Below are 116,264 nucleotides of genomic sequence, written 5' to 3'. Positions count from 1 at the left end.
CTCAAGAAATCCCTAATCCTTATAGCCCCGCGCTAGGCCCCTCTAATAGCCCTGCTCTCTGGCTGTTCAAACTCAGCCTCCAGGTGTTGAACCTCCGAGGTCGATGCCAGAATGAAGCTTTCACCCTTCCCTTCACAAATGTTATGGAGGGTACAGCACGCAGATATAACAGCAGGGATGCTGTCATCGGTCAGGTCCAGCTTTCCCTACAGAGAGCGCCAGCGACCCTTTAAATGGCCAAAAGCACACTCCACAGTCATTCTGCACTGACTCATCCTGTTGTTGAACCACTCCTTGCTGCTGTCAGGGCTCCCTCTGTAGGGTTTCATGAGCCACGGCATTAAAGGGTAAGTGGGGTCTCCAAGGCTCACAACGGGCATTTTGACTTCCCCTACAGTGATTTTCTGGTCTGGGAAAAAGGTCCCAGCTTGCAGTTTCCTGAACAGGCCAGTGTTCTGAAAGATGCATGCGTCATACACCTTTCCGGGCCAGCCTGTGTTAATGTCAATGAAACGCCCACAGTGATCCACAAGCACCTGGAGAACCATCGAGAAATACACCTTCCAATTAACGTACTCAGAGGCTAGGTGGGCTGGTGCCAGAATTGGAATATAAATCCCATCTATTGCCCCTCCGCAGTTAGGGAAAACCATTTGTGCAAAGCCAGCCACAATGTCATGCACTTTACCCAGAGTCACGGTTCTTCTGAGCAGGATGCGATTAATGGCCCTGCAAACTTGCATCAACACGATTCCAACGGTCGACTTTCCCACTCCAAACTGGTTAGCAACTGATTGGTAGAGGTCTGGAATTGCCAGATTCCAGATTGCAATAGCCACCTTCTTCTCCACCGTCAGGGCAGCTCTCAATCTCGTGTCCTTGCACTGCAGGGTGGGGACGAGCTTGTCACACAGTCCCATGAAAGTGGCTTTTCTCATCCGAAAGTTCTGTGGCCACTGCTCGTCTGCTCAGACTTGCATGACGATTTGATCCCACCACTCAGTGCTTGTTTCCCGAGCCCAAAAGCAGTGTTCCACGGTGGTGAGCATGTCCATGAATGCCACAAGCAGTCTCGTGTCATATGCGTTACTCGAGTCGATATCATCATCAGAGTCCTCACTGTCACTTTAGATCTTAAGGAGTAACTCGACTGCCAATCATGACGTGCTGGTGAGACTCATCAGCACATTCCTCAGCAGTTCGGGCTCCATTTCCACAGAATGAAAGGGAAGAGAGAGCGAGCAGCACAAAAAACATTGAAAGATGGCGCCAAATGTGGACGGAAGCAGAGGGATTGCTGGAATGCGAACCGATGCATCACGGGGTGTTGGGACAGGACGCAAAATACCCTGCCCCCTTCCCACAAGCCACAGCGCCAGAATGGGAAGAGGTGCTCTGTGGGATAGCTACCCATAATGCACCGCTCCCAATGCCGCTGCAAGTGCCGCAAATGTGGCCCCGCCAGTGCGCTTGCAGCGCTTTTCCTGCTGCGCTGTACGAAGGCTGGTTTAACTCAAAGCGCTCTACATTTGCAAGGGTAGCCATGCCCTTTGTCTGTTTTAAAACCAGTTTCAGTTAAACCAGTGCAGCTCCTGTGTGTAGGTAAGGCCTTAAAGGTTAAAGCGTCTGTAATAACGTGATCTCCTATTACTACTGTGGGGTTGACTCACAAAGCTCAGCTCTCCTTTGTACGAATTCTTTGCCAGTCCCTTAATATTATCACTGCCGGATGGGCAGCAACTTGGAGTCAGGTTCAGAGGCAGCACTTTTTGAAACTGGTGCTTTAATTTCTGATTTCCAGTCATTGTGAGTGAAGTTTCCAGCTTAGTGCATTAGAAATAATCACCTCTTTTATTTGATCGGTGCTTCAAAGCAAGACATCGTGATGTAAATCCTGTTTGTGCAATAAGGTTCCATTCAACCAGGGCACCCAGCAGAGAGAAATACAAGTATTGACATAAATCCAAATAATAGTTATTTTCCTGCTTGCTGCAAATAACATTTACAGTGTGTTATCACTTCCATGATTATCCTAACCATTTTTTCCAAGGGATTTAGCTCAGGGATGTGAAGCTCATTTTGTGCAAGGGGCTGTCTTGCATTTTTCATTGTGCTCCATGGACTATGGTATGACTTTAGAATTCCATACTCTCCCCAAGTTGCTACAGTACTGCCACTTATTTCAGTTGGGACCTTGGACAAGACACTTCACCTCTTTGTGCTTCAGTTTTTCCATCTGCAAAATGGAAATAATTGTGCCTTTTTCACTGTAGTGTTTTGGGGATTAAAGTCTATTGATTGCAAAGCACTTTGAAATTGACAAGTGCTACATAAGTGCAGATTTACACCTGTTACAGAGAAGAATGTGGCCCCATATGTTGGTAAAGATTTCTGCCTTGTTGTTATTCCACTGAGTGAAATTCTATGTAGTGCAGCGAGTCACTTGTAGCACATGTCAAAGCAAGCAAAGGGAGAGAGAAGCGGCTAATATTTTGGTAAATCAGCAGATTTAAACTCTGGCAGTCAAACTTGCTGCAGTAGCTCCTGGTTTTCTCTGTGTTTGTGATATTCCACTGAGAACAGGTAAAATAAAATATCTCCAGTCTCTGATTTGTTCACTATTTCTCATCACTGGATGTCTCCTGTTTTTCTAATCAGGGATGAATCCCAAGCCTGTTGCTTCCAGTTGGTTAAGCAGCCAAATAATTGAGATGAGAAAACTCACATTTTTCTGACACTTCCAAACACGAGACTACCAAATAAGGCTTTGAACTATTCTTGTCCCAGCTAGCCGAGCATTATTCCACTCAGTCAGCCTTCACACCCATTGCAGAATCCATGCCAGTGCTCCCACCCATAGACAGCAGTTACTGTAAATGCCCATTGTTCCCAGGTAATTGCTGCGTTTCTTTGAACTGTAGTACAATGTGACACCAATCAGCACGTTGCCTTCTGCCTCACGCTCACGTGACAGGTAGCAGTCTGATGTAACTAGAAGCAAAATAGTGCACATAGTTATTAAGGCAACGTGACTTTTTCCTTTGCTTCATGAGGGCATGCAAGCCTTGAGCAGAAAGCCATTAGGATTATGCACAGATCTTGACCCAGCCTTCATCACTGTTTGAATTAAGTGTAGATGGAGCTCGGCACGTCTCTTCTATCTTTGTCTTCTCCTTGCCTTTGGACCAAACTATTGATCGCTTTGCAAAATGTACACAGTGCGACCTGGTGTGCTTTCTAGAGACCTAAATGCAAAAAGTATAGAAATGATTTTCTCAGAGAGTCATCTTAATCTTTACAAGCTTGATTTGAGCTGACAAAGTCCTATGACAGATTTTGTTTGTTTGTTTTTGCTTTTCTTGCAATAGCATCTGATAGTGAAGCAAGTGGCTGCATAAGAGCAACAATACTGGAGGAGCTACATGTTACACACACACACACACACACACACACACACAAAATAATAGTGATGGCATTTGACTATCAGAGTTTACATGTGCACCTTTGGCTTGCCCCTCTTCTGGCTTTTCTTTTTAGGAGCTCCTGCTTTCCTACATGCCTCCCCTATGCTAACAGCCCTGCATCAGCGATTATCCTTGCATGAGGCTCCCTTTGGACTGTCAAGTCTTAATGCCTCAAAGTCACCTTTGAGTGACTTTCCCCATTAGCTGCTTCCATTGCCCTTGCATTCTCCTGCCTGACTGGAGGACTCAGGATCTGAACTCCTTTGCCATGGCTAAGCTCTGCCCTTAGCCTTCTGTGACATGTATGTAACAGGAGTCTGTGCTGAGCATTTAAAGGGTCCATTTACCACAACACTGTGTTGTAACCTGCTAATGCCCGGGCTGTAGTAAAACACACTTTAGTCTCACCTCGATGTGTAGGGGACAGGGCCAGAGTGTGTTAAATCTATGCCCTGTGTTTGTTTCCTCATCTTGGGAGGAATGTCACTCAATATCGTAACATGGCTATAACGTGATTTGTTCTTGTCCACACACAGGCAAGACCAAAGAATGTTCTATTTCCGTCTCCTGCCATGGTAAATGTTGTTGTGCAGATAGGCCCTGAGTCTTTTGAGACTCAGTTGTTTCCGTATAGCTCCCATCTACTATTCTATCCAGGGTTGGATTAATTAGTGTTCTTTCAATCAAAAAAAGGGAGTGTTTCTCTCCTGCGTGGCTCACTTTTTGTGTGCATGTATAAATCCACGATTACACTCTGCTGCAGTCATGACTCATTGGACACAAAGGGATTATCGGCAGGCCCGAGAGCTGACTCATGTTGTCATATGTTGTTGTTATGTTTTGTTTTTAGGAGCAGAAATAAAAATGACGATGCTGTGGTCAAATGGACTTGTGTTCAGTGCACGGGGGATGGGCCTTGCATCTGGTGGCCATATAAAAATTCCACAAATCCACATTTAAGAATCTTGTCCTGGCTTCTGAGCACTCAAGAACAATCAGGCTGTATAGAGGGAGTTCTTTCCTCATTGGGAGAGAAATGCGTGGACAAAGGACAGGCTCTTGCAAACCTAAGCTTGGGGTGTGCAAGCGTGTATGTACTCTTGAACAGGGATGGAAGGGAGCAAAGGCAATCCTAACTCTAACCCTAACCCAATGCTTATAACTCAAGTGTAACCACTTCGCAAACTCCACAGCTCTGTGAGACGAGGGCAGCAGTGTTCCTCTCCAAGCTATGAGAACACTTTACTCCGTGTCTTAAACCCCCATTACACTGCTTGTCTTGGGGCTTTCAGTCACTCATGCACACCCTTTCCAGCCAGGGGACATGTGTCACTCAAAATACCTTTCAGAGTAGCAGCCGTGTTCGTCTTTATTTGCAAAAAGAAAAGGAGTACTTGTGGCACCTTAGAGACTAACAAATTTATTTGAGCATAAGCTTTCGTGAGCTACAGCTCACTTCATCGGATGCGTTCAGTGGAAAATACAGTGGGGAGATTTATATACATAGAGAACATGAAACAATGGGTATTACCATACACACTGTAACGAGAGTGATGACTTAAGGTGAGCTATTACCAGCAGGAGAGCCCGGGGGGGGCGGGGGGAGAGAGAAACCTTTTGTAATGATAATCAAGGTGGGCCATTTCCAGCAGTTGACAAGAACGTCTGAGGAACAGTCAGGGGAGGGGGGGGAAGAGAATAAATCTTCATAGCTCTCCCCAACATAGGTATAGCGGCAGATGTGTGTAGCGTAGCACTGGCCTATATTCAGTGTGAGAGTCTGGGCACTCATCCCCTTTCTAAGCCAATTTATTCAGGTGTCTGAATATGGAGTGAAAAGCCTAATTTAGTCTCCAGTTTTTGAAAAGCCCAAGGTATTTTGAAAAAAGAAAAGGAGTACTTGTGGCACCTTAGAGACTAACAAATTTATTTGATCATAAGCTTTATTTGAGCATAGACTAACTCAGTAGTGTCAGCAGAAGCCCCTAATGTGGATCCAGCCACACTGGGAACACTGCACTTATGCTGGTTGGTATAGTTTTTCATTCACACGGTGGTGGAATAGCTATTCCTGTAAAAACAGCTGGGTCCACATTAAGAGTGCTTTGCCAGTACGGTATACCACTATTCCTATTCCACTAAGGTGCTCCTAGCGTAGACTTGATGCAGGAGGAATCCTCAACAGGCAAGTTGAACTGGGTTTATGGCACCATTAGTGGCATCAAAAATCTGGGACAGAGGCTGAAATTTAGTTTCTCCAGGCTGAGATCTTCAAAACTACACAAGAGATGTAAAGATGCTTTTCCCACTAAAGTGAATGGGAATTGGGTGTTCAAGTTACCTAAGCATCTTTGCACATTTTTGCCCTGCTGGGCAATTGATTATGTAAATTATGCATTTCATTAGACGAGGTTTAACATTTAATTAAGGGTTTGCCTACATAGGGACCACTCAGGAAAATTAATCCAAATTAACTTTTAAAATGGATTAGTTAAACTGTATTAAATCCATGTGTGGGACATTTTTATTCAGAATCAAAGTGACCTTAATTCAGTGTACCTCCATTCACTGTGGAAATCCCATTTTACTGGTGCAAAAAGTAAGATGAAGTTAAATGCCAAGAGAAATAGGAATCAAGGCAAGTGACCAGGGCAGGCCTTACCATGAGGCGAACTGAGGCATCTGCCTCAGGTGCCAGACTGCGGGGTGGGGGCGGGGGGGTCACTAGAACCCAGAGTGTAGAAAATTGTGTCTGCTATTGGTGCATATGTATTCTCTCTGCTCTAGATGCACAGAGATGGTGGAGTGCTGTGCTGGAGGAAGGAGGGCACAAGAGACATAACAGGCAGGCAGGAGAAAAGGTGAGAGGGAATAACAGAAAACAGCAGGAGCTGCAGGGAGAGAGAGAAGGAGGAGCCTCTTATGTGCCTCTCTAGGACCCCCAGGAGCCTGGACTAAATTAACACAGACTTCTCAGGGAGCTTCCTGTTTTCTGCTGCTTCCCTGAACACACTTGAGGAGAACAGGCAGTCAGCTGAAGTAGTAGGAGCCAGTTAGGCCCTTAAGATGCTGATATCTTCCCTCACTCCGGCCCTGCTACCAGCCTGCTTATTTGTCCCCTTCAATTGAGTGTTGAGAGCCACTATAGCTGGCACAGAACAGCAGTCATGAGGGAAAGAAGAAAATGCCCCTCTGGGGCAGCATTCAGAAGAAGAAAGAAAGCAAAGGAAGCTTTTCTATCTAAGCAGGAAGGAGCTCTCCTGAGATATATAGACACAAATGTTCACGGTGAGCCTTCCGGCCCCAGCGAGGATGTGAGTGGTGAGGAGATGCCTGATCTTCCAGTTAGTCAGAGTGCAGGTGACCTGGCAGCTACTGCAGCATCCATATCTACATCTCAAATGGATGTAACCATGCACATTCCTGAAGAAAAGTGTAGATCAGAGAAGAGTGTGGTGGAGGCAAAAGAAACAGCTGCTGCTGAGTTTAGTTCCTTAAGTCTAGATGATCCAGGACTGTGGACCCACTTGAGCAGTAGCCTGAGAGACTTCCTTGTACTGCATGGGCCACAGCAAGTGAAAAACTTCATGTTCCCCAAAGATAATGAGAATAGAAGTTTCCATCCAACACATTACTGGCATGAAATCCCCAGTGGTGACAAAGTGGAAAGACCACGGCTTATGTACTGAAAAACCCAGAATGCTGCATACTGTTTTTGCTGCAAACTCTTCCAGTTGAATGTTCCAGCCACATTGGGTTCTACAGGAACAAAGGACTGGAAAAGTCTGGCTAGAAATCTGGCATGCCATGAGAAGGTAGCAAATCACCAGAGAGCATTCCACAGGCGGAAAGAGTTTGAGATGAGACTAAGGTTAAAGGCCACCATAGATGATTAGCATCAAGAGAAGATTGCATCAGAGTCTCTGTACTGGAAAAATGTTCTGAAAAGGCTCATTGCCATTGTGAGAATGCTTGCTACCCAAAACCTAGCACTGTGTGGCACTTCAGAAGATCAGCAGTATGTGCCAAACAATGGAAACTTCCTTAAAATTGTGGAGCTGATGGCAGAGTTTGATCTCTACTCCAGGAACAGCTAAGAAGAGTCTCCACCCAAGAAATGTACACACAGCACTACCTTGGAAAAACAATTCAAAATGAGACCATACAGTTAGTTACTGGCAACAAAAGTCAAACAGAAGATTGTGGCAGATCTAAAGTCAGCAAAATATTACTCTGTTATTCTGGACTGCACACCTGACATCAGCCATACGGAACAAATGACTTTAATGGTGCATTTTGTAACAACAACAGAACCTAGTGAAAATGTCCCTGCAATGGTGACTGTCGGAGAGCATTTTCTAGAATTTATTGACATTGATGATACTACAGGAGCTGGTATGACAAATGTGTTTCTTAAAAAGCTGGAAGATACGGGAATTGCGATAGCTGACACGAGAGGTCAGGGCTACAATAACGGTGCCAACATGAGAGGAAAGAACAGAGGAGTGAAGACACGGATCCGAGAGTTAAACCCTCGAGCTTTTTTTGTCCCATGCAGTTCTCATTCATTGAACTTGGTGGTCAGTGATGCAGCATCAGCTTCTAGTGAGGCTGCTGAATTTTTTTTAATGTAATTCAAAGCATCTATGTATTTTTCTCTGCATCAACTCATTGATGGCAAATTTTGAAGCAACATTTGGGAACATCCTCTCTGACACTGAAACCACTGAGTGCCACATGATGGGAAAGTTGAGTGGAGGTGATAAAGCCTATCAAACACCAAACTGGGAAGATAGATGATGCCATAGTTGCCATTATGGAGGATAATGCTATGACAGGAACTGTTTGTGGGAGAACAGTGGCAGAGGGCGATGGAATCATCAGAACACATAACTTCAAATTTCTGTGTGGCTCAGTGTTGTGGCATGACATACTGTTTGAAATAAATGTAAGCAAGAGACTCCAAGGCGTTGACCTTGATATATCTGGAGCAATGGAACAACTGGACAAAGCAAAGTCATACCTACAGTCTTATCGGTCAGATGAGGGATTTCAAAATGTTCTGAAGACTGCACAGAAGTTGGCAGAGAAACTTCACGATGCAGCTATTTTCCCACCCATTCAAGAATACAAGAGTCACTGAAGAAGATGACATTTTGATTACGAGGCATGTGATAATCCCATAAGAGACCACAAACAACAATTCAAAGTTGAATTCTTTAATCAGGTGCTAGATTGTGCAATACAGTCAGTTGAAGAACATTTCATGCAGCTCAAGGAACACAGCAGTATATCTGGGATGTTGTATGATATTCCAAAACTCCTCACTGCACCTGAAGAAGACCTACAACAGCAATGCAGGGCACTAGAGACAGTGTTGACACATGATGACATGCGCGATATTGATGCGAGTGATTTAGGTGATGAACTGAAAGCCCTTTCAAGATACATTTCAGCAGGATCAACTCCAAAGGCTGTCTGGAATATATGTGCACAAATAAGATGACCACCCTCTTTCCAAATGCTTTTGTTGCTCTGCGCATACTTCTAACACTTCCTGTAACAGTTGCCAGTGGAGAACGCAGCTTCTCCAAGCTGAAGTTAATAAAAACACATCTATGCTCCACAATGACCCAGGAGAGGCTGGTCAGCCTTGCAACCATCTCAATAGAGCTGGCCCAGACTGTGGACCTTCAGGAAGCAGTTCAAATCTTTGCAACCAAGAAGGCATGGAAAGCACCACTTTGATTATTCAAACAGATAAAAATGCCAGTGTTTACTATGCAGACGAGAAAAGTTACATTTGCTGTTCAGGCATTTGAAAGTTCAGTGTTACTTAAAATTTTTGAACAAGGCATTTTAAGTTGTTAGTTCTCCTTTATTGGGGTTACGGGTAGGTAGAAGAGCAGTACCATAAGAGGAGTAGAACAGGAAGAAGGCAGAATTGAGAACTTTCAAAGTTTTGGCCCAGGCGAGGGGGCATGGGGGCATCATTTGAGCTCCCCGCCTCAGGTGCCAAAATGATGTGGACCGGCCCTTCAAGTGACTTGGCTCTCAGGTGAATGGCTAATCTGTAGCCAAGAGATTCGGGTTTTAATCCTGGTTTTGACACTGATTTGCTGGGTGACTTTGGGTGAATCAGTTAATTTTTTGGAGCTGCTCTTTCCCCACTCTGTACAATGGAGTAATGATACTATTGTTCTAAATAAGGTCTGCAAAGTGCTAAATAAATGCAAAGTTTTAAAGTCACTTAATTCTGGAGATGAGAAGAAATCCTGGGATCTCTGCATTCCTATATCTGTGTTTAATCCATTAGGATGTATGACAGGGGTGCCTCAACCAGTTCCATTACCAAATGTGATCAGAATTATTTTGCTTTCATGGACATTTTACAAACACAAAAACAGGTAAATTTTGACCAGTTTCCACTCCCCCACTTTTTAGGTGTACTTCAGCCATCTGAAAAGAGTATTTACATTTATACTCATTTTATTTGTGGGTAAACTGAGGCATAGAGAAGTTAAATTACTTGCCTAATATACAGCAAGTTAGCAGCAGACCTGGGAAGAGAATCCTGGAGTCCTGATTCTCAGACCTGTCATAACTGGACCATTCTCCCTCGTTGCATGCTCATGGCTGGTGGACTGGCTGGATGTTCTGTGCAAAAACTCTGAAGCAAACGCCACTACTTATTATTTTAAATTCCACAGTTACTCTTTGCAGGAAGCATATGTTTCACTCACACTGGGAATGCAAACCTTGATTCTGTGGATCAAAGCTTTATGGCAGAGTATTTTTATAAAAAATAAAAACCATAAAATAGAGCAATGTTCTACCAAATTGGGTAAACTTGGCTCACACTGGGAATACCCCTTTGTGGTGTCAGTGCTTGTCTATACTCAGACACAAAAGAGCTTCTAGCAATTAGTGAATACTCTACAACAACAGGCAGCAAATGGTGGAATCCTCAGACTCTTGCCTATACTACTGCAAATTAATAAATAATTAACCAAGTGTATGATGCTTTGCAACACACTCAAGCTCCCTGAATTGAATCCCTGTCATGCATGGCTAGTAATGAAAGTTTTAATAATTATAGCTTGGTTATGTAATGGCTGTTTACAGCTAGAGAGTGCACACACTTGCCCTTTTCTCAATGGCGCTACAATAATGATCATTCATCAATGTTTGGAACAATCTACCAATGATGGTAACTTAGTGCAACTGAAAACAAAGCATGGGAAACTGAAAATAAGCAGGATGCCTCGTGGTAACAAGCTTCTTACAGAGATGACCTGATATTTGAAAACACCCTGTATCTTTTCACCACTTTTGACATTCAGGAAATGAAAAGCAATGTCAGGTTAGACAATTGGAAAGCCGGCATTTTCTTATGACAGATGTCTCTGCCATGGTGTAGTCTCCAAATCCCACCTGATTAGTTTGCTGGTCAAATCAGGCTTGTTGTTTTTTTACACTACAGTCAGCCATGCAGAGAGCTAATCTGTGTTCAGCGCTCCCATGTGCTGTATCATCAACAAAACTGCCACCTAAGTTTTGATTGCAGAATGTTTACAGTGGCTAGTCAGTGCTGAATAAAGACTTAATGAGAGGGACTCAGTCACCTCTTCACCCTGGCCTCTCTCCGCTGCTGTGCTGGCAGAGAAGGGCCATAAACAGCCAGCAAGGGGAGAATTCCCTTGGGGCAAGCACTGCTGTGGACAGCTGTAAGTGGCCTTTCCTTGCTCCACTGAAACCCTGGCATAGGGCTTATGTGAGGATCGTTGGAGAGGACGGAGCTATAGCACGTGCTGCTATAGCATTTCCAGTTTGTCCTGCGACCCTAGGCTGCCACAGTTGTGCCATGAGCTGTTTCAGCTCCTAGACAGCCCAAAACTGGGAGAGCACACGTGGCATAAAGCCACCATCATCCCTCGCTCTCCCTCTCCATCTTGTGTCTCCTGGAGAAGTAGCCCAGAATCCCAGCCATGGGCTGTTACTGGGGGGCGTGGAATCTATTAGGCAAGTGCGTGTTAAATAAGAAGTGGTGCCTTGCAAAATACAGTCAGTGAGGTGAAAGCACTTGAGTGGTGCCTCCATATTGCTGCATTTTCTGTTGTAGGCTAAGGGGCCAGACCCTAGGTGGCCTGTACAGCTCTCCCTGTTCACTGGGAAATAGCATGTAAGAAGCTTGGCCCCAACAAATGTCTCCTACGTGGTCTCTTATGTGGGGGAAGAAACCTGTCTGCCCTCATGATGACTTGTGACCCTACCTAGGACCCTGTTAACTGGGATGCCCCAGCTATACTGCCCTATATTAGATACTCGAGAATCAGATTGTGTGACATATTTATCAGCAGCTTGCAGCTGTGGAGTACGCCACATGCATTATGCGGGCTGATTGCCAGGATCTGACACACCTCTTCTGAGTCAGAAAATTAAAGTGTAAGGGGAGGGGAGACTGGGCAAGGCAAGGAAGACAGATGACTCATAACAGAGAGAGAGCCCATCATCCTTGGAAGGTGCAAGGCCCTGAAATTTTGGGAGTCCTAACTGGTCGTTTCTTTGAAATAAGCAATGTCATTGCTGGGTCTCTTGAGATCAGGGTGTGCAAACTTTCCACACAGCTGATGGATTCAGGGTCTCCCAGGAGAGGTTCTTAGTGTTCCCAACATTCTCCAGAGAATTTAAATTTTAATTCATTTAAAAAAAATTCTAACTCTTCTGGTTGTGAGAAAACCTTCCAAATTCGCTGTCTGGAGTGTGCAGATGGACTTTACCAATGCCACTGAACGTCCCCTGCTCATCTCCGTGGCGCTGCTGGCTTGGAAGCCTGATGACCGTTTAAATGTCAGTATTGTTAGTGTAACCCTTCTGCCCGTCAGAGTTGGGAGCAACAAGGGTTGGGTTCAGTATCTAGGGGTTCCTTTTCAATAACATAATGCAAAACTGGCTCGAGCCCCCACCCAGTGACCTGGGACAATTACATACCACCCCCCTGCGTGCCTCTAAGAGGTAATACTTCCCCTCTCGCAAGCACAGAGTCCCGAGTGTAGCAAAAGCCTTTCAATAAAGGAGGGAAACAATGTTGCATTATGTTGGGGAAACACCACGAACAGGATTCATAACACAAACCCTGAGCAAAAGACCCACCCCCAAGTAAGTTTGGCAGTGTCCCTTTCCCCCTTAAGTCCAGCAACCCAAAAGTCACCCCACCCACAGTTTCTGTCCTTGATCAGTGCAGCCCCAGAGTGCAGAAGATTTTTAGAACACTTATATTCTGTGAAACGGTTTGGTTTGGTTTTTCCAACCTTTCATCCTACTCGAGGATGAAAACAAATATTGAAAAAAATCAGATTGTTCTAGACCATGGAAATTCCATTTTTCTATCAACCGTAGAACTCATTAACCAGTTTGTCCCCATAGAAATAATTAAAAGGGGAAGTAAGAGTAAAGTAAACATTTTTTAAGTTTCATTATTTTCTGTCTTTGAGGTATGAGAAGCTGCTGGTTTTGGAAACTGATATTTTCACGACTTGGTGGGTAGAAAGCAACTAAAAATGACAGTTTTTGTGCTCAGCTGCAACCTTGCCTCTGTATAAACAGAGCTCAAAGCCATAAAAATAAGGTAACGGCCAATTTTGCAAAAAGTGTAGCTTTATTTTTATTGTTGTTTTCATTGTGGTTTAGCAAGGTGGGTAGCTTTTGTTGTTTCTTCAGGAAATGAGCTGTCGACTGTAAGCAGTTTGCTGTCCCTAGTATCTGGTTGCCCCTGACACCTGCCTGAACTGGTTATATATAGGTGATAGTTCTAGAAATGCACACAGGTTAGTCAGATCACGACATTCACACCAGCAGCTGCAGTTCATGTAATGGGTAGAGCTGTTTGGAAACTGGAATTTCCATTTTGTGGGAAATTCCAACATTTCAAAATGTGTTCAGAATAAAAAGCCAAAATGTCAACTTCCACCCGAAACGAAAACTGAGAAAAATGTTGATTTGGAATGACTGAAACACTTCCTTTAGATAATGTTGAAACATTATAAAGTAACATAAAATAGTATAATATATATTATATAATATTTTTAGTGTTATGCTGTACCAGTCAAAATGAAATTAATCAAAAAGATAGTAAAAACTAAACATTTTACGTTATCGAAACAAGGAAGTCAAAAAGATTTCTTTTGCTTTTTTCCCATCAAACGTTGTCAAAAATCGACACTACCTGCCAAACCTTTTGATCAATGAAACTGCATTTTGACAAAAAAATTGTTCCGTCAAAAAATTTTCTGACATCTCTACTAGTGAGACTCCACTCCGTCCTCTGAAGTATAAATTGTAAAGGAGCAGATGGTGCATAAAATGGAGGTACTGACTCTGCTATGCATGCTGCAGCAATGCTACCCAGCGTGAAAAAACCACATTTGCTCTGAGTGAACGTATACCAAATGGGACTCAGCTGAGGACAAGAACAGCCAGAGTCAGCAGCTCATTTCCCAAACAGTGAAACATTGTTTCCACTGGACCAACAGAACTGAGCAATTCCAAAGCAAAGAAGCATTGGCCATGGACATATTAATGATATAGAAGCAGGTTTATTGTAGTTAGCACATGCCCTTCCCCATCATAACATGCTATCTGCAGGCTTTATAACTCTCAGAAATAAAAGGTTTATTAATCTATTTGGTTCTTGTTGACCTTAACACAGCTGTTAGAAGTCCTCCAGTCTGGCCCTGTCCATCATTCCACATTTCCAGAAGCATTATGAGTTTATGACATGTGCTTGGCCTGGAAGCCAGGAATGAGGAGGAAATGATATGTTCCTCCAGCACTTTCTTATGAGAACATCCTTTCAGTAACTTATGGTTGGGGTCTCGGGTAAATCCTGCCTTTCAGATGTGGATTAAGTAATGTATATTCCAATGCTATCAATGAATATTCTTCTCTCTGCTGATTGCAGCACATGAAGACAGTTTGAGAGTTACATTTTTTAACAGTGGCTGCCAGCAGGGTCTCAGTTTGGTTTAAATTTATTTTGCTATTATCCTAGCCCAAGGTATTGATAGAGGTACTTTAAGTGGCAGCACCAGGCTTATCCTTGCATCATCGCACTGACTCACTGAGTGACCTCAACCAGTTCTCAAGGATTGTTAACTCGCAACCAGGTTCTGGTAGGTGAAGGTAAACTTAACATCTGCATTTTCTCTCTGAGCTGAATTCTGGTCCATGTTACTTTGACAAAGTAAGACAGACCTAAAATATATATATTGCATTTTGCTGTTCATCTGAAAATCTCAAAATGCTTTACCAAGCCGTCTCCTGTTATTCACATTTTACAGATGGGGAAACTGAGGTACAGAGCATTGACATAATATGCACAAAGGCCCACAGTAAATCTGTAGCAGAGCCAGGACTAGAACAGATCTCCTGGCTCCCAGTTTTGTGATCTAAACAGGAGACCACCCTGCTTCCTTCTTATGTGCTATATAGTACTATGAAAATTCCTTCCCCTCCAGGAACCTTGCAGACTAAATGGGCAGCTACAATTGATATGTGACATAATTTATTTCAGTTTTGGCTGTGGAACTGACTCAACTGTAAAATAAAGAGTTGATGTTCTAAACACTCCAATGGCCAGCAGTGTTTCTAGTTACACATAGTAAAGAACTGCTCAGGGACTCCGAGAGCACAATTAATTCCCTAATGTTTCTATACTTTACTTAAAACAGACCCTGTATTGCAATCGATTCTCTGCTACCTCCAGATACAGGCTGTTTGCATCACTCTTCTATTCAGGTATTCAGATTAAACAGAGGACAGAAATATAGATTAGCTGAGAATGAAATGTGCTTTTCTATATCATGGTCCTGGGATCCTAACTCAAGCTATATTTCAGCAAAATTCCCAGTGGAGGAAATAGGATTTTTGCCTGAATTAAGGACTAAAGACTCCAGGATTTGCCTTTTCGTTCTAAGGCAGCTCTTCACCAATTACTGTAGGTAGCTGAAGGCATCACATTGCTAAGGGGAGCATCTGAATTAGCAACCTTGAATCTTATAATTACTGGAATAATCTTCACATTTTTCATCTTCAGGGTGGAAATTCTCCTTGGGTGCGCTCTGTGGAGTAGCTAGTCTCTGCTGCTCAAATATTTAGATGGCAGAGAATCTGGATACAGTCCTACTAAGTTTATGCTCAAGGCAGCTGGGGAGAGAAGGCAAAGGGGGCTGTAACCCATTGTTACACTTCCCCTGGCTGGCAGAGGACAAACCAGTGCCCAGAGCAAGTTACAAGATGATCCCCTCGGGACAGTTCTGCCACTGAGGGTTCAACTGAGCATGTCATGCCTCTGGCCGCACCCAATTCTGCTTTCTGCTCTGACACACCCCTTGTTTTACACCAGGTTCTCCATGCCAGAGGGATCTGCTCAAGAGGCTCAAAGTGACTTTAGTTGGGCTGAAGACCTGGCCCTGTGTCTTTGAGGTGAACTGCAATGGCCTTTTTTTTTTCCTTCTTTTGCTACAAGTTAGAAACCTGTTTGTGAATATTCCCAAAGAAGCCAGTAGAATAGGGCTGTAATTTAAAACAGAACAGCTAGCAACTGCATTTTAACCCAGTTATACCCCCAAGAGCCAAAACACTGAGCTGCAGACTCCCTGCTTTCTCTGCCAAACTGGGTATCCTCACCAGTCTCAGACACAAAGGGGATGAAAGCAGCAGCTTAGAACAGATTCTCTGGTAGCCTTTCATACTATACTTTTGTTTGTGGGGCAGTTTTGCTTGTGTCTGTCACTCACTGTGGGAACTAGGAAATCTGCGGCCCAGGTTTCTCAGGGATGCTGTCAGGTTAATGGCCGTAGGCCCTATCCTGGAAATCCTCACTCACGCTAGTAGCCTCTGGTCATGTATAAAGAATGACTCACATGAATAAGGGCTGCAGGATTGGGTCCTTTCTTAATGAAAAGCCCAATCCTGCAAAAGCTAACTTGTGAGAATGGGGACTTCTGTGAATGAGAGTAAAAGCAAGGCTTTGTAGTTTCCAGGCCTACAGATTAGCACCAAAGATTTTTAAAGCAGAATATTTATAAATGTTCTGTGGTGTTTGTTTACGTGCTCCTTCTCTCCCTACCCTCCTCCATCCCCGCTGTGCAGGAGTGGGAGTTCTATTTTTGATTCTCGAGAGTAAGAGGGAGTGGGACTAGTGGTGCTCAGCCGCTTAAAGAGGTGGGACTGGGTGCTTGGCTCTCAGAGGCCATCATTGCAGGAGGCATGTTGCACTTTTAGCCTCCTATCCTGCAAAGATTTATGCACATGATTAATTGTAAGCACATGAGTAGTCCCACTGATTTCAGCAGAACTATTCACATTCTTAAAGATAAGCACATGGATTGGTCTTTGCGAGATTGGGCCTTAAGATGTATCACACGTGTGCTTCCTTCAATGGCCCCTAGAGACATTCTTCCTGTCTCCACTTAGAGCTGGGCAAAAATTTTCAATCAGATATTTTTGGAGGGGAGAAAAGCAGGTACAGTGACCAACAGTTTGTGAATTCGTGTTGATTTCACTGAATTGTTTGGTCATAGGGAGAAAAAAATCTAAAAAAAAAAAATCCTGAAAAAAATGAAACATTTTGTTGACACGTTTTAGAAAACAATGTTTTGATTTTCAATTCAAAATGAGTTTTCGTTTTGAAATTTCCTTTAATTTTATTTTTAAAATGTTTTTAAAGTTTTAAAATGCTCAAAATTGCAACAAAACATTTTGTTTGGGGTTTTTCAGTTTTTAATCTGAAATGAATTTGTTTTGATGTTTCAGAATTGCCAGTGAACTGAAAAATCCATTGTTTGTACAGCTCAACCTCTGCTTTGCAGGCAGAATGCATCTGGCTTGAGCTGCAACTTTGTCCTACTTCTCCAGCCACATGGCTTTGGGTCTCAAAGTTAGACTCTAGTTCCCCAGTTTTATTCCTGGCCAGAATTTTAGCAACTCCATTAGTTTGCTGCTGATCTGTGTCACAGCGGAAAATTATTCCATGTGCATTAGTTCCAGGAAGCACCAGACCATGGCCTTTAAATGTTCTGGCCTCCTGGGGAGGAAACAGGTCATTTTATCAAGTGTGCTATTTACTGGACAAGGAAAAGAATACCTCCAAAATATATAACTAGCCTTAAAGATATAAATACCAAAGTGATTAGATCTCTGCATCAGTTTCTAAATTTAACTGAGTTTTAAAGTAGCACAAATGTAAATGTCCTATCCCATATCATGACATTGGTCAAACTAACTTTTACAGTAGTTAAAAGTCTTTGACTTAAACACTGTTTGCCAAGTTTTATTCCACTGTAACTTTTTACAGTCAAACTATAACCTCCTAAAAATACCAGTTTATGATGGAAGTGCTCGCACAAATTTAACAGCAAAGGGAGGTACTGAATATATAATTATTGTATTTACTAAATTGCAACACAACACCCACTTCAGGGAATTGAACATCTTGTTACTTTTTGTGCAGGGTTGGTTTCATGGTGTGTTCATGTGAACATATGATGTCTGATGGTGTCTCTTTGGTATGTCTGTCTTTTCTATGCAAACCTCAGATGCAGACTGAAGTGAGATAATTCCACATTCCCTAACCTAAGAGACGTGACTGAGACTGTTTACATGGACTCAGAGTCAATGAGTTCAGGTCTGGCTTGGCTTCAGTTTAGTTCAGACAATATCCTGAAACATGATACTCATTCAGCTAAATTTAAAACACTGTAATTTGGCAAAAACAATGTACAGTCACACAGGATTTTAATAAAGATCTAAGTTTTTGCTTAGGCACATGTACATGCATGACTTCCACTGAAGGCAATGAGAAACGATCATGTGTATCTGAGAGCAGAATTTGGCCTTTAGTTATTAATTGATGATGATGGGCGATCACTCGTTACTGAGTGATCATCATCATCATCAGTTATTAATTATTGTATTGCTATAAACAGTGAAAAAATGCTTGTTGTGTATTACACACAAGAGTTCGATTTTACATTTGCTTCTTGGTGGCCTAAGGCAAATATTTTTCTTTTGATAAAATCCGACATGCAAAAAGAAGAGACCTCTGAATTAAGGATCTGATCCAAAGCCCACTGAAGTTAATAGGAGTGTTTAGGGGCTGCTCTGAAGTACAGCAGCTGGTTATGGTCCTAAGGAGGTCAGTTTGTCAGCCCAGACATTGCTGGAGCTCAATAGGGCTCTGGTCAGCCCCTCGTTTCCCTCTATGCTCCTTTTTGCCATGAGCTAACTGGGATGGCGTAGGAATTATCTAAAGTAGCTCTGTGTCGCACTGGGACAATAGTCATCTACAGAGAGCCCCTTTGCGTCAAAGGGGACAGAACAATGGAGAGAGTCTGGTTTACAGTCTCTAGTCTTTTGACAAGAAAGCTGCATGATCTGAAACCCAAGACTATTTTTAGCACCGTAGCACAGTGAGCCTGAGTCTATAGACCTGGACTCTGAAACTCGCTGCCATGGGTGTTTTTTTGCACTGTAGCCATACTCTGTGGCTCCCATACACTGCCAGTCCAATGCACAGGGCCCAGGATCAGTCCCATTATCACTAAAAATGTGGCAGTAGCATCTTGAGTCAATTCTGTTGGTGCATGTTAAAGCTTGAATTGCTGCTGCAGCTTCAGTGCAGAAACAGCTAAAAGGACCTTGTCTTGTTTCATGTGTGCAGAGAGGGATCTCTATGAAAGTTTGGACCAAGCAGCAAAAGAACCTTAGCGGTCAGATAACAAGAGACCTTTCACTTAGAGAAAGGAATGTCCCTCTGCTTTGAGGGGCACATCCTGAGCTACTGACGTCAATGACAGGACACCCATTGATGTCAGCGGGAGCAGGATTTGATGCTCTGAGCCTGAATGCAGGATGACCTCCTGGAACTCCACATGAAGGAACCGGCTTTGTATCAGTTCAGATTTTACTCAGTGCTCTCCGCTCTGCAATTGGATCTTATTAGGCTTCTATATGGGTCAGGAAAAGTCACACACTAGTGCTCCCGATACTGTGTTTGCCAGTAACACACTGGACCCATAGTTGGGTATTTGAATAAGCGCTTCCGCTTTCTCCTTTATCAGTCTTCCTGTTAATACTTGGTTGTTTCATCAAGTGAGGAGTCGTAAACATACCTTTGCCCAGATGCTTATTTCCAGCCGTTCACAGATGTTTCCGCTCCAGCAGACTTCCCTTTCTCAGCTATGCTGCAGCAGTCTGTGAATGGAGGTACTTCTTCCTGTAACTACCAATGAAAGCACTTCAGGCTCTCTGGTCTAACCTCGTTTACTCCAGTCTGATAATGAGGGAATTCAGACATGGCTGGCATGACGTTGCCATTTGCCACATCGTTCACATGCCAAAAAACTGGGGGAAATGATCTTTCTAAAAGGATCCAGGCTCACAACTGAATCCACCTAATAGCGTTTGTCTCCTAAACAACGTTTTACCTTCAAAAAATCCGCTACACAGGCACCTGTGAATGCCCGCTCCATACAAATGGCATTTAACAGCTGTTAATAAAATTCAGTGATAAGTGAAAGCAGGCCCCTGATTATGTGGTAGCCTAGTGCAGGTCTGTAGGCCTTACTTGTAGTCTGCCAGCTCAGGCTTCTATACTTTGCTTCCACAGTACTCAACTGAGCCAAGAGACCATATGCAGCCAAGTCCTTCTGAGCCACACAGGACAGCTCCTTCCATCTCCCGGCACCCCCCAAACTGTCTGTTGGCTTCTGGAGAGACAAAGAAAAAGTTGAAAATTAGAAGGAAAGAGAGGGCAGATTCGGGAAAGTACAGAGAGAGAGAGAAAATGAAGAGATGGTGGCAACCATGTGTCTGCCCATAGTGCAAGGTGACACCAGGTGGGATACAGGATGGCCAGGTTCATCTGCTAATCCATTGCAATGAAGCTCCAGCAAAATAGTTTGGGAGCCTATGATGAGGTGTGTAACCCCCACAGGTGATGAAAGGGTAAATTGGCAAACTACCTGGCTGCACCTGGGGAGGGTGGCCAGGCCTAAGAAAGATGAAGCCCAGCTGTGGAGGAGCTATGTGGTTTCTATAAAGAGAAGGAGCCCAGAGTAGAAGTGGGCTGCAGGGAGAGAAGAAAGGAGCCCTGCAGTTGGTAGCACAGTGTGGAACCTGAGATACAGAGCGCTCACTAGGGTGGAGCACACTCCTGCAGTGAGACCTGATGAAAGGGTTGAAGCTGGACCTCCAGGGAAGAAACCCAGGAAGACATTCAACTGAAGAGGAGATTCCAGAGGGTGCATACACCCTGGGACAGGCCCTCATAGAATATTAGAATAGTAGAATAGTAGAATATTGAAAGGGTGAAGCAGACTCCTGGAATGGACCTGAGCGAAGGCCAACTGACTGGCAGATGGCCTTGGGGTAGACAGGAGTATAGGATCCAGACTTGAAAGATTCCAGGAAGGTAACAGAGAGCTGGGGAGGCCCCTGAATGTATTAAAACTTTAAGCCAGCAGAAGGGACAAAAGTTCCTTTTGGTGTGTGTTGTTTTGCTTTTGAGTTTGGTTGAAAGACTCCAGGGAGAAGCCTTGGGGCAACTATTCTGACAGGAGTGACTAGAAGAGGAGCTCTGGAGAGGTGGAAAACATCCTAGCAATGACCAGAGTCAAGAGGGACAGTTTCTGTGTGGGATGTTGATTTCCCAGAAGGGAAGAGACATTAAAGTGACCTGGCTGGAGGGCCCAGTTGTGAGAAAAGAGAGCACTGCAGGGCTGGAGCAGATGTTGGCAGGGAATGCTAAACCAGGAAAGAGCTGCTACACCATACCCAGCTTGAGGGGGTTCACCAGTCGTGAGTCCACTTCTCTACAGAGCCACTAGGTTAAAAGCTAATTGTGTCTATTTTAAAATTCCCTGCTTACCATGGAATAAGTCCTGTTGTGTGGTTAGAGCAGAAGATTGAGAATCAGGATTCCTGGCTCTGCCATTAGCTTGTGCTGTGACCTCGGACAAGTCACTTCACCCTCTTTGCCTCAAAGTATTATTAATTATGATGTTTTCCTCACCTGTGAAATGGGGATAATGATACATGACTCCCAGGAGTGTTGTGTGAGGCTTAATTACGAATTACTGTACAATGCTTTGAGATCCTTTAGTGGAAGACTTTGTAAAAGCCAAGTGCTAGAACTGCAGGAGATGCTCTGGAGAAGAACTGATTTCTGCCTGTTTTGATCACAACAATCTGTCTCTTTCTTAAATACTTGATTGCGGAGTGGGGGGAATGAGAAAAGCCCAGCCAACCACTTCAGCAGCAGCTTGTGTTTACATCTTCACTCCGCTTGAGACCATGGACACCAGGTGGGTGAGCATGTGAAGAGATAGTGTGTGCGTGGATTCTGTTCACTGCACGCAGAGCAATTTCTCCATGCATGTTCATCCATGTAAGCCTGGCGACCAAATCTGGAAGAATGAATGATAAACAACAGCCGTTGTTTCACCACGTGCCTAGGTCAATATGGGGGCTGGTATTGTTTTTCCTCGAATATTTTAAAGAAATTCAGATAATCAGCTTTCTAAATAAGCAGAAATCAATGCTGCTGTCATCTTGCCCCTGCCATGAGTTACATGGGAAAATAAGGATTTGCACAGTTGGCGATGTCCCTTTTTATTATTTGCACAGATGGGGACACTGAAATCCAGAGAGGTGAAGTGGTTTACCCAGGTCCCACAAATGGTAGTGGCACTCATCATGAAAAGCCTTACAAACTGCAGACAACTCTCATGATTTGTAGGGTTTTTCTTAAAGGCCCTACTACTGGAATCATGATACTGCATGAGAATCTCAAGTTACTATTTTCCTCCCTTTTTTTAAATCAAAATTTCTAACCCTTGTGGTTTCAGAGAAAAGCTTGATGATGTGAAGCATGTCCAACCTGAAGTCCCAGAAGGCAAATAAAAATCCTGACATTTATTGTTTTTTAAAAATCTCATGATTTTGGGTGTCAGACTCTTGATTTTTGCATGTTTGGGGTTGGTAGTACCACACTAGAAAACACCCATTTGTGAGGAGTATGCCTTTATTTCCAATTGCTTGGTCTGATCCCGTCTATGTAATATGAGTGACTGACAGCAAGGCACTTGCTGTCTCTAGCAGGGGAGAGCTCAGGAGGGCTTGCTGTAAATTAGGTGATGAGACTGATGGAAATGAGAGTTAGGGCTGGTCTACACCTAAAACTTTGAGCGACATAGCTAGGTCAATCTGAGGTGTGCAAAATTCACACCCCTGAGAGACATAGTTAAGCCAACCTCAGCCCCTAGTGTAAACAGTGCTAGGTTGATAGAAAAAATCTTCTGTCAACCTAGCTGCTGCCTCTCAGTGAGGTGGATTTACTACAGCAATGAAAAAACCTGTACAACTGTAGCATTTCCAGTGTAGATGTATTCTAACACATTCTGTGGTATCTCCCCTTGCAAAAAGATCAAAACCTCCTGCTGTAAGTAACTCTCTGCTGCCCACCTGCTCATTCTGACCCTGAGCATGAAATTGATGGGGAGGAGGTCGCTCTCTCTAGCTGGGGAGGAGGGGAGCTGCATTCTGAAGTGCTGCCTGAAATCAAACCAATGAGATAATGGGGCAGTGTCAACTAGAAACCTAGACGATCCCCAAAATGATTTTAAAGTAGTTTCAGGCACCATGCCCACTCTTATCCCTGTGTCAGTTTTGGCCATTTTCCAAACAAGTTTCCCTATTTTTCAAATTTTTATCTCTCGTCTGCTTCTGTGTGAAAAATCAGGGGATCCTAGTAAGACCTCTCTTGTGCACTGAGATCTGATGCCTGCACCCATCAAATGCTGGAGTACTCTGCACAGCTGCAGGCATCCCATCAGTGGATCCTGATCTAGGATCAGGGCCTTAGGCTTAGATCCAAAGATATTTAGAAGCCTAACTCCCCTTGAAATCAACTGTCACCGGCCTTGATGTGGCATTTTGAGGGGTCTCTACTGCCCCGACTGACATTCTTTGGTTGGCTCCTGGCCTCTAGTTAAGCCTAGCCATCTCCTTCAGGCTCTTTGGCTGTGTTTCTGGAAGCAGCCTCATGCAGGGGTTGCCCCTTCATTGTCCCAAGCCTTTCTGCCTCCCTCATCTTCACTGAGCTCTCTCTTTTTATAGCAGGCCTCGTTTACCCTATTGGTTGCCACGTGGTGCCTGCCTCCATGAGTGGCAGTTGTGACAGCTGTGTGGGGGTGTGGTCAAGCTGCTTGCCTGCAGGCAGGAAAGGCTCCCCTCCACCACTCATAGGCGGCGAGTTATATGGGCCGGTGCCTGTGCTCCACCAATATTTAGAAACGTGGGCCCAGCTCCACCAATGTTTGCGTGCTTTGGGGGGGCCCTGCGCTTCAGGGGGACATGAGGTCCAGGGTGACCTGGGGGGTTAGTGGGGTGCCTGGTGCCGGCAGCAGTGAGCGAACCAGTCCTAGCCCCACTCTGCCCCACCACGCCCTGCTGGCTCCCAGAGTTGCTTGGGGGAGGGGGGCAGAAGCCAGAAAGCTGGGGGGCTTGGGGGAAGGGGTGGAATGGGGGTGGAGAAGGGGCGGGCTGGAGCCAGGTCACTCGCTGCTGCCGATGCCAGGCCCCCCGCTAACCCGCCAGGCTGCCCTGGACCCTGCGTCTCGCCAAAGCACGAGGCCCCCCAAAGCACGGGGCCCGAGGTGGTTGCCCTGGTCCGTCCTATGGGTCTGTCCTATGCCATTGTGGGCACCACCAAAAATTATACAAACCTGGCACCCATGCCCCCACGCCTTCTGCCTCTGCTTAGTATGGACTTTGTAGGCCCCATTACAAGGCCTTGCTGACTAGCCAGATGAAAGAGTGAAACTGTTTCTACACAAAGCACTGCCAAACACACAAAGTAAACAAGCTGGAAAATATTTTCCTCAAGTCTTTCATTGAGAGTAATCTCTGGGATTACTCACAGCAAGAATAAATTGAAACACTTTCTGAGAGAAGGGGATCTTTGACTGTGTTCCTTTCATGACAGTAGCCCATTTAGTGAGAGACTTCACTACTGCATTCTGCGTGGAACTCAATTCATTTCCCCAAGAGGCAATGTTATTCTCGCTATGCATTTAATCTCTGTCTTTGTCTTTATTTAGGCATGTAGGGTTGGACCCCCCTCCCAACAAAGTCTCTGGGGGGGTTGGACTGGGTTCTTAGGACAATATCTAATGTCTGAGCTCTGAGAGCATGTGTGTATTTCAGTTCTGATGTTTAAAGCACTAATCCAACCCCTCCACTTTATACAGTCGTAAACCTGTATCACTATCAAGAAACAGTTTTTTTAAGCAAGTTTTTTTAAAACCCTCTATCTCTGATTACTCTCCCTGCAGTGCCATATTACTTACAGTTAAGGCCCTCTGGAATTTCTGTGCTTGACTGTCCTGACCTTATTGTGGCTGGAGCAGACTTTTCTTCACTTAATGCCTCCGGGCATCTTGGAAAGATGCTTGAGCAAAGAGCTGCTTCTGCCCAGATCTGATAAACAGTTGAGTTTAAAGCTCTCTGTGCAGACTGCTCATTGAAATGCAAAAGCCATCATAGGAACACTCTCCTGTCTGCTACTTGCTGTGGAGACAACCTGATAATCCATGATAATGGCAGATCATACTTCCTTTCTTAAACCAGAGCCATGCAGGATTATATACTGCACAATAAACAAAAGAGAACCTTCTGTTCTACAATAAGCAGGGTGCATGACCGTTATAAGCAAGAGAACAGTACATCTGCATTATGAATGAGCTGCACTTTATTAGACTTCTCCTGGACTCAGCCAGCAATCCTCTAGATTTCCTAGCCCAGTGGGCTGCTGCAGATAGTTTCTCTCTATGCCCACCTGTACTCTCAGGGTGAAATCCTGGTCCCATTTAAGTCAATGACAAAACTCCTGTTAGTGGGAATAAGAACAGCTACTTTTAAAATTGCTCTGTCTGGAATTACAGCTCGTTGGGCTTGCAACTGGGTGGATATTGCTTCGCTGGCATTCACAATACTGCTGTCTTCCATGATCGGTCTCTCAAGCAGCTTCTTGTTCTTTGCAAGAATGCACACAGAAAGCTAACTTTGTTCATATATTTTAATGCCAAGAGTGCTCACGCCATCAAGTTACCAGTCAAACAGCTCAAATACTCAGAATCAAATTTCTGAGCAATCCATAGCTTGAAATTTGTTAGTGTAAAACGTTCATTGATCAATTTTGAAGAGTTCATTGATCAATTTGGAAAATTTGCACTCTGTTCAAAGATGATTTGCAACAGGAAAAAGGGCTAAATTCCAAGGTGAATAATTAGGTTTTTTCGCTCTAATTGGGAATAAAAAATATTTAGCTTTAAGCTCTTTATTGCTAATAATGATGCAAGAGGGCATTTAAATTGCAAATAATAAAAATAAGTGTATTTTCTCCTTCCCAGGAAATTTGTTGCCTTTCTCCTGGCCTCAGGCTCTGTGAATACAACAAGGTACTGAGCAGCTGAATGGAAGGAGAAAGACCCTGCCCCTTCACCAGCACTCTTTTGTGGGTGTTTCTCCATCATGTACCAATTAGCATGTCCAGAATTTTCCCACTCATGAAATCAAGGTGACCTTTTACTAACTTCTGGGAACAGAATTGCTTTTCTTTCTTCAATCTGTGCACACTTCCCCTAATTTGTTTTGAATGTTTAAAGAGCTGTTAAATGATCCCGTATCTCATCTGGTGTTTCTGGCATGGATCTCAACTGGACTTAGATTTTATTTCACTGTTCAGATTTCCTTTATCAATAAATTACTATCAGAGACTTTGGTGTCTGTGTTCCATCGACCTCTTGTTCCTTATGGTGGTACAGAACCTCTTCACAGATACCTTTACTCTGTAATCTGTCTATCATTTCAGGTTATTCATTTCCTTTAGTTTTTATAGCTCTGTTCACATCATCAATTTCTTATCTGGTGTAAACCAATGTAGTTCCATTAAAGTCACTAGCTGAAGAGCTAGACTAACAATTGTTCTTACTTTGGGAGAAATTCTTATAAAATGTTTTCTTTTATGCCCTAGAAGTTGTTGGATGCCAAGACAACATCATAAATCTTAATAAACAAGACACAGGTAAAATAAATCAAATGTGAGTAGCTGCATGTGGGGTTTGCTCACATCTGCCTGAATGTCATTTCACTGCCTACATGCCAGGATCACACCTCCACGAGGCTGATGTTATTTTGAGTCAGTTAAAATCCATATCTAGCATAAATATAAACCTCTTTTTAGTTAAAAAGTGAGAGACAATGGGCTGTTTCCTCTGCAGTCAAGATACTACCTGTCTTCAGGCTGTACAAAGTACCCAGAATTACAAGTATTCTAGAGGGACTGAATTTGGCATCTGCTTTTGTAAGTGCCTTGATTTGCACCATGGCTTGCTTGCTGCAGAAGTGGCAAAGAGTGCAACTTGCATACTGTAGTCAGGAAAAGTGGGCAAGTTCCACACAAACAAGGCTGCGGTGTACAGCATATGAGGAGAGCAGTGGGCCTTGGTGTAACCCACACACCGTCTGGGTGTGGTGTTCTGTCCCATCTAGTGACACTGAGACCACTTAGAGAGAGAAAGTTAAATGAGTCTGCTCTGCAGCCTTAGCTAAGAGCCAGTTGGCTCTTAGCTCATGCAGTAGAGCAGGGGTGGGCAAACTTTTTGGGCTGAGAGCCACATCGGGGTTCTGAAATTTGTACGCTCAAGGGCCGGGCAGGATGGTCCCATGGGCCAGATGTGGCCCGCGGGCCTTAGTTTGCTCACTTCTGCAGTAGAGGCTCATGCACTAAGCTCCAGAGGTCCCCGGTTTGATCCTGCCCGCTGACGACTGGGGTCTGTTGGCGTTACATTGGCAGTGCACAGTGTAAAGGACAAAGAAGTGGGTTGGAGTTTGCAGGATAGACATGACCACAGGTAAAGTGACCTATCTTGTCTACCTTTCTAGGTCCTTTATATGGCCCCATCACCATAGTACCTGAGTGCCTGCAATACATTACTTTCTGCCCCCATCCTCCACAAAAAGTACATGACATAAATGAGCTAGAAGACCGTATGCTTCCCCCAAAGCACCTTAACTTATTGACATGAGAGAAGGACTCATCTGTTGGGCCTCGGCTGCTCCCCGTGGCATGTGCTATGGTGGAACAATGTGGGAAGGACAGGACTAGCTGCTGACTGGGGGTTGCTGTTTGTTCTGCTGAGTTGTGCTGCTGGATCACTTCTGAGCCAGACCTTTGGGGCTGGTTCTCCTCTTACTTGTGCTTTTTACACTAATGTGACTCCATGGACTTCCTGATTTATACTCCTATAAGTGGGAGGAAACTCAGAGCCTTGTTTCCTTCTCTATTTCCTCTGCTGTTCACCAGTGGCACTGTGATGTATTCACTTCTGTGCCTTGGTAACCGCTTCCCCTTAGTTATCCAGCATAGGTGTCTAGGTTGAACTGAGTCTGCAGGATCCTTGATGGCTGGACTCTCACCAACACCCTACCCTTCCTTAGACAGGCAAATTGGGCGGAGATTGACTCCTCCAGCTCCTTCTCATAGGCTGGCCTGTTTGTCCAGAGCTCTCTCTCTGTTATTATACAAGGTTTCTAAGGCATTGCTCACTATGGTGTCTATGCATCTGGGGACAGTAGGGTGTAGATATGTGCCTCCTTTTCAGTGGGTTTTTATGACTGCTCTTTTGCACTCCACGAGCTAATCAGGGTCAGGGAGTTTCCATGGCGCTCTCTCTTTCCTCCCACTCCCCACAGCCCACTTCCTTCCTCCCTGCAATACCATTCAAAGAAATAGAATGCCCACAGCAGTGGAACTCACTGCACAAACGTTCATGGAAGGAAACCCCAGGGAATGTTATTGTTTAAACAACTGTTCAGTGTGAAGAAACAGCCATGCCTGCCTTTTCTCCTCTTGCATCACATGTACTGCTGTGGTCTCTGCACCAGCCTTTCCACATGCAAGGGCTACTGTGACACAAGACAGCAGACGCTCATTGTGGCTAGCTTAAAGTTTAAACCTCACTTACTCATCGCTGCCTTGCAACCCCATTCACTATTGCCACACTGAGGGAATTGAATCTCTGGGCCAGCTGGCTTCGAAGGGAACAGTCATCAGCAGGAAGAAGGAAATGATTTCAAATGGCAAACTGGGGCAGTTACAGGAACTGTCCCAGAGGAGGGGAGCAGGAACTAAGATTGACTCACTTTAGGGGTGTAGCTTGTGCCAGACAAATTGGGTGTCCTCTAGGCGGATGGAAGTGAGGTAATACATACAAAAATCCCTCCCCTGGCTTCCCCGGAGAACTAGTGAGAGCACTTACTCAATAGAAGCAAGAACAAACATGCCAAACAAAAAAAAGAGAGAGGTGGCTGAAGTGCAGCCCTTCCCGATGTGAGTGGTGGCTTATCAGAGCCATGCAGCTAGGTAACATGGCAATGCTAGGTTTTTTGTTTTATTTAAAGGCTGGAAAACCCAGATCTGCCACTTTCAAAATGTGGCAATGGTGAGTGACTTGCAGAAGGTTACAGAGTGACTCCTACCCAGCCAGGTCTTCCCAGTTCCCAAATTTCTATTTCATGTTACATAGGTCTTGTCTATAGTTGGAATTAACCCTGATTCTGCCGTTCTTGGTCAGAAATTGGTGTTGCACTGAGCAAAATCCAAGTAAGCTCAACCGATGCAAATCCTGACTTTCTCTGTCTACACATTGGCGTTTGCACAGATGTAGCAACTGTGTCCGCTGATGGCAGATTCCCAGTACAGACAAGGCCACTTGTGTGTCTTTGGCTATGAATCGAAATACAATAAAGAGTGAATTCCAAACAAGCTGCTTAACAAAATTGTAATGATTATTTGTATTACTTGTAGCATGTGGGAGCCCTAGTCATGGACCAGGACCCCATTGTGCTTGGTACTGATCAAACATAGGACAAAAAGACAGCCTCTGCCCTAAAGCGTTTACAAGCTAAGTAAAGCCAAGACGACGACAAATGGATACAGAGAGACCGAGGGGAGTACAAGGCAATAATGAGACAATGCTGGTCAGCACAATGGGCAGTGATCTCAGCACACCAGTAGCCTAGGCGTTGTTGAGTTTTTTGTAGTACAACTCATCTAACAACTGGAACAGCAAGATTTTCCCGTTATCCAGTAACACTGTAGAAAGAAATATGTTCTCACCGAACCCTCTGGAGAAGCAGTGGGACTCAGCTCCTGCCTGGAAATACTGGAGCTCAGTATTTTTCAGATACTGCTCCCATTGTGCATTGCTTAAAGTAGAGAATGGAGATTATCAAATCAATGCTTTGGTGCCATCCAGAACCTGTTTGAAGTTTTCCCATCGATTGGTAGAATAATCTGCTAATGGTGGGGAAACGTCAGGTTCCTACTAGAATCAGTCTGGGCCCAAGTGGCCACAAAGGTGACTGGTCCTGAATATAGGATTTGCCAGATTGGCTCAGACCCATGTAGTCTGTATCCTCTCTCTGACAGTGGCCAGCATCAGATACGTCGGAGGAAGGTGTAAAAACCCTGCAGTAATCTGATGTGCCCCCCAAACTGGCCTCGCTCTGAATTTGCCTCCCCCTCTGGCTCTCCAAGGAAATCAGGCCTTCAATACCTTCTCTTCCAGTCCACTTCCTAGAGGGGTGTTGGGCTATGTTTCTGAGGTTCTGTGGGGGGCCCTGACCAGAGAGGGGCCTCTGAGCTGTTGCCTGTCTTGTTTTGTGCTCAAGATCAAGTTTGGATACAGTCTGTCTATTGAAATTTTGGGGACTTCCCAGGATTCCTAATTGTGTCGCTGGTTGGGTTTGTTAGCAACAAGGCTGTTCAGTAGTGTTGCCAGGTGTCCGGTTTTTGGTCGAAAAGGGAAATAGGCAGCGTTTGGTCAGCACAGCTGATTGGATGGTAGAAGTCTGCTTACCTGCAGTAACTGGCCTCTGCCACCGGGGGGGATGGGAAGAGCACCTGGAGGAGCAGCTCTGCTTAGCAGCTGCTGCTCTTCCCACCCCACAGCATGTCAGAGAGAACTGGCTGGCTCCCAAACTGGGCTCCAAAGTAGGTACCGGCGCCATCCGGTGGAGGTGGGGTTAACCTGTCTGATCCCTCCGCCCCGCTGTGCCCCGATTTCCCTACCCCGCCCCTCGCTCCAGGGACTGGGCAGGTGGACAGGCTCTACATCAGCTCCTCCCAGCCTGGCTCTGCAGGTGATAGGTGAGTCCTGGGGGAGCAAGCAAGGGGGGTGGGGGTGGAGAGCGAGTGATGGATGCAGGGACAGGTGTGACAGAGGGTAGGGACTCAGAGGAAGAGGCAGGGTAGGGGGAAGAGGTGGGGCAGGGTGTTCAGTTTTCAGGGATTAGAAAGCTCAGTGCTGTGGTAGGGCAAACCTCTGAAGGTACTCAGGAGTCAGTAGCTTGAGGTGTAATGCGACTTAGAGGCTGGCACTGAAGGCATTGCAGCAGCTACTAGGAACTGTAGATGCTAGCCCTGGTGGATCCCAGTAAGCACTTAGACACATGGCTAAAGTGAAGGGGGATTTTCTTAGGGCTGGCAGAAGAGGGGAAGGTTCCAAATACCTTAAGTATAGTGTCTTAAACAGTTACATTTCAAGGTAATACATTGCAATTCCTAGCTTGGCCCCTGCGGGCGTCAACTAGAGGGATAGAGCACCTCAGACTTGGTATCTGGGATGCCATTTCTAGGCCATTTCTCCATTAGTGGGAATTAGGGGACCCAGATGTTTCCTGGCCACTGTCTCTCTCCTTGAGGGCTTCTCTGCACTGCCCTGCTGTTCTGGCAGCACTTTCTGCACAGCTCTTGTCCCAGCTGCGGTGGCAATTAGGTTACAGACCACAGCCCCTGGTTGTATATAATCCCTGTTGCAACCACACCAACGCCTTCCCTTAGGTCTCACACCTAGTGAACACTTGGTCCACTCCCCAGACTAAGCCCCAATGTTGAGGGTACTTGGCTGCAATAGTCTTCTTCTTCATCAGATTCCCATCCCTTTAAGACAGACCAAAGGCTGGATGCTGGCTCCTCTGTACTCTGCCATCTGGCTGCAGGGCCCCTTCCTGGGTGTTGCAGCTTCCCCCAAGGCCAGCACAGAACTATGGATCTTGCTGCAGTCTCTGCCACTCACAGCCTGCTCTGCATGTGATTCCTCAGCTTCCCTACAGCCTGCTTCCTTGCTTTGCTCCCAATTCCCCATGCAGCAGCTTCTCCAGCTCCTGCTCCATTTTTTGCTTGCCATTTGGCTCCACACAACCCTCAGGGTAGCTGGCTGCTACCTTCTGAGAGAGAGCGTTTCTGGGTCCAGACCTTTTCTGAGTTTCTGCCCCCTCTCCTTATTGGCTAATAGAGGGGATTGGGTTTGCTCTTCCACCTGGGAGTGGGAGGGTTTTAGGGCAATGGGGAGGATTGTGTGATGGGAATAGTAGTTTCTTGCTTAGCAGATACATCATGATTGCCATGGGGATACAAATTCAAAATGGGTACATTGTTTCAGTCATCTTAAACATCCCGTGTTTAGACTACTGTTGTACTTTAACGCTCCCTGAAAGGTAGACAGCTTTGCTGTGTCTTTGATCTTTCTAAATGCAGATGCACAGATAAACACAGTGGGTAGCTGAATTGGGAAGGGATGACTGTGTGACGATGGGATAAGCAGAGGTACCTGTGGTAAGTGGGTATCGCACTGTTTGCGAGCAGTGTTGAGAGCAGAGTGTGTCACTGCAGTACAATGGCACGGAGGAGAACCTCAATTATTGGGCAAACTCCTCATTCCTGGTTTCCTAGAGCTGGGTTAACTGGCATGGTGGAGTCCTCAGCTGGTTGGTGAAGCAAGCGTTATGGCCCATTTGTGCCACTAGAACAGCACAAAGGGGCTGTAGGGAGGGTCAGGGTCTGTATCTTTCAGTTTGTGTCTCACACAGTTGTATTGCTCATTGGCATGTTAGTCCTGCTTAACATTGTGCCACTGATCTCCTGGCCTATCATCTGTCTTTTGCTAAGTCATTTCTGTGCTTTAAAAATGTTTGATCTTAAAGAAGTTTATCAGATGCTTAGTTTCCTCCTTGGATTCTGTAACATGGCCCTCCTAAAAGCCACCTCTGCTTTGAGTCCCAGCTCTTTAATTTCCTCTTCCATGCTTTGCCATACAGTGAAGACCCAGAACCGGCTCCACCCATTTCTGTGACAGAGACAAATACAGATAAGTAGGATGAGATTCCTTTGGCTTTTGCCAGCTAATTGGAGATGGGACCCAACCCCCAAAGTTCTGATCTAGAACCACACTTCCCTAAAGTTCAAGAGTCTTTGGATCTGGCAGTGGTTTGATTTGGGCCCATCCCAAAAACCAGTTGCCATGGCAGAACTGTGGTGACATAAAGATAAAATAAGGATGTGACATTTGCAAACTGAGGATTCACAAAGTTTCAAGAAAGTGGGGGAAGCAAAGCCCTGAAAATGGGCTTTGTTAAAATGGTCCCATTTTCTTGCAATACATTTTGCCAAGTGAAACCCGGATTTTTCATTCAGGGAAGCTATTGCACGTCAACTTTGATTCAGTTGCAGCATGGTTGTCACTTGCAGGATGAGTCTTGCTCTGGGGATGAAGCTTCCTCAGTTCCTAGCTATGATTACAAATCATTGGTACATGTGTGGAACTGTGACTGTGCCTGCCGGGGACACGTCTATGTCATAAAATCTCTCCGTAATGGAGCATAGGAGGATATATTTGGTCAGTCTTTCATATTTTTGAGAAACCTGAAGAATCCCCTTTATCATCTCTTCTACCCTCATAGTCTGTGACCTGTGTTCTGCCCACTATCTTTCTGAAGGAGAGGGACTGGATGGGACTTTTCTGGGAGTTAGTTCCTGCTGCTCCTTTTTCAGCCAGAGGCATTGCTGTTGAGAAATATGAGGCACTGTTTCCTACACACTGAATGTGCTGCTTCTGCACGTGCTCCCTCTCTAGCCCTGTGAGTCCCTGCCATCCACTGGAATGAGAGAAGCACGTCTCTTGCATTGCGGCCTGCCAGCAGAACAACTCAAGAGCATAGATATTTAACATCTTCCAAAGTTGCAGAGATGTGCTGATTGTCAGACCCAACCAAAGCAAAATGGTATGAGTGATCAAGGACTTTTAACTCCTCAGTTGTCTCATTTGCCATGTAGTTCTTCGGGCAACCTTAGGTATAATTTCAGCTTGATTTTATTGAGCTGGAACTCTTTTTCAGCGGGGACATGCATGTGCATGTGTTTGCACGTACAAGATTTTAAAATTAATTTATTTATACTAAGATTGCCAAGAAGGCCCATAGGTTCTATTTCCAAACATTTAAGCATTGCCAGCTGGGTTAATTGTAATTCCAGCACATCAGCCTCCTCCATTGTCCCTCTGAAACAGTCATTATGTAATTTCCCCATGAATTGATTTTATTTTTATGACACAATTCAGGATTTCCGCCACTAACATAGCCTGAGATAAATAGAAAATCCCAGAGTTAACGTGTATCTTTGTATAACTCCATTAACGTAGGAATGGTAGGATCAGTGAAAATCCTGGTTACAAGCTGCTCAACTCTGTTTCCCACAGTGAAGCTCAGCAACAAAAGTGACAGTGAGCAGCAGAGTGAAAAGAGACCTCTTCAGAGGAGTGAAGGGACAGGAGCCACAGAAATTGATGGGGACAGGAACTACAGAGAAGTGAAAATAAAATTAAAAAATTGGGGAAGATTTAGAAAACAAACCCCTTTGTTTCCTTCCCAATACAATAGAAACCAGAACCCTTCTTTGTGCAGCAACAGCTCTTGAAGTAGCATTTAGAAGCAACATCATCTGGTGGCTATAGCAGGGCATTGGGTGTTCAGATACTTCTATTTTATTCCCAACACTGCAACTGACTTGTTGCGTCAAGATCAGCAAGTAACTTCACTTTTCAATCCTTCTGGGATTATTACCTAGGTTGGAAATCCTTGGATAGAAGATGTTCTATAAGTGCAGAGTATATTATTTTACTTTTCCTTCTTACGTGTGTTAAAGACTTGTCTCTGATCCGCTAGATGGGGGTTGAGCATCTGACTTGCCCATGAATAGCCCTGTAAACTATTCAAGTTGAAACAATTTTTTGAGATGCTCTCCAATGAACTGGTTGGGCAAGAAGCAACGATTTCCCACTAATGAGCCCTCACTAATTTGCATGGAATGCCATTTAATATGTGGTATCTGTTCACTGGTGGGAGACAGGAGGAGAATCTGTTAGTATAAGATGCATTTCAGGAAACCTTCCATTCCAGCTCAAGTAATGAAACCAGCACTGAGTTATACTTTTGAAAATAATGATTTCCTGTTATGTATTCTATTAGTGGAAGAAATTAAGTTCTTTTTATTCAAAAGGAGAAATACTATTAATTCTACTGTCAGGAATCTCTTTATTTCATAAGATCATCTGTGATCTTGTGGCAGGCTGATGATGGGTACTGAATAGCTCACAGTGCTGGCAATTAGACGTTTGTGGCAGCCCTTCATTTCTGAGTTCCCAGTTCGAATAATAGTGTTGCCCCTTTTGACCTGAGCAGCTAATCAAAGTTTCAGGGCCCTGGGGATGTTCCAGTTGGACGTAGAGATTGATGGAGTCTGGTATTTTCTTTGATGCAGTTTTTTTATTTACACAGACTGTACAAAGTCCTGCATCTCTGAATGCAGGAGGAATCAAATAGCAGGAAACAGTGTCTACTGCTCATAGCACAAAGAGCACCCTTTTCAGCCTCTCCCCAAACCTTTTCTCAAGTTTCTCCCAGGGTCAGTCACCGTGCTTTCAGCTGCTCTTTTAGGCTCTTCTGTCCATCTTTCCCAGTTTTTAGAATATGCAGCCAAAACTCCTGGGCAGGGTGACATGCTCCGTTTGTCTTAGGTGTGCGTTTTAACTCACCCATAACAAGCTTCCACCAGCTCATAACAATAGTAATACTTTGCACGCCTAGCCAAAGACTTTAAAGCGCCTTATAAACATTAAAGAAATGCATATAAACCCTTTGATGTTCCTGCTATACAGTACCCATTTAATGGATAGTTAAGATGAGGCACAGAAAAGCTCAGAAATTATTCCCTGACCCAACCACTGCACCACAATGAATCAAATTCAGAAGTGAGGACAGGAGAGTGCGAGTTACATGACAGTAGTGGGCTGATGGGAGGAGACGGAGAAAATTGGTGTAATTTACAGGCTGAGGGGCTGGACGAAGGTGTAAATTACAACATACACATTCCTAACTTCACGTCTCTTGTTGTTTCAGAGATGTCCCAAAAGCTTTAATTATGGCAGAGCAGAAGGGCTTGTATTTTGCAAAGCCAAAGCAAGTGACTTTAAAAGACACTAGCTCAGAAATCTCATTTGGAGTTGTTCCCATTTGCAGTAGAAACACTAGGTCTTTAATAGTAAGGCTGTTTCAATAACTTTCTGGGATTTTTCCACTTTGACATGGTTGTTCCCTGCCAGATTGCAATGGAGTAGAATTCAGTGCTAACGGCTTGAGCCTGCAGAGTGCCTAAGTATTTCTGTCAGGGCCTGAGTGCACTCAACTGCCATTGGAGTCAGTGGGAGTTCAGCACCTCATGAAGTACTCGGTGCCTTGAACCATTCTTACCAGTGTGGCCTTGCAAATGGCTCTTCTACTGCTGTGGGAATGAGCCAGAAACTGGGCCTTGCTCTGAAGAGTACCTTTCTAACCTTCTGTCTAGGAAAGGGGGCTCTTTCGCATGTGACAGCTGAGGAAGGATGAGAGTGCCTTCACATTTATGGCTTTTTTCCCTTAAATAGGCATTATTCAAAAGTCAGACACTGCAAAAATCAGATAATTGAGCTTATTAATAGCATCTACATAGCTGAATTATTTGTCATACTGTGGTTGGTTTGTGTGGATGAATTGATAAGGGAAATGGCTTCCCCCGCTTTCTAAATCTAAATACAGAATCCAGATTGATGTTGGTTACAGTGCAGAACTACATTGTTGTTGTTTTTGTGTTGGGGGGTAGGATGGGGGTTTGGATGACAAACTGCAGTCTCCAGGTTAATTGCTAACGTGATCAGAACCAGTGGCACAGCTAGAAGTAGAAATGTGGGTGGGCACCAATTTAGGGGGGATGGGCAATCATGTTAGCTGGAGTCACTGTTTGAGACACCCAGGAGCCTGGGGGAACCGGCAGACACCTGCGGGCTCCCTCGTCTGCAGACAGAGTCTCACCAGCCCTGCAACAGAGGATTTATGCAACAATCAGTGCAGGCAACTGTGGGCTCCAGGCAGGCACCACAAAGCTTTGCAGGGCAAGGCACAGGCAACAGAACCTCTTGGACCGTGGGCTGTGAGACATGGTGCCCATTCCCATCCCAGGCCTGCACTGCCTGCTCCTCCTCTCCGTGGCACTTCTGGTTTTCTAGCCCAAGGCAAAATGGCTTTGCAGGTTCCCCACCTTGCTCCCTGAACCCAGCGCGAGGTCAATGGAAGAATTCTTCCATCAGCCTACCGCTGTCTAACAATTTAACTATGTCACTCAGGGGTGTGGATTTTTCACACCCCAGAGCGACATAGCAGGGTCACCCTAACTTTTTAGAGTAGACCTGGCCTAACAATTATACCAATAGAAATATGGACAGAGCCCCGGAGTCTCAGTAATTCAGTTGTAATACAGTTTGGGGGGCTAAATCCTGACTCCACTGAAATCAATGGCAAAACTCCCAACTCAATGGGTCCAGGATTTCACTCTTCCTGTTTATTTCTGGCCCTTCTGTCATTTGCTGTCTTGAAAATGAAAATGTCATTGTAGGATTCTGTATCAGTTGATATCAGGCAGGAAAAAATGTTTCCACTATTTCTGACACAAGTGTTGACCCTTCCTTTGTTCCTGGGTTCGCTCTCCCCTCCTCACTACAGCCAATTCTTTTTTGTGGTACCGCTAGCATGAAATTGAGTCTGGATGGAGCTACTAGCTCATTGCCAGGTCCAGGTCAGAAAGAGGAAGAAAGGTAGCTGGCTGACAGAGGTGAAGCTGGTGGGAAGAGGGAATCACTTTGACAGTCTGGTGACACATCCTCACCTGGTGTAAATTGTCAGAGCTTCATTGGTTTCAATACATCTATGACAACATCCACCAGCTGAGAATCTGCCCCTGTATTTCCCACTACACAGGGAGTCTACCCTCACATGGTCATGTCTGTAACCTTGGAGTTCTGGATTCTCCACTGCTTCCAACCAGTCAAATAGTGATAGCTGTCAAAACAAAACAAAAAAACAAACCCCAACCCCAAACCCCAACCCTGAAACCTTCAGTTTCAGCTGGCCAGGACGCTGCACTCCAGCCAAGACAATGTCTTGGCCAAAAAAGGTTTGCAGTCAACTTCATGGCCTCCAGACTGGATTGCTGCAACTTCCTGTAGTTGGGAATGAACAGACTGACTTAAAAAAAGATCCAGAACACATCAGGCCCCCCTCTTTAGGGACACCTGTCACCCCAGTGCTGGGCTACTGCCACTACATTGACTCCTCCTCGAGCATCTGATACACTTTAAGATCACTTCCTGGGGAAGAGGGAGGAATCCAGACCCCTGGGAATGCTTTTTCCTGCACGGTTCTATTTTGGAGGCATCAGATACTTTGCTGATAGCCTCTGTTATAAGAACTTAGTGCTCTGCTTATCTATCTTAGTGTAGGGAATGCAATGAAAGACATTTTAACAACGGGGATGTAAGATGTTAAAGTCACAAAGACAGACCTGCAACTCTTCTGTGTGACCAGTAATGACATTTAGACTAATATAGATCTAGATGAGGCAGTTTTTGCTGTTTCTTAGATAATTTCTCAGACATTGAAAAAACATCTAAATGGTCTGTGATCCTACATTATTTTTATTACACTGGGAGTTGGGTGAACCCTCACTGGAACTTCATTTAGGACCAGTGTAATAAGCTCTTTTGTGGAATTGATAGCTGAAAACATAGAAGCCTCCAGCAACATGTAAGGCCAGTCAGGAGCTGAGCTATGGGGTAGAGGTGTTTCACTGTGGGCTGGGTGCAAACACCAGGGGCTGTGTAGTGGTTGATGGAGGTGTGTGTGAGAGAGAGAGGGAGAGAGAAGCAGCAGAAGCACTGCAGAACCACACAGAAAAGGGATCAGGGAAGCTCCAGAGAAGAAGCAATACTAGTGTGACCCTGGGAAAAAGCTAGGACAGAGAGCTTTTGGGTTGAGTGCTGCCTGGAAAGAGGCTTGGAACTGTGAGCATAGAAACTGTCTGCAGTTGCTTCATTCCTGCTGTGTTCAGGGAAACAGGACTTTTGTACATTCTAAATAAACAAGATTGCAGCAAAAAAAAAAATCTGACTCCATCATCAATTTCTCCTAATGCAAACAACCACAAGACCCTGAATATTGGCCAACTGCTCAGGTCAAGAGGGGTAACATTATTATACCAGTGGTTTTTAAATACACCATTGAACATATGTCAAGTGTAGGTCTTGATAATAAAAAAGATTTTCAAAAAGGAACCACAAGGTGTGGTTTTAAAGTTGTGGGCTTAACTGGGTACATTGTTGGAGTTATCTGGAAACAGTAAGGTTAAAATCATACCACCTGCTACAAACATGTTCCATTCAGATCTGGGCTTTGAACAGGCAATCGCCTAAACTTGTGAGCTCCAGGGGAATTGCAATTCTCATTATTAGTACTTCCTGCTCCCCATAAGCAGTAACTTCCTGGCTATGTGAGTCAGTGCTTGTTCCTACCCTTTCCAGATGAGTGTGACCCCATGTGTTTATTTTGAAAAGCTGTCTGTAAAACTTTATTGTTTTTCCATACTGTTAAAGAAAAAAACCTGTTTTGTTTGCTGACTTCCCTGCAGCAGTTGGCTCTTGCTCCTAGATCTGAAAAGGATATTGCAGGGGTGGCCAACCTGAGCCTGAGAAGGAGCCAGAATTAACCAATGTACACTGCCAAAGAGCCACAGTAATACATCAGCAGCCCCCCATCAACTCCCTTCTCCCCCCACTCCCAGCACCTCCCCCTGACTGGCAGCCCCACCGATCAGTGCCTTCCTCCTCCCTCCCCATGCCTCCTGATCAGCTGTTTTGTGGCATGCAGGAGGCTCTGGGGGGAAGAATGGGGGAGCGAGGGCACACAGGCTCAGGGGGGTGGAGTGGGGGCAGAGCCCGGGGTTGAGCCGTGAGCGCCCTGCGGCACATTGGAAAGTCGGCACCTGTAGCTCCAGCCCCAGAGTTGGGGCCTACACAAGGAGCCGCATAGGAACGTCTGAAGAGCCGCAGGTGGCTCCGGAGCCACAGGTTGGCCACCCCTGGGGTATCGGGTAAAACTTTCAAAAGCTTAAGTGACTAAGGAGCCTACGTCCCATTTCCAGAAGTGACTTTAGCTATGTCTATAAGATGAGCTAGGGGTGTGATTCCCGGGCTTATGCACCCACACTGGCGCTAGCGCTCACCGAGCTAGTGCACGTATAAATAACCGTGTAGCCGCAGTAGCCGAGGCGTGGCTGAGCCAGGCCAAGCACAACCCCGCCGGAAACTGGTGGGTATTTATTCAGCACAGCTCAGCTATGCCTCCACCGCCTGCTTTAGCATAGCTATGCTGTTATTTACAGCTAGCACAAGCATGTGGACAGGGGCGGGGGAATCCTACCCCAGCTCACAGTGTAGATTTAACATGTGGCAGGGGCTTCTCTAGAAACATTTGCCAGTATAGCAATCTTGATTGGGGGATAATTTTTTAAGAATATTTGTATACCAGTAAAAGCCCTAGTCTTTTATACTGCCATAAAAATGCTTGTGTGGATGTAGCTTATTTCACTTGCCAAACCTGTAGCTGTACCAAGAAAAGCCCCCTTTTGCTGGGATAAGCTGTGTCTACACTAGGGGGGTTTGCCAGTACAGTTGTATATATACAGCAATCCTGGCAGAAGTATTCCAGTGTAGACTACGCCTTACGCACTTAGGAACCTAAGTCCCCTTGACTTTCAATGTCACTTTTGAAAACAGAATTTAGGCTCCTAAGTCACTTAGGTGATTTTGAACCTTTTACCCCACTGGTTTGATTGTTTGGGAGTTTCGGGAAAGCAATTGAAGCAGAGAGATAATGGGAGCTGAAACAAAAAATGTAAATGTCCTGAAAATATAATATATTTTTTGACTAGGAGAAGGTAATATATTCATTCTTTCTTATAGAAATACTGGTATCAGAAGAGTGAGCAAAGAGAATCAGTCCTCCCAACCATGCAAGTTAAGGGAATATCATAGCTGAAATGGAAAATCAACTGATTCAAACGAGATTCTAGGCACTCTTCATTTTGGTCCTGATTCAGCAAAGTGCTTAAGCACATGCCTAACTTTAAACATATGAGTAATCCCATTCTTATTCAGCAAAGTACTTAAGCACATGCTTAATTTTGCTATAGCTCTGACATTAGTGAAGAGCAGTAGGAGAACAGCAGAACAATAGTGGAGATGAGTCAAGTGTAGTGGCTGTATCCCAGCACTGGGGTGACAGATGTCCCTAAAGAGGTGGGGCTGCCGTGTTCTGGAACAGCTGGATTGTTTTTTAAATCTGTGGGAAAGTTTGTAGAAAAAAAGAAACAGCATTAAAATGTAATGATGCCACTGAAGTGGTTGAAAGAAACAGAGGTGACAACAGGTGTCTCACTCAAGTGAAAAGCAGTGGGATCCAAAATGGAGGGGAAAACACTCTCTAGGTTTGGACTGATATGACATCACTGGAGCCTGGATAAAGCTTTGACATGAACTTCTCGTTGGCCATGCTAAGTTTTGTGTATTTTCACAATAACTGATAAGAATGGCAGAGGGAAGGAGAAATAGCAGGAGTGTCAGTGTCAGAATGGAAGCATGAGCGAGCTCACTTTTGAAAGTGAAGTGATCCAAAGTAGCAATTTATGATTTAGGAGAGCGATTGAGGAAAGCTCAAAAGTCATAACACACAGAAACAAATTGCTTTTGTGTCCTAGATTTTTAACATCACTGTACCTTGTAACAAAGAAGGAGGACAGGCTGCTAAAGAGAATCAGTGAAACAGATTCCTCACTCATTACATTTCTGGAAGGGAAAAACTAGACTACAGCTCTGGGAAAAGGCAACGATGTGGCAATTTAACACAGAGAGCCAGGGGGCTAGGGAAGGCACAAAGCACCAAGCAAGTACTGCAAAAAACAAACAAACAAAAACAAGATGCAGGCTCTCAGAAAGGATACAAGCCCTCCCCCTGTTCCTGTTGTGTGGTAAGCATAGAAACACTCCCTCTCATGACCTTAAGATGCAGTAATTATGAGGCATAGTCTCATCTTGATGTACAAGGATTTATTCAGTTAACTCCCATGAATACTAGCAGGCTCTTTGTCAGCTGAGAACAGAACTGAACCGTTAGGGGCTGATGTCGAGCATCGCATGTCACACCAATATCAATAAGTGCTATGGGTGTGCAGCTCCTCTGAAAATCAGGCCCAAGGTGTCTGACTGTGCCCAGTTTGCCTGTACTTCCATGCATCAGCCATTCCAGGAGCATCACAACCTGGTGAATTCTAGAACTGGGAGAAGCTATTTTTGTAACCAGTTCCTTCCCGGTTCCTTTACTAGGCCAAAATTTCTGCCACCTCTGCAAACCTGGATTGACACATTTGTTTTGGCTGGAGACCACACAAAACCTCAAATGGTTCAGCAGAGGTTTGCTTTTAGCTTTAGCGTTAATTTGAATGAAAAACAAAGTTCAGAGGGCACAAACCATGAGAAACAAAACAGTGAGAAAAGTTGACACAAGCCCCTGGAAGCTGAAACTGCAATTTCATTCAGCTTTAGCCCATTCTCCTTTTGATATCCAGGATATAGACAACAGTATTAGCAGAAGTGTGAGTGGGCTGCTTCTTAGGCAGCAAATTTCCCTGCTCTCCATATAGTTTCCTCTTTAAAGTTTTCCTTCAGCAAGGCTATTTTAGCTGGGCAGGGTTTCTATTAGAAATGTGGGTTTGTTTGTTTGTTTTACCAAAGGTTGTGCACTCACAATAAAGGAATGTAGGATGCTTGCTCTCAATTAATCTAACTGATGTGAAAGTGAAAACCTGCAGTGCCGGGTAGGGTATGGCTGACTGGAAAAGCTTCAGAGTGCCCCAGTGTGCCGCTGGTTTAGGAGGCTAAGAAATATTCTATTTGACCTACTGGGCCCTGCAAAGATCAGCAAAGGTAGAGGGGATGCGGGCAGGGAGGAGTAACTGGAAAAGCCAGGGTACTAATGCTTGCCTTGCAGGGGGTGCTCAAAGGTGAGGGGTTGTGGCTCACCTGTTGGAGGCCAGGAGAGCTGGTTGGGTGGGGAGTCAGGGAAAGGGAGGAAGGGATTTTAGGGGCAAAGGAAGGAGAGCTCTTGGAGTCTATTGGTAATTGTGAAGGGGAGCCTATCTGGAGATGAAGAGAGAGGTTGCTGGGTGAAGAAGAGGAAGTGGCCCCACTATAAGAACTATCTCCTATCTTAAAACAGGGGAATGAACCCAAGCTGAAACCCTAGATCAAAACATCCCCTGACATTTGAGGAGTCATAACCTGAATTTTGCACTTGAGTCCCATCTCCAATATGTTGGAACAAAACCATAAATATCTAAATGGATCTAAATATACATTAACTTTGGAGGTGTTTGAATTCTCATCTGTGTCTTTGGGCTTATCTCCGTGAGGCGTACGTAGAAAGGGCAATATGGGGCATGATGCGGGCTTGATGCTGGAGCCTTGTATGTTCTTAATGTGTAAACATTTTAGTCCTTCATGGTAATGTATGCTGAACATACAGGCCCAGTTCTAGTGTGGCATTTTTGTGTGTTGCACCGCTGTTAAATTCTGGGCTTAAAGCTGGTGTAACCTGCCTGTACACCCAGGCAACTGCTTCTGGGCTCTTTGGAATGTCTAGGCTGAACTCTGTAAATAAAGAAAAACTAAATCAAACAAAAACTGTAGAACTTTGCTCTTCCTCTTTGGGTCGGGGGCAAAGGTGGCTTCTGGATCTGGGTCTAAATTTTTGTTTCCTCTTGGCTCCTGTATTTATAAGAGGCTGAAACAAACACTGAATCTTAACTCCCCTGAACTTGAGGATGTCTATATTAAAATCTGAATGTGTGATACTGCAGGTGAGTTCTTTTCCTTCTTCCTTCTTAACATACACACCTCAGGTACATGAATGCAGGGTCTGGAAGGCAATAGCTCCGCACATATGACGTGGCATATCCTGCTCCAGTATACTTCGGCTGTGTGCAGGAGCCAGGACTTGCTGATGTCTAAGCTGAAATGTCTAGATCAGACTCTGTTTTTAAGTTCATGGGTGCAGGGACCTAGTTCGTCTTCCATATAGTTGTAAACACTGCTGACACTTGACTAGTAATGACCAGCCAGATGAGCATCACTGTTTGGGGCTTGAAGCACTAGCTCTACATTCCCAATATGCCTCAGAGACAAGTAGGGGCCCAATAAGGTGTGGTTCTGGTTACTTGCTATTGAACCTGTCCTGTAAGAACAGAATGTTTAGTGATTGGGTTTTTTTAACAGGCACTCTGTGGAATTCACCCAGACGTCAGGAATCGTCTCGGAACAGGTAGACCTGTAGGGCTCTGGGAGAGTATCTGGTCTATATGTAACTTGTGGCTTTATTAAGTATGCCTTTGTCCCAAGAGAAGTAACCAGGAGACAAGTCCCATTTATCTTTGCAGTCAATAGGAGCTTGTCCTGCATCAGCAAGGCAGGACTTCAGGCCCATTATGGCCACTGTTTGTGGTAGAAGCAAGGGTAATAAAACAGGAAATGCGGTACCAAATAGAACGGCTCATAGCAAACATAAAACTGAATGAATGGGGAAGTGAGACAATAGAAACTGTTTGGGAACATGCAGTATTCTACTCAGCATCATGAGAGCAAGGCCATAACTAACTAACTGGATTATCTGGGGAAGACTTGGCAGAGGGACAACTAAACTCTATTTTCCATAGAGAAGGAAGATAGTGAATTAAACACACTTGTTTTGATTCGCAACCAATGGCTTTATTAAATTCCCTCCCCTATCTCAGCATGACAACTGAGTATTTATTGACTAACATCTTATAAAACTTTGATGTATGAATAGACTTTAGACAGCTTCCATTTGAACTTGACAAGATGATCTAAGGAGTGTAGTGTACTGTACCCATATGTCCACACCAATGTCACCTCAGCAGACACAATATGAAAAACTGATCATTACAGCGTTTTGTAACTATATTCAGCTAGTCACTGGAAACAGTAAGACATAATGTCTTCAGAAGCTTCCAGCTATTTTAATCCACTTCTACAAAAACTGGCTTTCCATTTATTTTCTATAAAGCGTCTTGTGGCATTTTAAGCTGCCTGATTCTGGAATACAATGCAGTCTATGCAGAGATTTGCATGGTTTTGTTTTTTCCCTTTGTGTTCATTGGTTATGCTTGTGAGGCACTCCAGAAGGACCCAACAAATTTAGGTAACTGGGTGACAGAATGGTAGACCATGTTCATTGTAGAAAAATTGATTGTAATTGTAATGAACGCTGGAAAGCAGAATATAAACTACTTCTGCACAACGATGAGTTCTGAACTGGCTGTAAAATCTTAAGGTTAGGGAAGGGAGAAGTTATAAGGATCACCGTGGACAGTCAATTAAGATGACTTCTCAATGCAAAGTGACGAGTCAAAAGGAAATGTTAGGATGTACTAAAAAGAGACTGAAGAACATATGCAGGCAATGTTATCATATCCACTTTTAGAACATGTCCTAGATATAGGACTGAATCAAAACTTCTGACATAAGCCCAAACACTGGAGCGTTTGAGGTCCGGAATAGAACTCTGTAGCCCAGACTCCTCTCTAGTGTTTCTTTGCCTCCAATGTTGCATTCCATATTAAACACTCCAAATTTCTTTTGTTTTTAAAGGCTTTAGAAAAGGAAGAGAGCAAAAATGACTGGAGGCAATGAAGTGCTACAAATGAGATGACTTGATTTACAAGGAAGTTAAATAAAAGCATTCAAAATGATGAATTATCTTGTGCCAAGAAGGCCATCAGAGAACACCTAATTACATTCTTCCTTATCACAAGAAAAGCAGGAGACTTTACATTGAAGGAAACATTAAAAATTAGAGAAAAGGAAATGTCTGTCTATTCAGTATGTGTGTTGTTTGCCACCTTATCTGCTGTATTAGCTATATTGCAGGTGAGTTTAATATTTAGTGATCAGCCATCATGATATAGGTCAGTAAGGAATGTCTTGTTACAATCAGCTGCAGCAGGAACTCTCTGGGATTATTACCATGTAAATATTCACTTTTCCAGAGATTTGAAGGAAAATGTTTTAATGTGTAACCTCTTAATCATTGGATTCTCTGGAGGACTGAACTGTTGGGATAGCACCAGCAGCACAGCGTGCCCATACTCATGACATTAGGGGTTCAAGACTATTGCAATTCTGTCCCATTTCCATACTGAGCTGATGTACACCATTGCAGTAATAATATCTTCTGGGTACCACCTATCCTACAGTTCCAGTACCACTCCCTGAAGGAGTGGCTGCTGGGATGTCCAGGGAATTTTGGGAGTTTGACCGTGTCAGGGTTCCCTCCCCACTCTGAACTCTGGGGTACAGATGTGGGGATCCGCATGAAAGACCCCCTAAGCTTATTTCTACCAGCTTACGTTAAAAACTTCCCCAAGGCACAAATCCTTCCTTGTCCTTGGATGGTACTGCTACCACCATCAAATGAGCTAGACAAAGATTCAGGAAAAGGACCACTTGGAGTTCCTGTTTCCCCAAAATATCCCCCCAAGCCCCTTCACCCCCTTTCCTGGGGAGGCTTGAGAATCATATACCAACCAAATAGGTAGACAAGGTGAGCACAGACCAGACCCTTGGGTTTTTAGGACACTAAAAACCAATCCGATTCTTAAAAACAGAACTTTATTATAAAGAAAAAAGTAAAAGAAGCACCTCTGTAAAATCAGGATGGAAGGTAATGTTACAGGGTAATAAGATTTAAAACACAGAGGATTCCCCTCTAGGCAAAACTTTAAAGTTACAAAAAAAGCAGGAATAAACCTCCCTCTTAGCATAGGGAAAATTCACAAGCTAAAACAAAAGATAAGCTAATGCATTTCCTTGCTATTACTTACAATTTTTGTAATTTTGGATGCTTATTTCAGGTAGGGTTTTAGAAGATGGTTTTTCCTACCCTGGTCCTTCTCTGTCCAAGAGAGAACAACAAAGAGAGCACAAAACAAAACCTCCCCCCACAGATTTGAAAGGATCTTCTTCCCTTATTGGTCCTTTTGGCCAGGTGCCAACCAGGTTATTTGAGCTTCTTAACCCCTTACAGGTGAAGGAGGGATTTTATGCTATCCTTAGCTGTATGTTTATGACAGACCTCTTTTCCAACAAGTGTCTGGGGAAACACCTGGCAGTCTCTTGGAGTGGTAACTCCTCTTAACTTTTATATCCTTATAACTTTTATAAGGGTGAATGCTCTGCAGTGGCTTCCTGCTTAGTCAGAGAAGTTCCTGCTGGAGCATTTACAAGTAATGGCAAAGTGACTGCAGCAAGGTGGTGGAGAGAGTTTTGGTACCATCTGTTGAGACCAGATTGAGCAGCCAGCATGGATGGCTGCACGCTATGATCGTGATTGGCTGGGGTATCGCTCCAACGACTAGTGGACCTGAGTTGGGCTGGGGCCAGTAGCAATGCTGCAGAACGTAAGGCTGCACCTCTGTGGTAAAATAAACTTGACATTGCTGTGCTAGACCACTAGTGTGTGGAGTGGATGTCGCTGTTGCATAAGAATGTGGGTGTGATGGCAGAGACTAGATATCATCCTCCATTTTGGAGGAAAGGTGGGGCTACAGGATGCTGCAGGCTTCAGTCAACACCAGGCTCTGCTGATGTGTGTGTTTCAGTAATGTTTATACAAAAATAAATGTTAAACACAAGCTTTGTGCCTTAAAAAGAACAGTGCCTGAGGAAGTTATTTGGAGTTTTTTTATAAATATCAATGCACCTCAGTTTACCTGTTTTGATATTATTATGCCTGACTGCACAGAAGTTACCCAAAGATGGCTGGTGGCGGAATGAACAAATGGGAAATGAAGCAATGATAGACATAAGATAATGCTCCTTAAGGAAACAGGGGGGGAACTATTAATTTGAGAAATGGCTCTGGCTGGTTACAACCAGCCTAGTAGGCACATTCTTGCCAGGCATGAGCCTAGGATCAAAAGGGATACTAAATTATTAAAGGACCCTGGATCTAGAAAGGAAGGGTCTGAAAGTGGGTTGTCAGCAGCCACTGGAGATGTCTCTGACAGACGCTGAGAATGCAGCAGGGTAGTTTGTTTTGCCTAGTCCAAAGATGAAAGGTTCCTGGGTTGAATGGAATTTACCAAAGCTTGCAAGGAAAGGTTAAGGATTAAGTAATGGGAAATATCCTTATAGGTATCTATTGGTTTGCCTGTAGGGTTATGGTTTTAACCCTTGTCTCTGCATACTATATACTGTTGGGGTGAATGAATGAATAAATTATTTTGTCTTGAATAAGCCATTTTTTGAGTCACTTTAATCAGCTGCTGTCACAGGCTCCTGGAGGAAAAGAGCTTACAGGTGCCAAAACCAGTTGGGTCTGTTGAGTTAACGTGGTGGGTAAATAGGAGCTGCAGCCCAGAGAGCCATCTAAGAGACATAGGGCCAAGTGGTTCTGCCCAGAGTGAGGTTCAGGAAGCCAGGCCTGGCACCTGAGACCTGGTGCACTTGAGAGGGACTAAAAGGTGCAGTTCACCCACAACTGCCCAGGCAGGATGAGAGCTCCAGTCACAGTGGAAGCTACCCTGACTTGTTACACGCCAGTCCAACAGAAGTTTTGGGATTGAGAAGTCCACTGTGGTGAAGCATGTCCCCACTCTGACTCCTACATGGAGGCATGGCCAGGAGGCTCTGCACACTGCCCTATTGGCAGGTGCTGCCCCTGCAGCTCCCATTGGCCAGGAACTGGCCAATGAGAGCTGCATGGGCGGCGCTTGGAGCGGGGGCAGCGTTTGGAGCCCCCTGGCAGCCCCTATGTGTAGGAGCCAGAGGAGGGACATGCCGCTGCTTCCGGGAGACGCGCAGAGAAGGGCAAGCCCCGGACCCCATTCCCTGGTGAGAGCTCAAGGGCCGGATTAAAATGTCTAAAGGGCTTGATGTGGCCCTCGGGCTGTAGTTTGCCCACCCCGGTCTAAGGGCCAGCCAAGTCTGGGGCCCCATTGTGTTAGGTGCTGTACAAACACAGAATAGCAGTGGCTCCCCTCCCTGAAGAGATCACAGTCTAAATAAATCAGACCATAGAGTGGGTGGGGGGGCGGGGAGAGATTTGAACACACAAGCAGAGTGAATAATGTGATGGTGGCAAATGTTGTATTACCTCCACGATTGTATTGTTTTGTTAGTAACAAAACAAACCCTGTGTACCTCCTGCAGGGGGCAGTTCCTCTTCCTGCTGTTGCTGAACCTGTCACAGGGCATGACATGAGCGTAAGTGACTAACATGGCCAAAATTGAGATAATGAGGTGGGGGGAGGGGACGAAAGCATCCTGGAAGGAAGGAGAGATGGTACCAGTAGCCCCCCATTTCTCTTAGTGCACTCACAAGGAAGAGAGAGGTCACTTTCCCATCTGCTCCATTATATACAGCTGCTGTGTGACTGATGGTTCTTGGGGTACCCAGGGCTGTTAGTCACTTGTAACCCCCTGCCTCTAGCGAAAGGTAGCTTTGCCCACAGTGGCTAGCTGCTGGCTATGTAAGACCACCAGCCTGTCAGCCACTCAAGAACTCTTCTCTGGATTATGCCAGCCTGTCTTTGCCTCACAGGTAAACAAGAGTCCCCTTGAACTGTTCTCCTGTGGGAACCAGCCCCTAACACTGGCCACTCACAGAAATCCCAGATCCTCTGCCCCCAAAGGAGCAGTGTGCCCTAGTTTACTAATTTTACCCTACACCCCTGCTCCTGTATATCACACAGCAATGGTAATAAAACAAGAGAAGGGTTATTTAGGAAAGAACAGAAATTCAACTAGAAACAGTGTGATGGAAACAAATGGTTAAAATACAAAATAAAATCATGAAATGTGAATTAGGGCATTTATTTACTATTGTTACCTTTCCTATCAAATGAAATAAGCTTTCCCACCAAAGTTCAGTCTGTTGCGGAGCTGGCTGGCTTCAGAGGAGCCAATTATTTTTCCATGAGAACATCTCTGTTCCCCAAGATGTCTCCTCAGTGAAAGGATGCAAAGGGGTTTCTCTCCTCCTCTGTAATACTGAAACAGTCTTTTGTCTTTATTCATAGCCAAGGTGACCCCTTATCTGTTGTTATGCTCCTTTTTTTTTTTACAGCCAAGTGGGTTTGATTGTTTGAAGTCTGATGATCTTCCATTGATAGTCTTGGGATAGAGCAAAGCTAGACAATTGAACCTCACACTATGCTAACCAGGGAGGGGACAGTTCCCTCCTGCTTGAATGGGCTTTGGTGATTAACTTTTACTCTGGTCTAAGACCATAACACAGACTTTAAATATAGTTGCATTATTCCTTAAATATTACCCATACATACATTTTGCAGTGGGTATGAGTCTTGATAAGTTACGAGCTGTACAGATACCTCCCATTTTACCCCTTATGGATAAATACCCTGCAGGATATGTGTTTGGTGTAGCGAGTTTGTCAAATCTGAAACAAGTTGTTTGCAAGGAACAGGGGACCCTTTGCCAAAGGGTCTCTCTGTCACAGTAACTTAATACTAAACTTCATGAATGTGCAATGAAAATGAACAAGTCCATAAAAAGGTCACTCATGGATTGCAAGCAGGAAAATATGGAATCTGCCATGTATGGGACAAAAAAGCTAATGTTTCAGCAGATAATTATCTGCCATAGGGCCCTCTGTCTTGCACATGCTGTTGATATTGTATTTAATACAAACTATTTCCTAATTTAAGGGGATAATCTTGAATCCTTGTTCAGGGAAAATTCTAGGAAGCCAGTGGAATTTTTGTTTGAATAAAGAGGACAAGAGTGGGCTTTCAATTAAGGACTATATCACAGGCTCTTCAAACAACAGAACTTTTATAACTTGGGGGGGGGGGGAGAGGGGGCAGGGGGAGAGAGAGGGAGAATCCTGCCCAAAAAGCTGCTGGCAGGACCAACAGCTTAAAAGTCAATCGAAGTCTGCCACTGAAATCAAGCAGAGAAGGCTCTGGCCCTGTGTTGTCATGGAATGAATCCTGAGAAATACTAAGCACAAATAGATTGAATGCTCGGTCCTCATCATGGTAAAGAACCATTTGGGAGTTCCCAAAATCTGGCCTTTCCTTTTTTTAAAAAATGTTGTTGTTGCATTCCCTCCCCTTCCTGCCGTGCCCGCCCTCTCCCCAAAGTCTTGAGCAGCCTTTTAGTCATCTGAACAGTACGATGGCTCTGAGGGTGTTAAATTAGGTTTTGAATAGCAATATGAGATAAAAGAGCCTGTTCTGTTTTAATGACTGTCCCTTTTTATACCTCTAGATAAATGATATGTTAGACGACTCATAGGCTTTATTGCTTTATATAGTTGGTGCTATAAATAACTACTAGCCTTTTCTGACTGATAAGCAGCAGTAAGAGTTGCAGTGTTGTGTAACTCAAAACCTAAACTGGGCACACTGAGACCTAAGCAAAAAGGCCCTGTGTTTCTGAGAAGAGCGTTGGTTAACTAGCCAAACAGCCCGTCGCCCATAATGTTCAAAGGTTAACTGTGCCCAAAGTGGAGTAACTCTGCTTGCATGACCTTCAGCTGACCTTCAGCTGAGCCTGACTGCTTGTTTTCATCTGTTTCCATCTAAAATGGCCAAGCAAACAGGACCTGCTTGTGTGGGAAAAGTCTGTATGTACAGATCTCATCTGGAGCTGGGCAAGGTGCCCAGCAATCTGCATCTGACTGTCATGAGTTTAAATCCTAGTGCCACTAGTTAACCTAGTGCCGGTTAATTTAGGTTTCAAACTTGTCAAGGGTTTTTGTGGGCCAGCTGTAAATGGGGCTCTTTACAAAGAGTTCAAATGTAATCTTAATCCCTCTGGAGGGTTAGGTGGATGTTGCAGCAACTGCAGCGCTGTTCATTCCAGCAAGCTACTGTGCTCTGGGAGTTAATGCTGGGTTACTAAATTGCCCAGTAATCGTTTCAAAAAAGCACTGCTTTGGGGTGTTGAAAATGAATGCACGCTTCCTTCTTCTGGCCCAATGCTGTGCAGCATAGCCATTCAGCCACTACTAGCACTGGCAAACGGGGGAATGCTGGAATTGAATATGTAGCGCTTTTCCCTCTTTATATTGGCAGGCATCACCATTAAGAGCCTCAACACGTCACACAAGTGGGCACTAGCCTGGTTTTACAGAGGAGGAACTCAAGGTGCAGGCAGGTTAAAGTGGCCACACAGGAAGGCCATGCAGCCAAGAATAGAACCATAATACCTGTGTTCAGTTCCTGGGTCTCGCCGCTAGAGAACATTCCCCTGAATTCTGTCCCACCTCTCAAACACCTGTGCTGCCACATCACTTCTGTGAGTGAATTTGCTTTTCACTGCAGTCAGACTAACCGCATTGGCAAGAGCAAGGCATCATGCAGGAAGGCACTGGAAAGCAATATCCGAACCACTTTGACCTTAAAGGGGATATTATCTAATCCTAGGCCTCTTCTGAGCAGAGTCTTCAGATTTGGACTAAATTAGCAACTTCTTTTGCATTTGTAGCCGAAACAAAATCTGAGCCCAGGCTTCCAGAAATTATCGGAGCTAGTACACTAATCCCCCGTGCCACCTAGCCCAGTTTGAAACAATGCGTGCCCTTGAAAATGATTATATAAAAACTTCTGCAATGTTGGCACTTTACTGGGGTTATAATAACTGTCACCTGACCCAATCTGTACCTGCAAATGTTCTTTATCTCTTGTCAGGCATTCACCTTTTAACTACCCATTCAATGACTGCAGAGGCTATTTAACCCTTACACGCCATGTTTTTTATATGGAATTTTGTTAGGCTTCGCATCTCTTTGCCAATGCTTATTCATTTCTTAATACCTTTTTTAAAAGAGGGGAGGCAGAATGGGCGGAAGGGAACTGAAGCCAACACTATTTTTGCTTCCTAACTTTTGTGGGGTATGGGAAGAGATCAGTGAGGCGATCTGAAAATGTTCTGCAGATTACCCTAGTAATTATGTAAATGAATACTTTGAAATCTGTATTGCTATTTGCTGCAATATGGTAAACAGGGGTTGGCCCTGAAATACAATGTGCGTGTGCATGCACGTAATATATAGTAGATGATGAAGATTTATAATCAAACTTACACCTAATTCTTGTTATCTTAAATCATCTTTGGTCCTAATAGTATCATAAGCAGCAAATCCCTTGCACTGCTGTCTAATCAAACTGGACCAGCCACTGTCCCCTAGTTCTGTATGTGGAAAGAGACTCTGCTGCTTCTGTGACCTTTTCCTTCTACCCCCCTCGACTTTGCTTCTGGACCCCGCAGAGACCTGTCCATGCAGACCACCGTCCATGCTGATGGAGGGTTGGGTGCTCCAGAGACTGGGCTGGTAGTATGAGGCTGGGGTGGGGTTTAGGGAATGAAAACTGTCTGACAGAAAAGATGATACACTCTGGGGCTGTATCTATCACTTCTGTACTGCACCCACCCTCTGCAGCTGTGGCTAGGAAGCTGGGTATGGAGGACTGTTGTCCTAGGTTTGGGGGTGGACCCTGTGACCTTTTCTGTTATGGGGGGACAAACCCCACACTCCTTACAATGATTAATGTGGTACTGGTGGTGAGGGATCCCCATGGAGACTTCCTTCATCCCATCTCATGGGAGATGTGGTTCAATATTCTCTGCCTCTCTTGGCTTTCACATGCCCAGCACTCAGTCCTGGCATTCAACACACACATTTTAATTGCTTGTTTCAGCTGTTTATTATGAAGATGCATTGAAATGGGGGACAGTATAACAGTGGAAAAGGAGAGGTTCTGAAGAGAGATGTCCTTTGATAATGCAAACTGATACAGCAGCTATAATTTATGCACACTATGTGAGGCACCAAAAATAAAATCAATTGGGACTTCTCATGAACAAGACGGAGGGGGTAGTTGTCTATGTGTTTGAGAGAGAATACCCTGGATATGGAATTTGTCTTCATGCAGTGGGAGCTGATGTCACAACGTTAGCATATTACCTAGCTATTAGGATTTGTACTTAGTATACACTATTGGCTTTTCAAGCTGTATGTTGATCTGAATATTTTCAATGGAATTGTTTCCTATAGTAACTATTCTGCATTTTGTGGCTACTTCTGAGGTGTGTGTCTTACTTTTCACATTTAAATATAAAAGGTAACAAACAACTGTTCGTAAAACCAAGCACAAGTGGGTCAGCCAGGCTGTCTTGGTAACAGTCTCTCCCCTAACAAATAGAGGAATTATGTCAAAAATGAACATGTGATAGGTGGTATTTATACAGAATCACTGGATGCAATTATGCAATCATGAAAGCAACCAAACATAGCCAGGTTTCCTTGCTTCATCTGGGATGCCACCCAAATTTGTCAGCTGTACTTCAGCATTAGCCGTTTCCCCAGCTCCCTGTCTCCTGCTGATCCTTGTATCCTTGGGTGATGCTGTACTAATCTATGGAGCTCCTCTCTGTTGGCCATCTGCATTACTCCATCAACCCTTTCCCCTACAGACTCTCTCCTTTCTGCCTCTCCTAATTTTGTGGACCTTCTGAAGCTCCACCAAACCATACTGACCTTCAGCAAACTAAGGATGATGAACCAGGTATGGAAGCAAGTATACATCTATTGCAAGAACTGATTACTCAGTTTATTTATTATTTAGACATTTATTTAGTATTCCTGGCAAGTTACAGTAGCAGTGCCAGGATTTAACAGGGGCAGCCAGAGTTCATTAAACCACCTTTTTGTATAAGTCTTGTGGGAATGTACTTGGAAGTGCAAAGTCAATGCATACGTGTTTCAACACTAATATCCTGGTCAAATTGATCAGCTGTGTCTGGTCTCTCTTTATCCTCACTTTTTAACACCGAAAGAAACCTATATTCTATTAATCCCTGGTGTAATTCCATTTAGATCAATGGAGTTACACCAGGGGTGAATTTGCCCGCTCTGTGTTGAAGAAATATTTAAATGACTTCATTTTTTATGAATTGCAAGAACTTGAACTCTGTATTTTCTGAAACACTTTCTGTAGGGATGATCTATTTTTCTGCCTAAGGGCAAGGAGTGACTGTACGTGATTTAAGCAGCAATCTCACACCCTCCTCCTCCTCCTCTGATTTACATATTTATATGATGAATTATTACTAGAGTAACAGCTGTACACAGTACTCATATCTCAGCAACATAACCTTCCCCTTCTCATCAGATCACTTCTATTTCTGACTAGAAATCTTCTGGTCGACCTTTTCATTTGCTGTGGATGATTTTTTTTTAATTATGTTGGTTGGTAGATCCTCAGGGATATTGTCTTTAGTGTCATTTATATCTATTCTCTCTGCTTAAAACAAGACACCAGATACAATGATGCTGAAGAGACAAGACAGCTTAAAAAATGGTAAGTTAAGTGTGTGTGTGTGTGTGTGCTCTCTCCAATGAGGTGTTCATTAGTTTAAAGGGGATAGTGTGAAGAACTAGAATTTGGGCTCTAACTACCTTACTAGTCTAACATTAAACAACAACAAAAAAGTGGGTGTGTGCGTGCGCTCATTTTAAAATGAAAAATGAAACAGGAATATGCTGACTGGGGTCCTGGTTATATAGAATACTTTAATGCTTTTATATAAGCTATGTATTGGGTTATTTTGTTTTGGGTTTGGTCTGGATTGGTGTGTGTTTTCACATTGCACCAAGAAGAATGGATGCACTGTGTAATCTCTTTAGATAGGTTGTATTTTCTGGAATGATGCATGGGCAAAAATATGAGGATGACTAGTGAGCCTTTCCATTGTGAAAAAAGTAGGGATGAAAAATCCAAGCAGCACAGATTTCATTTCAATATGGTGAATTGCCCAGATATGGAGAGAACTACGAATGTAAAATATTTGTTCTTACTAGAAAGTTTTGCAAGTCACATCAAGACTTTAAAAATATGAAACGTAGAGAAGGCTTAGAGTTCTATGCTGTGTGAACCTGTAACTGCAAGATTTTTTTGAAACGTAACTTATTTGCATGCCTCTTTAAAATGTGTTTTATGTATTGCATACTACAGAACAAGTGACTTTGCGCTGGGCTTCAATGCAGTTGTGGCACGGAGCTTAATATCAGCAGTAATATTTTGGAGGCAGTCTTGTTTGCACACCTGCCTCTTAAATTCTAAGGATCGTATTATACTACAGGGTTTTGGTTTGGTTTGTTTAAGCAGATTTCCCCTCTGAAATCGGCATGGAATTATGACTTTTAATCAATTTTGGCTTCTTAAAAGGGAGTTCGGTCCATGTTTCTGATTAGACATGAAAATGTTGCTTTTCTTGTGTCTACAGCGGTGTTTGTAGTTGGAGAGTTACTGAGCTCTTTATTACAGTATTAAAGGCAGCACTCGTGTTTTCATGACACTGTCTTGTGTATCTCTTTCCCTTTAGTGCTTTTCCTGAGACAAACATAACTGGGTATACAGAATGAAATGTTGAGAACCTGCTGCTCCCACGGCAGGCAATGGGAGTTACAGATGCTCAGTAGCTGTCAGGGTCTAACCTGGAGATAGCGAAGGATGGTTCCTCTGAATCAAGTTCTTGCTGAAGTCCATGGGAGTTGGACTGAGTCATAGGAAAGGGCTCCCATCTTTTAAATTCACTGTTTGTCTCAAGGTTTTTTTTTTTCTTTAAAAAGTAAAATGAAAGTTTTGGTATCCCAGAACAATTGAAAACAACGGTGTTTTCAAAATGCCGTAATATCTTGTTAAACTTGTAGTGCATCCCTGAGGTAAAATAACATTTCAAACAATCCCTTCAGTTGATTATCTGCACTGATTGTTACCATCTTGCAACAACTGTCCTTCTGGGCAGAAGAGAAACTCACTGCCAGAACTACAAATAATGTACATAACCCAATTTAAAGCTCTAACAAAATGTTCCAGTGCTAAGAGGATTGTTGTACCGTAATTAACATGTGGGATGAAAATACATTCTGAAGTTTCTGAACACTCAAAATATAGATTAGATCCCTAGGAAAGATAAAAATTAGCTTTTAAAGTTTTCCTCTGCCAGATTTTCAAGTTGGCATTCCTCAGAATCGTACATAAGCAGAGCTTTATCCCTACAAATGCTGTGTTTGCTCTGCAAAGGGGAGAGGGAGGTGTCTAAAATTTCATATCTACACCTGGGAAGAAGTAGTAACAAACTGGGAATCACGGCTGCTTTTTGCCACCACTGGCAATGTAAACAAAATGATCAATTTAAAAACAGCACATTGCACGTGACGATGAAGTATTCCTGGGCCCTGACAGTTCATGCCAGTTCTGCAAGCCATTGGTAACAGTAGTTTGCATTTTGTTGGTGTGATTTTTTTTAACATTTTTTTTATGGATCTCAAAGCACTGCTCATACTCTATGCAAGTAGCATAACTAAAATGCAGCCAACAGGTGCCCAGCTCACACAGCAGTGTACCTGGGAAGGGGGAGGGAGGAATTCTGGCTAAGGGCATTGTGTCATGGGATCATTAATATCCCTGCAGGATATACAGGACCTCATTTTGGACTGCTATGACTCCTGTTGAGTAGTCATAATGAAACGAATGGACCTATTTAGGCAATAAGGTAGTAGTGTGAGTAGAGATTTCTTCTGAAGGACCATCACACCGTGAACTTTGTGGCACCCAATCTATCCATCTGACAAAGAGCTGAATCAACCCAGCTAGGACCAGAGGCCACTCAAAACAATCTGCTATTCTAGACAAAACTTTAGTGGGCCTTCCTCCTAGGCCTAGAGCAGCAGATTTGGCCCAGCCACGTTTCTGTCATGATGGAGGGGCAGCTAAGCCAAATGTGAGCGAGTAGTGTTGCAACCTGGTGGACGGGGCTGCAGTGCCTCTCAAGTTTGGCCCAGCCACCTCTTTGTCAGGGTACGGCTGCTGGACCATATCTGCCACCAGAGGCAGTTGCCCAGAAATCTGACGACCTAGGCAGCTACTTTGTTTGCCTATAGCTGGAGTGGCCTCTGACTAGGATTGGAACCTTTGATTCCAGGAAGCCTGCATAATCCAAGGAAGATGATCAGATCATTGAGCCTTCCCCTTCTGTTGATCAGTGACTTACTTTATTGTGCTTCAGTGTTAAAGTGATCCGCTTACATCAGCCAAATAAACCCATAAAATGTCAAATATAATCTCTGGGGCCCAGCATTATGAATAGCTGAGCTCCATAAAAGGATGCTTCCGGGATGCTGGAGGAAAGAAGAACCTGTCCCTGACCTGCTGCTCTGAGGTTTTGCAGTCCAGGCAGTTTTCCACCCAGGCTAGTATGGAAATGGAAGCAAGTAAAAAGAAATGACGCTAGCTCTAATCATTGCAGTGTGGGATTGGTGTGTTTCACATAAACCCCTACCTCGGCCAACAGCAACTGGCCATGTAAAACAAAATGATCAATTTAAAAACAACACATTGCATGTGATGATGAAGTATTCCTGGGCCCTGACAGTTCATGCCAGTTCTGCAAGCCAGTAGGAACAGCCAACAGCTGAGGTGACGATGTAATCTGAATCTTCAAAGTAAAAAACCTCCTATTAAAGTGCCGTGCAAGTGGGATGTCTGAGCAGAGGCCAAACCGCAATAGGTATGTACAGCTGGAGAGCGTCTGTTTTACGTGCAAATCAAAACAAGATAACTGAAATCACTAACAAAGAACTGCAGCCTGGAGAATGGGCCTGCCTTCTTCCAGCCATCCTCCTCCTGTCTGTCCAGCACCCTGTGTCACATCCCATCCTCTGTACAGAGGGAAGGAGAAGCTAGAGTTAGGACCCAGTACACAAGGGGCTGAACTGAGAGAACCCCTGCGCCCTGTCACAGGCAGCTTTACAACATTAGATGGGACCACAAGTCCTCCACCTCTCACTGATCCTTTTAAGAGACATTTACAGATGCCAGCTCACTATGGCAAAGTGCATGACCCACTTTTTCCACTCTCGTCTTGCAAGAGAGCTATTTGAATAAATGTGCGATGGCGGAGGGAAAGCGCCATCATCAAGTCTGTACTTGGATCCACATCTGAGGATCACAAAGAAACGAGGAATGTTATCGCATCTCATTCATGAACTGCATGTGATCTGGATTGATCACTAAGGCACAGGAACAGCCTGCAGGGGTTCTTAAATTGTTGCACTGTTAAAGTGAACAGTGTCATCCTGTCTAAAAGTATAATCTCTTATGGCAGTGTATCAAAAAGAGAAGACTCTCTGAATCTTTGAGTAGATTTAGATGGTTTTTAAGAACCCCAGGAGGGCAGGAAGTGAACTACCTAGAAAAGGTAATACAGACCCACGCCTGGACTAACTTCTGCTGGGTCAGAGTGTGCACCCTACCCTCCCTCCCTCCACACCCTTGTGGGGGTGAAACAGCGGCTGGGGTGACTGGAAGCCAGGATGGGGGAGAGATGGCTTGGATGATGAGCCATGCAATGTGGGGGAACAGGACTGGCTGGGCAAGAAAACTGGGACGGGGAGTCCAGAGAATTGACATTAGGACTTGCAAGACAAAGAGGCTGGGGCTGGGATAAGAAGCCTGAGGAATGAAGATTGCAGTCGTTTAAGTGAGGAGAACAGGAATGGGATGAGATGCCAGGGGTGGGAAAGAGACAGGACTGGGTCTGGGCACAAAGCGGCCATGCTTGAAAGGAAATGGGCAGAAGAGTCTGTGCTCAGTAGAGCAAACTCCCCTCTAGAGCCTGGAATGGAATTCAAGATCTCTGAGTCTCAAAACTCCTCTGCTGTCAGCATATATCTGTGAAACCCAGTGTCTAGTGCTGGTCGAGAGAGGATAACAACTTACTACTGCTATCAGTTTGCGACGAGCACCATAGAAAAACTCATCTGGAAATTAATAACTGGGTTTAAATAGCATGCAGTAAACAAGGAACAGGGCCACACGTTGGACAACGAGGAGAAAACAAAATATTGAGTAGCTGCTCATTAAGTGAGCGCTGTCCATCTGGTGCATGGAATGAGGCAAGGGTCCTGTGTGGGGGAACAAAGTGATTAAAGACTGTATCATAATGCATATTCACAAAAGGACCAAATTAAGGTGCACAGGCAAATTAATTCTGGCATTTCCTAACCTCTGAGTGCTTGGCTTTGCAGCCTTGACATTTTTTTAATGTCGTGTGTGTGTGTGGTGGTGGTGGTGGTGGGAGTGAGAGAGGGAGATTGAGATGTATATTCCTTAATTATGGGTTTTAATCCATTTTGTTTGACATATGGTGCGAGATATGCTGATTATTGCAAATTCAGTCTCTTAATAGTTCTATAGAAAAGAGATGGGCAAATATACTAGTTCACTTATTCCTGTGCTCTCCTGCTATGTGAAACATTAGAGCAATCAACAGGTTGATGTTCTCTTGCTTGTGTCCGTAAGAAGACTTTTAAAAAATTCCATGTCCCTCTTGCTGTCTTATATAATCACAGCAGTGATTCCTAGGTTCCTAGTTTGAACCTTCCTTGTTGTGTCGCAAAATTTAAACCTTGCCACTGATTTATAGTTGGCTTATAATGATTACATTTTTATTGTTTACCAACAAATACTATTGGACCTAGGATTATAAACCCAAAGTACAGTATAGAACTTTGATCTGATTGTACATTCTCAGTCCTTGAATTGTTTTACCACAAGCAAATGAATTGCCTGTTATCTCCAACCATCATCATCTCATCTCCTCTGTACTGCTAGAAAGAATTTTAACAGTCCTTGCAGCTGTGGAAGTGCCAGCTTAACTGGTCTCCGGGGGAAAAAATGGGTACTATCTCACACATCTTGGTAGGGTTAGGAAAGAATGATTTACTAGATAGTTGCATCTTCTGTTGGACTGTTCTCTTCTCTTGAATTCCAGGGGCAGTAATTGCTAACAGTGTCAATTCATTGGACAATTAAACTCCTTATTTTATCCTTCAAGCAGGTAGAGATCAGGCAGTGGTAATAGAAGGCTCTTCAGCACTGTGGTATAGCTGGATGATAGAGGGGGTGAGTCTCTATACCCATTCTGTCCTTGGCATCTGAGCTACTTAGAACCAACTGTACTGGTGCAGTTGTAATAATGAACAAGTATGTACTGATAACTGGACGAGGCCCACCATATATTAATTGTTAACCACTTTTGGTTTCTACTGACCTGGGCTAGATTTGAACGAGCTATCTAGAGGTGAAAGGTTCCTAATCCCACTGGTAAACTCTTGAGCACCTGAGGTCCTCTCTTGTTCTCCCTTTTTACTGATGATTAACTTTTCCATGATGAGAGAATTTGTGTGAGTGGAAAAACACACTATCCTGCCACACTGGTATTTTCAGCAAATTAAGTTTTCTTTCGCTATTGGCTTGGAAAGGAACACTTTTGTTGTTGTTGTTGTTGTTTATTAATGAACGGAATTACACATCTAACTTCCATGATTATGCATGCATATGGCTAATTACATTTATTTGCATGCACAATCAACTGATTTTGTACATGCAATCAAAGTAACTGCACACAAACTAGGCATTCAATTACAAGCCCATGTATTGTACTCAGTACACCATGTAGCTGCCATTCCATCAACAACCAATCTACAAGTAGGTTGAGGACAATATATTAAATCTACAGTGACCATGAGGCCAGCTGGCAAATGGCAGCAAGCTTGGAATTAAAGATTTCTAAGTAGACTTGTTCCAAAAATTGAAAAGCTACCTTTGTGAATAATCTTAAAGTTGTTTTTATTATGGGAGTGTTTGGAATGAACCTGGTTTGTTTGTTTTTCTTGAGCAATATCATGTTTAATCTCTTTTTATCAAAATGGTTATTGAATTTTTTTGTTTACTAAAATCTGGATTTTCAATAACTTTATCAAGAAAAAATATTCTTTTAAAAATCAAAAAGGCACTAAAGTGTTTCACAAAAAACAAAAATGTCAACGAGACTGCTTTGAAAAACGTTGTTTTCCTAAAAAAACAAAATAATATATTAAACGTTCTCTTCAAAACCTAGAAAATCAGTTGTCGTTGCAAGCTTTTAAGGATTTCTTGGAGTTTAAAACTAGCAAACCTTTCAGTGTAGTGGAATAATCATACTACAGAGTTGTACAAAAACATGAATCTCTTACTTGTAGATGACAACTTTTAACAACGTTGAACTTAAAATCCCTGCCCCCTAGCAAATGAAGTATGGACTCTTAGATCAAGATCTTCGATAAGAATCTCCAGCTATGAACAGACGGTGGAACTTTGTATTAATAACTACCCTTATTAGACAACTTTCTGTCCTGAGAAGTCATCCAAAACACATCATATCCGCAATATGATAGAGAATAATTACATTTGATGATGGAGTTAAACCAGAGAGGAATTCAGTCCAAGCAGAACAATTCTGTTGTACCTTTATTAGGAGAGAATGTCCATTAAGCAATTTATTTGTAAATCCCTTGAATATGTCTGTGATTCTATGAGTAGGCACTTAAGATGGCTTTCATTATAGTTTAAAGTGGCAACAAGTATATTATTTGAATGTACTTCCTGTGCTTGGCAAAAACTTGCCTGGCTTTTAAATATACATGGTCATTAATCACCTATTTTTAATATCTATGCAAATTAAGGGCTTATACTAAACTCCACAGGGGTTAAGCAAGAAGCCTCTAGCTTTCTCCTGCCTTCAAACTCCCCCTTCCTACACACACACACACACACACACACACACACACACACACACACAATGCACAACATGAGCCTAATCCTGTCTCATTAAAATCGTGGGAGTGGATAGATGTTTTATGTCTCTTATTTATCTGTAGTGCCTTTTCTGAGAAGCTTCAGGAATTACCCAGCTTCCAACAGTGGTCATCGCATTGGTCTTGGCACAGGATATGGTAAATCCTACAGTTACAAAATAACAAGTTCAAACAATCTTCTGCATTTAATTTTAAACATTTTGTTGAGTATTGTTGAATTGTATTCATTTAGACCACCTTTAAACCCACATGATTACTCAGTACAAAGACTCTAACAGTTATGTCCTATATAACATATTCACTCCACAAGCAGGAAATGCTTGTCCTGAGCTGTTCCCGCTGTTATAAGAATAGCTCATTTATAAATGATTGGAAGGAATTGGTAAACTTCTGAAAGAAGTGGAGGGACTCCAAGGTACAGTAATAAAGGAGACCAAATATAGAATCCTTTGTTAAAATAAAATATCATACCATGGCCTACAACTAGTGTCCCTCATGTAGCAGGAGGCAGAGTATGATGGCTGGGTTGTTGTGATGATGATGTGATGTTATATCATGAGAAGAAAAGGAGGACTTGTGGCACCTTAGAGACTAACAAATTTATTTGAGCATAAGCTTTCATGAGCTATAGCTCACTTCATCGGATGCGTTCAGTGGAAAAATACAGTGGGGAGATTTATATACACAGAGAATATGAAACAATGGGTGTTACCATACACACTGTAAGGAAAGTGATCAGGTAAGGTGAGCTATTACCAGCAGGAGAGCAGGGGGAGGGGAGGGAAACCTTTTGTAGTGATAATCAAGGTGGGCTGTTTCCAGCAGTTGACGAGAACGTTTGAGGAAGAGCGGTGGGGGGAGAGGGGGGGGGGCGGAAATAAACATGGGGAAATAGTTTTACTTTGTGTAATGACCCATCCACTCCCAGTCTTTATTCAAGCCTAAGTTAGTTGTATCCAGTTTGCAAATTAATTCCAATTCAGCAGTCTCTCATTGGAGTCTGTTTTTGAAGTTTTTCTTTGTTGAAGAATTGCCACTTTTAGGTCACATCACATCAGCCACTCTATCAGAGGCTCGTTTACCTGCACATCTACCAATGTGATAGATGTCATCATGTGCCAGCAATGCCCCTCTGCCACGTACATTGGTCAAACTGGACAGTCTCTACGTAAAAGAATAAATGGACACAAATCAGACGTCAAGAATTATAACATTCAAAAACCAGTCGGAGAACACTTCAATCTCTCTCGTCACTCGATTACAGACCTAAAATTGGCAATATTACAACAAAAAGACTTCAAAAACAGACTCCAATGAGAGACTGCTGAATTGGAATTAATTTGCAAACTGGATACAATTAATTTAGGCTTGAATAGAGACTGGGAGTGGATGGGTCATTACACAAAGTAAAACTATTTCCCCATGTTTATTCCCCCCCCCCCCCACTGTTCCTCAGACGTTCTTGTCAACTGCTGGAAATGGCCCACCTTGATTATCACTACAAAAGATTTTCTTCTCCCCCTCCCCCTTCCCCCCCCCCGGCTCTCCTGCTGGTATTAGCTCATCTTAAATGATCACTCTCCTTACAGTGTGTATGGTAACACCCATTGTTTCATGTTCTCTGTGTATATAAATCTCCCCACTGTATTTTCCATTGAATGCATCCGATGAAGTGAGCTGTAGCTCACGAAAGCTTATGCTCAAATAAATTTGTTAGTCTCTAAGGTGCCACAAGTACTCCTTTTCTTTTTGTGGATACAGACTAACATGGTTGCTATTCTGAAATATATCATGAAAGCCAATCTTCCTCCTTCACCCATCTTATTTAATTGCATTTATTATCTATATATCTATATAATATGGGTGAAGGAGGAAGAATGGCTCTCATGATATAACAAGCTGGCCTCAGAACCTAACTTCTGTATCACAGTTAATTAGAACCCGTGAGCATTCAGAACTTTAGAGTTTTGTTGCTCTGGGGGCTGGCAGCTACACGCAGTGTGTATTGCAAACAGGAAATAAACTGTACATCAGCAGCTAGAAACTTGTGTGTTGCACATTGAAGAATACTGGTCAGAATGCCTTCAAGACCCCTTTTCCAGGAAATCACAGGGATCGGCTCCATGAAAGTACTTAGGTGCCTGAGTACATTTTTTGGTTCTACAGCAATCCACAAAACTCCCACCAGACCCTGCAGGCATCTAAACTCACTCAGTGCCTAAGTTTTTCAGGATAAAAATTCCCTAGGAGCCTATGTTTCTGCCTCTGGGCATGCGCCCTGCTGCCTCCCTCTAGGCCTCTGGTCAATTAATTCCTGCCTATGCCAGGGAGCAAACCACAGAGTGGGGGGAAACAGACATTCAGCCTCCTAAGTCATCTGTGGGGCCTGATCCGGTAGGTGCTCACTGACATTGGGCTAGAGAGCGAGGGAATGCCTGTAGCCCACTGGTTACGGTTCCCAGAGTTGGCAGACCCTGGATCCAGTCCCCCAGTCTAATTACTCTTTTGTTGTTTATCCAGAGTGAACAGCATCAACTGGAGAGACTGAGGGAGCCCCACATGGGAATATCCCATGGTTCAGAGGGTAGAGAACTCTTCTGAGGGGCGCAGAGACCCTGTTCAAATCATTTATCCTCCTTTGGCAGGGAGGGGGCAATTGAATCTGGGTCTCCCACATCCCAGGTGAGGGTTCAGACCACTAGGCTAAATGTTATAAGGTGGGCACCACAGGCAGCAGTGACTCCTCTATCGTTTTGTGTCGGGAGCGACAGGCTCCTATCTCATTCCTGCAAGAGGTGCCTAAGGCGTTTGACTCCAGGCCGCAGGTGTCTCTTCAAGCATAGCTAATCTGATGTAGGTGCCTCCCTATAGTCTGGATTTAGATGCCTATGTGTGAGAAAGGGGAAGGATTTAGGACACACCCATATTGTCGGCATCTCCTGTTGTCTAGTTTAGGTGGCTCCCCACCTACCCTGCGGTGTTTTGTGGATCGTATTCTGAGGTGCCTGTCTGCCCCATTCGTTGCATAGGAATCTAGGCACCTACCTTGGCTTTGTGGTTTCTGGATTTTCTAGGCACCTAAAAATTAGACAGTGTGATGCTCCACATTGCAACATTGAAGTCCCTTTGTGAAACCCCACCAGGGTCAATAATATATAAGCCCCCATAGTGCCCAGTAGAAGCTGCAGAATAGGCAGGGAAGGGAGGTGTTTATTGCTACTGTGAAGAGAAACCACCTGCAATGAGGTTGGAGTTATTGTGAGGAAGTGTCTTCAGTACCTAGAATGAAATGCTGGCCCTACTTTGAAGTCCATGGAAGTCTTGCCATGGGCTTCAATGGAACCAGGAGTTTACCTATAATCCAGCTATTGCTATTATTTCAAGACAAATCAGCAAACTTATATTCCTAAAGAAACATGATTGTATGCCAAGAGCTTCCCAATCCTATATGATAAAGGCAGAAGAAAACAAACAGGCAGAGGTGAATTCCTAAAAAGCCATTGTCTGATTCTGATAACAAGAGTGACTCCCCTGAAATCAAAGAGGTTACTCTAGTGTAAGGGACTTAGGGGAAATGCATGTAATACTATATGGGGCAAGCGGCATGAGTATTCCTTTTTCTTGGGCAAAATAGGTAAGTGCCAACTATGAAACGGATTGAGACCTCAAACTCATTTCTCATAGGCCATCAAATGGCCAGCCCATAGTGACTACTGATTGTGGTATATAGACCAATTGCAAGGGACCATGTCAGCGAGGGGAAGAAGTAGTTAGGAAATACTTAATGATATTGTTGAAAAATCATGAAATAACCTAGAAAATATTAATGAATTTTTGTGAGATGTAATGGGGGGAGGAAGGAAGATACTTTCCTATATGAAGTGAAAGTCTTGAGAAATAGGTTGCGTAGTATACACTGAGAAACATCATAAGGAGATTGTGTCACTGCTGCTCAGTTGCTAAAAGTAGAGCTGTTTTGAAACTTCTGCCTTTTAGCTTCTGAGGATTTTAAAAGCCATGCAGCACAAAGAGCTGAATATGGCCTGGCTAAAACAAATGGATGAGGCTCCAGGAAGATGTACTTCTGCCTTCCTTATATCCATTAATTGGTGACAATGTGAAACACGGGAAAATGACCTGGCCAACCAGGATACAAATATAAACAGTAATGAGGTAGCGCCTAAGGGCCCCAGTCATGGTCCAGGGCCCTATTGTGCTAGGTGCTGTACAGATATGCCTCTGCCTCAAAGAGCTTCTAATCTAATGATGGTGGTGGTTTCTGTGATAAATAGCAAAATTACCAACCCATGACACACAGGCCCTCAAACAGCCTTTACATAGACAGTAATGACTTTAAGCCATAGCTGGCCAGGGCTGGATTTGAACCAGAGTGCCAGTAAAGGAGGCTTCTGCAATCTGTTACAAATCTCCTAAGTAATACTATGTTTGAGACCATTACAATATAGCAAATTAGCATGGACTTTCTGCTCCCCTGATTTGTTCTGGCAGTAGCAGATCTCAATCTGCGGCAAAAAGCAAGATTTATTCCGGGGTATATGCTGATTTACATAAACAGTTACTGCAGTGGCTTTTTGATTGATTCCGTTCCTCCTACCTCCTTCCCCCCACCATCGCCAATTGTTTAACTCTTTAGATAACAAATAGCAGTTAAAATTATGTAACCATTCTGCAGCCTCAGACTGCAGAAGAAGTATATTTGCTGCTCGTGGATATTTATATTGAGCTTTACCACTATAAACTTATTTCCAGGGGGCTCTAATGTTGATGAAAATGTCCTTTGGCCAAAAACAAGGCTTTTCTCTGTATGTGATAACCACTGCAACGTGAGTTTTATTTACAGGTGAGCAGCAAATGTTTCCTCTGTGTAATGCAATGAAAATGCAGCTGTGCTGAGCAATGCTGCATCTGTTCCATAGAAGGAAGGTTATTTATTCCTCTAGAAAAATAAAGGTATTTATACTGTAAATATATAAACCTTAACATCAGACCCTACAATTATTCTCAAACTGAAACATTTCAGTAATTCGCTACAATCAACTACATTTATCACTAACAGCACTTTGCCATGTGAGCACCACTGCATTCAAATATTTGCCTAAGGCGTGCCAACATAAATAATGTCTAAAACAGTATTATACTGGCTTTGCAACTGTAGGTGAAGCGCCTTCACAACTATAACTCGAGAAGGGTGTCTTAAACAACTACTCCAGTATCACCTCAGCAAGCAAAGTGTCATGTTCTCTTATCTACATCACTTCAAAGTTTTTTTGAAAACAGAGAGAGCAAGCTTCACCTAGTGCAGTGTAACACGGCAACCCAAAATGTGCATCAGTGCGAGAGAACATAAAATGAACAGGAAAACCTATTAGGCCAAACATCCCATCCCTTGGTTTTTTTGTTTGTTTGTTTTTTCACTTAATCCCACCTTCCTGCTTTTTCACAAGACTCTTAATCCTCTTCCTCTCCTTCTCCAGAAATAAACGCAAGCACCATTTTTCAGTGTAGATGCCTTCACTGAGGCACCCTAAAAAGTCCGGTTCCCTCCCCCTGCCCAGAAGGACTGAGCACTTACTCCTCCTCTGAATTTCAAGAGGAGTGCAGAGGGACCCATACCATTTAGGGCACTCATCTTGAGAATTTTGATACTAGTCACCTTTTAAAACTCACTCCCTGGTGTTTATCTCCATCTTTTTTTTGTTTTTGTTTTGTTAAGTAGCTTTCCTTGGTAAATTATTCTATACGTTTACTACCCTTTGCCTAAAACAGTTGCTGGTCTATGGTAGACAATGAAGTCTGTTTAACTACATTGCTCAGCAGTGTGAAAAATCCATACCCCTGAGCAGTGTAGTTAAGCCGATCTAATTTCCTAGTCTAGACCAGGCCTCGGTATGTCTACATTACAACTGCTACAGCATCACAGCTGCAGCTATGCCACTGTACTGTAGACATTTACTACAGCAATGGAAGGGTTTTTTCCATCACTCTAGTAAATCCACCTCTTCGAGAGGTGGCTGATCCCTTGTTCAAATCCCTTTTCCCCCCACAGGAGGACTTGAACCAGGGTTCTCCCAAGTGCTGGGTGAGTACCCTATCCACTAAGCTAAAGACCATGAGGGAGGGCCACCTGCTTCCCGTTTTGTGTGAACTAGCCTGAGGGCCCGATCACATATGTGTGCTCAGAGACTGCCTACTGGATCAGGACCCACAGTATTCTTGTCAGCAAGTTAAAGAAGTATGGGCTGGATGAATGCACTATAAGGTGGGTAGAAAGTTGGCTAGATTGTCGGGCTCAACGGGTAGTGATCAATGGCTCCATGTCTAGTTGGCAGCCGGTGTCAAGTGGAGTGCCCCAGGGGTCGGTCCTGGGGCCGGTTTTGTTCAATATCTTCATAAACAATCTGGAGGATGGTGTGGATTGCACTCTCAGCAAATTTGCGGATGATACTAAACTGGGAGGAGTGGTAGATACGCTGGAGGGCAGGGATAGGATACAGAGGGACCTAGACAAATTGGAGGATTGGGCCAAAAGAAATCTGATGAGGTTCAATAAGGATAAGTGCAGGGTCCTGCACTTAGGACGGAAGAACCCAATGCACAGCTACAGACTAGGGACCGAATGGCTAGGCAGCAGTTCTGCAGAAAAGGACCTAGGGGTGACAGTGGACGAGAAGCTGGTTATGAGCCAGCAGTGTGCCCTTGTTGCCAAGAAGGCCAATGGCATTTTGGGATGTATAAGTAGGGGCATAGCGAGCAGATAGAGGGACGTGATCGTTCCCCTCTATTCGACATTGGTGAGGCCTCATCTGGAGTACTGTGTCCAGTTTTGGGCCCCACACTACAAGAAGGATGTGGATAAATTGGAGAGAGTCCAGCGAAGGGCAACAAAAATGATTAGGGGTCTGGAACACATGACTTATGAGGAGAGGCTGAGGGAACTGGGATTGTTTAGCCTGCAGAAGAGAAGAATGAGGGGGGATTTGATAGCTGCTTTCAACTACCTGAGAGTTAGTTCCAGAGAGGATGGTTCTAGACTATTCTCAGTGGTGGAAGAGGACAGGACAAGGAGTAATGGTCTCAAGTTGCAGTGGGGGAGGTTTAGGTTGGATATTAGGAAAAACTTTTTCACTAGGAGGGTGGTGAAACACTGGAATGCGTTGCCTAGGGAGGTGGTGGACTTTCCTTCCTTAGAAGTTTTTAAGGTCAGGCTTGACAAAGCCCTGGCTGGGATGATTTAATTGGGTATGGGTCCTGCTTTTGAGCAGGGGGTTGGACTAGATGACCTCCTGAGGTCCCTTCCAACCCTGATATTCTATGATTCTATGACCCCTCCCCGACATGTAACTTGGGCAGCTCCAGACCTATCTTTCCCAGTTTGAGAATCACTCTGGGGCTTACGTGGGAGAGAGGCATCTGGATGCCTATCATGAGGCAATAGTGTGCATGCTCAGGCAGCGGATAAGTGCCTGGTAATCTAGAGGGAGGCTGCCGTGGGCATGCCCAAAGGAAAAAAGGTAGGTGCTGAGTGAGTTTAGGCACCTAACGGGTTAGGTGGCAGCCAAGCAGCAGTGTTGTGGATTGCAGTGGTGCCTGAAAATGGGACATAGGCACCTAAGTACCTTGGTGGATCCCACCTTAAGTAATTGGGAGCTAGTATATATCACAGTATTAGAGGGAGGTAAGTTCTTCTAAGTGTTTCAATCTTTTACTGGTCTTGCCTGGGTTCTGCTTTAGCCAGCTGCTCTTCCCCCAGGTGCTCATTTTGATCAGGCAGTGAGAAAGCTGGGAGATGGTGTCCCATATCTTTGACATAAAGGAGATGTTGAGCTGGATGTGGCCTGCACCCAAGTGGCATTTCAGCACCTGTTGTCACGCTGGCTGTCCCAATAACTTTATATAAAGGTTGAATACTATTGTGGGAGAGGAATGAGCTGTTCTGCTTTAGGTGTTTAATGACATTACATTTTTGGTGTAGAAACACAAACCCCATATCTCTCAGGTCTCACAGAGAAGAGTGCATTTACTTCTAAAATGCATTGATTTTGTAACTTGAGAACTAAACATTTTCTGTTAATGATTTTTGATATTACACAGTTTTTACTATTTCACTTTAAATTGCATTTATGAATTCTGTTTTTTCTCTGTATTCATCACTTTGCTAATACAGTTTGAGCTCTCCTATTCTTCCTACTATTTTGCTGTGGTTTCAATAATCTCCCAAATCCTTTTTCCTGATCAGAATGCAGATGGATACTGAAGATGGAAGTACTACTATCTTTCTTTATGCTTAATTCCATCAAATGAGGAGATAATACAGTGCTTCTTCTTAATTGTTTGCTTGGCCATCAAGTTTTGCATCATCCCCACTTGTTTCAGTGGTAGCCCAGTACAGAAAAGACAGCCCTCAGACTATACAAAACTAAAAAGGATTTTGACTGAATTGCCCCCTGTATACAATTTAAAACAGAATAAAACTCACTTGCTTTGATAAATGGAGCTTTTCTATCACTACTAATCCTTACATAAAATGTTCTTTTAAAACTTTCTAGGGAAAAACTATGTAAGTATGAAGAATTCAGAGAGCTGTAATTTGGGAAGTGCACATTTGGGTTCAAACCCCTATTTGTATGACTAATAAATGTGTCTTTAGAATAACTTGTTCCACCAAGCAGAAATACATTGCAAAATAGTACTTTGCAGCAGTGACATTGGAACAATTGTATAGTGGGGGTGTTGAAAGCCACTGAACAAAACTGCAAATCCTGTATATGATAGAAACCACTTCAAGCCCGGGAGTGCTGCCACACCCCCAGTTCCAGCAGCCCTGCCTTACAGGTGAGATCAGCCAAGCCCCTCTGTGAGGGGAGGGCTCCTGCCTCATACTGGGAATGAGGGGCGATCAACAGGTTATCTCAAGTGCTTATATACAAATGCACAAAGCCTTGGAAACAAGCAGGGAGAACTGGAGGTCCTGGTGATGTCAAGGAACTATGACGTGATCAGAATAACAGAGACTTGGTGGGATAACTCACATGACTGGAGTACTGTCATGGATGGTTATAAACTGTTCAGGAAGGACAGGCAGGGCAGAAAAGGTGGGGGAGTAGCACTGAATGTAAGGGAGCAGTATGACTGCTCAGAGCTCCGGTACGAAACTGCAGAAAAACCTGAGTGTCTCTGGATTAAGTTTAGAAGTGTGTGCAACAAGAGTGATGTAGTGGTGGGAGTCTGCTATAGACCACCGGACCAGGGGGATGAGGTAGATGAGGCTTTCTTCCGGCAGCTCACGGAAGCTACTAGATCGCATGCCCTGATTCTCATGGGTGACTTTAATTTTCCTGATATCTGCTGGGAGAGCAATACAGCGGTGCATAGACAATCCAGGAAGTTTTTGGAAAGCGTAGGGGACAATTTCCTGGCGCAAGTGCTAGAGGAGCCAACTAGGGGGGGCGCTTTTCTTGACCTGCTGCTCACAAACCGGGTAGAATTAGTGGGGGAAGCAAAAGTGGATGGGAATCTGGGAGGCAGTGACCATGAGTTGGTTGAGTTCAGGATCCTGACGCAGGAAAGAAAGGTAAGCAGCAGGATACGGACCCTGGACTTCAGGAAAGCAGACTTCGACTCCCTCAGGGAACGGATGGCCAGGATCCCCTGGGGGACTAACTTGAAGGGGAAAGGAGTCCAGGAGAGCTGGCTGTATTTCAAGGAATCCCTGTTGAGGTTACAGGGACAAACCATCCCAATGAGTCGAAAGAATAGTAAATATGGCAGGCGACCAGCTTGGCTTAATGGTGAAATCCTAGCGGATCTTAAACATAAAAAAGAAGCTTACAAGAAGTGGAAGGTTGGACATATGACCAGGGAAGAGTATAAAAATATTGCTCGGGCATGTAGGAATGATATCAGGAGGGCCAAATCGCACCTGGAGCTGCAGCTAGCCAGAGATGTCAAGAGTAACAAGAAGGGTTTCTTCAGGTATGTTGGCAACAAGAAGAAAGCCAAGGAATGTGTGGGCCCCTTACTGAATGAGGGAGGCAACCTAGTGACAGAGGATGTGGAAAAAGCTAATGTACTCAATGCTTTTTTTGCCTCTGTTTTCACTAACAAGGTCAGCTCCCAGACTGCTGCGCTGGGCATCACAAAATGGGGAACAGATGGCCAGCCCTCTGTGGAGATAGAGGTGGTTAGGGACTATTTAGAAAAGCTGGACGTGCACAAGTCCATGGGGCCGGACGAGTTACATCCGAGAGTGCTGAAGGAATTGGCGGCTGTGATTGCAGAGCCATTGGCCATTATCTTTGAAAACTCGTGGCGAACCGGGGAAGTCCCGGATGACTGGAAAAAGGCTAATGTAGTGCCAATCTTTAAAAAAGGGAAGAAGGAGGATCCTGGGAACTACAGGCCAGTCAGCCTCACCTCAGTCCCTGCAAAAATCATGGAGCAGATCCTCAAAGAATCAATCCTGAAGCACTTGCATGAGAGGAAAGTGATCAGGAACAGCCAGCATGGATTCACCAAGGGAAGGTCATGCCTGACTAATCTAATCGCCTTTTATGATGAGATTACTGGTTCTGTGGATGAAGGGAAAGCAGTGGATGTATTGTTTCTTGACTTTAGCAAAGCTTTTGACACGGTCTCCCACAGTATTCTTGTCAGCAAGTTAAGGAAGTATGGGCTGGATGAATGCACTATAAGGTGGGTAGAAAGCTGGCTAGATTGTCGGGCTCAACGGGTAGTGATCAATGGCTCCATGTCTAGTTGGCAGCCGGTATCAAGTGGAGTACCCCAAGGGTCGGTCCTGGGGCCGGTTTTGTTCAATATCTTCATAAACAATCTGGAGGATGGTGTGGATTGCACTCTCAGCAAATTTGCGGATGATACTAAACTGGGAGGAGTGGTAGATACGCTGGAGGGGAGGGATAGGATACAGAAGGACCTAGACAAATTGGAGGATTGGGCCAAAAGAAATCTGATGAGGTTCAACAAGGATAAGTGCAGGGTCCTGCACTTAGGACGGAAGAACCCAATGCACAGCTACAGACTAGGGACCGAATGGCTAGGCAGCAGTTCTGCAGAAAAGGACCTAGGGGTGACAGTGGACGAGAAGCTGGATATGAGTCAGCAGTGTGCCCTTGTTGCCAAGAAGGCCAATGGCATTTTGGGATGTATAAGTAGGGGCATAGCGAGCAGATCGAGGGACGTGATCGTTCCCCTCTATTCGACATTGGTGAGGCCTCTTCTGGAGTACTGTGTCCAGTTTTGGGCCCCACACTTCAAGAAGGATGTGGATAAATTGGAGAGAGTCCAGCGAAGGGCAACAAAAATGATTAGGGGACTGGAACACATTGAGTTATGAGGAGAGGCTGGGGGAGCTGGGATTGTTTAGCCTGCAGAAGAGAAGAATGAGGGGGGATTTGATAGCTGCTTTCAACTACCTGAAAGGGGGTTCCAAAGAGGATGGCTCTAGACTGTTCTCAATGGTAGCAGATGACAGAACGAGGAGTAATGGTCTCAAGTTGCAGTGGGGGAGGTTTAGATTGGATATTAGGAAAAACTTTTTCACTAAGAGGGTGGTGAAACACTGGAATGCGTTACCTAGGGAGGTGGTAGAATCTCCTTCCTTAGAGGTTTTTAAGGTCAGGCTTGACAAAGCCCTGGCTGGGATGATTTAACTGGGAATTGGTCCTGCTTCGAGCAGGGGGTTGGACTAGATGACCTTCTGGGGTCCCTTCCAACCCTGATATTCTATGATTCTATGATTCTAAGCTGCAGGATTCTCAGTTAAACACCATTCTACCTGCCGTGGATGCTGAGTGTTAGCCCTGAGAAGCTGCATACTGAAACAGCAATTGGCTTTTAATTGGGCTGTGTTAGGAACATGTGTATAACCGGACAAAAAGGAAAAAGCAACAGTTAGACGATACCCAACCAAACTGCCAGATAGCTCTCTGGAGTTGGGCCAGTAAACCCGATCCATATGGCAGGGGCTCAAATTGACCTCACCCATGGGACAAATCAGGGGTAAGGGGCAGAGGCTGAGGGCGGAAGGACTCTGTCTGTCCTTGGAGAGTTTCTCCCTACTACTTTAACTGGGTGGGATTTGTCTCCCCAGGCCTTGTTCCCAGTGCAGAATGTGTCACAGGGACTGCCTAGAAATCCTGCCCATCCCCCGGGTCGGATCTTAATGGATTGTAGGCGATCTACAGGAGGCCAAGTCCATGGACGAGGGGGGCTTATGCTTCCCCAGCAACTCTATGCCCACACCCACATCCCCTCCACAAACATGTGTACCCCTGGTAGCACATGATTCCAGACTTCCTTGCCCCACCTTTCCGAAAGAGGGACCCTCACTACAGATGGAGTTCTGTGGGATGAATAACCTGGGACTGTCTTACTTCAGAATCTCTGCGGGGCAGGAGGTTGGATGAAGTGTGTCTCCATCTAGTCCCTGTTCCCTCCCACTGAGCACATCCTGTATGGTCTGAAGGAAGAGGAGATGTCACTATACTGGTAGCTGAGCACCCCTTCCAGCTTGCAGGGGAGAGAGCATATGTGGATCTTCTCTTTAACACGCTAATCTTGGAGACACAATCACCTCTGTTGTATGGAGCTATGGAATGCTTCCTATCTTCTGTGTGCTGCATCTTTTAAATGTCTGATACACCCCCTATGTAATGTGCACAACAGCCATTTTCTTCTTGCCTGTAATAACTTCACACTGAACTGTTGAGTGGAGATATAGGCCAGCATTTGCAAAAGTAACTGGTGATTTTTGGGTGCCCAATTTGAGGCATCCTGAAGGAGCATCATAAGAACAGCCATACTGGGTCAGACCAAAGCGATAAAATACCAGTTGACGATGTGATTGTGGGGATGCAGATTGTATTTAAAAAAAAAAAATCTGTAATAAGGGGCCAGAGCCACACATAGATACACGCAGCAAATTTCCAAGCCTCTGGCAGTCTGATATACAAAGTCCACAATCCCTCTCCATGTGCAGGTCATACCTGTTGTGCTCTTAGCCACAGAAGCATTTATAATTTCCAGTGCTGAGGAATGGATTTTTTTCCCTGCTGCAACTTACTTTTGCTATTTCATAAGAAGATAAGAATGGCAATATTGGGTCAGACCACAGGTCCATCTAACCCAGTATCCTATCTTCCGACAGTGGCCAATGCCAGGTGCCCCAGAGGGAATGAACACAACAGGTAATCACCAAGTGATCCATCCCCTGTCGCCCATTCCCAGCTTCTGGCAAACCAAGGCTAGGGACACCATCCCTGCCCGTCCTGGCTGATCGCCATTGATGGACCTATTCTCCACGAACTTATCTAATTCTTTTTTGAACCCTGTTATAGTTTTGGCCTTCACAACATCCTCTGACAAGGAGTTCCACAGGTTGACTGTACGTTGTGTAAAAAAATACTTCCTTTTGTTTGTTTTAAACCTGCTGCCTATTAATTTCATTTGGTGACCCCTGGTTCTTGTGTTATGAGAAGGAGTAAATCACACTTCCTTATTTACTTTCTCCACACCAGTCATCATTTTATAGACCTCAGTTATATCCCCCCTTAGTAATCTCTTTTCCAAGCTGAAAAGCCCCAGTCTTTTTTAAATCTCTCTTCATATGACAGCCGTTCCATACCCCTCATCATTTTTGTTGCCCTTTTCTAAATCTTTTCCAAGTCTAATATATCTTTTTTAAGACAGGGCGACCACATCTTCTCGCAGTATTTAAGATGTGGGCATACCATAGATTTATATAGAGGCACTATAATATTTTCTGTCTTATTATCTATATCTTTCTTAATGATTCCCAGCATTCTGTTCGCTTTTTTGACTGCCGCTGCACAATGAGTGGATGTTTTCAGAGAACTATCCACAATGACTGCAAGATCTCTTTCCTGAATGGTAACAGCTAATTTAGACTGCATCATTTTATATGTATAGTTGGGATTATGTTTTCTAATGTGCATCACTTTGCATTTATCAACAAAGTATTGAATTTCATCTGCCATTTTGTTGCCCAATCACCCAGTTTTGAGAGATCCCTTTGTAGCTTTTTGCAGTCTGCCTGGGACTTAATTATCTTGAGTTGTTTTGTTTCATCTGGAAATTTTGCCACCTCACTGTTTACCCCTTTTTCCAGATTATTTATGAATATATTAAATAGGACGAGGCCCAGTACAGACCCCTAGGAGACATCACTATTTACCGCTCTCCATTCTGAAAACTGACCATTTATTCCTACCCTTTGTTTCCTATTTTTTAACCAGTTACCAATCCATATGAGAACCTTCCCTCTTATCGCATGACTGCTTACTTTGCTTAAGAGCCTTTGGTGAGGTACCTTGTCAAAAGCTTTCTGAAAATCTAAATACACTATATCCACTGGATCCCCCTTGTCCACATGCTTGTTGACCCCCTCAAAGAATTCTAGTAGATTGATGAGGCACGATTTCCCTTTACAAAAACCATGTTGACTATTCCCCAACAAATTATGTTCATCTATGTGTCTGACAATTTTGTTCTCTACTATAGTTTCAACCAGTTTGCCAGGTACTGAAGTCCAGCTTCCTGGCCCTGTAATTGCCAGAGTCTCCCCTGCAGCTCTTTTGAAAAATTGGTATCACATTAGCTATCCTCCAGTCATTTGGTACAGAAGCTGATTTAAATGATAGGTTACAGATGACAGTTAGTCATCCACATACATGTGAATTGCTAAATTGGATATAAGGATGTTGAAGAAAGGCATGAGAATAATATTTCTGCGTCAGGTCCTCTTGTATGATTCCCCCGCCCGGCCCCTATCATCCTGTCCACAGAGAACTCTGTGAAAGAGATGCACCTGTACCACATACCTTGTGTGCTAAGAGGACATGAAGAAAACCTGATGCATTATGCTCTTGGAAGATTGGGGAAAATTGGCATTTTCACAGAATAAATAGGATGTTGCCATCTAGTCATGCACAGCCCCGCCTATGTATGCATTTATACCATGCTTATCTCTGGTGTCTAAGGATCCATGGGAAATACTCCCTTCAGCCCTTTGGAGATCCTGCCTCTCTGACCCTCCCAAACCCACACAACAAAACTAGAAGTGTGTTTGGCTCAGGTGCAATGCTGTCATTGGTCCCCTATGGAAATGCACAAGCTACCTCCCCATCTGAGGTTAGTTAAAGGAACTGAGGGGGAATTGATGGTGCAACAAGCAGCACTAATTTACATGGGAAATTGCCATGTGACTTGACTAGGAACATGCTGCACAGGGTAAATAATCCCTACCACCATCCCTTTATGGACAGCGATGTTCACCAAACTGCATTTATAATCTGGTCTGGTATTAGCACAGAGCAAGTGTCAGTCATTTGATCTTTCCACCCGCTTCAAATGGCAAATGTGGGTATGGAGCCACTCTACACACACTGCTGTGGAAGGCTGTATAGGGACTGTCCTAAGGCTGTAAGATCTTGCTCTCCTTTCTATTGCTATAGATGAGGAGCATTTTGCTCTTGTCCTTAGTTCCTTTCAGTCCACGTCTGCAATATCATAATGACTGTGTAGGTGGGAGGATTCATATAATATAATGAAAGTCACTCTGGCTTTTAGAAATAACATTGCTTCTCCTACCTTTGGGCCCCAAATCTCTCTCAAATGCAGGAAGCCACAACCACCCCATTTGTTTTGCAGTGTTGCTGTCTTTAAAATATCTAAATTCTGCATTTTTGGGGGTTGTACTTAAATATAGGCCTCAGCCTACTTGGGATGGCTAGTGCCATGATTGCTGCAAAGTCGTTGTGCTCAGTTAGGCATAAGAACTGCAATTATTCTGCTCCTTATCTCCTATGCCCTTCCAAGTGCATGCACCCATACTGGGGGAGGGATTGGGGATGGACAAGAATAATCTGTTTGTTTATGCATGTGAATCAGTCAGGGATTTTTCCCTTTCTCCTTCTAATAACTTGGGGGCTGAGGTAGTTCACTGGTCATGGTTTATGTTAAGATTCCATTTGATAAAGGGTTCAGTGTTTGAATCCATTCTTAGTGCCACGGGGCAATAGATTGGTTATAACCATTTATAACACCTACTGTTGTGTTCATACCTATAACCCATACTGCTCATGTCTGGAACATGCTTACAACATCAATTATAATTTATTAATGGAACCTTTAATATAAAATATGACTGGTTGACTGATGGATTCCATATGCATTTTGGGTCATAGGCTCCATGCTGTAGTAAAAAGGTTTAGGAATTTCTAAGATTGCTTGTTCTTCCATCCCCACGAGGCCCACAGGAGGGTGTAGCAGTTGGGGGAAGCATCCACAAAGTCCCCTCTGTATTTCCTGTACAGTGTCCCCTCAAGGGGAAAGGTTTCTGGGGCTGTAGAGCAGGGACAGAGGCAGGCCTCCTGATGCCATGGATCATGGTGTTTCACAAGGAAGGATACCCCAGCATTGAATAGGCAGGTGCCTTCTGCAGGGATAACAGCCCCTCTACTGCCTTAGTAGCAAGGCTCTTGATGTGGTTGTTGGTTAGGTCACTTGGGATACTGAGCAACAGGCACGTTCAGTGGACTTGGGGGGAGAGTTAGCAGAACATGGAACATGACTCCTAATTGGCTTTCTACACAGAAACCCACCTGGTTGGCAGACAATTGTGCTGTACAGTACATCTAGAATAACTTTGGCTGGAGGGCAAATCAGCAATTCTCCAAAAATAATAAATCAGCAAAGCTCTTTTTGCACTGAGCACCCATGGAGGGATATTGTTGGGGTTCTGGGGCAAGAAAGGGACAGAGATCTGGAAGAGGAGAGAGGCACTGCAGAGGTTCCCTTCTGCACACGTGCAGAAAAGATGCACTGGGCTATCCCGACACTTCCCACAAAACTGATCTGTGTGTGTCAACGCTATTCCTGCCATCTAGTTCTGAGTGGGTGGGAGGAGAAGTTTTTAGTAACTAATGTAGAGTAGAGCATGGCTAGAAACACCTATTTAAAGCGATAAAATACCAGTTGATAATGTGATTGTGGGGATGCAGATCGTATTTAAAAAAAAAAAAATCTGTAATAAGGGGCCAGAGCCACACATAGATACACGCAGCAAATTTCCAAGCCTCTGGCAGTCTGATATACAAAGTCCACAATCCCTCTCCATGTGCAGATCATGCCTGTTGTGCTCTTAAGCCACAGAAGCATTTATAATTTCCAGTGCTGAGGAATGGATTTTTTTCCCTGCTGCAACTTACTTTTGCTATTTCATAAGAAGATAAGAATGGCAATATTGGGTCAGACCACAGGTCCATCTAACCCAGTATCCTATCTTCCGACAGTGGCCAATGCCAGGTGCCCCAGAGGGAATGAACACAACAGGTAATCACCAAGTGATCCATCCCCTGTCGCCCATTCCCAGCTTCTGGCAAACCGAGGCTAGGGACACTATCCCTGCCCGTCCTGGCTGATCACCATTGATGGACCTATCCTCCACGAACTTATCTAATTCTTTTTTGAACCCTATTATAGTTTTGGCCTTCACAACATCCTCTGACAAGGAGTTCCACAGGATGACTGTGCGTTGTGTAAAAAAAATACTTCCTTTTGTTTGTTTTAAACCTGCTGCCTATTAATTTAATTTGATGGCCCCTAGTTCTTTGTGTTATGAGGAGGAGTAAATCACACTTCCTTATTTATTTTCTCCACACCAGTCATCATTTTATAGACCTCTATCATATCCCCCCTTAGTCATTTCTTTCCCAAGCTGAAAAGTCTTCAGTCTTATTAATCTCTCCTCATATTTCAGGGTAATACTCTGATTCCTGCCACACCTCCTCTACTTCCCATCCCCCAAATGCTGCCCCTTCCCCTTCGCATGGGACCATATTTGTGCTGCAGGTCAGTACAAAGTGGCAGCATACCAAGTAGTAGGTTTTAGCTTGCATGTAGAATTTGTAATAAGTTGCTACGGTGTTCAACACGTAAGCCATGGGAGCATATGGCTCATTGTTTTTCGTACTTGAAATGCTGGCACCGAGTAGCAGAATTACATCAGTGGAATTACGTGTAAGATATTGCTTTTTATTTTGTAGCTTCTGCCTGTAGAAGAGTTAATAACACATCTGGCTAAGTTAGAGCATGAATGCTTGGCTTTATAAATGGAGATTTTGATTCTGCTCAGATGAGTTTCCAGAAGTTGTTAGGGAAGAAATAATTATTCAGTGGAGGCTTGCATATGACTGACTGTTTTGAGTTACGTGTCAAAGATTTAGTTTAGCTGCAATGACCCAGTTCAACTAAATTTGACTCCACTCTCAACATGAGAGCAGATGTAAGCACAACACCCTTAGCCAGTACTAGTGTAAAATTTGCTTATATTGGTTTCTGTTCCAGTTAGTTTAACTGGCGGAAGTATTTTCTTTTCTTTTTTTAAAAAAAAACACAGGGGGGATCCCACAGGCTCCACCTTGTTAGTCACGTTATGCTAAGGAGTTCGCACGTGGAACAAAACAGGGGGAACTCCACACTGCCCTGAAGAGTTATACTGAAACTGAGCAGCAAACAGATTTCTTCCTGTTACAGGTAGACCCAGTACTTACATATGTCTCCGACTATCTGGAACAAGTGAAAATCAGAGTGTTCCTTCTGTTTCTCCCATGATTTATGGTGTATAAATTGTTCTGAGCCACTAAAGCCCCATGAGGAAATCTTTGAAAAACATTAGTTGTTGCTCATTTTTTTTTTTTGAGGACTCTTTGTTGCTCAGCTGCTTCTGTGAGAAGGGAGACAATGTCATGGTGAGAGAAATGAAAAACGATTTCTGCAAGGGGGGGAAGGTAGTGATAGGTGGACTTGGGGCCAATAGTGATATCAAGACTGCAGACCATGATGCAGATGTGAAATCTGAGTCAATGTAGCTATGTTTGAAGATGGTTTGGGGTTTGTTTGTTTTTTGCTTTTATTTAAACAAGAAAGGCCTGTCTCCAGGCCTGTCTGCACGAGTTTCCAATCATGGCTTTTTTTTAACCACACAGTGACAGAGATCTGAACCAGTTAAATCAAGCATTACTGAACGTAGTCCACATAGCACTTTCTCTGTCTGCCAAACCTGTGTGCTAACCATGCATTCACATCCAAATCTATGATGCTGCCTAACAATGTCTACGCACTGGTGCACAGTGGGAAAATCTGAGCAGCTATTGTGTAGTGCAGCGGTTCTCAAACTGTGGGTTGGGACCCCAAAGGGGGTCGTGACCCGGTTTTAATGGGGTCGCCAGGGCTGGCTTAGACTTGCTGGGGCCTGGGGCCAAAGCCGAAGCCTGAGCCCCACAGCCTAGGGCTGAAGTTGAAGCCTGAGGGCTTCAGCCCTGGGTAGCAGGGCTCAGGTTACAGGCCCCCTGCCTGGGGCTGAAGCCCTTGGGCTTCAGCTTTGGCCCCCCGGCCCAACCCAGGGCAGTGGGGCTCGGGCTTTGGCCCTTCCACCCAGGACAGTGGGGCTCAGGCAGGTTCAGGCTTCGGTCCCCTCTCCTGGGGTCACGTAGTAACTTTTGTTGTCAGAAGGGGGTCACGGTGCCATGAAGTTTGAGAACCCCTCGTAGTGCTTCCACTGGTGCAGAAGATTTTGGTTGGGATTTTTCCAAGATGTTCCCATACCGCTATTCAAGATTGTGGGCTTCGCCTAAAAATCCCAGATGACTCTTTGGCCCCTTTCCATTATGGAGATCTTGGGCCGCGCCTGGCAAGTTTTGAAAGTTTGCTGCTTGTCAGCCTTGAAAGCAAACAGGTCAAAAATGATTGCAGAAGACTGACCATTGCTGTCCCTACATGTTGCTGAGCTGAACTGCAAGGAAACTAGACTCTCTGGGCAAGACCCAGCTCTCTCCGTTGGTGGGCTATTATTGTGGCTGGCTTGGTTGACATATGCAATATTGCATGCAGAACCTAAATGTTGTTACTGAATATAGAGGCTAATCTGGAAGGTTGTACATTAATTCCCGCAATAACCTCATGATCATCAACACACTTCCATACAGCTATGCTATAGTTAGTTTCTAATTTTTTAAGCATTAGGAAAAAAACAGTAACCTTTGACATTGCTAGAAACCTCACCCTTAAGACTGTATACAACATTGCAAGAAAAGTCCACATACCTGGGTTTTGTATGCAAAACCACTCTCGTTTTTCCTCCTAATAGTTTCAAAGTTATAAGAGGTTTTTTCATTTTCTTCTTTGTAGGCCCCACTGGTGTCACTCTGGTGCTCTAGGCTGTTCTGCTTGCTGAGGACAGTAAAGGGAGTGATTCCGTGGTAAAAGCCAGGGAGCAAAGACTGTTGCCAACTTAGCTACTTTGTCACTAGATTTAGTGACTTTCTGGTTTTCCGAGCGAAAAAAGAAGTGTCAAAGTGACCAGTGACAAATTTAGTGATTTTCACTGCCAATTACAGTGACATTCAGAGAAAGAAGTCACCAATATGTATAGTCACAAAATCATTCACCAGCAGCTCAACTGTGTTAATAAAATCCATTCCATACTCTTTTTACTACTTTCTTTTCACACCAAGTCAATGTCATTATGTCTCAACTGTCATCAGTAGGAATCGCATTCCAGAGTTTCTTGGGCTGAGATCGCTATAATCTGCAAGAAAGGAAAAGAAGTTTGTGGAGTCTAATTGCTAAATCCAGGCACATTATGGAGAGAGAAGTACATTAGCCAGGGCTTGTTTTTAGCCAAATGTTTTCTTTCTCACTGCGTAGGTAGCATACCCTGCGATGCAGTGAAAGATGGCTAATGTAGTGGGCAGGGTGGGGGAGGCAGGTTAGCCAGTGAGGAGAGCCGCATGGATGGAAGGTGGGTGGGGTGGGATGAGACAGGGCCATGTGCCCCAATGGGTAGGAGGCACCATGCCTCCAGGGAGGAAGCCCTTATTACAAGATTAAAGGTGGAGCTAGCTTGATTTTGGCTCCCCTTTACTCATTCCCCTGGCTTGGCCTGGGACTAGCTGCCTATCTGTTTTCAGAAATCAAACCCTGGAAGTGGGGGAGAAAGGGGTCCGGCTAGTGGATTTTTGTTTTTAAATCTACTTTCTTGGTTCCCAGCAGCACTGAGCTCAGGTAAGGCAAATGCCCTCCTCCCCCTGGCTCTGGGCCCTCCCTTCCACTAACCTGTCGGCTCAAATCCAGGCAGGCAAGAAAGGCGAGGCTGTAATTAACCAGCCCCAACCGATTTGGGCTGCAGTGGGACGAAGATATTTTGCAGGTTTAGGTATGCCCAGTGCTTAATCTGTGATGAAAGAGGGGCCAGGGCTCAGCTTCCCTCAGTCCTGGCACGCCCCGGCACAAATTAAGCACTGCCCAGAGATTCTGGGGCTACGACCTGCCAGATGTGTCCGATTGATAAGAAGGACCCTCTCTGCTTTGGGGCTAATGAATATTCCCCCTTTAATGATGTGTGTTTCATTGATAAAGCAACTATGGGGTTGTTTGTTTTGTTGTGCTTTTAATTAAAACTATTTGATCCAGAGGGGATGTGGAGAAGAAGGATTTACAAAGCTCAGCTGTACAGACTTTGCTGTTTGTCTGAGAGTCCAATTTCCACCTGTTTAAGGGGGCCAGACTGCAATGGCAGAACCTCTCATGGTCCTGATTAAATGCTCTCCCCCTCTCCAAGCCTATTCAGCAGAAGGCTTAAGGTTTGTACGTGAGCCAGTGGCCCTCTGCTCATTGGGAAGGGTGCTCTGTAATTGCAGCCCAGGGCGACTGGGGTTGGTTAATTTCTTTCTGCCAGCTTAGGTTTGAGCCGACAGGTTAGTGAAAGGGAGGGCCCAGAGCCAGGGAAAGAGGACATTCGCCAACAACCTGCCTCCCCCACCCTGCCCATTTCATTAACCATCTCTCCCTGCATCACAGGATGTGCCACCTACTATGCAGCAGCAAGAAAGAACACATTGGCTAAAAACAAGCCCTGGCTAATGTGCTCCTCTCTCCAAAGTGCACCTGGCTTCAGCAAAATATTTAATTAGCTTCCACAAACTTCTTTTCCTCGCCTGCAGATTATAGTGATCTCAGCCCAAGAAGCCCTGGAATGCAATTCCTTCCAAGGACACGCTCAGTTGAGAGGTAATGACATTGTCTTGGTGTCCAACAGAATGTAATAAGAAGAACATGGAATGGATTTTATTATCACTACTGAGCTATTTGTGAATGATTTTGTGACTATACTGGCTTGGGTATGCGCGAGCGCACACACACGCATATATAAAAATTCTCTGTTGAATTCTCAGGAAATTTTGTTCAATGACTTCTTTTGAGTGCTTAAACAGCTACATTTAGCAACTTTTCAGGGTTTGTCTGGTGACTTCCTGCTATGTGGAGTTGGCGACACTTCCAGCAGCTGACTCCTTTTTTCCTGAGCTCCTATCTTTTTGGTGCCTAGAGCTCAGCCCCACAGACATAATGACCAACTTTCCTGGTTTCATCCTCCCTGTCCCAGAAAGCAGGCATACCCCTCAACAAAACAAGGAAGTGGGAACATAAGAGGTAAATCACTATGGCAAAATGACAAAATTCAAGAGGTTAAATGAGCCAAATAAATTTCCTTCAGGAAAAGGAAATGAACAGGGATTGAAATGGAGGGGAAGGAGGAATTACTATTCCCAGCTCTAGTCACAAACAACTCTCCTCAGATGAATAATCAAGATGAGATGCTATTCACAGGATCTGTGGATGTTCAGAATATGATACTGTGCAGCGTTTCACTGGGCTCCTTGAGCCTAGCTTACCCTCTTTTGGGCATAAATTTGCCTATGGGCTTGTTGGCACTTTCTTAATTGTGGGCGAGGTAGTGAATATATGGTGTGTCTCAAATCCCACCCCCATTGGTGGCACCAAACCGAGACATCATTCAGGACATTTTGCACAAAAAGTATGGGGAGTTCTCACACTAGACTCTACAATGTTAGGTACAGGGGGTCCCCGGTATACATCTCCCCTTTGTTTATTGTTTTGGATATTGTTTTGTATATTGTCACTCATCAATAGGGGTACGTGTTCTGATTTACGTTGGTCCTGATCTGCATATCGGATTGGGACTGACGTTAATTGGAACATGTTCCCTTATTCTACAGTACCGTACTTGCATCCGCCGGCCACGTTCAAGGCTTATTACCTACAGAGGATGTTCTCCATGCTGATTAAGGAGACGGCAGGTGAAGGAAAGCCCAGTGTAAAGCAGTTTTGGAAGTCCTACAACATCTTGAACTGCATGGAAAACACTGACGTGTCGTGGAAAGTGGTCACTTTGCAATATATGAACAGCATTTGGCACTGTGCATGGCCAGATGCTGTCCACAGCTTCATGGGATTTGATGCCCTTCCTGCTCTCGAGCAAGAAACTGTCAGGTTGGTGAAGGATGTCAGCTTCGAGAAGGAAAATGTACTGTACAGGAGTTGTTGGAGTCTCATGCCGAGCAACTGACAAATGAGGAACTGATTTGAACTGGACCAACAACGGATATCCGAAGAAAGCAAGGACGACGACGATGATGATGATGATTGATGATGTAGGGCAGGAAGCCAGGAGTCTGACAACAAAGAATCTCTGCCATGTACATTGGTCAAACTGGACAGTCTCTACGTAAAAAAATAAATGGACACAAATCAGACGTCAAGAATTATAACATTCATAAACCAGTCGGAGAACACTTCAATCTCTCTGGTCACTCGATTACAGACCTAAAATTGGAAATATTACAACAAAAAGACTTCAAAAACAGACTCCAACGAGAGACTGCTGAATTGGAATTAATTTGCAAACTGGATACAATTAATTTAGGCTTGAATAGAGACTGGGAGTGGATGGGTCATTACACAAAGTAAAACTATTTCCCCATGTTTATCCCCCCTCCCCCCCACCCACTGTTCCTCAGACTTTCTTGTCAACTGCTGGAAATGGCCCACCTTGATTATCACTACAAAAGGTTTTCTTCCCCCCCATCCCCTCCCCGCTCTCCTGGTGGTATTAGCTCATCTTAAGTGATCACTCTCCTTACAGTGTGTACGATAACACCCATTGTTTCATGTTCTCTGTGTATATAAATCTCCCCACTGTATTTTCCACTGAATGCATCCGATGAAGTGAGCTGTAGCTTACGAAAGCATATGCTCAAATAAATTTGTTAGTCTCTAAGGTGCCACAAGTACTCCTTTTTTTTTGCTTTATACTATATTTTTGTACTGTATTTACTATATTAAATGTTCTGTGTTTGAACGGTGTTAGTAGGGTTCTACATTATTTTATTCAATGTTTTATGTGTAAAATGTGTACTGTATAACCTGTCATCCTAAAAAGGTACACTGTTTAGGTACACTGTTTAGGCAAAAAGCATTGTCATAGGTGAGTGTGGTGAAGTTGTGAACGCATCCCTCCCTTTATTCCACTATGTCTTGTGGGGAAAAATTCCCTGGTGTATGTCGTTTCAATATCCATCAATCTTTTCAAGAATGCAACCTGAATGTATACAGGGGACCCCTGTACCTCAAGTTCATCATCGAATTAGTGACGCCAAGCCCAGAGATGAATGGGGTAGTTCACACCTCTCAAAGCTACTGTTCCAGGTTCTCTGCAGCCTTCTCTCAATCCGTGCATATTTTTGTGGCTTTCTTAATCATACGCCCAGGTCTATACTAGAAAAAGTTTTGCCTTGCAATTCCCTCCTAGTGTAGATGCAGCTTCTACTGGTATCAGAATGCTTTTGCTGGTGTAGTTTATATCACTGTATTGTCTAAAAGCTGTAGCCAACTGTTTGACTACACTTGCAGTTTGTTCTTAAGAATGGTCAAGAGACCAGATAACCAAACTTATGGCTGGTCTATACTAGAAAAGTAGAGCAGCCCATCTATGTTGCTCAGGAATCCACACCCATGAGCTAAGCTGACCTAAGTCCACATGTAGACCATGCTAGGTCAATGGAAGAATTCTTCTGGAGATCTAGCTACCGCCTCTCAGGGAGGTGGATTACCTAGGCTGACAGGAGAACGCTTTCTGTCATCGTAGGCAGTGTCTATACTGAAGCATTTCAAGTGTACACAAGCACTTAGCCAAATTTATTGTCTAAAGACAAAACAGTTCAATATGAAAAGGAGACATGTATATCCCCCGAGGAGCAATTCTTATCTCTCAACATGTTCACCTTATACAAAAGATATGTTTCAAATATATGCATTTTAGCTATTTATAGTATGTTTACAAGTTACAAAAGTCCTTACAGGACACTAAAATCCAACCCACCAGTCCATAACATTTCCTTAACTTGTTGCTTGGTTTTGTACTTTTCTTGTCTCTGGTTTGGATACTACATTCCAAACCAGCTGCCCGTGAAGGTAACTATTCTAGGACACAGAACAAAAGTATTTTGATTTTGACAGATTTTGAATTTTCAAGTGCCAAAGCTGACTTCAGTGTTGCAGAGTGTTATGGGACATGTAGCAAGAGTAAGTATGATTCAAGTATGTAACCCGGCTCCAAGTAAGTATGATTCAAATAGCCTAAAGTTTTATAACATTTATATATAATGTATAATACATATTAATATGGTGTGCAATATGTATAACATGCCCATTGGCTAACCACTGCCCCAAGCAAAATAGAGTGTACCCACAAACGCAATTTTATGCAGGTAGAGCTTCCTCTACAATAAAAGGGTTTACCAATACTGAAATTCTGCAAGCCCTCCAATTGCCATTACTATACCAAAAAAGTTTTTAATCTAAAACTGGTCTAAATTCAGTTAAAAAAAGGAAAACAGTTTCTCGCAAGCAAGAGAGCACCTTCACGGAGGTGCTAGTATTCTGGACCACTGCCTACCAATTCAATGTGAGCCCTGCAAAGGAGCATAAACTATGACCAGTACTATGCAAGAAGGAAACTAGGAGGGATCACTTTTAAGCCCTGGTACATACAATAGCATAGTTTTTATATAACTAGGCTGGGTAGGGCTATGATTTTTTTTTAAAACTGATAGAGTTTGGCCAGCCCTGCTATATAACTGTGGCTCATGAGCCACATGTGGCTTTTTTACTGTGAAAAAGTCCCTCCTGTACTCCCCCATTCTCCACTTACCAGACTGAGGGCGGGGGGAACTGGGGACCTGTGCCTTGCAGCAAAGTGGTGGGGTAATTGGTGGGGAGGGAGGTTTCTCAGGGCTTCAGCCCTGTGGGGTGCACCTGCCAGGGCTTGTGGCTTCAGCAGGAGTGGGACTGAAGCCCCAAGTACCCTCAGGCACCTCCTGCGGGGCTGAAGCCCCGAGCCCCAGACCCTGACAAGTGTGCCGAGACTCTTGAACTTCTGAAGACTATCATATGTGACTCGGAAGACTGGTAAGTTTGGCCACCCCTGTAGTACAGATACAACCCCTTGTGCAGGGTGGATGCAGTAATATTGCTATAAAGAAGCCTGATACTGGCCAAAGGGCTTTGGCTGTTATAACTGCCTCTACGGTAGGAGGGAAAATGTTTTTCTACTGTAAACAAGGCCAAAGGATGGTGCTGATACCTATCTCCTTGTATTGGTCTTCACCACAATGTGTGATAAGGAGACACTTATTCTTTTCAAGTAATAAACATGAAGAAGTGTGAGGGCTGGAGGGGGAGAGGGTGAAGGTGTGTGTATAGATAATGATTTGGGAGTAGTCAGCCAAACTGGTCCAGTACCTAGAGTTGGGGGAGGAGGTTCAAATACAGCCATTGATAGGCAATTGGAGAAAAGTAAATTGGTCCAGCGAGGTGCTGCTAAGGGTTATTATAGGAAGGAGCCTATTGGGGGCGGGAAGGGGAGATTGTGGCTATGTACAGCACCTCCAACAACTAATTTTCCCGAAAAGACTGTGTGTTTTTATCAGTTGATTTACTTTATTCTTAAAGTCAAAAGTTCAGTAGAAATTTATCTCAGCTGGGTCAAGTGATTTGCTGTTGTTTATTCCAGCACTATCCTTCTGCTTCACTACTGTAGGGGGGCGGGTCCAGCCCCTCTCCTGGCTCCCTGGTGGGCTCCAGCAAGACTGCCTCGCTATTATTATTATCTGTATAGCTAGGGGCCTGTGGCCTCACTTATCTGCACCCAGTGCCTCATAATCCCCACAACCTGCTTCTGCCCCCTTGTTGCTACCCTAATCCATGCCCCACTTCCCAAACATTTGTGCCCCAGCCATTTCATGATAATCCAGGGTAAGACCCCCTCACCCCCATCCGTTCCTACCCCACGGGACACCCCCGTGTCTATGCCCGCGCCCTTCCCTCCTGCAGCCCCTCACTAGGCCTTGCCCCCTCCCTCGCTCCCGCAACGTCCCCCCGCTCCGAATTCGCGCCGGCTCCGCCCCCTCCCCGCGAGGCGGAGCTGCCGCCTGGGCCCCGCCCCTCGCTCCACGAAGGCGGGGCCAGCCGGCGCCCGCCCCTCTCTACCCTTGGAGCCGGGTTACATGGCGGCGGCTGGAGCGGTAGCGAGGCAGCCGGGGACCGGAGCCGGAGCGGAGCCCGCCGTTAGGGCCGGGCGGTCCAGGAGCCTGTGTAGCGCAGCCCCTCAATGAGCCTGGGCAGCCCCGTGAGTGTGGCCGGCCGGCCGGCGGGCGGGCGGGCGAGGCCAGGCCAGGCCGCAGTGCGCGCCGCGCGGGGCCTGGCCGCACAAAGGCGCTTTGTTCCCTCCCCGCTGCCCGGGATCTCCCCCGCTGCCGGGCTCGCGGGCCTGGGCCGGGAGCCTCCGCAGTGCGGCGGGCACATGCCCCTCCCGGGCAGGGCTGCAGCCGGCCCTGGCGTAGGTCAGGCCGCCCGGGCTGCCCCGCGTGCGGAGGGGACGCGGCCGCCCAGCTCCCCTCACCCCTGGCGGGCGCGCCCCGCGCGGGGTTATGCGGCGCCCATGGGGCGGGGAGACGTGGCCCAGTCCCCACCGGGCTGAGGCGGCGTGGCTGCCCGGCTCCGGGCTGCCACCCCCGGGAGGGGGCTTTTCCTCTGCGGCTGAGCGCTGGGGGAAGCCTGGCTCGGCTGCCGCCCGCGGGCTGGGGGGCGACCCCGGCCACAGGGCACCCGCAGCCCGCCCTGGGCTCTTCCTCCAGGCTGCGCCTCGCTCTTCCCTCCATGTGGGCAGCGGGTGAGACAACTGCACCGTTACGGGAAGAGTTGGCGGGCTGTAACCGGGGCTGTCCCCGCTGCGCCGAGCCCCCAGGGCGCTCCGCACCCGCCGCCTGGCCGGAGCCCAGGGTGCGCTGTTAGACAGCGGCCGGGCTCCAGCCCGGAGCTGGCTGCCTTAGAGACGGAGCCCTGTGTTGCTACTGAGTTCGTAGTGCGCTTTGGGGGCCCTTGAGATGGAAGAAGCTGTGTAATGGTAGGGCTTTGTCTCTGCCTGCAAATGAATCGAAGGACATTTGAAGGTAGATACCTCTTTTGTGCTGTGGTGGCTCGCTGGCAGGATCGCTTGTCAAATATCAAGTCAGGTGTAATAGGTGGTGGGTATAAGGTCAGTGCTGAATTGTCTTTTGAACATTACTTTTGGCACCTATCTTAACATGTTTCAGTCTCGGCAGAGAGCCAATAGAATGGGGCAGAAATACTGCTACTGGTAGCTGGAATTGTCTCCCTTTTGGGGACCCACCAGATTGCAATGCTGTGCGTCTATGTATAGTGTCTTCTTTTTAACACAGTCTTATCTTCCGCTCATGGAAACGGAGTGGGTGGGTTGTTCAACAGGTACAAAAATGCAATCCATTAGGGAAATGATAGTTTTCCTTGTTAATGTTCTTTGAAAGGAGCAGTTGAGTAAATAAAAAAATAAACAAATGTGAACTAAAATGTATAGTTTCTTGGTGGCTTATCTTTTCTTTTAAAATTAAAATAGACTACAGAGGCTTTGGCCTGCAGTTGGTAACTTTGAGGGGCCAGACTTGTGTCATAGTGCTTTGTACTACCATTTGGGACATTACATCCTAGAGGTGAAATCCTGGCTCTGGAGAAGTCAATGTAAGTCCATTTGTTTCAGCAGTGGGACTAGGATTTTGCCTACCGTCTTCTGCTTCCAAAGTTAACAGTGCCTTGTACCTTTTGTTAGCTGAGGAAATCCTTCTGGTACCTCTGACCATCACTCATTTAAAAGGAGTCCTCTCCAGTTATTAGGATGATGGCAGGTACAGTCTTGAGATAAGTGTTCATGGATCTTCCCAGGGGACCTTAGATGACCCTGTGAGGGGAAGGATTTCAGAGTAGCAGCTATGTTAGTCTGTATCTGCGAAAAGGAGTACTTGTGGCACCTTAGAGACTAACAAATTTATTTGAGCATAAGCTTTCGTGAGGTACAGCTCACTTCATCCGATGAAGTACTCCTTTTCTTCCTGTGAGGGGAAAGAAGTTTTTTGATTTGTTTATAAGTAGTTAAATTACAGAACAAAAGAACACATTTTGCATGATTGTGAATTTATTAATAAAATGGGCACAGTTGGTCAAACTGGCAAAATACAGTAATGTTTAAAGCAACTGTGAATGGTGAAAATATTTTTTGTTACGTTAATACAGTATTATTTTTGATCAACTTTGTTGTGGTTAAATTAACTGTTGTGAACAACGGTTGTGATCGAGCCAGTGCAAACATTTATGCTAGGTGCTACCACGAGCAAATAATGTATTGTATTTTTATTGTATGAAACAAGTCTTTTAATCTAGCTATAAATTCCAGAAAGTGGTGGTTGATAATTGGAAATATAAATAGACTTTAGGTGGGAGCAGTAATACAATCTGATACTTTTTGAAAAAGGATAGTGGAAACTACAGTTGGAATTTAGATTAGCAGCCAGAAGCCTGACTGAATATATGCTCTTGTGATCAGTCTTTTTATATTTATTCTTGAGACTCTGGTCGAAAATCATATCCTGGTGATGCAATGAATTTACAGCCACCTTGCAAAGTTGCTGTTATCAGAGTTTACCAAATGAAGCTTCTGTGTGTGAAATATTGACTATTGCATGAAATTACAATAATGGAGCCTCTAAATATTGGTGTGTGTTTGTGTAAATAAATAAATAAATAAAATAAAGCATTTTTCTTTTTCATCTGTCCATTAGTTTTGAGAATAAACTAATAGTAACATCTGCAGACTCTCAGCATATAGTTCCCTAAACTGTAGGGAGTAAGTAGGAGGGTTTAGAAAAACAGCAATTCCATTATGACTCACTCTGCCTACTGACTGCAACGTGGCTGATCTAAAAAAAATATAGATGTGCACCGCATCTTTTATAGTTTAAGGGACAGGGCATATCAGGTTGTGTAATAGTTTTCTTTAGCGTCTCTTACTTAGTCTTGTATTTTCCCAATGCGTAACTACTCTAGCTGTAACTAAACGATTACATAATTAAAATTAGCTGTTTTTTTTTTAGTAACTGGGAGCCCTGGGGGGAAAAAGCCCAAATGTCTAGTGTAATACTTTACAGTAGTGTCTTATTGTCTGTAGCATTTATTATATTTAAATGTAAAGATTGATGTAGTGTGCAGTTGGGGAGAAATTGTGATATTTGAAAGGTCTCTTGCAAACTGAATTAAGCTTTGTGATGTTGCTTGTGTTAATGTTTTGCTGGGCTGACAATTTCAAGGAAGATGTCTGGCAGTGACTTATGAAAAGAGCAGTTTTGTTTGGTCAGAACTGACCTTCCTTTAAAACATGGCTGTACAAAGATGGTAATCCCTTCGTTCATTTATTTGAAATTTATTCGGGGGGGGACGACAGGGGGAGGGTGTGGAGTTGTAAGAGTCCTGCTTAGTGTGATCACCTTGAATAGTACCTGGTATCACAAATAGTCTAACTGAAAACTACAGTACTGTGTATCCGATGAAGTGAGCTGTAGCTCACGAAAGCTTATGCTCAAATAAATTGGTTAGTCTCTAAGGTGCCACAAGTACTCTTTTTCTTTTTGCGAATACAGACTGACAGCTGCTACTCTGAGTACTATACTATTCAATATATGTAATGGGGCAAAATCTGGTCCTTAGACTCTTATACAATGTACTCCTTTTATAGGAATCACATCTGTCTTGGATGATTTGATTATTATGAGCAGTTGATTCTTGCAAGCAGAGTATAGGTTAGAATAGGAATAATTTTGTTCCAGTGGTTTTGATCGCTATATGCGATTGATTCTTACATCAGTGATACTTACAAATGGAGTGCACTATCCTACACTATATTTAGCAGGAAGATATCTGTTATACATGCTGCATTCTCTAATATGTATATCTGTTCAGTGTATCTGTGTCACAACTTGAAAAAGAATTAGTAGCGACAGATAGCTACATGAAAAGCAATCTTTTTTATATTTATCCTTTTATATGGAGTCCCAAGACAGGGAATTGGACTGGCTCTTCAAAATGTAGGTCTTGTATTGTATATAAGATCCAGAGTTGACTGTCTTGTGTTTAATAAATGTCATTCTTGGCAAGTTTGAACACTTCAACTTTATGTGTAAAAACATAAAAGGCACAATTGACACTGTAAATTTGTTACAGTTCGGAGAAAAAACAACTTGCGTCATCATGTGAGGTTACTTTGAGGTTGGCATGGGAAAGGCTTAATAAGAAGTTCCAGATAACTTTTTGTCTCTTCATTCTGACAGGAGCATACAATAATGACTTTAAACCCAACTTTAATCTTTTTTCCTCCCCTTCACTTCTTATGGTCCAATAAAACTATTGTGGTCTTAGTAGCAATCATAAACACTGTACTTATTAACTTGTCTGGGAAAACAGTTGTTATGCAGTGTTGCTGCTTAACCAGCCACTAGAGGAGGCAAAAGTATGATGAAAGCTGGATTCCTGAAAGAGAATATCTTGCAACTACCAGCTTTTACCCTGAGCTAATCCAAGAGGTGGTAGCAGTGAGGACATTACAGAATTTGAGCGCAGTGCTGTACTATTCAAAAAGCTATTAAGCTAGCCCTCAATGTATTTACCTTCTAGGTAGAAGATGTGTAGGTACAGAGAAAAGATAATGGGGAATTAATGATTAAGGGCAAATTTTTTAGATTTTTGTTTGCTGAAAACTTTATTATAGTCAGAATTGTGGCTCATCTTCCTCTTACTCATTGGTGTGAGCTTTGTTTAGGTGGTGAATAGAGACCTTGAGTATCTCCACCACATTATTAGAAGCCACCGTATAGTTTTTCACATTGTGGACTAGGGTGAATAAACTGACTTATAACCTATTTTACACTGTTGTTGTAGCCATATTGGTCCCACGATATTAGAGAGGCAAAATGGGTGAGGTAATATCTTTTATTGGACTCGCTGCTGTTGGGGAAACGGACCTGCTTTTGAGTTTACATAATCTCCTCTTCACATCCGGGATAAGGTACCCAGGGTGTCACAGCTCTATACAAGGTTGAACAGATTGTTTAGCATAAGGAGTTAACATGCTGTTAAGAGACCATTCAAGGTGACATGGGCAGTTAACCCTCTTTGTCCTACATCTGCAGTGGTGTTATAACATGGTAGTCCAGTGAGTTAGTTCCTACAAAAGAACTGTATTAAGGCACACTAACTGCAAGACACTTTTCAAATGGTTGAATGCTTGTATATCTACTTATCTGAAGTGCTTCCGTGGCTCCCATTGCTGTTGTATCTGAATGCCTCGCAATCTTTATCTTTTATCAGTTATCCTCCCAGTACTTTATGATGTAGGGAAATACTTCTGTTCCCATTTTACAGATGGGGAACTGAGGCCTAGAAAGTCTAGTGACTTGCCAGTGATCAGAGGAAGTCTGTGTACTAGTGTTTAACTCTCTAGTGTTTTTCCATACTTCCTTTCTAACTAGCCCAACTTATATCTCCTTTTGTTTTCATTTTGACAGAGTTCTAATGAAAATTGGCTTAATATGTCATGCAGAGGAAGGATATTGCATGACCTGATATTAAATAAATAAAAAGCCATTTTTAATGGGATTAGGGATGAGACTTGGGGAGAGAAGGAATGGGGACTGCAACTTCCTTTTCACAAAGTTAATACAGCTGTCTTTGCTGCTTTTTGACTTTCATTAGTGTTGTCACTTCCGTGCAAACCCTGAAATGATGATGGGAAGATAAGCAGATTTTGCTTGCTACCTCTATTTCCTAGCTAAAGGACTGACCAAGTGTCTTCTTTCCTATTCCAGTCCTTTTCAGTGAAACATATTAAAGTATGGACTCTGGACGCAGTATCAAACAGAGTTTGAGAGAGAGTCTATTGCCGGCACATAGAAAAAATCAGAACCGTGAAATGACAATGGTGTTACTTATGGGGAAAAAAGAAGACCCTAAAGAATAGAAATAATAAAATTTTAGAAGTACATATGTAGATGATCTTGAGTTAATGAAAGATTTGAATGAATTAAAGTTTCAAAAATGATCCTTCCATAACAATTTTAGAAATATTTGAAGGAAAGGTAACTCTCAGTGGGTTCAATTGGTTTGCAGGGAGTAATCTGACTGCAATTTTTCTGCTAGATTGTGTAGATGAATTGCCTGTTGACAAAATGATGTTGTCGTTGCAAATGACTGTCTGTGGATGTAGGCCAGTAATAAAATAATTCCTATAAGGTAAATTGAAATTGAATTAACAATCAAGGTGTTAGGAACAGCTTGATGGTAGCTGACTGTACCTTAGGCCAATTAATACTAGAATGTAACATATTTCCTACATGTAAAAGGTGTCCTCTCCATAGGAAAGGTCCTCATATATTTAGGTAATAACTTCAGTTATAAACTAAAAATGGGCTTTGGGGCACAAGAACAAGTGTTCAGAAATTTTACATACGGCAGGTCAAATTTAGTGAGTTGATTATACATATTGCTTGAATGATTTCTCGGTATTCCATTCAATTTATAATGAGCCCCTAAAAAACACTTAATCTGCTTATGGTTAAGGTTGCTCAAATAAGCTTCCTCAGAACTCCCTAAAATAATTTTAAGGCTACACTCAGACACCATACAATATGTCATCAAAAAGTAGCCTACCACCCTCAAAAAATTCAACTGAATCAGTATATAAATACCTTCTTACTAGGGCTGTCAAGCGATTAAAAAAATTAATCACGCAATTTAAAAGATAATAGAATATCATTTATTTAAATATTTTTGGGTGTTTTCTACGTTTTCAAATATATTGATTTCAGTTACCACACAGAATACAAAGTGTATAGTGCTCAGTTTATATTATTTTTGATTACAAATATTTGCACTAAAACAAAACAAAAGAAATAGTATTTTGCAATTCACCTAATACAAATAATGTAGTGCAAAGTTGAACTTGTTGAATTATGTACAAAAAAATAACTGCACTCAAAAACAAAACAATGTAAAACTTTAGAGCCTACAAGTCCACTCAGTCCTACTTTTTGTTCAGCCAATCACTCAAACAAGTTTGGGTACATTAGAAGGAGCTAATGCTGCCCACTTCTTGTTTACAATGTCACCTGAAAGTGACAACAGGTGTTTGCATGGCACTGTTGTTGCTGGCATCACAAGATATTTACGCGCCAGATGCGCTAAAAATTCATATGTCCCTTCATGCTTCAACCACCATTCCAGAGGACATGCGTCCATGCCTATAATGTGTTCTGCTTGATAACGATCCAAAGCAGTGTGGACTGACGCATATTCATTTTCATCATCTGAATCGGATGACCCCAGCAGAAGGTCGATTTTCTTTTTTGGTGAGTCGGGGTGTGTAGTTTCTGCATTGGAGTGTTGCTCTTTTAAGTCTTCTGAAAGCTTGCACCACACCTCATCCCTCTCAGATTTTGGAAGGCACTTCAGATTCTTAAACTTTGGGTCGAGTGCTGTAGCTATCTTTAGAAATCTTACATTGGTACCTTCTTTGCATTTTGTCAAATTTGCAGTGAAAGTGTTCTTAAAATGAACAGCATGTGCTGGGTCATCATCCGAGACTGCCATAACATGAAATATATGGCAGAATGTGGGTAAAACAGAGCAGGAGACATACAATTCTCCCCCAAGAAGTTCAGTCAGAAATTTAATTATCACATTTTTTTAATGAGTGTCGTCATTATGGGGCATATGAATGTTTAGCATATCTGGCACGTAAATACCTTGCAACGCTGGCTACAAAAGTGCTATGCAAATACCTATTCTCACTTTCAGGCGACATTGTAAATAAGAAGCGGGCAGCATTATGTTCCATAAATGTAAACAAACTTGTTTGTCTTAGTGATTGGCTGAACATGAAGTAGGACTGAGTGGACTTGTAGGCTGTAAAGTTTTACATTGTTTTGTGGTTTTTTGAGTGTAGTTATGTAACCAAAAAAAAATCTACATTTGTAAGTTGCACTTCCATGATAAAGAGATTGCACTACAGCACTTGTATGAGGTGAATTGAAAAATACTATTTATCATTTTTTACAGTACAAATATTTGTAATAAAATAATATAAAGTGAGCACTGGACACTTTGTATTTTGTGTCGTAGTTGAAATCAATATATATGAAAATGTAGAAAAACATCCAGAAATATTTAATAAATTTCAGTTGGTATTCTATTGTTTAACAGTGCTATTAATTGCAAATAATTGTTTTGAGTTAATCACAGGAGTTAACTGCGATTAATTGACAGCCCTACTTCTAACACATTCAGTTCAGCAGTTGTAGTGCCTTTAATGCTCAGTACTGGGTTGCCAATGATGCTGTCCACACCGGGCCCATTATGCTTGCCAGGCAAAGGCATAATGGGAGAGTTTAGTTTGGGGGGCTATGCAAGCTCCAGGAGCTCTATAGAAGTCGGGGGGGCTACCATCCCCGGACTGTGGCCTCTTCCTCCCCAAGGCTCCTGGTGCCCACCACTTGCTCCTCTCCTCTCCACTCCCTCCCCCCCTTCACTCGCCCTTAAAGCAGGAAAAAGTGATACGGCCATGGCCCCTGGCTCCCCCGTTCCAGTTCACCATATCTCTATATATGAATATCATGTCAAACAGAAATTTCAACGGCTGTAAGAGATCCGATACATTATGAGATCGCAAGAAACATGAATATCATCCAATGATCACACATTCCAAAAAGGCAAATGATACAAACGAGTAAGGGATACTCCCGAGGGAATTCTGCACAAAATAAATAAATTAAATCTGTGCATGATATTTTAAAATTCTACATCTTTTATTTCTCAATAAATGTGGATGTTCCAGTATGGCAGTGGGGAACACAGGCCACTGGCTGCACTGAGGTGGGAGATCACCCTGCAGCCTGCCCCACGCCAAGGCACAGATTCAGCAGTGAGGCTGCACCTGACCTGACACACCACAAGGGCTAGGCATGTCCCAGAAACACTCTGAGGCCCTGCCCCTCCACCCTAGGTGTGCCAAGATAGTAAGCAAGAGAGACAGTGTCTCACACGCAAGTCCAGCTCTGGCCCCCGATCCAGATGTGGGGCAAGCAAGCTCAGCCCAGCAGGAACCAAGTGCGCAAGGTCTTTGTGGAGGGATCCAGTTATGGGGTGAGAGGGTTCTGTGTGGGGCAGTCTGAGTGTGGATGGCTTGGTGAGGGGTCTGGGTGCGGGGGGGATCTATGCACAGGGGCACGTTGTGGGGTTCTGGGTGCAGGGGGAATGGGAGTCTGCAGGGGGGTCTAGGTGAAGGTGGTTGGAGCTCAGCAGGAGGGGTCTGGGTGTGGAGGGATGGGACTCGGCAGGTAGGGTCTGGGGGGCTCAGTGATGGAGGGGGGAAAGTGGGGCTCAGTGGAGTGGCGGTCCGGGTTTAGGGGAAATGGAGCTTGGTGGGATGAGGATCTGGGGTGCAGCTGGTTGGGGCTTGTCAGGGAGTGGCCTGGGTGCGGGGGTGGGGGTCAGGATGCAGGTGTAAGGGATAGGCAGGGAGTCTGGATGCTGGGGGGGTGGGCCTCAGTGGGATGGAAGTTTGGGTGCTTGGGGCTCAGCGGGGGGGTGGGGGGGGGAGATGGGACTTGAGGCTTGGGAGCCTCAGTCTGAGTATCGTTGCTTTGTAGCCAGATGTGTATTGTGTAAACTTTGTAAAGCATTCCTCATTGAATGCCAAGTTTGAAGTTTCAAATAAGTTATTTATAAAAAGCCGAAGGCTCTCATTCAACTCAAGAATGGCTGAACTGGTTTTCCTTAAACTTTCCTTTAAAAATCACATTAGGCTTAGACCAGTGGTTCTCAAACTTTCTTGCACCGTGACCCACTTTGGACAACAAAAATTACTACACGACCGCAGGATGGGGGACCCACAGTTTGAGAATCCCTGGGCTAGACCATATATATAAAAATTGTATACAAACGTGATTTTTTTCACCATTTTGAATGAGGAGCAGCAGAATATTATAATGAAATTCTTGCTACTGACCTCTCTACAACAGAAAGAAATCTCGGAGAATTGTCAAGATTTATACCATGCTTCCTTCGTTATTCAAATCCAGTAGCTCTCTTTGTCTGCATATCTAATATATTAGTGGCAACAGAGGAAAGTTATTCAGAGGCAGCAGGTTGGTGGTTAATGTCACTTCATCCTCAAAGAGCATAAAAAGTATGCATTATTTCTAGTTCTGTAATTACGGTGGTTTTCTTTTTTGAGGTTACAGGTGATGTGCTCAAATAATGACCTACAACTTGTCTGAAGCAGTCTAAAAGGGTTTTTTTGTATAGAAATGCTGACCTATTTTCTTTCTCTCTCCTTTTTTTTTTTTTTAATTTCCCCTCCAGGTTGTCACGGAATAAAATGGATGGTAGCTTTGATTGTGATTGTGGTGAGCTGGAGCCACCTGATCATTAACAGAAGGCGTCTTTTGTAAATCAAGATCCGCCAGTTTCCTGTTTAACTAGACTGTAAACAAAGGAGGAAGAAAAGGAAGAAAAAACATAGTGCTTACCAGCACCATAGAATGACGCTGCTCAGGACCAGTCCAACACTGAATGTATCTGCACTGTGAGGAGGAGGATGTTAATAGAAGTCTATTACGTGCATATTTATTCACATTTTTGTTAAATGTTACCCAGTTGCATGGTAGAGCTGAGTGCATAGTATGTCATTTCATTTCGTTTGAGTTTCTTGTGAGTATTTTCTTTAATGTCTGCAGAGATTCTGCACCTTTCTTGAACTATGAATGCTGCAATCTTTCTATCTTATGCTCAGTTTGAGTTATAGCGTTTGTCGGCTCTAAATTTAAGGGGACACAACAGGCCTGGTTGGCTAATAATGCAATGAGAGTGTCAAAAAACCATATTGCAGTCAAAGCCAAGTTTTTCTTCTCCCTTTCTGTAAGATCTTTCCTTCAGATACCAGTGAAAGAGTGTCTACGTATTTACAGAAGCTTGGTAGCTTAAGAGGAAAAAGAAACTTGAAGAATTTCAAAATGGCAGAAAAGTTTGAAAGTCTCATGAACATTCATGGTTTTGATCTGGGCTCTCGGTATATGGACTTGAAACCACTGGGCTGTGGTGGAAATGGCTTAGTTTTTTCTGCTGTCGATAATGACTGTGATAAAAGAGTGGCTGTCAAGAAAATTGTCCTCACAGATCCTCAGAGTGTTAAACATGCTCTACGTGAGATTAAAATTATTAGAAGACTTGACCATGATAACATTGTGAAAGTATTTGAAATTCTTGGTCCCAATGGAAGCCAGTTAACGGATGATGTGGGCTCCCTCACGGAACTGAACTGTGTTTACATTGTTCAAGAGTACATGGAGACGGATCTGGCTAACCTGTTAGAGCAGGGCCCTTTACTGGAAGAACATGCCAGGCTTTTCATGTACCAGCTGCTACGTGGGCTCAAGTATATTCACTCTGCAAATGTTCTGCACAGAGATCTCAAACCAGCTAATCTTTTCATTAATACTGAAGACTTGGTGCTGAAGATTGGCGACTTTGGTCTTGCACGGATCATGGATCCTCATTATTCCCATAAGGTTTGTGAAGAGATGGATTCACTTTTTAAAAAGTGATATCCCGATAGCCTATCCGTCTTAGAATGGTCTCTCTTTGTCTAGATACTTTAATAGTATTCATCATTATAATATAAGTGCTTGATGGCAGGGTTGGTGAAAGTGGAAAGTTTCTTAGGCCTATCCTGGATTGGTAACTAACTTTCCCTCACAGTATTTTACAAAGTTGCAGCATTTGCTGTTTGGCTAAGAACACTGGCAGAGTAAGGCTATGTCTACACTGCGTACCTTTCAACAGCGCAGCTGCACCATTGTAAGTTGTGCTGTGTAGCCGCTCTGTGTAGCTGTCTCCCAGAGACTTAATATAGCCACCTCCAACAAGGGGTGGTAGCTTTGTCTCCGGGAGTGCGGCTTCCACTGATGAAGCGCTGTCCACGCTGGCGCTATTGTCCTTAAAACTTTTTTGTCATTGAGGGGGGTGGTTTTTTCACACCTCTGAGTGACAAAAATTTTGATGAAAGTGCTAGTGTAGACATAGCCTAAGTTAAAATGTCATTATCTCCATAGGTAGGCATTAATGGCTGCTAGCGTACCATGAATGTCTTGCCTTCAGCCCCAAAACATTGAGATTTTCACCTCTCATGGCTTTGTGTCTCATCAGGCCTTTTGAAAGTTCTGAGCTTGCTACTTTAGTTAACTCTCTCTCCCATGGCAAGTTACAAGTAAATTAATCTAGGGTTGCAGTGTTTAAAATTTTGGCAAATGCAGTGGATGAGAGTGCTGCTTTTTAAAAAATCCTTATAAATTTAATATTTTGGGGGGCTTGTTCTGCCCTCAGATAATTTGTTTGCTTCCAAGGGGAGATTGCATGCACGTAACCAGGAAGAGAATTTAACTCTGGGTGTTTGTAAAAGCAGTATTTAGATGAACAAATGCACAGTTTAGGATTTAAGAGCAACGCATAGATGTAGAATTACAGGAACTTTAGATTACTTTAAAATATCTCAAAAAGAAAAGGAGTCCTTGTGGCACCTTAGAGACTAACCAATTTATTTGAGCATAAGCTTTCATGAGCTACTCAGATAAATTGGTTAGTCTCTAAGGTGCCACAAGTACTCCTTTTCTTTTTGCGAATACAGACTAACACGGCTGTTACTCTGAAACCTTTAAAATATCTGTGCATCCCCAGTGTACAAATGTGACTACTCACTGGGCTTTAGTAGTAGTAGTGTGATCTTCCTGTTTGTTGTTTCATGTTTCAGAAGGGATTTGTTATCTCTATTAACTTGACATTTGGAAATAAGGAACTTTTAGGAGCTATACCTAATTTGACTAATAAAATAATATCATACTGATTTATGCAAATCAAGTTGCAAGTGATTGATTGATTAAATACAATCACCATTGTACTTAACTGTTTTAAAGATTGCTGTAAAATAGCCCTTTCAAGATCAAACTTGGAGCTCATTGCAAACAGTATTTAAACTTGTTTAGTGTGCTTATAAAATATACAGTATTGGTATGTGTGGTACACTAAATGTAACAGGTAGGATAATATATGTGGTCAAATGGTCTAATATTGTCCTTATCTCTGGAGGCTTGGATTAAAATAATTTTTTGTCTTGAGGAAATTTTACTTGCATTTTCTTTTTTCTTCCTTAGGGCCATCTTTCTGAGGGATTGGTTACTAAATGGTACAGATCACCCCGTCTCTTACTTTCTCCTAACAACTACACTAAAGCCATTGACATGTGGGCTGCAGGTTGCATCTTTGCTGAAATGCTGACTGGGAAAACCCTCTTTGCAGGTTGGTAGCGTACTGATTGTCATTCACCCAGGCACACCGGCTGCTGCTGGGGCTCTCGCCCCCCCACTCCCCAGCAGCAGGAGTTTGGGGAGAGCTCAGGGCTGGGGCGTGGGGAGGTGCTTACCTGGGGGGGGGCTCCCCAGAAAGGTGAGAGGAACGCCCCTCTCTCAGCTCCTCCTAGCTCCACGGGCTGCCTCTGCCGGGAGGCACCACCCCCGCAGCTCCTAGCCGATGGGAGCTGCAGAACTGGGGCGCGGAGCGGAGCGGAGGCAGCACGTGGAGCTCAGGAGCGGGGAAGAGAGCCTGTCCCAGCCTCGCCAACCCTCTTTCTGCCTCCCTTTCCCCCGAGCACCAGTGGTGCCACTGGCCGCCGCCTCCCCTCCCCCCCCGCCCCAGCACACGTGGCGGGCGCGCACGGTCCCCCCTTCACAGCACCTGTGGTGCCCCCTGGTATGGCCCCCCGAAGCTGCCCCCACCCCAAGTTTTAGTCAAGGGTATGTAGTAAAAGTCATGGACAGGTCATGGGCTGTGAATGTTTGTTTACTGTCCATGACTTATACTAATAATACCCGTGACTAAAACGTAACCTTATTTATAGCCCACTTCTGGTGCTCCGTTGGTGCAGAAAGGACATTGTTTAGGGTAGGATATGTCCCTTTATGAGTTTGTGGTTGTCCCAGCAAAATTTGTAACCTCCATTAATGTTTTCAATCACATGGGATGCAAACTTTTACTTTCCCTGAGAACTACACTAACTTCTGCCGGTATAACTAACACATGTACAATGAATGAAATACAGGTCTCACAACAGTAGAAGCAAAATCCATTCAGTTCTTTGAGTTGGGAGTGTGACGACACTGTTTCCATACACTTAAAAAAAAAAAAAAAAAATCGCTGCAAGGAAATTCCTAACTTCAGGCATCAATATAAAAGTTAAGATGAGAGCATTTTGCCCTTTAAAATGCCGTTGATTGGGTACCCTATCTTTGAAAATCACTAGGAACTTGAAGGTACATAGAGATCTGCCTCTCTCCAGAAGTTTGTCCTGGAATTAGTAGATGTATGAAATCTTCCAGTGAGCACTGAGAAGTGTCTTTTAGTACTGAAGAGTACTGAAGTGTCTCTTAGTATCAAAATGTTTAATACTCTAAAAATAGAAATATAATGTGCTGCTAGCTTATTGAGAATGATTGATTGAAAGAAATGTTAGATGGCTCTGATGGAAAGAATGCTAGTCAGTAACAAAAAGTCCTGAAATTTGGTGCTATGGGTGCATTGATTCAGTTCTAATATAGCACAAACATAGAATCTCCTTATATTAAAAATGTAATCTAAAAATACTTTAGTAGCAATGTTACATCACTAGCATTTAGATTACATTTTTAATATACATTGATCCTAGGATTATGCTCTTGCCCTTTCCTATGTCAGAATTATTACATAAATAAAAGCATAAAGCCGTGTATTGTCTTGATGTCTTTCATAATGGTAGCTTAATTTTACATCTTGTTTGTTCAATTTTTCTTGAAAAATGAAAGGACAAACCATCTATATTTGTAGTTTCAATTTCCGCCTTAACCTGGCCTCAAAACACTTACCACCTATGGATTATAAACGGCCTCCACTTCACTTTATCTGTCCACCTTAACTTATTTACATCTTCCCTATGGGCCGCAAACCACTTCTTGCCTCCATCCACATTCTACGTACTGACCATCGCATATGGGCCAAACGACTCTACTTCGCTTCAGAACACCCTACCTCTTCCCCACTCCTCTTGGCTAGATGACAGTGTCTTGCATTTTGGCTTTTGTATCATGCTTTCCTCCTCCAGGATCTCACTATGGACTGGCAAGCTCAATCTACTCTACCCTTCATAGAGGGGTTTTCCAGCTGCTCACTTCTGTTTTGCCCTCTAGACATGGGTTGGAGATCATGCCCTCCCATTACAGACAGATTCACTATTACATTCTCTGCTACGCCCATAGACTGAGACTTGTTCTTTATCTTGGCCGGATTTGATTTTAAATATCAAGATTGAGTATTAATCCAGACGTTTATTTTATTATGTGAAAAGAGTGGGCTAAAAAATGTACTTGCAAAGCAGCCAAGCTTTAATCTCTCTCTCTTAAATGCTACAGTACAGCTTAATTTTGTGTGTTAAAGGCATGGTAGCTGCAGCAATGTATCTTACAGGGAAAGTGAGTTAGGCTGGGCTGTTGACAAGGATATGTGTGGATAGTTGTATAAGGAGACTTGCTTCGTGAGGATGCTTTGAAGCTCATATTTAATAGGAGTTTGACAGAAGTACTTGCAGAGCTCTTTCACGTTTGCTAGGTATAACAAAAAAATATAGGATGCACTTATGTTGGTGATGTACAGAGTTCGGTGCATTAAGGAGAGCTTAATGCTGTTGTCTGTTTGTGCTCTGCTAAAAGGTGGTTTCCTAGAAAAGCCAATGACTTCTAATGGCAAAATGTCACTGTAGCTGGAAAGAGTGTGTGCTGTATAGTATTGCAAAGTACATCTTATGAAATTGCTTGTGCTGTGAGGGCTTATGCAGTTTTTCTCTCTCTAATACAGAAATGTCCAAACTAAAACCACTACAAGACGAACTTCCAAAAGTGCTTAGTACCCACAATTGGGGCCACATTTTTGAGAGCTAATTGTTCTCAACGGAAAATTGTTGGCAGCTGAGCACTTTTGACAGTTTGGTCACTTCATTTAGGTGTCTGAAGGGGAAGCAGCTGAGCTTGAAAATCTGGCCCTAATTGCTTGGTAAAGACTTTTCTTTCTAACTCTATGCAGTTTTGTCAGCAGGTGTAGGATTCTTGTATCTAATGCATCCTGTGGCCACAGGCTATACAAATGCATATTTGAGTGTCTCTTGTTTTGCCACCAAGTAGGATACTTGTACATCCTTTCTTCATGTGTGGTGTCAGTTTAAAAAAAATTGAGTAAATCACAGAAGGTAGAGTTGTAAGCCTGTATATCTGGAAACATTAATTATCCATCATCCAGACTTTTAAGTTGTGATTCAGCCCTCATAGGGAAAATCCCAAGTTCAGCATGTCTGTTTACATGCGATATCAGGTAAAGAAGCAACTAGAAAAAACTCCTACTAAATCCTTGCTCGGGAAGCTAATTTAGTATCATCTTAGCTTCCTGAATAAGAGAGAGGTAAACTTTTAATGTCTTTAGATAGGTGGGAGGAGGGGAAAAGAGAGGTATTTAACATGTTAATATCAAGACATATATTAATTGACTTTTCTGATTGGAACACTGTTCTTTTGAGGTTTATAATGTTCGTTGCCTGTCTGTGCTTTCAAGTTATCCTCAGAATCCTGCTTATTGGAATGCAACTTCAATGAAAGAGGAAATAGTAGACCTCAGAATACTTGGGGCTTGGGGAAAAAAGTTGATTATAACTATAAAGGAATTTTTAGAAGGCATTTTAAGAGTAGTATAAAATACAGAAGTAATATATTTTTAATAGCAGTTACACATTCACATTTCCAAGCAAATATTTAAACAATAAGTAGTTCATCTTGAATGAGAAAAGAGAAGATATTTTAAATTTTCTTAAGCAGATTCTTAAATAGACTGAGAGAGAGAAACTAAAGCAGCTGCTACTCGTCAGCCCAGGCAAGTGAAGTACAGCCTAACCGAAGAATTCAGAAACTAATTTCCAAAAGCTACGTTTTTTGTATATATACAAATTTAAGGACAGTTAAGCATGTATATATTTAAATAAGCTAACGCAACTCCACAAGAAGTGCTTGTGATTTGATTTAAATAAATCTGTCACTTCAGTCTCCCCCTCCCCCCAATCTCCATAGTGAAATGCAATGCCAGAAACCGTAAATATGGGTGGGGCTCAAATTTTGGTTTAGGTAACTGTGCTTCAGGAAGCTGCCTTGTTACCATGGGAACTTACCATGCCCAAGAGTCATTTTGTGAAGATGTTGCTGTGGTAACCACAGCTCGGTGAGGCTGCAGCAGTTACGACCAGTTCTAACAGTGGGGCTGCAATGGGCTCCCTCCCAGCACTGACAGTGGGACTAGCTCCCTGCATGGTCAAGGGACCCTCGACATCATGGCACAACATGCAGGGTGGCTGCTGCAGTCATCCCACTTCAGTGCAGCAAGACCCCTAGCCAAGATTGCAAGGAGGAGGACAAGTCTGCAACCACAGGGCAGGCCACCCCACTGTTGAACAGTTCCTGGTTGGGGTCAGCTCCCGTTGCCACACTCCTGGTTGACGAGTGAGGCCATCACAGCAAAGCTGCAGGGAGCACCCTGCACTGCTGCAGAGCCAGTGACACCCAATTCCTGAAGGGGCAAGGTGCAGGGAAAGCTGCGGCCCTTTCATGGGAGAACAGAGGTCCCCGACTGGGATTATTAGGATGAGTCCCTTGCAGCAGGGGAGGCCACCCTGCTGCTGATTGGTTCCTGTTGGGGTTCTCCTCCTCCTTGCAGTCCTGGTCAGCAGTCTTGTGCCTAAAGGGATCAGGTGTCAACGGCACTGCATCAGTGCAGGGTGTCCTCTGCAGATCTGCTCGCTCGCTCATCAGCTGGGAGTGTGTGGGGGCTGTCCTGCATAGGAGCCATTCAGCAATGGGGCAGCCTCCCTTACAGCATGGGTCTTGCAGTCCTGGGTGGGAGTGTCTGATCTGTCCTGCTAGGACCTGCTTGCCCACTCCCATGACAACAGAAGGCTCCCTGCACAGCCAGGGTGTTGCTGACACCTGACCCAAACTATGAAGGTGCAAGGGGCAGGAGGGAAGCTACAGTCAGTCCTGGCAGGGCAGAGCAGAGCAGAGATCCTGGCCAGGACCGTGAGGAGGATGAGTCCCTGGGCCTGGCCGCAGGGAGGCCACCCCACCACTGAATGGTTCCTGCTAGGGGCTTATTGTCATCGTCCTCACAGTCATGGCCAGCTGATCAATGGAAAAACTCCCTTCTAATTTAGTAAGTGTTTTGTGTTTAATGCATCTCTTTATGCCTGCTGTCCCATATTTATAGTCTTGGTTTTTGAATAGTCTTCTTAAAGGAAGTGTTGCATGGTTGCCTTTTTAATATGCATAAGTACACTTCATTAAGTATTTTAAATGTTAATACTGCACTTCAAAAATAAAATACAATATTCGTACAAATTTTACGTGGAACACTTTTTTTTAATCAACTGATATTGATATGTTGTAATAGTATTCCTGACATTACTGCAAGATTTCAGATCCGAATTGTACTGCAAAGGGATCAATTGATGGGTCTGTGAATTACGTTAAAGTAAATAAAAGTGAGATGAATTGTCACTGTTCTAGAGGAGCATGGAACCTAAAGTGCTCCAGATATTGAATGAACTATTGAGTAAGCAAAATGGAACAGCTGGAGGGGGCAGGATATTAGCCAAAAGACAAGTGGTGAGACCTATTCTTGGAGTTCGATGTACAGAAATTTAAGACCCTGTAAGGCATAATATGCTAACATCTAGCCATACTACACTAATTCCTTCTAAGTGTACTAAACTACTTTTGAGCTCATGTGTTTGTCAGAAATTAAAGAAAGTTGTTTGGAACATAACTGACTTTTTGTCTTGTCTGCTTAACATTTAGGTGCACATGAACTTGAACAGATGCAGCTGATTTTAGAGTCAATTCCTGTTGTGCATGAGGAGGACCGTCAGGAGCTTCTCAGTGTAATCCCAGTTTACATTAGAAATGATATGACTGAGCCGCACAAACCTTTAACACAGCTGCTTCCAGGCATCAGTCCTGAAGGTAAGTGATTCTGAAAAAAATCTAATTTTAGTCCCTGTAAATTAAAAATTTTAAAAATCATAGCAGACAACTTTACAGTGAATGTTTTTGGCACCAACTTGGTTATGTACTAAGCATGTTTTCGTGGATGGCAGGATTGATACTATATATGATGTCACATGTTTGACTCTTGGTCATTCTCCAGAATAGGAACTTTATGGAGGCAGTTGTTTCCAGTCCTTGTGAGAAATGGAGAATCTTGTATCACTTAGTCAGTCCTAGAGAAATGTTACATGGCTTTCTTTGCAGGGAGCCGAAGAAAGGGGGCATCTCTGTGACAATTCAAATAATGCAGAGGTGGGGAGAGGGTTATTGAGATGTTAGTCTTCTAAAGGCATGTGAATGATGTAATTGGTTCAGGAGTATACAGTAATTGTTCTGAAAACATTTGAGGCACTATTTTGTCAAAATTGAAAAGTTTTGGTTCAAGTATTCCTGCTTGAACAAAACATTTTGAATCTTTTTTTGACCATTCCTGAGTAGGTCAGTGGCACTTGCTAACTTGGTTTAGACCATGCTAACTCGACTAACTTACAACTAATAAGAAATTCTCTTTTTAAAATCACCATTTACTGCTGTATTCTGCCTTTCCAGATGTATAGTTAGTCAATGTTCCCTCTAATTTTTTACATCTATGTGCGGAATGAATTTTATGTGCACCAATATGGAGGTGATGTGTGGTGGGGGTGGGACCAAGGGGTTTGGCGTGTGGGAGGGGTCTCAGGGCTGGGGCAGAGGGTTGGAGTGGGGGGGGGGGGTGAGGGCTCTCGGTGGGGGTGTGGGCTCTGGGTGGGTCTGGGGATGAGGGGTTTGGGGTACAGGAGATGGCTCAGGCCTGGGACACAGGGTTGGGGTGCTGGGGATGTGAGCTCTGTGGTGGGGCTCGGGGGGGGGGGTGAGGGCTCTCGGTGGGGGTGTGGGCTCTGGGTGGGTCTGGGGATGAGGGGTTTGGGGTACAGGAGATGGCTCAGGCCTGGGACACAGGGTTGGGGTGCTGGGGATGTGAGCTCTGTGGTGGGGCTCGGGATGATGAGGTTGGGGTGCAGGCTGCCCTGGGGCTGCGGTGGGGAGAGAGGACAGACTTCCCCCGCCCTCTCTTGCAGCAGCAGGCCGAGGGAGAGGCGTCTCTCCCCAGCTGTGGCAGCTCCGGGGCGGGGGCCAGGCGAGAGATGCCTCTCCCTGGCCACAGCAGCTCTGGACCTGTACTGGAGCTGGGGGAGAGGTGCCTCTCCCTGCCTGTGCAGCCCTTGAGGGGATTTAGGTTACAGTATGGATTTTTGTCCAGATTGATTTTATCACCTGGTTGCTTTTGTCTTAAAATCATTCTGTACCTTTAAGTCTCAATGTTTTCAGCAGTCTTTGACATAGACCTACACATGTAAAATAAAGCACTGGGTTTATAATCCCCAAGTGTAATTGTTTCAGGAATAAAGATTTTCAGCTTCTAATTACTGATCACTGTTGTGGTTTTACTCTCTACAGCACTGGACTTCCTGGAGCAAATTTTGACATTTAGTCCCATGGATCGATTGACAGCAGAAGAAGCTTTGTCCCATCCTTATATGAGCATTTACTCCTTTCCAACGGATGAGCCCATTTCAAGTCATCCTTTTCACATTGAAGATGAGGTTGATGATATTCTGCTCATGGATGAAAGTCACAGCCATATTTATAATTGGGAAAGGTAAATTTATTCCAAATGATGTTTAGATATTAATGAATTGTCTTGTGCTTCTGAATCATGACATCTTCCTTAAATCTAAAGTAAGAGGCTATATTTGAGATGCTATGAACATATCACTTAAAGAGCAGTAGAACTCTGCAGAAAGCAGGGATAAGTATTCCCATGGTGAGAAGTTTTTTCCTCCTCCTTCCCACTTCACCTTCCCAGGAACCCCAATTGCATTTTAATTGATTTTTCTAAATTAACTTGAGGATAAGAATTTTCCCACAGCTTGTCTCTGTAATTAGTCTTTATGCGCTTTATAATTGTCCGCTGCAATACAAAGCACAACAAAGACTGACTTGGATATGGTGATGTATGTCTATTTTTCAGTCTGCTAGGCTTTTAAGATTAATTTTTTTTTAACTTTCTTCAATAAGACAAATTGGTCAGGAATGCAGATTTTCCATATTCTGCATTCAGTAAATACACTAGTAAAGGCATAGAATTGCAATCGTCATATTTAAAAATATCTTTACTTAAAATAGCATTTCTGATAGAAGAATATTTTGGGGGTGGGGGGGGATTCTTAATTTGGGTTAAATCTCATATTTTAGTGATTTATATTCTGGTATTTAAAATGATTAAAGACATGCATGTATAAATTACCATATTCAGGATGCATTTAAAAATCTAAAATACAGATACAGCCCAGTTCAGTTAAGAAAATAACTTGCATATGTTGAATTGTAAATGGTCTAGCGGTATTCCTAGCCCTTGCTCATTTTGTCTGGGATAATTTGTAATCAAGAAGGTTTATTTTCATTCACTAACTCTAGGAAATTAATGATTACAGATACCATGAAAGTCAGTTTTCAGATCATGACTGGCCTATTCATAATAACTTTGAAGCTGATGAAGTTCAGCGTGATCCAAGGGCTCTTTCTGATGTCACTGATGAGGAAGAAGTGCAAGTAGATCCTCGCAAATATTTGGATGGAGATCGTGAAAAGTATCTGGAGGATCCTGCTTTTGACACGCACTTCTCTACTGAGCCTTGCTGGCAATATCCTGATCACCATGAAAACAAGTACTGTGATCTGGAATGTAGCCACACTTGTAATTACAAAATGAGGTCATCTTCATACCTAGATAACTTAGTTTGGCGAGATAGTGAAGTTAACCATTACTATGAGCCCAAGCTTATTATAGATCTTTCTAACTGGAAGGAGCAGAGTAAAGAGAAGTCTGATAAGAAAGGCAAGTCAAAATGTGAAAGGAATGGATTGGTGAAAGCTCAGATAGCTCTTGAGGAAGCATCACAGCAGCTTGTTGAAAAAGAAAGGGAGAAGAATCAAGGGTTTGACTTTGATTCATTTATAGCAGGAACCATTCAACTTAGTTTACAACATGAGTCTACTGATGTTGATAAATTAAATGACTTGAATAGCTCAGTGTCCCAACTGGAATTGAAAGCCTTAATATCAAAGTCAGTAAGCAGAGAGAAACAGGAAAAAGGAATGGCCAACTTGGCACAGTTGGAAGCTCTGTACCAAACTTCTTGGGATAGCCAGTTTGTAAGTGGAGGGGAGGAGTGCTTCCTCATAGACCAGTTTTGTTGTGAAGTCAGGAAGGATGAACAAATTGAGAAAGAAAATACTTACACCAGTTATTTGGACAAGTTCTTTAGTAAGAAAGAAGATACAGAAATGCTAGAAACTGAGCCAGTAGAAGATGGAAAGCTTGGGGAGAAGGAAAGAGAAGAGAGCTTTCTTAGTAACAGTGGGGAGTTTCTCTTTAACAAGCAGTTAGAGGCTATAGGTATCCCTCAGTTTCACAGTCCTGTTGGTTCACCACTTAAATCAATTCAGGCCACATTAACACCTTCTGCTATGAAATCATCTCCCCAAATTCCCCATAAGACATACAGCAGCATTCTGAAACATCTAAACTAAAACACTCAGCAGACATTTTTTTGTATTCTTCATGAGATGTTTGTCTTTTTTTTTTATTACTAGTGTAAGTAATTTTTTTACTTGAATCAGATGGTGTAATTTTGGTATGGATTTCATTAGCGTTCTGTTTACCATCATTTTTACAATCCCAGAATTACTTTCTATACATGAGTTAGTTTTTTGTTTTTAAACTGGCATGTCGTTTGCACACAAAATTAAAGAATAGAGCAGAATAATGCAAAATGTAGGAGGAAACAAAAAAATGCACTAAACCAAGTAAAAACATTCTGTCAGTAAAACAGTTGTCCATGTTTTGCAGAAAAAAGAATCTTGCCTTGAAATTTACACAGTGAGACTGTACATAATTGCATGAAAATATCTATTTTTTCCCTGAAACATTTTTTCATTCGTGTATTAGTTTTTCATACTGTATACATTTCTTAGACACATGATACCAGCAGCAACTGAAAATGAATGCAGAATTTGGTACGCATGTGTTATCTACCTCAAGGTAACAGCAGTATGTGGCAAAACATTAACCACCCATAGTGCTTCTCATATGCACTTCTCTTTAGCCAGCATTATTATAGTAGCTATTTTTCCTGAAAAATCATTCAATATTTATAAATGTTCTGGTATGCATTCTTTATAGTGAAGTGTTAATATGTGGCACTTTTATTTATTTTAACAAATAAATATGTTTTCTGTAATTACAGAACGTCAACTTAATTTTTGAAGTTACTTGGCAGATAAGGTTTTTGTTTAGCACTATGGTTTATTGCCTACATAGCTGAATATATAATAACATTGGCTTATTCTGAGGCTGTCCAATACATTTTTTTTTTAAAGTTTTCATTTCACGTAAAGCCCTCACTGTGTATAGGAATTTGTAATGTGGGGGTGCTTGATCTCTCTACAAAAATTAGGAATTGCTTTATCATAAAATGCTCCTAGAAGTCTTAATTGTGTTCATTTTAAAAAAAATTTTGTAATGTTAGTTGTCTGCATGGAAATAATTAAGGTACATTATTATTGTAGGTTAAAAGTTATATATGGTGAGACATTTTGCTTTTACTGTATGTTTTTACTGAATAATTCCCACCCCCAAAACAAGCATGAATAAAATTAGGTTAAATGTAGCATGTAGCATCTCGGTCTTCTGGAAATTTGTTTTACCTTCTTTTTTGTTTTGTTTTTGTTTTTTTGGGATACTGTATTATTGGCTCCCCTCTTTAAAGAAAGACAAATAAAACATGGCCAGCAAAAAATGACTCTTGTTTCACTACTTGTACAATGAGAATTACCTGCTGCATTGTAACTTAGGTAGATGTCACCATTTATATTGTGGCCCGTGTGCCTGCCCCCAGTTTTAAATGGTTTCTGTTGCACACTCAGCCTGTGATGACTTGAGTGTTGCCCACATACAAAACAAAACTTAACTTGGTAGTGGAAACAAGTCCTAGGTGGTATATTCCTGGAACTCCTACTGTAGCAGTATCCTGTAATATTAAATGTATGAAGGTCACAAATGTGATGTACTGAGACTATAATGTTTGGAGGCAGGTGAGCAGTAACTTCTATAATCCAATTGATGAAAATTCAGTTATTGTGGGTGAAGATCTTTAATTTATAAATAAGCATTACTGCTTTCATTGGCAGCATACAGCGGCAAAACAGCATGGTTATGTGTGTAATGTTCCAAGAGTACCAGCAAATTTTCAAGGTACCCTTTCTCTTTTGGCCACTGCTTGGAGCCCTGCTTATACAGGATCAGATTATGCCCTCCTGTTCCACATACATAAATAGGTCACGTGGTGGGGAAGGAAGGGGCCCCTCATGTCCTGCCCTATCACCAGAGGTGTCTATCCTGTTCTCCCTGAGGTGCACAATATGCCACAAGGCACAGGGAAGAAATTAAGCCAGGTCTGCCCCACATGCATGAGACAGCAAAATTGGCTAGATTGACTAGAGTATGCAGCCTGAAAGCTAGTCCTACCTGCAGTTCTGGCATGATGTACCCTCAACATGGCACAAATGAGGCCATTGTTTTACAAATTGTTAGGCGCTAGGCATCTAGCCCTTTTGTAATTGCATGTCAAATAGGCAACACTTTATAATGTGTATGTGGTGAGAACTAACATGGGGTTGATGCTGCAGCCTTAGCCATTCTCCCAAATATTTCCACCCTTCTCCTGTAGAGGGTTGTTCAGTCCCATCTGCAGAGCTCCTCAAATGATGGAGCAACAAGCTGAACATGGCAGACAAATGGCCATTTGGGGCTAGCAAGTGTAAAGTGTTTTAGCAAAGACAAATTGTGTCCTGAGTTCAAACTGTCATCTTGGTGTGCTGGACCCCTGTATGACCTCTTTTTGCTTAGGATGGAGAGTGGGAGGAGGAGACTTTGAAATGAACTATGGTAAGTAGTCATTCTGAAATTGGATGAGAAGAGTGGGTGTGAAATGATTAGAAATTGCTAACCAAATTCAGTCAGAAGCCCATTACTCTGTCAGTGTGGGCTGATTCTCCACTGCCTCACATCGTAATGTGAGTGTAAAAATACTACCACCTCAGAATGTGAGCGTTTTACACCCATAAGTAAGACACTCTGTGGAGAATCTGATGCCAAGTCTAAATCGAGTATGGTATTTCATTGCTGTAGACCTCCAGGAGTTCTGTGTAGAAAAGAGTGCTTTATGGACATGTCTGGTTTATTTTGGTGGAAAGTAGTAGTCTGAGAAAGGCCTGGTTCTGTGATCACCTGGAGTGTCCAGCTGCTCTACGCTCTTGCTGAGAGGCCCATGCAGTGGCTTAGTCAGCAGAACAAATCCTCTTAGAGCAGATAATTAAAGGAGGTGGAAATGCATCAGAAGTAAGAGGCAAAGTTAAGTCTATTGCTAATAGCTGACAACAGGCTGGTCAGGTCTTTGGTCCTTCCTTGCCAGCCTGTTTTGGGAGAACAGAGGGTACTTATATAGGTCTGAGACTTTCATGCTGGATGAAAGATTGCTTTTGCCCTGGATTTCACTAAGGCTCATCACCAAAGCAAAAATAAAAATGCCAGTTAAATTAGTAGTTCTTCAGCTGTGATCTGGCAGCTGGATCTTTTTTAAAAACAAACTATAGAGTTAAAAATAAGCCAGATGAAGGCTCCTCTGGTAAATGCCAAGGTGCTTGCCAACTCAAATAAATTCTTTTGTTTCATTTAAGAGAAAGCAGATCAATGAAGAGAAATGCTAATAATTTTTTTAAGTTTTTCCAACTTCTGTGTGGTTTTCTGGGTTTCTCTGTTTAAAAAAAATTTGAATATGATTATAAGTGAGATAATGCTGACCACAGCTTAATAATATCGACCAGGACAAAGTGTGTTGAGCATTCTGCAGTTAGCTGGCACTGAGCTGAGCGCTATTTTTCCTGGTTTACACTTAACACTGACCCATGATTTAATGGTAACTTACTTAATTGTTCACAAGTGTATGATGTATCCTCACATACATACTCTCCTTTCCTTTTCTCTCCT

The 116,264-nt window shown here is 43.6% G+C and overlaps 2 protein-coding genes across 2 annotated transcripts; both read left to right on the top strand.

The window, feature by feature from the left end:
* The first annotated feature begins 54,209 nt into the window (after positions 1–54,209).
* LOC311527985 (uncharacterized protein) lies at positions 54,210–86,229 on the top strand. The gene is made up of 3 exons (XM_084642504.1): positions 54,210–54,453; positions 55,203–55,248; positions 85,724–86,229. The coding sequence occupies exons 1-3, from the start codon at positions 54,442–54,444 to the stop codon at positions 86,071–86,073; spliced, it is 408 nt and encodes a 135-aa protein (XP_084498630.1). The 5' UTR covers positions 54,210–54,441; the 3' UTR covers positions 86,074–86,229.
* Positions 86,230–90,037: 3,808 nt separating this feature from the next.
* On the top strand, positions 90,038–114,004 carry MAPK6 (mitogen-activated protein kinase 6). The gene is made up of 6 exons (XM_084640809.1): positions 90,038–90,192; positions 100,323–101,527; positions 103,166–103,310; positions 108,926–109,090; positions 110,612–110,813; positions 111,649–114,004. The coding sequence occupies exons 2-6, from the start codon at positions 100,973–100,975 to the stop codon at positions 112,745–112,747; spliced, it is 2,166 nt and encodes a 721-aa protein (XP_084496935.1). The 5' UTR covers positions 90,038–90,192; positions 100,323–100,972; the 3' UTR covers positions 112,748–114,004.
* The last annotated feature ends 2,260 nt before the right edge of the window (positions 114,005–116,264 follow it).

Source organism: Lepidochelys olivacea (assembly GCF_965140295.1).
Source record: "Lepidochelys olivacea isolate rLepOli2 genome assembly, chromosome: 10".
NCBI lineage: Eukaryota > Metazoa > Chordata > Testudines > Cheloniidae > Lepidochelys > Lepidochelys olivacea.
Note: the sequence above shows the minus strand (reverse complement) of the source record. Positions and strands in the feature narration are given on the sequence as shown.

What these genes read in the sequence shown, in the direction of transcription:
- LOC311527985 (XM_084642504.1), top strand. An exon ending in ACAAGACAGCTTAAAAAATG is followed by an intron (nt 55,249 to 85,723) that starts GTAAGTTAAGTG and finishes CTTATTCTACAG; the next exon opens with TACCGTACTTGCATCCGCCG.
- MAPK6 (XM_084640809.1), top strand. Translation starts at nt 100,973, where the DNA reads ATGGCAGAAAAGTTTGAAAGTCTCATGAACATTCATGGTTTTGATCTG. An exon ending in TCCAGGCATCAGTCCTGAAG is followed by an intron (nt 109,091 to 110,611) that starts GTAAGTGATTCT and finishes TACTCTCTACAG; the next exon opens with CACTGGACTTCCTGGAGCAA. An exon ending in CATATTTATAATTGGGAAAG is followed by an intron (nt 110,814 to 111,648) that starts GTAAATTTATTC and finishes TAATGATTACAG; the next exon opens with ATACCATGAAAGTCAGTTTT.